The sequence below is a fragment of the Crotalus tigris genome, unplaced genomic scaffold, assembly GCF_016545835.1.
Source record: "Crotalus tigris isolate CLP2741 ecotype Arizona unplaced genomic scaffold, ASM1654583v1 scf7180000019245.846064, whole genome shotgun sequence".
Lineage (NCBI taxonomy): Eukaryota > Metazoa > Chordata > Lepidosauria > Squamata > Viperidae > Crotalus > Crotalus tigris.
This window is the reverse complement of record NW_024097453.1, coordinates 314,063-458,241: the sequence shown is the minus strand read 5'-3', so window position 1 is coordinate 458,241 and position 144,179 is coordinate 314,063. Positions and strand designations below refer to the sequence as shown.

Genomic DNA, 144,179 nt, shown 5'->3' with positions numbered 1-144,179 from the left:
ACGGTTGGGCATCCAAATAACATAGACTAGTGAAAAGGAATTATCTCAAGTTCCAATGTAACTTAGTCTGTTTTTTAATCTTGAGAAAAAGCTGTTATTTAGAGCTGTAATCTAGCATATGTCTCACAGAATCACAGAATCAATTCTGCAACCCAACTTTTTGCTCCTAGTGTCATGGAATATTTAGAAGCACAAAGCAAAACACTCAGAAGGAGCATGTTTATTGCAAAGATCATTGGGTTCCCATTTCACAGGAAAGTGGATCTCCAAAGCTTGGGAAAGCAAAGCTTTTTCTAGAAGTTGAGGTCTTCAAGATGATAGGTTCCAGGGTTCTGATTTGCTGGCAACTTTGGAAGAAGCTAGGCAGGTTATTATCAGTTTATCCAGGGTTATTTCTATGATTGGGTAAAATGGACCTTTCAGGAAAATAGCATAGCTGCAAAGTCCATTGGAGAGATGATGGAGAGATGGAACATTGAGATAATCAGAGATGTATCTCTGGTTGAGAATGGAATATTGGGGCTTCTCATTATGCTTAAAATCCTTTATTAGGGTTGCCTTTGGGTTTAATATGAGCTGGTGAGGAAACTTCTGTGGGCCTTGTTTGGGAGTAGGGAACATCAATTTGGGTCTGATAGGATTAGCAACAAGAGGAGCTGGGCTTGATCCTAGTCACAGGGAGGAAGGAAAGGGTGCTGCAGCCTCCATTTCTATCTTCTCCATTGTTTTACGTCCTTCTTTAGATTCCAAATCTGATTGTAGCAATAACTAAGATAGGTTGCCTTGTAAAATGACTCATGTACAATAAATAGATTTATTGAACAGTCACAGCAAATGCAGTACACAGCCCAGACCAAAAGGTTGCATGAAATAAGCATTTAATATTACCCACAAAACTTACAAACATTTACAGCCAGGAATTATGCCAGCTACTGTATACAACATCATTACTTCCTTGGAAACATAAAAATGAAGGTACTGTATTACAAACATAGAGGCGGCTTCTGCTCAATGTAATTAGTGTCTCCCAAAATGTGCATTCTGATAGTATGATGGTTAAGCAACGGTGGATGCTAAATAAAGGCAATGTCCGTTATGGATTGCATGGTAAAGATATACCATGTTTACTTCTGGCACATTCAATTATTGAAATGCTTAATAAACTGCATTGTTCAAACATTAGTCTTCAGTCCTAAACTAGTTCATTGATCTTATTTTAATATCAATGTTTAGTACATTAAATAACTTAAATGGAGATACAGCTGGATATTTAATAATTTTGTTTCTTTTTGTACTATATAGTAATCTATGCCAAGTAATATCAAATAAAAGTTTCCACAAGTAATATAATGAGGGAACAAGAACAAGCAAATTCACTTGAAACCATGTCCCTAACTAATTTTTGTCTTCAAGGTAGCTGTCTGTTCCTGATGTTGTCCAGAAGATTTTGAGCTTCTTGGACCCCATGACCAGCAGCAACATTTAGGAGTTTTTCTACATCCCTGGAAGAGATTAAATTAGTTGCATAGAGAAAGGCAGAGAATGAGCAATTCTGTCCTGATGTAGCTTCTTTATTATTTCTAATACTAGAATCCATCTTTGTTCTATTCCATTTCTATTCTCTTATTGAGCTGTCTCTTTCCTGTGTCTCTTTTATCTACTGAATTACTATATTTTGAGAAGTATCACTTGACATTCAGAGAAAAGCAGTACTGTGGTGGTCTGAGTCATCCAAAGCTATATATGTTTTTTTTAAAATATTTCTCTTTTACATAAGATTTATTTATACACTGAATGTTGTATAAACCCATGTCAAACCAAGGTTTGCTATTTTAGAAGTATCAAATCATTCTGAGTTTTCCATGCCCTCTATGCAGAATAGAAGTCCCAACCTCACCACTTCACAAGAGAAATGGGCAACCTTTGGCCCATAATCTGTTTTAATGCTCTTTGTAAGAAATTAGTAGATTTCTGGCAAAAACAGTGAACATCACTGTGACAAAAGTATTGATGGAAGAAGGCAAAAACTTCTGGCCCTCAGCAAAGTCAGCATTCACAGGAATGCACTTGCAGCAGCTTGCCTCCAGAACTTTTTTTTTTTTTTTTTTTTTTTGCATTTAAAAAGACTAAGCATATGGCACTTCTCTGTCTCCCAGCAAGCATTATTTCCACAAAGCAGTGGCAATAACCCAGTGGTTGCTGGCCACTAAGAATGATTCACATGCCCAATGAGATAGTGCTTGATTTGTCCCTTTCCTGGTCACCTGCTGGTCACTCGCAGTTGAAGGAGAGAAAAAAAATGTCAGCAAGAAGAAAAGAAGAAGGAGGGACCTATCAATGAAATGTCTTCCTCTCCTTTGAATACAGGTAGTCCTTGACTTACAACAGTTCGTTTAGTGACTGAAGTTACAACAGCACTAAAAGTTTTTCTTATGACTGTTTTTCACATTTATGACTGTTGCAACATCCCCATAGTCATGTGATTTATATTTGGATGCTTGACAACTGACTCACATTTAGGATGGTTGTGTCCCAGGGTCATGTGATCACTTTTTGTAACCTTCTTGACAAGCAAAGTCAATGGGGAAAACAGATTCACTTAACAACCGTGTTACTAATTTAACAACTGCAGCGATTCACTTAACAAATGTGGCAAGAAAAGTTGCAAAATGGGGCAAAATTAAAATTAATGAATTTCTCACTTAGCAATTTAAATTTGGGGCTCAGATGTGGTCGTAAGTAGAGGACTACCTGTATTCTGCTCTTGCTTTGGCCTTATCTACTCTTGGCACAGATTTCATCCTAGAAATTCCTCCTCCATTGAGAGGAAAACCAGTTCCCCATTCTTGTTTTTGATGCTATATCATTCTGGCTATTAGTTTCTGAGAACAGAACTCCCACCAGAAAGCAGTAGACATACCTGTCTTCAAGCCCAGTTGTCATATTCTTCAGTTTGCCAACAGCCAAATTAAAAGAGGAATGGGGGTGGCCTTTCTCAGCTGCTTGTCTAAAAGGAGAAGGCAGATAGGCAATCTAAACCCCATTTCTAAGAAGTGGGATTTCTTTGTACTTCTCTTCCTGCTCCTACTCACTGACTCATCATTCTGGATAGTCAAGAATAATGGAGGACAATAATAGAGGCAATATCATAATCCTATAGTCCTGGCATGCAGTTTTTAACCCATAATGCAGAGTTGCACAATCTATGGTCCAGGGCCATTTGTATCTCCTCTCCCTGGAGCATACAGTACAACTCTTAAAACAATCCAACAAAAGTTGATGTTCTAACATAATATTTAAGAGGAAAAAAGTATTAAATACATGTGGAGCAGTAATTTTAACTATACTTAATTCCTTCCATTTAAGTTTAATTAATATACATTTAAATTAAACCCAGTCATATTTTATTTTGTTCCTGGCCCCATCTCCACTTTTTGCAGTAGATTCCCCCATTTTCAGAGGGAAAATGTGATCATCAATGCAAAAAGAATTTTTCAGCTCCGGCTCAAGGGAAAGTGATACCTGAAGACTGTTAAAGAAATGACACTTTCCATCCAACCTCTACATCACAGACCCTCACACTTTTCAAAACAAAAGAAGGAACACATCTGACACAACGTTATTGCTGCACTAAAATTGTATTGTCTATACAAGACTGTGAAAGGAAAGTGTTATGTCTTTCTTTGCAACTCATCTTCCTATTGGAGCTATTCAATGGTAAGTTAAATAGCTCTAAACTGCTCTCAAATGGTAACGGAATAAATGTTAAATTGGAGACCCTCCCCATTCTCTCTCAAGGTGTCTATCCCTAAGTGCTGTCAAAATTGAACAAGAATTCTGGATGCAAAGAACTTTGGAACCATTTGTTTATTCTTCAAGATCTGTTCTAATAAACATAGGAGAGTTAGGTGTAAAAATTGAGAAAAAATGCAATATTAGATTGCAAATCAAATTTACCCTATTCACTTACTTGAACCACTGCATGGCCTTCTCTTCATTCTTTTCTACACCAATTCCTAGCAAAGAGATAAAGTCAGAAACAATAGAATAATCTGATGTTGTTGTTGTTTCTTGCTCCTGTTTTATGAACTAGCAGCTCTCAACTAATACAACATGTGTACCAAATATATAAGTCAGAGGTTGTCTAGGTCAGGGGTAGGCAACCTTGGCTCTTTTATGACTCGTGGACTTCAACTCCCAGAATTCCTGAGCCAGCATAGTTCTTGGAAACTATGCAGGTTTTACTGCACAGGAGCCAGATTCTTTGATAAAATGATTGGTGAAAATTTAAGATGCAAAATGTTGACATCCATTTCTGCAAGAAAAGTGACAGTTTGTCCTATGGACCACAGCAGTTGTCAATGATAATACAGTACTCAGCTTGCAGTGATTTCTGCAAAGCAAGTTATTTTGGTAACCTTATGCAGTAGACACCGTCCAGCTTTGTCTCATGATCCTCAGTATCTACTTTAGATAGCAGAACTGCAATATCTCTGATATCCTTGAACTTTGTTAAAATCTTGTGGTTCACGAAATGACATGCACAATTGTTCTAAATGCCATAGTTTAGTCTACATGCTTTGCATGCAAAATGATCCAGACTGAGTTTCTGGTACCTCCATTTAAAGAACTGTAACTTGAAGCAACTTAAAGCAGTAGCTCTTAGCTCAAAGGAAGGAAAAGACTATGAAAAGGAGAAGAATCTTGTCTGAAGCCCTGTAAGCCAACCGAGTCTAATGAGTTGCATTTGGTCTTTGTTTGTAATTTCCCCATACATGATAGAAAGTACATATTCATCTCCCATATAATGCTGTGTTTGGAAAATTTATAAATCATGTCTAATTGAACATTTGCCATAAGTTTCAGGAACCATGATTCTCTTAAATTTTTAAGACAGTCAATAATATTAACAAATGTGTTAAAATGCTGTTCACCATTTTCTATGTATATAAAATACAGATAGGAGAAATTCAGATACACCTACTGGTCCCTGAACCTCACAACTATGTCTCCTTTTCAATATTTATATTTCAGCATAATATGTGAAAACAGCCAATGTACATAAATCATAAACCTACATGAAAATCAGTAATCACAAATTAGGGTAATGACTGAACTTCAAATTCCAATTTTCCAGAATGTACTGTATTTAGACGTGAAAATAATTTACATTTCTATCATGCCAAGCTCTATATACTGTAAAGAAACAAAGATCTTTCATGGATATCATTTTCACAAATTCAAAGACTGAAAACCTGGGTTAAGGACTGGTCACTCCTCAAGTCAGATATTACCTTTCAAGTATCTCTGTCCCACAATGTGTTGGGCATTGGGATATCCAAGATGAGCATACATATGAGCCACATGGAAATGGAAATTTTCATAACACAGCACAATATAAAGCAGCAGGAAAACGGAGCCACCAATAGCCATCAGCTATAAAAAAAAAAAAAGGAAAATCAATTGAAGTAGCCTGACGCTCTCTATAGATTTTTGTTCTCATTTCTGTGATATATTCTCACTTCTCTTCCTCCTTTTTCTGGAAAAGCATACATATATCATTAGTGGGGAGAGGCCAGTGGACCTCTTTTCTGGAGTGAGTAATCCATCTCAAGGACTTGAAGTGGCTCAACATTCAGTAAGTTGCATTTGCACCCAGATCACCTGTCATAGGCTGCTTCTAAACTAAGATGAGATGCATTATATTTCCGGTGAAAATACAGCATTTCTAAATATCTGCCCACAGATGCTCAAACTTTGTGAAAAGTCTATGTGTATGTGTACTTTTGAACCAGAACTGATTCCTGGACAAGTCCACGCAGTTTTCTTTGGAAGATTTTTGGAAGTGATTTGCCATTGCCTTCTTCAGGGAAACTGGCCCAAAGTCACCCAGAGAGCTTTGTAGCTAAGACAGGATTAGAACTCAACATCTCCCAGTTTCTACCTTGCTGTCTTTACCACTACATCAAGCTGGTTCTAATTTTATTATTATTATTTTTAAGTAAGGCATAAATGACCACCTTCAAGTATTGCCACAATAAAGTTCCTCTCAACTGCTCCCGAGGAACCGAGAATGCACTCCTGAGCAGCTATATCTCTAGGCCCAATGCATTAAATATGAAGATAAACTGGTTTATAATATTTATCCAGGGTCCCAGTGTACCAACCCAGAATGTACCTTTTGATACAAAATGAAATTAATTATTTATTCAGGACTACTATTTCCTTGCACCTGAACACAGCAAAATTAGACTTCCTGATTTTATTACTGTACAAGAGAGCAACTGCAGTGATTCATTTGAATCAGGGATAGATGCCTTTATCATAATGAATTACAGATTTTTTTTATTGTTTCTGATTTTTGGCCATACTGGCTGGGATTGACAAGACCAAGACTCATGCATTATAGCTTCCCATACTGGTTTGAGATCTTAAAGCAGCCAATATTGTTACAGACCAGTTGAAAAATAGACAAAGGAACTGAACTCTGGTGCAAACTGGCAAGGGTGTGCAGAAGTTTCTAATCGGAAGAAATCAAAGGAAATAAAGTAAGTAAACAGGAGCCTAAATTAAGCAAAGGATTAAGAAACGTATTGTTAAGCAGCTTTAAACCAGAACTGGTCCCACAGAGTACAGAGGGAAAAATTAAATTTAGAGTTAGGAAAGATATTGAAAGCTTTGAGCCTCTGGGTGCAAGACGCAGATGTGCATGGAAAATAATAAGTACAGTAAGTTACTGAAGAACAGTAACCAGCAAAAATTCAAGGAAACAGTCTAGAAAGGGGGAGCGTAAGAACACAAAAGGAATAAGAGACAAACCATTAAACCAAGAGACAGAAAGGGGGAAAGCAGCTAAAATCCGATTCCCTGCAGCTAATAAGGGAAGAGGGGTGTTCAAAAAACTCAGAAATATCTGTTGACAGTTTGGTCAATGTGGGAAGAGAGAAGGGCAGGCAAGTTTATTTAGGCCACTAATTGGCTGGTAGAGGTCAGAGCAGGAGAAATGAAGCTGGGTGGATTTAGATAGGCCAGAATGGGGATAACCGGGAGGGATTAAGCAGTAAGAATAGCCTAAAACAGCTCAATGAGTCTTTTGCAGTGACAGGAATTGCTGTAGTTATTTTGCAAGGGAAGGAAAAGAATGGAAATATATGCCATATTTTAGAAGTTAATTGCACCTTTAATGAGATTGTCCAGACTGTTGTATATAATCTGAGGAACCTCTTTTTTACAGGTCAAAAAGAGATACACTGAGCCTACTATCATAGTGTCCTTTAAAGGTATATTTATATCTGTGAGATATTACCTATTTCTGTTTATCTGTATGGTTGCTGTTTTTTCCATAGAAGTAGTAATATTTTACTTGGTGTCCAAAATTAGATGCTGATTTTTTTTTCTGTCTCTCATTGGATACTCCAGGAAATTGTCCCTTATGGTGGCCATGCGAGATAAAGATTTGTTTAAAGTGAACTGTATAGGAGCTGAAAGGATTCTGGTTGGAAGATCTCCGAAAAAAATCGATTTCTCAAATCCAGAACCAGCATTTTGAAAACTATTATAGATTTGTTTGGTTTTATTTCTTCTTTTATGAAACAAGGTTTTTTAAAGTATCCCTGCATGAAAGGACAAATGGAGGAATAGATAGTTTTGTAACTGTGATCTGTTTTCCCCATGTAATAAAAGAATGGGCTATTCACACTTCTTTTGTACAGACTATTGATAGATTAGTTTATCACATATTTGCAGGCAGCGGCTGGCAATTTATCTGAAGCCAAACAATATCACAGCTAGAAAATCTCCACCTTCCATAATGGTTCAAATACCTACTTAACAGCCTCTGGCCAAATAAAATCCAGCTGTCTTTTTAAGCTTGACAAATTGTGTCTTTTAATCACCTTGTGCATGTTTATCAGCAATGAGCTCTTGTAACAGAAAACACTGTCCTGGGGAATAGATGCTGTGTTGAATAGAGTTTTTCTATGCTTTAAAATACGTTGTAGTGTTTCTTCTGTGACTTTTCGATCCCTCCAGAAAGCTTTTTGAAATATTTACATTCAAACTATCCCTAGATTGAATGTAATATATTTTCTGTTTGTTTGCTTACTTGATGTGGACACTGCCTGATTCTAATTGACTCTGGATGGTTCATAAAATAAAAATAAACAACTGTATGCAATCTACATAAAAAAATGTACAGGATGGTAAATCTAGCCGATAATATACATACATCCTACAATGAGCTCCAACTACCCAAGCCATAAGCCTGGGAGAACAGCCTGGTCTTTAAAACTCTCCCTCATCTTACATGAAAAGAGATATTTATATTGCATTTGTAAAATAAATGAAATGCTTCTTCTAGGCAGCTCATGTGTGATCTATACTTCATTTTCAACTTTTCTTGGATTTTAGTAGCATTATAGGTACAGCATTGCCAGAGTGACCTAGGATAAAATGATCTGAAGGCATTCAACTGAAAAGTAAGGGGCAGAGTTCCATGAGCATTGGTCTTTCTGCATCAAAGCTATAACATCTCTAAAGAAGACTGAGAAAGCTTCTTGTAGGAAAATTCTAGAATATTAATTCTAGTTGACATGGAGATCAGGAGTCAGCATCTTTTCTGACCTGGGCACCATCAATTAATCTTCTGCAATAGCCTAGCCTCAACCCCACCCCAAAAATATATCCAAAATCTTGTAAGATTCCCAAATTGCAAGATTTTCCATTTTCTTGTTCTTGAAAACCTTTGAAACTTCATGAGAAAAGCCAAGAGCTCATAAGATTTTTGTAATTTTTGTGAATACTTTTTTATTTAATTATTTGAACTTAATCTGACAAACCAGTGGAGAGCTTGGTTCTATAGACGGACTAAAGAAATCAATGGACAGATTTAGTATAAAGCAATGTCTTATACTTATGAGCAGACCTGAACTACAAGCAGACCTGAACTAGGACTTTGGTCTGGGTTAGCTAAATCAGTTTTTTCTATTTCGTATTCTCTGGGTGTGCTGGGCTCTGGCTTCTATCCTCCTCAGCCAACACAAATACCAGGTGGTTGGCTTGGGTGATAAGAACTTTAATCCAAGCCCATGCAGAGAGTGACAGGTTTGAGGAATGTGTCTGACTACCGTATTAGGGATGCTAGCTAATAATTGGCAATCTGATCCAATATTTACAGCATACAGAGTTATAAACATATCCTTTTCTAATGGAAAGTCTGTCAGTCTATTTACCAGGTAGACAGATGGGCAGATAGATAAGGTAGATAAGACTAGAATTGACAATTATGAAAGACAATTCTAGTCAAAATTACAAATATGAATGGAGTATAATTAAAGTCCTTATTATTATGCCATGAATGCTGACTGTCAGGGGAAATGGTTGAAAATTGAAGTTTAGTAAGAAATAAAAAATGCTAAATGAAGGTACAGCTTAATCAGGTTCATTGATTCTATCCTGAACATTTCAGGCCCCTCAGTGTCAAATATGGCCATCTTAGAAATCAATAGAGGCCTAGATTTCTTCTAAAGCTAAGGCCCTAATCCCAATAAAAATGACAACACTTTAAAAACAGTGTCCCAAATTATATGACAAAACTTCAGTATTCAAGAAAACAAGCACTCTTGTTTTTGAGTCATTCTTTAAACTTAAAACTCAGACTAGTAGGCTCTCTTGTCCCCATTCCCCCATCTCTCTAAATGGAATCCAGTTAATAATAAACGTAATAAAAATGTAAAGTTTCAGGTGCCTTGGGACAAAGAGATTCCCCTAAAATATACATCACAATCCCAAATCGCAACAATGGTCACTCACCTCCCATTTGCTCCACGTAGAAGATGAAGGTTCCTTAACCCTGTGGGGAAGATTAACTTCATTGATCCCTCGAGGACCTGCCTGGCTCCCTGTTGTCTGCTTCCGCTGTACCGTTACTGATTTCATGCTCCTCCGTGCTCTCGCATGCTTATTATTAGCCAGCTTTTTACTCCAGTGAAGCACAGCCTGTCTCATCCTCCTCCTGTAGCTCCTATTCAGACTTCATACCCAATCCCTGCTCTTTTCTTAGCAACACTTCTTGCTCTGATTTATAGCCAGCAAGAAAAATAAAATATAGCGTTCATCAAGGTGGACACAAAAGAAACACCAGATTCATCATGTCCCTCTTTCCAGCAAGCAAGATTCCTATACTTTTTTCCCCCGGGGAAACAAAACTTTCTGGATTCTGGGAAATTTGTCAGGGGATACTTGCTTGAGATAAATGCAAAATGATGGGCATAATCAAACTGTTCTGTCCAACAAGGGAGATAATTTTGCTTTCAGCAATCTTCTAACATCCCCATTTATTAAAGCAAAAAAGTTTCTGTGAGACATTTTTCAGCTTTACTCTAATTTCGTAGTAAATACTAGGCAATCAATTAAATGGTAGTTATAAGTCAAAATGATATCAATGTGAATTATTTTAAAGAAATGTACAGTTTTCCATCAAGATAAATGCAAGCTTTCCTTTGGCTTGAATTAGAAGTAGAATAATAACCATTCCATTAAAGTTATAATAAGCATGAATGTGCACAGTATTGCACAATCGTTCTAATTGCACTATTACACAAAATTAATAGTGAAATCTAAGCATTAGTTATTGCCATATACTTTCAAAGTCTTGAACATTTTAGGGAAGCACTAGAGCAGTGTTTCTCAACCTTGACCATTTTAAGGCATGTGGACTTCAACTCCCAGAATTCCACAGCCAGCTGTGGAATTCTGGGAGTTGAAGTCCATATGCCTTAAAATGGTCAAGGTTGAGAAACACTGCACTAGAGGATATTTAAGACTATAGATATCCACTTTTTATTTTTTACTTATATATTCAATTCTATAGCCGGCCATCTAAGACAAGTGACTCTGAGCAGTGAACAATTATAAAATAAATTAAAATCAGTTCAAGCACCAATAAGTATTGTAAGTATTTGGCAGCCAAGTATTTATTTTTTCAGTTAATACACTGCTATTTTACAAACAAGCATGAAAAAATTAAAATGTCTGCAAGACCAACGTTTAAAATATTGCTCTTATATATTCTTGCACTATATTTCACTTCCAGTTGAATAATATAACTTCTTGATGGGAACAGTTCAATAACTGAATCAATTACCTAGTGGGTGGCCAAAAATCAGACTAGTATTCTTCAGACCAATAAATCTTATTGAAAAGCTTACACTTTTGTGAACTGGAATGAAATTTAACAACTTTAATGTATTAAATACTCATTGTTTAAACAAGTGTCTAAAACCTTTTGATGTATTTAAATTAGGCAACCTCTCCTTTGATTGTGCTGGTAAAACTTATTATTTGCTTATTTAAAATCAGTAATGGAATATCCTGGAAGTCATAATGCTTTGATATTATTTTGTCCTTTTTTTGAATCTTGAGGTCAAATTTGTGTCTGTTAATTCTTTTGAGAACGTCTGTCCTAATAGTCCTATTAGAGTCCAGATTGCTGGCAAATAATGGCATATATTACATTCAAGGAAGAATATGTGAAGGCATCTTTAATCTTGGATGTGAAGATTATTGGGGCCTGTGATGGTGCTGTTGGTGTAAATGTTAAGTTTCTTGTTGCTTGTGAGATTTCATTACTGGAGATCTTAAGACAGAAATGTTGAACAGCTATCTCTTGTCTCTGCATCCAACAAAATGGTAGGTGGTTTATATAGCTTACAGGTCCACTTTAAACACTATGATTTCCTGTCCCTCTTTGTCCTTTCTTCTTCAAACAATAGTGGTACTTCTTTATTTACTACCTGTCCTTCCCTCTATGATGGTTTGGCAAATTGGTCTCTTCCTTTGCTTCATTTTATTAACCTTACTGTTATGTCCCGAGCCTTGCAAACGGCTCGGGCGTTTGCAGGCAGTCCTGGGCAGGTGCAAAGCTGCCCGGGACCAGACAGGCTGTCGCCAGCGCCGTGCGCATGCGCGGGTGCTGGCGCGGGAAAAGTATCGCATTTACCCGGGAAATGTCTATATAAGAAGTTGGGAGGTTTTGGGAGCTGCTGAAGCCATCTACTTGTAAGCTGAACGCAGAATAAAGAAAACTGAGAACTTCAACTGCTTCTCGTGTCTGCTTCCCGCCACGGACTCAACACTGGCGACGAAGGTGGGATTGCCTTACACCGCCTGGAAAGGAAGAAGTGTAAGCTTACCCAAGTGAGTCCTGAGCGGCGGACCGGCGTCGACTCGGCAGCTACCCGCCAATCCAGTGCGCATTCAGGGGTAGGCTGGCTGATAGACCCGTCTCCTGAAGATGGCAAAAATCGGAAGGCTTTCGGAATTCGACGTCTCACATCCAGAGCGGTGGGAGTCATACGTAGCCAGGGTGGAGAACTACTTCAAGGCAAACCAAGTGAGGGAAGAGAGCTTGAAGGCTGCCACCCTGCTTTGTGTTTGCGGCCAAGACGCCTTCGACATCGCAGAAAACCTTGCAGCACCTGTTCCAGTAGAGTCTGTAAGCTACGCAGATCTGAAGAAGCTACTGAAGGAGCACTTCCACCCCAAGATGTCCGTCATCGCATGGCGCCACACCTTCGAGCAGAGGGATCAACGGCCCGGTGAGTCGGCCAAAGAATTCATCGCCGCATTACGGAAGGCCGCCAAGCACTGCGAGTTCAAAGACCTCGAAGAACGACTGAGGGACCGATTCGTGTGCGGGTTAAGGCATCGAGATCTACAACAGAGACTTTTCGCTAAAGAAGAATTGTCCTACCAAGATGCCTTAAGGGAAGTCACCGCAGAAGAAGCAGCAGGCGGCGCTGTCAAGAACATGCGGCCGATCAGAAACAGTCCAGAGGTTGCATCCGTGCACCAGGAAGACGTCCAAAGAAACTCCGAGGAGGATCCGGACGAGGAAGTCGACCGTCTCCACCCCACGAAGGAAGAAAAACAGAAGGGAAGCTCTTCAGCTCCGCTCAAGTGCATCGGCTGTGGAGGTCGCCACAGGAGAACCGACTGCAAGTTCCGCTCCGCTACCTGCCGGGCATGCGGCAAACAAGGACACATTGCAGCTGTGTGTCTGGGCCGATGAAAGGTACAACCTCAGGAAGAACTGCGCCTGAAAGGTACCAGATTCCCCAGCCAGAATAGGGTAGGGTTTTGCGCTTCGCGAAGAAGCATCCTTAGGACAGGCACACACAAGCCCATTAAGAAAAAGCTGTCACTCAAGGTGAAGCTACAAGGGGTTCCATTATCTATGGAACTAGACACAGGGTCTGCCTTTTCAATTATCTCCTTGCATACATTTAGGAAGATTTGTTCCGGTAGTGGAACTCAGGCCAAGTTAAGGCCTTCTGACATTGTGTTAACAGATTTTCAAAATTCAAGAGTGTGTGTTAAGGGGGAGGCCACCCTTAACGTGCAATACAAGAGTTTTGAAGGTCCACTAGACTTATTAGTAGTAGGGGGTGAATGAACGAGTCTCATAGGACTCGATTGGTTTGAGGCCCTGGGGATACACGTCACAGGACTCAACAGCTTACAAACACTCGACCTACAGGAAGTCTGCAAAGAATTTGCAGATGTTTTCAGCCCCCAGCTGGGCACATTCAAAGGACCCCCTGTGTCCTTAAAGCTAGACCCCACTGTCACTCCCATTAGAATTAAAGCAAGAAGGGTCCCTTTTGCTTTAAAGAGTAAAATTGACACTGAGTTAGACAAACTGATTCAACAGGGAATCCTAGAACCTGTTGATTCCAGTCCTTGGGAGACCCCCATTGTCACGCCTCTAAAGGCAAATGGGGACATTCGCATTTGTGCTGACTACAAATGCACTCTGAATAAGGCATTGCAGCAACATGCCTATCCTTCTTCCTGTGGTCGGTCATATTCTGGCCTCCCTCAAGGGGGGGTGCGTTTTTGCAAAGCTTGACCTAGCTCAAGCGTATCAACAGCTGCCTGTGATGATGATGCTGCTATAGCTCAGACTATTGTGACCCACAGGGGAGCCTTTAAGGTAAAAAGGCTGCAGTTTGGAGTGAATGTCGCTCCTGGAATTTTCCAAAGCGTAATGGAAAACACACTGCGGGGCATACCGGGGGTTTGCCCCTACTTTGATGATGTCTTAATTGCAGGAGACTCCACACACATTCTAGCTGAAAGGCTAAGAGCTGTTCTGTTAAGATTCAGGAAATCAGGCCTCAAGCTCAAAAAAGACAAATGCATGATTGGGGTGCCTTCTACTGAATTTCTGGGGTTCAAAATTGATGCTGCTGGGATTCACCCTGCTGAATCCAAACTGACTGCTATTTTAGAAGCACCTAGGCCAAAGTCCAAGGCCGAACTTCAGGCCTTCCTGGGCCTCCTGAATTTCTACAATTCTTTTCTTCCACAAAAAGCTAGTGTAGCTGAGCCTCTTCACAGGCTACTAGACAAGCAAGCAGTGTGGCAGTGGTCACAAACGCATGAGGGTTGTTTTAACAAAGTCAAGGCTTTGCTCACTTCTAACAGTGTACTTGCACATTTCAACGAGTCCCTTCCTGTGTGCATCGCTTGTGATGCGTCCCCTTACGGGGTTGGAGCTGTCCTGAGCCACCTCAGGTCTGATGGAACTCAGGTTCCTGTTGCATATTACTCCAGAACATTGTCTTCTGCTGAGCGCAACTACGCTCAGATAGACAGGGAGGCTCTGGCTGTTGTTGCTGGAATTAAAAAATTCCATGACTTTCTATATGGCAGGCACTTCACGGTCTTCACTGACCATAAGCCTCTGCTGGGACTGTTTACCACACGTAAGCAGACTCCCCAAATCATTTCCCCTAGAATGCTTAGGTGGTCTATTTTTTTGTCTGCATATGATTTTTCCTTACTCCACAAGCCTGGAAAAGAAATGGGCCATGCTGATGGCCTCAGTAGATTGCCTCTGCCAGTAGTAGAAGCTGACCCTGCGCCAGCTGTCAACATTCTATCAATCCAAGCCTTGCCCGAGCTCCCTCTTAGTGCCAGGGATGTTGCCGCTGAATCAGGTACAGATCACACACTTTCACGTGTCCGTTCCTGGGTTTTGTCTGGTTGGCCTGAGCACTGCCCTAGTCCTGAGTTTCAGAGTTTCTGGTCCAAAAGGAACGAGCTGTCCCTTTCTCAGGGTTGTCTGCTTTGGGGAAACAGAGTTGTCATTCCCACCTCAATGAGGACTAGGGTCTTAGAATCCCTCCACGAGGGTCATCCTGGCATTGTTCGTATGAAGGCTCTTGCGCGCAGCCACTTGTGGTGGCCTGGTTTAGATAAAGATATTGAGGCTAAGGTGCATGCATGCCACCTGTGCCAACGATCTCGCCCAGAGATGCCCCAAGCTCCCGTGCATAGATGGGAGGAAACACAGTCCCCATGGTCTAGGGTGCACATTGACTACGCTGGACCCTTTCAGGGCCAGTTCTTCTTGGTCCTTGTTGACAGCCATTCGAAATGGCTTGAGGTTGTACCTGTCTCATCCACCACCACTGCAAAGACTATTCAGGTACTGAGGGGGATTTTTGCTGCACACGGGCTGCCAGATGTCATTGTGTCCAACAACGGCCCTCAATTCACTTCCTCCGAATTCCAAGCTTTCTTACAGGCAAACATGATTCGTCATGCCACGTCTGCACCCTTCCACCCGTCCACCAACGGTATGGCTGAACGTATGGTGCGCATCACAAAGGACGCATTGAAAAGACTCACCTACGGGGACTGGCATCACAGGTTGGCTGACTTTCTCCTTTCTTATCGCACCACACCGTCCACTTCTACAGAGAGAAGCCCAGCTGAACTTCGTTGGGGGCGTCAACTTACTACTACACTTGACCGGTTGCATCCGGACAGACTGCCTTCATCTACCTCACATCCTAGGGCACCTAGACAACTACTTGTGGGTGCCCCGGTTTGGGCTCGCAATTACGGGCCTGGTCATACCTGGGTCCCCGCTTCTATTTCCAGGGTCACAGGTCCTCTCTCCTACGAGGTAGCCCTGGACAACGGTCGTGTCCTGCATCGGCACATCGACCAACTCCGCCCTAGGCGGGACTTTTCAGATGAGACTCCTGGGTCTTTTCCAGGGGGGGAGGGGGACCCTTTGGAGCAAAGGGAAGGGCACGAGCTGCTGCCCATCTCCACTGATGGAGCTACAAACGGCCCATCCCAGGGTTCCGCGAGAGCTCCGAACAAGAATTCTATGAGCCTACCTAATTACCAGGCATCCACGCCTACTCCAGCCAGGGAGTCACCCCGGGGGCATACTCACTTTCCACACACATCACACAGCACTCCAGTCACGGAGGATACCCGGGGGCATCCCAACAAATCATTCCCCGCAAGAGAGCTGGCACACAATTCCCAAGGTTGGCCTGACCTTACCCCAAATCCTACAGGGGGTCAAACATACAGGGAGGTGGTCGAGGAACCAAGTCCCGACTACAACACCTCTAGCCCAAATCAGGGAGTAACTGAGTTTTGGGAAAGTACAGAAACCCACACAAGCCCGGACACAGAACGGGGTTCAGGGAATGGACAGCCTCCTGACAGGTCTTGGACGGACCTAGGAGGTTCAACAGAGACGCCCAGCAGTGGCTATCACTTCAAGGGGCCCGAGGGTCTACAGCTAGGCAGGTCAACCAGGTCACAAAGTGACAGAAGCCCTGGCCTGACGAGCCCGGTGGGCGAGCAAGCAGGCCAGGCAGCGGGGCACAGTCCTTGGAAGGCACCAAGGCAAAATAAGGAGAACAGGCTCACATCTCCCTCCAGTCAGGGAACTCATGCTAGTAACCCAGAGCTGAGAAGGTCACAGAGAGCAAAGAAGTCTCCTAAATACTTAGAGGATTACATAACATTGCTGGCTAAACAAAAGCCAGGTAACGATAGGAGCACTGAGAAGCAGAACACTGCATAAAATAAATGATTATATGTTGGTAGTAGTTTTAGCCCGGGGGAAAGGGGTGTTATGTCCCGAGCCTTGCAAACGGCTCGGGCGTTTGCAGGCAGTCCCGGGCAGGTGCAAAGCTGCCCGGGACCAGACAGGCTGTCGCCAGCGCCGTGCGCATGCGCGGGTGCTGGCGCGGGAAAAGTATCGCATTTACCCGGGAAATGTCTATATAAGAAGTTGGGAGGTTTTGGGAGCTGCTGAAGCCATCTACTTGTAAGCTGAACGCAGAATAAAGAAAACTGAGAACTTCAACTGCTTCTCGTGTCTGCTTCCCGCCACGGACTCAACACTTACTACCTCAGTTTATTATCTTAACCACCCTGACCCATGAGCTAGTTGGTTTCTTTTTCTCACATTAGCACCTTCCTTCCCAATTTACTGGATTATAACTGAACATACTTGTACTTTTCTTGGTACCAAAGAAAAGATGGCTTGTCATTGTTCTACTTTGGGATATCTTACAGCCTTGATATTTTCTAGTGGTCTCCTGCCATGTCTGACTCTGCTTAGATTCCAGGCCCAGCGAAAGTCAGCCAGATGCTGCCCCTGTTGAGAAGACAGTGATATATTTCCTTATACACTTAGCTGTGCTTATTATTTAGATTTATTTGCTTTTATCAGAAGTTTAGAGAGATGGTGGGAAATTGCCATATTCAAAGACCAATCTTCTCAATCAAGTGCCTTCAAACTATATTGAGAGTATAACTGGCTAGAATGAGAAATGAGGTCCAGTGCACATTAGACAGAATAAAATAGACTGTTAAATAGATAAGCTCTGACTGGCTACAGCTGTTCGGGAGACATTTTGGATTCTATCTGAAAATGCCACATGCTGTGCCTGAATCTTTCTATACACAAAGTATATTAATCTACAGTTGAGGCATAACCTTCCTTACACAAAGCAGTGCTAAGAAACAGTGTTGTAGGGAGATCCCCAGGTTCATGTCTATCATTTGTCATGGAAACACACTGGATGACTGTGGTTCAGTCACACTCTTTCAGCTAAAGGTATTTCACTTTTGTTCTTGTGGCAAAAAATGGAAACAGGGAGTGCAATATATATTATGATGAATTCCTGAAGGATGGAACTAACAAATAACAAGTATAATAAAGGTTCCTTTTCAAAAGAAAGGCTAAAGTTAATGACTATGATTAGTTATTTGAATGCCCAATATATTTTTAAGAGAGGCTCTAAATTAATCACCTCCAATCTGTTTTTACTGCACCACATTGAGCGTGCAGCAATTAACCTACAGCAACTAATTAATGCACATGGATTGGATTTGTGCAAACATACAAAATGGCTACTGGCTAGTGTATGTCACACAAACTCAGTTCCTGATGTATTTATCTTCTGAGGAAAAAAGCTGAAACCTGGACTAGCATACCCATATCTCTCCCTGTTGTTCACCACTATTTTGTAAGCATATATGATGGGTTTCCCAGGACCCAGGATTCATAAATGACCCAACCCAATTTAATTTTAAATCTTGTAGGGCAGGGGGTGTCAAACTGCTGGCCCGCTGGCCAGTTTCATCATACCGAAGCCGACCCACCCCATTGCAGGCAATGCAGAGTCGCAATACGTCGTGAGACGTGGTGAGTCTGACACCCGTGTGTAGGTCATGCAAATTTTAAAGGACTCAATGTTTACAGCATTAATTAAAAACTTGAAGGTTGAAAAATGTATTTTAAAAGGACTGGGTGTATTTTCAGTGTGATTTTCTTTTTTCAATTTTGCTTTTTTAAAGTGTGAACTTCTTAGGTTTTGTTATTTTACAAATGCAATTTTATGTTCACAAAATTCAGTTTTTACATCCCCAGCAGAAATATTTAAAATTGTGTCTTCTTCAATGATGGAGTTTTACAATGAGAGAAAAGAAAGGGAGTAAAAGTATCCAATTTATGTTTTGAGGGGGGAGGTTCCTTTGTGTTCTCTGAACTTGTTTGTTTCCTTGCAGACCTTTCATTACCCTAACTAGGTAACATCATCAGTGCTAGTAAGGAGTGCTGTTTGCTGTTGGTTTATATTCTGGTGTCTTGCCTGTCTGGGTGGGGAAGGGCAATCTTAGGGATTCTTTGGTTGGGCTGTTTACTAATTCTGTTGCAGTTTCTTGCTTACTTGATTGTTCTTCTGAAGATGACTTTGGAGTTAATCTATGCTGATCTGAGTGCTGATTACTGGTGGGGAGGTGCTGGAGTCTTTTTTTCTTTTAGGCTGGTTGATTATCTTTTGAATAATGTATATATGTTGTTAATGTCTATGTGTCTGTTGATTGATTTGTTAAGAGTCCTGGGCTTCTAGAAATTTGCTAGCATTTTTGGATTTGGCCTGGTCTAGGATTGTCACATTTTCCCAATTGAAACTATGGTTAAATTTGTCTATATGTTTTGGAATTAAAGAATTTTCTTCATGCTTTTGACTGCCAGTTGGTGTTCATAGATGCATTCTGCCTGTCTTCTACCAGTTTCTCCTAAATCAGTGGTTCTCAACCTTTTTAATGCCGCGACCCCCCCAACCGGTCGTAAGTCGAGGACTACTCAACCGGTCGTAAGTCGAGGACTACTCAACTGGTGCAGCACCGTTTGCAGAATGGGACTTTTGGCGGGCTCAGCAGGGCAGAGACAGCCTGGACAATTCCTATTGGCTTTTGAAAGCCAATAGAATTAGACTCTATTCAAGAGAGTCTATTCTATTGGCTTTCAAAAGCCAATAGAATAAAAGGGAGTAGCACAGCTAAGGAAAAGGGGGGGGGAAATGGCGGACTGTGTTGTTTGGCGACCCCCGTGAAATGGTTGTTTGACCCCAAATGGGGTCCCGACCCACAGGTTGAGAACCACTATCCTAAATAGTGGTTGTTGCAGTTCTAGATGAGTCCTGTTTTTTCTTCTGGGATTGCTGGGTCTTTGGGTTTACTTAGGATGTTTTGAAGGGCTTTAAGTTGGCTTATATGCTACACTGATTCCATGTGGTTGTAGTAGTCTTATTTGCGGTTTCTGAAATATTCTTGATGTAGGGCAGTGTAATTCTTTTTAGCGCATGTGTTGGTTGTGCTGTTGAGCAGTCAAGGACTTTTTGATGAAGTTGTGTGGGACCCATTTTATTGGAATGTTTTGTATAGATGCTCCATTTCCTTTTTCTGCTATTCTGGGTTGCTGCAGTGAGTTTGGGCTCGTTTAAATAAAGTCCTTACACAGTTTCTCTTATGGGAGGTTGGGTTTTTGCTTTGGTAGTGGAGCACCTTGTTAGTAAGGATGGTTTTTCTGTAGACTTGCATTGTTTTGTTTTTAAAACACGTTATAATTTATATATTAAAAACTAAGGAGGAATGCTTCCCACACTGCAATTAACCTTAAAAGATAGGACAAGAAGTACCGGATGTAATCTTATCAAGGAGAGATCCAACTAGTACTAAGGAGAAATTTCCTGACAGTGAATGGTTTCCCTCCAGAAGTTGTGGGTGTCCCATCACCGGAGGTTTTCAAATACGGACACATTTGTCCGGAATGGTCTCCTGCTTGAGCAAGCGGCTGGATTAGTTGACTCCTTCCCCCGAATTCCGTTATTCGAGGCCCGGGTAAAACCAAGTCGCCTTGCCACGCTGCTCATCCACTCTACATGAGAGATCTATCAGCGAGTGACTGGAAAAGAGGCGGCGCTTAAAAGTAGCGATTCCGCACGAGTTTCTCCGAACAGTTAACAGTCCGTGGTTTTTTTTTTTTGTTTCACTTCCTATTGGTCGATGGGGAGCGCAGGACGAATCGCCCCTTTGTGACGATTGGCTGGGCTTGCGAGCAGGATTCCCGGATGTTGAGACGTTACAGACGGGTATAAAGGGCTGGTAGAAGGCGGGAGAGGGTGCAGTTTTGAACTGGCGCCGTCGCAAAATAGCAGCAACAATCAAAATATCGAGTAGTCATCTTTGGTTGGCCTAAACGATTCTCTTCGTTTCTCCTCCCGCGGGTGGGCAGACCTCATTTAAAATGGTAAGGTAGCCATATGGCTAAAAGGAAGAATTGGGAAGCGCGGGGCGGGGGCACCCGGCTGAGCTCGCGGATTCTTCTCCCTCAAGGCGCCTTCAGAAACGAGACAGCCGTTGTGGGAGTGTACATATCATACTCCCCACAGAATTCAGGTTTGAAAAACTAGGGTAGAGGAGCTAAAACGGGCGCGGTCTTACCCACACACTACTGCGGTGGTCGAGCGTTATATAGTTCTTGAGGCGCATGCGCTCATACTGTCTAGGAATGGTGGTAAGCGCGTGCGCGGCGAATATTTCAGCAGAGGGTGGGGAACGTGATTCTGCTCAACGCGCATGTCTCCGCGCTTCCGCGGCTCTACATTTAAATTCTGCGGAACAGCCGCGATTCGTTTTTTTGCGCCTTTGCAACGTTGATTAGTGCTGGAAAGAATTCCTTTACTCCCCTCTGTAGGGGCGGAGGGGGAAAGAATATATGGTGTCAGTAGGGACTAACATTTTACGTGTAAGTGATTTCCTTTCCTCCCCCCGCCCCCTCCCCAAAATGGCTTTAGGCTGGAGGAAAAGCTGGGAAGGACTCCGGAAAGACGAAAACCAAGACGGTATCTCGTTCACAAAGAGCCGGTTTACAGGTGGGTAGGCAGGTCTTTTACAAAGTCGATACATTTTGCGTTTTCTGGAAAGGAATATTAAATATTTCAATATTTCTTAAATCTTTTAAGAGTTTGACTAGTTCGTATTTTTTTTTTAAAACAAAACATATATTTGAAACAAATATTTAGGTGTGGAATTCTTTTCTTTGTGTGCAGTTTCCTGTTGGTCGTATTCACCGGCACCTGAAATCAAGGACAACAAGTCATGGACGTGTGGGTGCTACAGCTGCTGTGTATAGTGCTGCTATCTTAGAGTACCTCACAGCTGAGGTGAGAGCTTGGTTAGGGTAAAAGCATTTTACATTATAGGACTTACAGGATGTAATTGTATTTTATCTTTCCAATAGCTGTATTTATTAGATTTCTTTTTCTGTTCCAAAAGTCAGGCTATAGTTATCCTAGAGTAGCATACAAACAAATGGATGCAAATAAAAACAAATATTGTTTCAAAAGTCCCTAAGCATTTTTCTCTTAGCATAGCTGATATATCTTGAGTTATAAAGGAAGAAAATCAGTTGGGGAAAAAACATCCAAATTGAAATGCAGAAGGGGACTGAAAAACACAATATAGTATGTGGCCTTCCAAAGTATGGAGCAATAATTGAGCATAAACTGTTGATGTTGGCTATTAAAAACTTAAGCAGAAGTAATTTGGCTACCAATTTACAAACAAATTGAAATAGAGATAGACAGAGCAAGCACTCTAGATTATGATCTTGTATATAATTATGATGTTGGCTAACACTCACTTTTGGCCAGCGCAAAATAACTTAACTATATGGTGTGCGTGAAATGAAATGTTTACTTCAAATCTAGAATCTTACACTTTGGATTTCTGCCAAATTGTTCAAGATCAGCCACAGTCTGCAGAACCAAAACCTTAGATGTTATTCAAAGCTTTAGATTTCTTTTAAAAAAAGATGGCAGCTCTACTGTCCTCAACCATTCCCACGGCAGCATATTTTTCTGATCCATCTGTTCCTGAACTTGTTTCTTTCTGCAGTCACTAACATTGGCTTTTTCCATTCTTCATTACCCCAAATCATTGTTGTCCAAAGCAAAGCAGCCGTGGTGTGTGTGTGTGCACATAGAACAAAACACTCCAAACATATTTTTCAATGCGGTATGCGCTACCTGAAAATCACTGTTGGATAGGATGTTCTCACATTCTTATAATGCTGTGCTGTAGTCCGATTGCCTTATGGCATTACATAGCTCAGGGGGAATGTGCCATTCTCCAAATTCCTTTCCAGCATTTCTGATATGTTCCAGGAGGATGGATTGTCAAACATCATTTGTGGGAACCTGCTTCCTTAACCTCTCTGTAGGTCATTGAATCCTCAATGAAGACATAGTTGTTTGGCATTTTACATGGATGCTTTGCAATTAACAGTTTATCTTGTTTTTATCTCTATAGGTTCTTGAGCTGGCAGGGAATGCATCTAAAGATTTGAAGGTAAAGAGAATTACTCCTCGTCATTTGCAGCTTGCAATAAGAGGTGATGAAGAACTGGATTCATTAATCAAAGCAACAATTGCTGGTGGAGGTATGTGCTGATTTTACTATTTTGTGGCATCTCTAGTTGGTGATGCTTTAACCTAATGATTCTGTGCTGTCACTTGATAAAAAAATCTTTTCCTTTTTTTCTTTCAGGTGTAATTCCACATATTCATAAATCTCTCATTGGAAAAAAAGGTCAACAAAAAACAGTGTAAAGGATTACATATTAGAACTTTCAAAAAGCTATGTTGTTCACTGTTAGTGGATTTCCAGTGGACTTCATCTGTGAAATACAATTTTGCCTTTCTTTAATCTTGAAGATGGAGCCCATCAAGCTTTCTAACCAAAATTCTACATTGAAGTCTTAATCTTATTTAAGTGTTACATGGCTTCAGAGAAGCTATTGTCTGTAGCGGTTCTTGATTGTTTTAGATATGTTGGATTTTAATGGGATTCTTGATATTGTTGCTAATCTGTAATTTTTAATGCATTTGAGTATTCAATTATACTATGAAATTTAAAACAGATTTGGACATCAGCATTGCTAATTAAATGAAATTATAAAAAACTTGAATTATAAAGCTTTGATGTCAATCTCTTGTAGTTAAGAACAAAAAGTTGTAAAAGAGAAACAACAGCATTGTTTGTCTTTGTACAGAACTTTAAATCTGGTAAAGGAGTTAAATGAATGGATTGTTTAAGGCAGTATGTCTGAACCGTTTTTAAGTTGCTGAAAATGTGTATGATTAGTTAGGTCAATTTCTTGAAAAGTACTTTAGAGAGTAAGCTATGTATTTATATTGTTTAACTATTTGGTCCCCATTTCACGGAAACTGCTGATCTACTGAGTACTAATGTGCATGCACTATGCTAGCACATATAGATTAAAACCCTAGCAAAACTGTTCCAAGACCAATCACTGCCAAAGAAATCGCATTAAGCCATATGACTTTTATGGTTTCGGTTTAATGTGTAAAGCTAAGCGTTGTGACTTGCATGCCACATCTGACATAGGTACTGTCCATGCTGTGCCTTGTTCTAATGTTTAAAACTAATCTTCAGTACTTGTAGCTGTGTTGCTTCAGCTACCAGTTGAAATAAGCATTGTTTAGATGAGTCCATCCAGTTCCCAAACTAATATGCTAAAATTGAAATCTCCAATTGTACTTAATGGATATACTTGGTATAAGACTGTCCTCCCTTCACTTACCTAAAAATACATGCCTTAGAATGTTGTATAATTTCAAAAAACTGGCGTTTCATTACTTGTGTCCTGAGTTTCCTGGGAAGAGGGGCTATATTACTTGAATTACTGTATTTCTGCTTTGTCAACCCTTTATGTCATATAATAGTTCTATAATTTGTTTACAGAAAAATGTACATTCTAAGTTTATTAAATTAAAACCAAATCATAAATCTTAGGTATTTCTATAGAATATCAATTAGTTTAGATTTAGTTGTTGCTAAAAGATTTTTAACCATGATGGTTGTTATTAACCCCAGTTAATAAGTTGGAAAAATAAACAGGTATTTACTTACCTGGTCTAGTGGGAATCTATAATGTGCAAATAAAGTTACTGAAAAATACTTTTAATTGTGATGCTTACTTGATAAAGAAGCAAGTGACTTCAGCAATACTGTAATGTAGGAAAGTACTGAGTTGCATGAAGTGAGCCATAGGTCTTGTAGTTCTAAACATGGCTTGTTAATGCCAACTGCCTTGCCAAGAAATACTAAATGGTACGTATCAGCCATCTTAATTCTGTCTTTGTGTGATGGAAGTTAGTCAAAATGGCCCTTAATATTTACTAATTTGATGAAGTGGACTATGATTCCTGAAACATGAATTAATAAAGTGCTTGAGGTATTAGAAAAATTGCTTTTTACTGTCAAAGCTGCTATCTTGTTTCAAGCATCTGGAATAGTTTTGGAGATACTTATAGGGAGCTGAAAAATAAAGTTTCTTAATACTGCTACCGTAGTAAAACCAAATTCAAGGCAGCTTGCAAATACCTCAGAGCAAATTGAATTGTAAAAATGACAGTCTTTTAATCTCCTACCGAGAGTAACAATAAACAAAGACTGAATAGAAATTGAACCGTTGAACAAAGTAGATTTGTTTAAAACTCTAGAGGCCTGTCAAACGGAGCAGGCCTGACTGGTGGGCTGTGATTTCGTGGTCGCTCACGCGCTGCCCGCCACCGGCTCTGCGTGAAACCGACCGAGCAGCGCACAGAACCGGCATTTTAATCCAGGCAGTCCCTGCGCGTGCGCAAAGACAGCTCCGCTACCGGCTGCAGAACTTCCCGGAAGCGAGAGGAGCAGAAGCGGCTCTGCTATTTGTCGGCCTAGACTCTTCGGGGTCTCAGGCGCGACGTTTGTGGAAACTGGGTCCTTGGCGAAGGGAGGACGATGTACCGGAAGAGCGCCGGCGGCAGCGGCCTAAAGTAAGTCTAAGGCCGTGCGAGCGAAGTCGTCGTCGCCGCCGCCGAGTCAGCCCCGGCGCCCGGTTCCCTCGGCGCCCGTCCGGCTGGCCCCGCAGCTCTGGCCCCGTCAGGCTCCTTTTCTCTGCGCTGCGGCGGGCGGAGGCGGCGGAAAGAAAAGCCTATGGAAGGGAACCGGGACGAGGCGGAAAAATGCATCGGAATCGCACGAGAGGCCCTGGAAACCGGGAACCGGGAACGGGCGCTGCGCTTCCTCAGTAAGGCCCAGAAGCTCTATCCGACGGAGACCGCCAAGGGTAAGCACAGGTCGCCCTTAGGCCAGCGGGGAGCTGGTAGAAGCCAGCCCTGCGCCCTTTCCTTGCAGAGCATCCCGCTGCTTGAGACACGTCAGTCTCGGTTAAGAGATGGCCCGAGGCCTCTCGCTCGCTCTCTCTCCCTGGGTGCCTTGGCTTGGGCTCTTTACACCAGATGAGAGAGAGAGAGAGCAAGAAGCAAGCAGAAGCTTCCGGTGGGTGCTTTCATCAGTATCGGTCGGGGCTCTTTAACAAGGTTCTTAGATAAGCTCTGGTATGTTGACTAACCCACATTCAACCCCCTAAGCTGTAAATGTCCTAAAAGCAACATCTTGGCTTGTTCATGCAATACTGTAAGCCAAAATCAGATCATATTATGGTTTAATGAGATATATAACTCAGCTTTGTTATCATTGCCACTCAGAGTGCTTATATAGAACATTACATCTTGGTCTGCTTATTTACCACCTATTCTGAGAAGGATTTGGATCATTGAGGATGGCAAGTGCATTTGTTTGAGAAACCAATCCTGATAACACTAATACATTCAATAAATTATTTTAATAGTGGCTAGTGTGACCTTGCGAGATAGCTGTAGATTTTATTCCAGAAAGTTCTTTAGAGCATAGTGACTGGTTGAGACTCTTTAAAGCAGCTGTATCTTTTCCCAGGATTTCATAATTGAGTTGTACATGGGTATTTTCTTTATGATCCCACGTGCTCCAAAGCACATTTTAAAAACTGAATTCAAACAATTTCTATCCCAAAGGGAGAGGTAGGCTGAGACAGCTGTTTATCTTAGATTGCATAGTAAATTCGCATTTGAACTAGGTATTCCCTTGTGAAGATTCTGTCATGTGATATATCATAATTTACATACAAACTCATTATGGTATTCCCGTCTGAGATAAGGAAAGTTATGAAAGAGCAAACAATTTTTCCTTGTACTGTGGCCAGATACCATTTCAACACCCCCATTTAAAGTCCTCATCTTCCTGTCTACCCATTTACTCTTATTCATAAATTTATATCCTAAATGTATTTGTATATTTGTATTTATCTTATAATTGGTAGAATGGAGGCCCAAAGCTCTTATTGGCTTATAAAATAATCTTCAGTTTAGAGATCCTAGCTTGCCTAAAGTAGCGTGAGCTTGGGGGTTAAACTTGACTTTGGTTGCAATTGTGGCATATTGACCAAAATGTGCCAAAACTATCTTGGATAGTTAATATTGATAATATCAAAATTATCCTGATATTAGCAAAGAATGCTACATTAACAAGGACAATGGTAACCTAACAAAGACAGTTTGTTAGTTAATTAGTGGTGTGTGTTTTATGAGCCCATAAAATTTGGGTAATCTAACTAAACCATAGTATTTATTATTAGATTTATATTGCACCTTTATTTTATACAACTTAAGATGGTGTACATAGTGCTCCCACCTCCGGTTATCCCACAGAAACAGTTCTGTAACTGGCACAAAAAGTCAGCCAGTTGGCATAAGAAAGGACTAAAATTCACATTCCCCAGCTTCTAGTTTAACATTTTAACTACTAAAGCAAACAATTCAATTGATTAAATTAACTGTGGATAGCTATTTCATGTGAGCATAACCACTAATGTAATGAAATGTGCAACCTCATCAGTATTCAGTGAACCATGCTTATGGGTAAATACCGTACTCTAATGTTCTTGCAACTTTCTTATTTTCCACCCTCCTATGAGAAGATGACTAGTCCTACAGCCTTGTAGTAGTCTTTCTTGGTTTTAATTTTTACATAACTCACTGTCCTCTGTTCTTCCATTCCCTTGGCCAATATGGTTTTGTTGACAAAATCTTATAAATGTAGCCATGATTACTTTAGATACAATAAAGAGAAATCTGCACTCAGGATGGCATTAAAATTGGTTAAGAGGTTTCATGTTTTTTATGTATTTGGCAGAGGTGAATGGTAAAGTGTAGTGATATTTAGGTGTTCAAAGTACCCATGAATGTGAGATAGTTACAGCAAGATAGCCTAAGTTTTATGTACATGTTTATTTCAATATTTCACATTTATTGGTCATGGAAAAGGAAAACAGAAAGCAGCGAAGCAGAGTTCCACGTGTGTGAAGCATGTCTTTGGTAGCCCTAATGCTGGAAAGTTTATTCTTTTAAAATAGGAACTTAAGTGTTTAAGATACTGTATATGTTCAGTGTGGTTGTAGAATTACAGTTTCCCACTTTTCCTTGCTGATGCTCCATCCTATTTTCTATTTTCCTGGTTTATTACTGATTTATTTCTAATTTCCTATCTGCTGAACCTTCACTATTGGCTTTCTAGTCTTCAAGTCAGTTTCAAACTATTATTAGAAACATTTTTAGAGAATAGCATGATTTGTAATATAAATAGGCTGTGGGATATTGGCTGAATAGATGAAATGCAGAAGTACAATATATGAAAAAAATATTATTTATTCAGTTTGTGCAACCACCATCAATGTATGAATCTGTGTGGGTAACAATGAATAAATCAAGATTAAAAACATAACAACAAATAATATACTATATACAGCAACTGAGATAAAAATCCATCCAATACAACAAAACTATGATACAGGCTCGACCAAATATTCAAGAACCCAAGCTGGGTAGCAAAACCTTTTTCAAAACCTTATGAAAGGCCTCTAGGGTCAGAGCAAGTATAACCTCTCCAGAGGAATGATATTCCAGAGCAGAGGTCCCCAAACTTTTGGGCATCAGGGACCGGTTCTTTGGAGAGAGGTTTTTCCGAGGACCGGAGGGTGCATGGTTTGTGTGCTGCCTGCATCTCGCAGATGGGGCTTTGCTTGTTTGTACGGACCGGTTGCTGGCATGCCACGGCCCGGTACTGGTCCACAGACCGGGGATTGGGGATCCCTGTTCCAGAGGCCAGGTGACAAGACAGAAAAGGCTCTCTTCCTGGTTCCCACTGATACTATCGAATAGATGAAACCCAGAGCATGCCTCTCCTGCTGGATCCAACAAGACTGGTCAATATAACCGGGGAAAGGTGGTGTTATAAGTGACTCATTCCCATATCAAAAGAAATGTAAAGGAAGCAACTAACTCTTCCAACCAGAGTTGCCACTTGCTCTTCAAGCAGGAGCCATGAATCCAACCCTAACCCTTGTCACTGACCTCTAAATCAGGGATCTGCAACACCTGGGCCGTGAACTGGTACCAGTCCATGGCCTATTGGGAACCAAGACATGCAAACCACGGGCAAGCTTGTGAAACGTCATTTGCGCATGATGGGAGCTAGATTGTATGTGCGAAACTGTCTCCTCCCCCCGCTGTCAACATTGCTGCTGCCATTATGTGGAACAACATAGGTTGAGGACTGTTACTCTAATGACCCATTTAAGTAAGATACCTGATGTGGAATACTGTATGCTTGTTTCACTCATTTGATGCCATGTAGTTAAAGCCTCATAGTTAAAAAAAAACCTGAAGAAGCAGGTTAGATTTGAATTTTTGAATTTTCAAATGAACAAATTTGTTCAGGAATATTGTGGATGACTAAGTTATCTTTTGAAAGCACCTGTTTTAGCTTAACCTACAAGTTTTCTGTGATTGTCTTATTTTTTTATTTTGATTCATGAGGGATTGTTTATTTTTTCACAATGTTGCTTAAAGCCAATGACTCTGGCAACAACCATAGTGCAAATTGCAGTAAACTGAAATTGGGTCTTTAAACTAGATGTAAATCAGGGGTCTTCAAACTTGACCCTTTTATGACTTGTGGACTTCAACTCCCAGAATTCCTCAGCCAGCATGCCTGGTGTAAATGATCATAGCAGTGTTTCAGAGAAAAATCCAACTGCCATTAGATACTTTATTTTTACATCGTTCTGACTGATCATACAAGGACATTCTGCAAATAACAGTGCTGAACTGAATGGCATAACATGTTATATTAGCTTTGAAATAAATCCACATAGCTTTGATGTTTACAAATATATTAGGATCAGGTAAAATGGTGGAAGCTGAAGAACTCTAGGTGAGGAAAAACATGATGACAGAAGCCTGTAAATGGTTGGTAATTTCAGTTAATGATTCCTCACGTAAACAGCTGGTTTGCAATATGTATTTATGTTAAAAGCTAATGGGATTGCAGAAATTCTTTTTGTATCCCATATGGCCTTAGTCTCAGTAATATTTTCAAGCTCATTTGATTCAAAAAAAATTTTTGTTCTTGCTGTGCAAGGACTCGTACTCGCTTTTATCTTGAGATCCAACCTTGAAATGTAGGTCATTATAGACCAAGAAAATTTTATAAATTCAGCCAAACCCTAGCATAGTTCTATAATATAACATCCAAAGAAATGACTAAATTTGCAATTTCACAGTCAAGCAAATTCATCAACTGACAATTAAAGATTCATATAATTGTTGAAACACATCAAAGGCATCATAAAAGTAAAAAGGTTTATTAACATTTTCATTCTAGATATTGCTTAAAATGTATTATTCTTTTATGGTCTTTATTTGGCAAAGGGAAGGGAGAAAAGAGAATATAATGTATTAAGAAAAAATATTGGGTATGTTCCAGATATTCTCTTTTTTATTCTTAAATCATTATTTGGAGCTCCGAAAAATGTTTGAATTTAAAATAATAATTTCAATTCTGTTCATTTGATTTTTACTTTCTGAGCTGTTAATAAACATACTACAAACAGCAAGAGTTGTTTAAAACATGGAATAGCTAAAGTGAAATTTGGTTTAAATCAGTGGTTCTCAATCTTTAGAGACCGGCGACCCTGGTCATGAGCAGGCGGCGTGCATGCACGGTGGCGCCCCCTGCGTGGCACGCATGCACGGTGGTGGCCCTTGTGCAGCACGCATGCATGGCGCCCCCATGCGCCGCCCCTGTGCAGTGTGCATGCGCGGCGGCGCCCCCTGCGCCGGCTGAGAAAAAAATGGCGGATCGTGTTGTTTGGCGACCCCCGTGAAATGGTCGTTCGACCCCAAATGGGGTCGCGACCCACAGGTTGAGAACCGCTGGTTTAAATCGTCATGCATAGTATATGCTAAAACATATACTAGGAGCAGAAGACCAAGTTCTAGTTCACCATCTACCACAGTAGCTCACTGAATGTCTTTGGAGCAGTCAGTCTCTCTTATTTCACTCCACCTCACAGCTAGTCATTGTTTTCTAACTGTTTCTTCAAAGACTCTTTGAAATTACAGTGGTGTTGAAAAAGTATGTTTATGACCAGTCCTTGAACTTGAGGCTGTCACAACATCCCCATGTTCTCATAGAAATGATCGGAGCACTTGGCAACTAGAATGGCAACTTACAATCGTTGTAACACCCACCGTTATTTGCAACCTTCCCTACTTAGCTTCCCGCAAGCAAAGTCAATGCAGAAGCCAACAGTAAGTCGCAAGTCATGGTGATTTGCTTAAGAGCTGCAGCAGTCGTAAATTGGTCATGTGAAGTTTCAGTTAACAACCACTTGGCTTAGCATTGGAGTTGATAGTCCCAACTGAGGTCAGTAAGTGAGGACTAGCTTTTTCCTTCCTGGTGTTTTCCCTGCATTTTTTTTTAATCAGCTGAGTATTGATCTACTGTAGGGGTTCTCAACCTTGGCAACTTTAAGACTTGTGGACTTCAACTCCCAGAATTCCTCAGCCAGCTTCTGGGAGTTGAAGTCCACAAGTCTTAAAGTTGCCAAGGTTGAGAACCCCTGATCTACTGGTTGTGAGGGAAATTGACTAATCAGCTTGCTGCCCAAGCTTGACTGTGGGCTGAGAGAGACTGACTGGCCCAAAGTTACCCAGGCAGCTTTTATGCCTAAGCCAGGATTAGAACTCATAGTCTTTTGATTTGTAGTCTGATGCCTTAACCCCTAGATCCAAGTGAGGACTACCTGTGTGAAGAAAAGTAAAAGAGTGCCATCTTGAACCCTGGTATAAACAGAATGGTATATCAGGGAATCAACCAAATAAATAAGCAAACTATTAATTGCATACTGTGTGAATGGATGAATAAAAATATTAAGGGATGCCTTAGGTTGACAAGAAGAGGAATTCATCATGTGCTAAATGTATTCGATAAGCTGTTAATCGTATGAAGTTCAGGATATAGCAGTAGATTGTATCTTAATCTTTTTACTAAAACAAGAAACGGTTTACAATTAATATATTTTAAATTGGGAATGTTAAGACAATTGCCAAATAGTTCATTAGTTCAGAAATATCCTTGTATAGATAATACTTTGGTTTTTTAGTTCCATCATGTTAACACCTCAATAGCAAGCATAGAAATGTAAATGTTTCATTTAGTTCATTAAAAATTGTATAACTGCATTGGCTACCCCAGGGATATGTGATTAAATTAAATAACTTCATTATCTCAAATTTCATTCATATATGCATTGTTCATGTTTACACAAGTCTGTTAATATTAAAATACATTATAATTAAACTCTAATTGGTATATAGCACAGATTTTTCTAATTATCCTTGGTTTTCTTTTATTACCATCCTAATTTAAACTTACTAACTTAACAACTGTAGTGACTCACTTAACAACCATGGCAAGAAAATTCGTAAAATGGAGCAAAACTCACCTCACAAATTCTTCACAGTAACAGAAATGTTGGGCTCAATTGTAGTCGTAAGTTGAGGACTACCTGTATACACTTACTTATACAGTGGGGCAAAAAAGTATTTAGTCAGCCACCAATTGTGTAAGTTCTCCCACTTAAAAAGATGAGAGAGGCCTGTAATTGTCATCATAGGTAGACCACAACTGTGAGAGACAAAATGAGAAAACAAATCCAGACAATCACATTGTCTGATTTGGAAAGAATTTATTTGCAAATTATGGTGGAAAATAAGTATTTGGTCACCTACAAACAAGCAAGATTTCTGGCTCTCACAGACCTGTAACTTCTTCTTTAAGAGGCTCCTCTGTCCTCCACTCATTACCTGTATTAATGGCAACTGTTTGAACTTGTTATCAGTATAAAAGACACCTGTCCACAACCTCAAACTGCAAACTCCACTATGGTAAAGAGCTGTCGAAGGACACCAGAAACAAAATTGTAGACCTGCACCAGGCTGGGAAGACTGAATCTACAATAGGCAAGCAGCTTGGTGTGAAGAAATCAACTGTGGGAGCAATAATTAGAAAATGGAAGACATAAAAGACCACTGATAATCTCCCTCGATCTGGGGCTCCACACAAGATCTCACCCCATGGGGTCAACATGATCACAAGAACGGTGAGCAAAAATCCCAGAACCACATGGGGGGGACCTAGTGAATGACCTACAGAGAGCTGGGACCAACGTAACAAAGGCAACCATCAGTAACACACTACGCTGCCAGGGACTCAGATCCTGCAGTGCCAGACGTGTCCTCCTGCTTAAGCCAGTACATGTCCGGGCCCGTCTGAAGTTTGCTAGAGAGCATTTGGATGATCCAGAGGAGGATTGGGAGAATGTCCTATGGTCAGATGAAACCAAAGTAGAACTGTTTGGTAGAAACTCAACATGTTGTGTTTGGAGGAGAGAGAATGCTGAGTTGCATACAAAGAACACCATACCTCTGTGAAGCATGGGGGTGGCAACATCATGCTTTGGGGCTGTTTCTCTGCAAAGGGACCAGGACGACTGATCTGTGTACAGGAAAGAATGAATGGGGCCATGTATCGTGAGATTTTGAGTGCAAACCTCCTTCCATCAGCAAGGGCATTGAAGATGAAATGTCTTTCAGCATGACAATGATCCCAAACACACCGCCCGGGCAACGAAGGAGTGGCTTCGTAAGAAGCATTTGAAGGTCCTGGAGTGGCCTAGCCGGTCTTCAGATCTCAACCCCATAGAAAACCTTTGGAGGGAGTTGAAAGTCCGTGTTGCCCAGCGACAGCCCCAAAACATCACTGCTCTAAAGGAGATCTGCATGAAGGAATGGGCCAACATACCAGCAACAGTGTGTGCCAACCTTGTGAAGACTTACAGAAAACGTTTGACCATTGCCAACAAAGGATATATAACAAAGTATTGAGATGAACTTTTGATATTGACCAAATACTTATTTTCCACCATAATTTGCAAATAAATTCTTTCCAAATCAGACAATGTCATTGTCTGGATTTGTTTTCTCATTTTATCTCTCATAGGTCTACCTATGATGACAATTACAGGCCTCTCTCATCTTTTTAAGTGGAAGAACTTGCACAATTGGTGGCTGACTAAATACTTTTTTGCCCCACTGTATATGAAAAACTTCTCAAGCATTCCGTCTCTCAGAATTTCTAGCTTGATGAATATGGGCTGCTTTTACATATATTGTTTATATTTAATATGCTTTTTATTTTTCAATAATAAATTATCACATACCTTTTACAGTGATCTACATTGTATTAAACGATTGTACAACCATTTAGGTATAAAATTTTACAAATAAATGTCTGCAAGATAATTGGCAGTGCCTACTTTTATTGTAAGTGAAGAGGCTGATATTCTTCGCTGTTTCTTTCAAGAATGTGTAAGCGTACAAATCTATGCATGCTTACTCAGGGGATAAACTCATTGTACTCAGTGATAATTACTTTTGGGTAAATATAGACTTGTGCTAGCAAAAGCAAGTACTATAATTAGGTAAAAGTCAGATTTTTTTTTAATGTATGTCTCTATGTTACTAAAGATTGGAGCAGAAAACTTCATTCTTATAAATAGTGTACAGTGCTATTTATACAAATACTTGACGTTTATATCTTCTCTTAGAAGAATATTGAACTGGCATAAGTCATGGAAATATCTGAATATTTTATTTGCACTTTTTTCTCTTTAGTATTATTGGAGGCAATTATGAAGAATGGGAGTACAGCTGGAAATGGTACTCACTGTCGAAAACCAGCAAATAAAAATGATAAAAGTAAAATTAACAACATGAAGGACAACAGTGCATCTGCTGCAGGTGAAGTTGGGAAGACTTACACCAAGGAGCAAATTGAAGGAGTACAAAGGTATTGATTGCTCTATAACACTTCATCTAAAAATGCTAGTGCAATGCTGCCTATAGGTAATTTAAAAAGTACCCGATTGCAGCCTGTGTCGCTGTGTTTTCAGGAGGTTGGTATAAATCAAGATACTGTGCTGTTTTTAAGTCAGTGCTTTGGGGAAAAACTTTTATCACCTAAATCAATGGTTCTCAACCTTTCTAATGCCGCGACCCCATAATACAGTTCCCCATGTTGTGGTGACCCCCCAACCACTTATATATCACCGGGTGCCAGGGCCGTGGCCAAAGAAAAGGGGGAAAAAATGGTGGAGAGCCTTGTTTGGCGACCCCCGTGAAATGGTCGTTCGACCCCAAATGGGGTCCCGACCCACAGGTTGAGAACCACTGACCTAAATGCTCCTATGCATGACTTAATTTCATGAATTCACCTTTTGAACAGACTCATGTCGTTTGACAAACTAATAATAAAGTGTCTTGGTAATATCAAATAAAGCCTGATACAATTTGGAATAGTTTACTTGTCACTAGAGCTTTTGTTTGCATTATAAACAAATTGTGCATTTACAATACATATATCAATATGTTGAATGGTTTCTTACATTGAAGACTTTATTTTGAACATACATATTTCATAATTATGGATATATGTTATTTCATTTTTTGTATATTCTACTAAGTTTTGTTTATAATCACATTAGTACAGCTTTATCTGAAACTGAACTAGGACAAATTGTTTATACTTTTAAGTAAGCTATTTTTTGATCTTCTTCACATCTATCCTTCGGAGTATTTCTGCATTTCTGCATTCAAAAGGAGGTAGGCATGTATGGGATAACATTTGTAAAGTAAAAAATAAGCAGAATGCAATTAAATTATAGGTGCTAAGAAAGTTAATGATGAAGGGCATTCAAAAGTGTGCTTTAAATTATTTTATTGTACACTAGCTACATGTTTGTTCCTTTTTCAACAAGTTTAGGGAAATTATGTTTTTTACTACAATGATTTTAATGTCAGAGCAACCCGGAATAATATGGTAGTAAGCAGAATGAAGTTATCCAGTGAGTTTTGTAACTGAGTAGGAATTTTACATTACCTTTATCAATGTAAGGTAATCTAACACTGTTTATTGTCACATCAACATTGGTTTGTCTTGTTTTCAAGCAGAAAATATTTTAAAGATATTCCAACAATACATGGAACAATACATGCTCAGTCTCTGAATGGTAAGAAATGTAAGAGAAAATAGGGCAGCTGATCAATTCGTGTGCCTGAGTTTAGCCATTTTGCTCTCCTCCCTTCTAATAATGTGTTGGTAGGCACAAATATAAGCACCCAACGTAGGCTTGTTTTCTTCTCCGTCTTCTGTGTCCTATACACAAGAGACAGTGCTCCCTTTCAGATTGTTGTAGCTCTTCAACTGAGTGTTGCTCAGTGACAAGTGGGAGCTGGGAAAGATGCAATAACTCTTTACTGATTGCATAAGTATTAAGCAGTTATGCAATGAGAGCAAAGGGCTGCTCATTTTGGTTGTGCAAAAGAAATCTGATAATATCATAGGAGCTAAGTTTCATTTGCAAACTTCTAAAAAATGAACTTAGTTTTCTAATAAAGAAAAAGCAACTTCACAACTAAATAGTAACGATTACAATTTTGCTCTGACTAATCCTAATCCATTGATTTTTTTTTTACGAATAAAGCAAAGTCTTTTTGTATTACAATAAGGTAAAAGTGCTCTTTCACTGAGGGAGAAGACATGAAACCTTTCCTTCTTAATTGTCTTCATTATTCTGGTCCATTCTTGAAAAGTAGTTGTGCTATCTATCCCTTAGGTACTCTTTTATTTTATAGTCTCTGGTGTTTGAAACATCTTTCTTAGTTGTTGCATCATTGACCTGATAATACTATAATTAATAATGAAGATTATACTAATAATATTGAAAATACAACTCATATAACTTGTCAAGTGACTGGATCTGGATGTGCCTGTTATTTTCTAGATGTGTTAGTAGTCTATCAAGAAAATAAATTATAAATATTAAACATATTTTTAGGTATGGGTTTAAATATTTGCAAGTCTTTGAAAAAAATAGAAATAGTAATTGTTTCCCAATCATTCTATCTGAATAAATCTTAACTTCTGAAAAGTGGTTTTCTTGTTAATCACAGCCACGTGCATCTCAGATATAAAGATTTGGTTGAAATCATAATGCCATAGATATCTGCCACGACATACCTGTTAAAATAAGCATGAAGTCTAAGATAAAAATATCAGCTCTAGAAACAGTAGGAAAGTTATGTAACCTTGAAAATTAAACAATAAGTTTCTCGCATTGTGTTTTGAGATTTAATGTGCATTATAGCTTGGTCTCTGAAGAATTGCTTCTTGTTATTCTGCAGCATAAAAAAATGTAAAAATTACTATGAGGTCCTTGGAGTGTCAAAAGATGCAGGTGAAGAAGACTTGAAGAAAGCTTACAGAAAGCTTGCTCTGAAGTTTCATCCTGACAAAAATCACGCACCAGGAGCAACGGAAGCTTTTAAAAGTAATATTTCATTATTCTTTTATAAGAAAATACTCCAAGGCAGAACTGACTATTGCTGGTGCTTTACTGATTAGGTTACTTATACATCTTTTTAAAGTAGGATATATCCAGAAATATATTCTAATGGCATTTTTTAAAAAATCTTGTGTGAGGATAAAAGCTCAATCCAATTTTTTTGTTTGCCCAAGATGGATGAGGCAATTGACCTGTAAATTCTTCTATGAGGAAAATTCAGTCAGCACCACTTACAGACAAGTACTCCTGTTTGTTTTCATTCTACTATTGGATACTTGATTCTAGCCAGCATACTCAATCTTTTCAAAGAAACTAGTCTGCTTGAGTTGGCAAAAGAAAATTAATTATAAGCTGTATGCTACTACATTTTAAGTTCTGAATACATGAATGAAATTTATCAAACCAGTTCTGTCAAAAGGTACATTCAAAGAAAATGCTGAAATGATAGCAGAAGAAAGACAAATAAGGTGGAGAAAATCAGCTTTGCACTTCTCGCTGATCACCTACTAAATCCAGAGTTCCCTCTGGAAATTGGAACAATACTTTGGAACCAAATAACACTAAATCTCTCAAAACAGTACTTTTAAGTTTTTAAACCAAATTTAGCTACACCTAAATCAGCCTCTCTAGTTGTTCTAATTGGTAAACAAGATCTAATATAACTTTGCACATCTCAGGAAGAATGCTTTTTGAAGACAAAAATATCTTAGGAATTCTAGGTTTATAGAATATTTAAATTAAATAGCAAAATGTGATCAGATATGGCAAGAAAATCTATCCATCACCTTCCTTCCAAAGAAAAGCTTTTCAAAAATTAGTTTGTTATATCTCAGGAAAGATTAACACTTCATTTGTATGGTGATTCTTTCTGACTTTCATTACTGGTATTTACTTTTGGCATCTTATGAAACTTACCACATTTTCCAGAATAGTGTGCAGAAAATAAACATAAAAGCAATTTAAATAAAAAGAGTTGAGTGTAAGTTTAAACAATATAAAATTGTTACAAAATAGAACTTCCATCATCTCAAGAATTTTTGTACACTTTACAAAACTAAGCCCTTCAGGCTATGCACATTTTTAGAAATAGATAACAGGAATGGTGATAACATTGCAGCAACTTTTTATTGGGGGGTGGGGTTCCCCAATTCCTAAAAGGCCGAAATATAGTATGCAGCAAATCACACACTGCATTTTCAACAGCATGGTTGTTGCGATGTGTGGAAAAGGATATTGCAAATCATGCTATATTTAATTTTTGCTTTCTGATATAAACATATTCATTTTTTACACTTTGAGTTGCTGGACAGCAGTAGTCATATCTGTATTCATTTCAGATTTTTTCTTCCTTTTTTTTTCTTTTACATTTTCTTTTCAGAAATTGGCAACTCTTATGCTGTGTTAAGTAATCCAGAAAAACGCAAACAGTACGATCTTACAGGCAGCGAAGACCCCTGCAATCAACCAGGCAGTGGTAGATTTAATTTCCACAGGGGATGTGAAGCCGATATTACCCCAGAGGACCTCTTCAACATGTTCTTTGGAGGAGCCTTTCCAACAGGTCTGTTTAGCTGTTAAAAAACAACATTCAGACTTTTTTTTTTTGTCAGTCATAAAACTGATTAAATCTCTATCCTAAAATAGCATTCATTTGCAGCATCGTAACAAATTAATTAAATACTGTGTGTGTTAACATTATCAATTATAAAACTGCTCTAGGACAAAACTAGAGCAATTGAATTGCCTCATGCAAGGATGGGCAACTTTTTGATCAACCATAGAAATTGTACAATTGAGATTGAGAATTGCAGTGAGCAAGATTGTATGCAGAATGGATAAGGAAATGCCATACAGTTTAATGGCAACATTTTCAGGATTTTCTTCGCAATTAAGGGACAGAAGATAGCTTAAGGATTTTTTCTTTCTTTTTATGCTACAGTAAATCTATTTTAAGGTTTATGCTATATTTATTTATGTCTTCTACCCCTAAATAGCATCAAACAGATTTGTGCTTGAAGGGGGTTCTGCAGGTTGCCATTCCTAGATTCAAATGAAAGGTTTCTAAAACATTAATTTTGTATTTAAATTCTATCAACTCCATCTGGTTTTGTTTATAGGAAGTGTACATTCTTTTTCTAACGGACGGTCTGGATATAGTCACCATAATCAGCATCGTCATAGCGGACACGAAAGAGAAGAGGAAAGGGGTGATGTAAGTTTCTTCTGAATAACTATTTCCTCAGTCTAATCTGGGATGCCTTTCTGTATATTAAATTTTCTAAACTTTTTTTTTTAAAAAAGGCACGCCTGTAACATTTAATAAATGAATGTGCAAGTAAAAAATGAAATGCTAATAAATTTAATATAGTCTAATCTAAATGTTGGGTTCGTAGGTATAAAGCTCATGTGGGTGTCCCCCCCAAGCACCCCAGGCTGTAGGGAGGGAGGGAAGACTTCTGCTTAATACAGAGATTTGAAAAGGACATTTCTACTGCAGAACCATACCTTTCTTTAAACAATTCTTCAAAGATTTTATCTGATCACCTTAATATATTGCAGCCTGAAAAAAGCTGTAGAATTCTGGAATCTGGCTATTTAGTGATATGGGAAAACAATATTCGATCAGTTTCAAGCCATGATTTTGTAGATTGTTATTTGTACTGTTTTCTCAGTCTGGATCACATTAATTATGGGCATTAATAACAAAGGTTCTGATTTCAAAATTCCATTATGTCAAGGAAACTTAATGTTTCAAGTTCAGAAGACCTGCAAAATGGTCTAAATGGTGTTTTGAATTTGGAATTCCTTGAACTCAGAACACTTTACATATGTCTATTTGGCAAACTGGATTGTTGAAATTAGAACACATTTTAAGGAAGCCTATTTTAAAATACAGGGTAATGGATTTAAAACATTTATAAGTTACAGTTAAACAGTATTAAATTTAAAAATCGTGGATTATTAATAACACAAGATTTATTAAGATGCACATATTTCAGAAGCTTTAAAGAAAATTTATAGGGATCTGATACAGGTACACAGTTTCTGATTAGTTTTTGTGGGCTGGATAGATTCCTTTCAGTTTAAAAAAAAAAACCACATATCCGGCAGTTCTTTACATTGATTTCTGTTTTGTTTTCCAGGGGGGGTTCTCCATGTTCATTCAGTTGATGCCAATTATTGTGCTGATCCTTGTTTCTTTACTTAGCCAGTTGATGGTATCCAATCCTCCTTATTCCTTATATCCAAGATCGTAAGTAATAATACTTTTATAGTTATCTTTATTGCCCCTACTTCGTTAACAATCACTGTCTATAAATAATTCTCATTTATTTCTTGCATCTCTTTTTACCATTCTTGCCTTTTATTCCCTCTTGGGCCCTGTCCTTATAATAACAACTGGGTGAATATAGGATATTTAATTTTTGGTACTATATTTGATGAACCTGAAATGGATTGTGGTTCACAAAATATATTCATAAATACTTAAAAGTACACAAGACTCTTTGTTCATGTTTTGCAAAAGAGCAAATTTTCTGTAAAATTGCTATTTAAAAATCATTCTGTTGATTCTACATTGTTTGGTCTTGTTTATAGCAACTTTTTTTTTCTCTTATATGCATCAAATCAGTGTAATAACGCTATTTTGTAATAAGGAGAAATGCAATCTTTTCCTTTTGTACATTTCTGTAGATATTGATCTAAAAATCTGATACGACTAATTAAAAATCCAGGTCTACTCGGTAGTACTCTATGCATGGTATTGGTAGATAATGTACCTAAATAAATGTCTTGAGCATGAGAGGAAAAGTTACAGAAGACATTCTATGGTTTTGTTTTATTTTGTTTATCAATTTTACTAGCTAGGTGACTCTGGGTAGTTTATAGATAAAAGCTATAAAACTCACATGAAAAAACATGATTAAAAAAAGCAAAACCAAGTTTAAAAGGTGAAGGAGCATCTTCAAGCCACCAATCATACCTCCAAGGTTACATGCCACTCTTGTGTTAAAATCAAATGTTTTGATTTTTGGAATTGGAATTCCGGGGGATGGAAAAAAATTGTGAGAAATAATCAACTTTAGTTGAATCGTTTTAAACAAATGGTTTTCATATTTCGTATTTTTGATAGCCAAGTGTGTACTACTTGATTAATGTAATGATACATAACAGTAATTGGCAAATGTTGCCATATTAAAAGCTAGATTCCAGTTGCATGCTGAGATCGTGCCTCTGGCTTCATAATTATTGAGGCAGTGAATAAGGCAATATTAGTGGATTTCTGGATTTGCAACAATAATTATTTGCTTGGAAATTAAACAGTAAATGAATAACATACATTATAGATACTTTGAAGTATTCACCCATGCTGACAATTGATATGGAAATCTTTTTACAGGAGTTCAGGGCAGACAATCCAGATGCAGACAGAAAATCTGGGTGTGGTTTATTATGTCAACAAGGACTTTAAAAATGAATACAAAGGTCCAAATTTGCAAAAGGTGGAAAAGAGTGTGGAAGAAGACTATGTCTCAAATATTCGAAATAACTGTTGGAAAGAAAGACAACAAAGTAAGTTTTACAGCTGACATTAAACACTTTCTCAAACATAGCTAGAGTTATTGGCAAATTCCGTGAGCAATGCTGGAGGGGAACATCCCTTCAAATTATCCAGAATTCTCAGAGATTACAACAGCAGAATTCTTCCAGCACTACTTTTTGGTATTTTATATAAAACTAGAAGTTATATAAATTCCATGTATCAGTTACAAAATTTCCAATTCTATTTTACCTCAGTCACCATCCCTTCGTGATTCTCTTGGTTTGCCCTCCCCGCCTTTTTTCAAATATGGTATGAGGATAATAACGTTGAACCACTATTGATAGTTCTTATGTATATTATTAAACTAATTTATTGTAGAACTGCTTTCTGTTAATTTTTTTAATTTGGTTCTTTGAAAGTACTAGAATGCAAATGGAGTTAAAAGCTTTTGAGAAGGTCATGTAAACAATCATGTAAACTAGCAGTTCCTCTAAAGCAGCGGTTCTCAACCTATGGGTCGCGACCCCATTTGGGGTTGATCAACCATTTTTCGGGGGTCGCCAAAGAAGGCGATCCGCCATTTTCTCCCCTCAGGGGGCGGCGCCACACATGCGCGCCTCGCATGGGGGCGGCGCCACACATGCGTGCTGCGCATGGGGGCAATGCGTGCTGCGCATGGAGGTGATGTGTACATGCGCGCCACGCATGGGGTGGTGCGTGCATGCGCGCCGCGCATGGGGCGGAGCGTGCATGCGCGCCGCGCATGGGACAGCGGCCCCATGCGCGCAGTGCCGCGCATGCGCGGAACGTTTGTGTGACGGGGGTCGCCATCACACAAACGTTGAGAACCACTGCTCTAAAGCATTGTAACATAGCAGTGTTGGTGGCCAAGAAGCATTTTTCCTTGCTGCTATTGCATCCTTGCAGTCATTCTATAAACTTCTTCCGAGCAGCATAGCTTTTAACATTTTGGTAATTGTAAGAGTTCAGTGCTATTTTTTACTAGCATTTGTCATCATTCAGACAACATAGTGAATGCTGATGAAGAAAAGGATTTGTACAGAATCCCATTTGGTAGGAGTTTGATGAATGACATTTTTCTTCTAGATTGAAAATTATAGTCAAGATGCTTAGCCAAGCCTTACTAACCATTTTTGATTTGGCAATTCTATTTCCTCTCTTCATATACTCCCCAGGTAAAGACAGGGAAGTATGCACAAGACATATGTTTCTAATGAAGAGAAAACAAGCATGGTCCCATGCTGCTTAGGATGCACGATTCTGCAGCAATTCCCAATGAAACATTTGAACTTGATTCCAGTAGTAATACCAATTATCAATAGCAATAACTGATAGCATAAGCAAGTGGTTTATAAGCCACTTTCAAGCGTGGTTAAATAAAATTGGTTTTTTGGGTACCTTTCAGTTATAAGTTTAATCACTATGTGAGTTGTTATTTGCTAGGCAAGAAATTAGGAGGCTATAACCTTGTTAATATTTTGGTGCTGTACAGTTGAGGGTATCTTTTATATTCATCAATGGTTCAGAAAGTAGACTTGAATTTCTACTGATTTCTCTGCATTTATTTATCCTTTTTTGCAGAATTCTATCTTACTTTTTAAAATGCACATTTTAATAATTACATAAAATTATTGTATAAGGTCAACCAGAAGTTTCAGAAAACACCTATAGTAATTCTCTTTTATAGTTAATTCACTTGACTCAATGGAGATATAAACTGAAGTTCAGCTCAAGCAAATGGGTAGTTTCTGTATTCAGTTGAATAACTGATTCTGATAGATATGCAGAAATCCATATGTAAATTTGTATCTTAGTAGCAAATTTGTAAAAATATTTGTAAAGCAATACGTAGAAGGTTAAGGTCAAAGCAACATTTCCATTCTCCATAATTTGGATGGGCATCTTTTTCTCTGTCAGATCTGTACAAACTATATTTAATGGAATGATAATGTTTCCTTTCTTCATTTCTATTTTTAATGAAAACAGATATACAAATAGTTTGCATGTAAAAGTGAATAGATTATGAAGCAGAATAGACCCTTTGGATAAAAATCATCTTAGTTTTGTTACTTGGTAATATGTGGAAGAACCTAGACTGGGGGGGGGGTCTGTTTAAATTTGGTTTTCTGACATATTTTTTCCATTTATTTTTAAAGAAACCGATTTACTCTATGCAGCAAAAGTATATCGGGATGATCGCCTACGAAAGAAAGCAGAAGCTATTTCCATGGACAACTGCAAAGAGCTAGAACGATTAACCAGCATCTATCGAGGAGGATGAGCTAAATTTTTGACCTATATTGCTTGACGTACATGCTTTCTAAGAAAAATACTATTTCATCATGACAAGTGAAAAGGAGAGATGTAAAAAATTCACTCTGTAGCTATTTCCAAAAACCTTACCCTAAAGTTTCAATATTATTTAATAGCCTCTTTATGTAGTCTGAAATAAAGGACAAAGATGGTTTACATCATTGAATTGTTCTTTATATTTTACTCCCAAAACCTCTGTGAACTTTTCCACAAGAAAGAAAACATTTTGGACAAGCTGCTCCACTAGAGACGTAGAAGTAGTGGTTCTCTTATTATACTTGGCATGTAAATATATGTGAGACAATTACTTATATGTATATAAAATGTTTATGGACATCTGAAGGCATTTAGAATATTAAAAGTTTTAATAGGTGGAATACATAATATGACTACATTATTACTTATTCAGATGTCAGGTATATGGAACTAAAGAAATAGAGGTTTTAGGTTTCTTTTTTCATTTATTTTCTCCTCGTTAACAAAATTAAGATCTATGCTGGAAAAGAGAAATGTTGTATATTGAATGTACATGAGTTCCTAATAGCAGAATATTTTGGTGTTCCAAAAGAAATCAGTTAAGCAAAAGCTGCTTTTCAAACTCCTCAGTTTGATTTTTATTTTTTTAAAAATAATCATTCAATAATTTTGGAGTGTTTTTAACCAGCTCCAGGTCCTGTTTTGCTATCAGAAGTTGGTTAAGAAAGTTATTCTTAAAGTTCAGCCTTGTGCCTTTGTTTTGTGGTTACTTGGTTCACCTTATTTCTGAATTATTATCAATACTAATAGAAGCCATGGTCTTGTTCAAGGATGTGAGTTAAAATCATAATATATCTTCTTCAGGCCATATGTATATGAAGGGTAGAACTAATGATAAAAGTGATCTGCTTCTAAAGATCATATATGAAATATTGCTTATATAATCACTTTTGCCAGTTTAAATTTAATGTGATTTTGCAAGAATTAAAGACAAGACTTGGAATTTCAGAAATGAATTTGTATGTTTATAAGCTACCATATAATTAATATGGAAAAATATTTATTTTTATTAATTTGTATACTTTGTTCTAAGGGCAGCCAATGTGGGAAAGATTAGAAAGTAGCTTTCAAATGAATCAGCAGATCATTGTAATATAAAGATGCCATTTTTAATTGAAAGATGGTACTTCAGAATAATTTCATTGAAACAACTTGCATTGTGATCTGTTGCATATAAAGTTTAGTTTTGAAAACTTGTAATTTGTCATAGGTGGCGTTTAAATTGCTTAGTCTTGACTCATAAGGTCACACGAACAGTTTCATTATTGCTATGGAACAAAAGCCCAACCAATATGTGAAGGGCTTTTCTTTTAAACAGATAATTATAAAGCCACATTATTTCAGAACTATTTTAATAGTACTTCAACGTTTTTTGTAAAAAGAGAAAAATGTAAAATGAGTTTTGGATTTAAAAAAACGTTCTGGGAACATTCCCATCATAGCATTTTTAGTTAGCAAGTTTCTTTGTTGTTCTGAATTAATTTCAAAATGAAATTCAGTTATGAGCTTCACTGAAAAAAGCAAGCCTACTGTAATCTATTTTCCCTCATCTGCAATCAAATTGTTGAACAAATAGTATATATAAGATTCTGTCAAACTATTTTAGTTATGTCTTCAGTTTTATAGAGGAATAAACAATACAGATTCCCTGTAATTTTAGTTATCTATTTCATTAATGAATTTGATTTATTTTGAAGATCACTCAGGCTTCATAGAGTTGCAGAATTATTTTTTTAATCTTATGCTGAAATTACAGGTACCATTATCATTTTAAGTTCTATACGAACGCACCAGCGTTGGTCTCTGACCCTTCCTTATAGGAAGAAATGATAAAGGATAGAAATAGCAAAATAAAGTAATGGTAAATCAAATTTTTAAAATTTGAATATTCAAAATTTTGTAATTTGGTTCTAAAATCAATTTAGGTATCCCAACATCTCATAAATGATCATTTAATTCCAAGTAAATATGTTATTATGAATTCTATGTTTTCTGTAAATTAATGATTGCAAAAGTAGATAGTTTTATAACATCCACACATGATTATTTTTATTTGAATTTCACTGATATTGGAACAGCACAGAAGCCTAATTAAATGTTGTGTGATAAATTTGTGCAATAGCATGCTCAAAAATCATTAAGCAAACTTGGACAAATCAAGTAATCCAAAGTTAAATGCATTCATGATACAGGAATTTAACAGATTCTGCACAGAGATTTATGATTGAGACCTTAGTTGGCCAATAACGCGCATACACAGCTATTGAGAATGTCAGAGGGTGCTCTAGGAGCATTTTACATTTGTATAAGTCTCTGGCCAAGCAATCAGAGCCTGAACTGGGATAAACTGAAGCTCAAACTTGGGGGGAGGGGGAATGGAGGGATAAGAAAGCTTTCAAAACCTGAAGTTTAACCAGTAGGTAAGCTGAATGAAGATAAAAGAAACTTCTATGGTCATCAAAAATACTTGGTAACTTTCATTTGGTAGTTGATTTTCAAGATTTTCATTTAACATTTCCATAGTGAATCCATGGGCTTAGATCTAAAGGTGCATTTTCTCTAGGAAGTTGTATTTTAAAGTGACACTCCTCTTTATATTGATTCTCCTCACCTGCTGCACCTCATAATATACTTCATCTTAATCTCTTAAGAGCAGGTGTTTGGGAAATTGCTAGTAAGAGTAGTAGAAAGCCTGCTTGTTCAAATTGTGTCTCTTAATCCAAAGCCCAAGTAAAACTTGGTGAAATTAGTGGAACTTTTTCTCAAATAATATGTGAGTTTTGGATCTCCAAGGGTGAACTACTAGTTCATAACAGACTAATTAGCCCTATTAGTTTATATGCAAACAATATACTAGAATGTTTATACTTATGAATTGTATTTATCCCTCTGGTTAGGAATAAGGATATAGAAAATTATGTTGATTATTTGCATCATACCTTCCTTTAGGTTTCTAGAATTGGGATAATATTTGCTTTATATGAAATTGGTATATAATTAAGCTTCAACTTTCAAGAACATTTATTCTCCTAGAAGTATTTTCCTCTAGGATTAATAAGTGGAAAGCATATTAAATAGTATTAGTAATGATGGAAAACATGGACAGTATTTCACTTTAAACATAGCTTTCAACTATAATTTTAACCAGGATTTATAATGACATTTTACTAAAAGTTTTATCTTCATTATTAAGAAAGTCTGTTCTTTCACACTCCAATTTAATTGGACTATAACCTGATCGCTTTGCACTTTTTATTTTTAGTTGAAAATAGCCACAAGGGCTATAAATTTGATGACAGAATTTTGCCAGGTACAGAAGTGTTAAATCATTTCCATGAACACCCGAATCTCAATCTACTCGTTTTATTACCAAATCATGTTTTTAAGTTTTGGAAGAAAAAAAAGTGGTTTAGTTAAACAACAAAGGAAAAATAATTTTAAAAAGTCTTTCACCATCACAGCTATTCCAACCAAAGATGAAGCTTCTTTTGAATGAACAAAAAGTTGGAAGATATGTTTATAGTTCTCTTATAAATTTGTCCAGTTCTGTTTTCCGTACTACAGGTTACTTAAGTTTGGGACACTTGGTTAAGACATTTTTAATTCCTTTGGCCTAAATGTTTCATGAGTGGAAGGGTTACTGGCTTCTTTTAAGTTGCTTTGATATATTAAAAAAAAAATTGCAAGCTCTTTTTTCTTTCTTTAGAATGTCAGTTGGATACATTACAATCTCTGTTTCACTGCTTTAAACAGTGCAGTATACAACAGTTTCCAGTTTTCAAGGCATTAGGTATAACTACACCAGACAATGTGGTTATGATTTAATGAGCCATAATTCTTAACAAAGCCCAAATAGGCTTCCTCTGTTAAAAAATACAAAACTTTCTTATTAAAAATAATTTAAAACAAATATCAAAAGCTCTCTTCTAATATGGCAAGAAACAATCCATCAAAGTAAATGGAGCAATTGAGGGAAAATCATATCTAATAGGCAGATCTTGCAGTACAAGAATTATTTTCAAGAATAAAAATTCTATTAATAGCAACCTTACATGAAAGTTTAAGCATATTCTAAAACATGGATGATTGCTTTTTGTGAACACAAATCAACTGCTGAGGTTTCTGGATGGGCTTTTCCAAATCAGCCCCATGGAAATTAATACAGGTTGCTCTACAAAAGTGCCTAATAAATTAGGGCCCCAAAGATTCAGATTATCTATAGCCTATGTAATATTAATATTACAACAGCTTTTCTGATTTGCAAAATAACGGCATGCCTCTAGATAATATGCCAGCTTTGTTACAATTTTGATTTAAAAATTATATGCCTTACATTAAGGATTATGTTAAGGTTGCATATTTATATTTATTTATTTTTGTTAGCTTATGTGTTTTCTTTTCACTGCACCAAAGTCTTTTGGTTTGGGAACTGCTGCTCTTATAAATGACTATGTATGCATCTGTGTATTGCTGTATTTCCTAGCATCATACCTCTAACTTGTGATTGTATAATATTGTATGACTAAATATGTCCAGAGAGTAGCACAAGTAGTAGGGATTTGGATGTCATAACAAGAAAAAATGCCTGGAAATTGCCATTCCTTTTCTTTCCTTGATAATCTTGCCCACTTTCAATTGGGATACATTAGTTGAGAGGTGAGGTCTGAACCTTCACTGCAATGAGACTGTCTTGGCTTATGTCTTTGCTTCCACATAATGCATATAAGGAGACATGAGCAAAATTTGTTGATCACTTGCAAATAGAAAATTAAAAAACAGAAACTGCCTTAATGGTGGGTTGCTCACTGCAAAGGTTGTGTGCAAATTCATCAGTAAATATTAGCGATGCTCATAATGATAGTTTGCAATAAGAGCTTCTATCTATGGCTTCATATCATGTAATTAGCCAATTTTAGTGCTAGTTCAGGTTCTTCAGATATGTTCAAATGTCTGTACGTCTCTATATGGGAGGACATACTGGATGATATACAATCAGAACTAAGAACAAGTCCATTCTTTTTTCCGAAATTTCTGTCAAAATCTGTTCTAGACAAATTTCCTGGGGGAGATATTCATGTAGCACAGAGGAAGAAAAAAGTTTGGTTGTAGGAGCAAACCTCTGCTCATGAAAATTAAGATTTTACCCTCTAGTTCTTACAGAATCTGTTAATTAAAACCTGTGTGGATTTGCTTTTTTCTAAAAACTATACATATTTTCCATTTGAATAAAGTTAAATAATAGAGATGTCTTACCAACAGACATTTCTTAACTGTTTGCTAATCTTTCACAAAGCAATCTGATAACAACTACAGTTTGCTCATAAGTTTTTATAAAACTTGATTAAATATGCAAGTTTCAGTTGGCGGGGGCTCCGCGAGTATAAATTTATTGTCAAGTAAATACATTTAGAATTTGCTTGACCTGTTCTGTCTGCTTTAAAAATCTAAATGGACTTCAGTGTTAATTCTTGGAAGACCTGATAATGTTTAAAATTAAGCTTTAAAAATCTATCAAAGATGCCCAGTAACAAAAATCCTTTAAAATTTAGAATGGCATCTTACAAAAGAGATCTTATTTTATTTATCTGTACATTTATGGTTAGGAATAAACAAAATTTTAATTTGTAATGTACCTAATATCTGACTTATATCAAAATAAAACTATTTTCAGTGTGAATAGACTGTATCTAATTATTCGCCCGAATACATTCAGATACCAGCACATTACATGGAAGCAACAGCACAGAGACAGTGTTTGTAAAGTTCTCTTAAATCCTAAATCAGAATTTACAATTCATAATGGTTAAACCAAAACAGTTAAGTCTTAAGTTAAACCATCAAGTTAATGTGGTTTGTTTTGGCATACTATGTCAATACATGAGCGTGTTTGTCAAATATAGTTTAACCTGTTGGGCAAACAAGTCTTGTTCTTCTAGAAGAATAGAATAGAGCTGGAAGGGACTTTGGAGGCCTTCTAGTCCAGCCCCCTGCTCAAGCAGGAGAACCTATACCATTTCAGACAATTGACTGTCTAGTCTCTTCTTAAAAATCTCCAGTGATGGAGTGCCCACAATTTCTGAAGGCAAGCTGTTCCACTGGTTAATTGTCCTCACTGTCAAGAAGTTTCTCCTTAATTCCAGGTTGCTTCTCTCTTTGGCCAGTTTTCAGCCATTGTTTCTTGTCTTGCCCTCTGGTGCTTTGGAGAATAGTTTGACGCCCTCTTCTTTGTGGCAGCCTCTCAAATACTGGAATACTGCTATCATTCCCTGTTTCTTCTTTTCTTTGGACTAGCCAAACCCAAGTCCTGCAGCCAATCTTCGTATGTTTTAGTCTCCAGGCGTCTGATCATTTTAGTTGCTCTTCTCTGAACTTTTTCCAAGGTCTCAATATCTTTTTTGTAGTATGGTGGCCAAAATTGGTTGCAGTATTCCAGGTGTGGTCTAATCAGATTCCTTTTATCTTATGTGATTAAAGAAATCATATGTTTTTAAAGTATTTTCAGTTTATATCTGAGTTAGTCCTATACTATAAAAACAGTTTCTTGCATTTAGAGAAGAAAACTTGATCAACAGAATATCTGTTGTGCTTTTCTCCACCTGTGCAGCTACTAGTCTTGGTTTTCAGTTATACTCCAAAGATTCTCCCAACCTTAAGAAAGTTAAAAGGAAGAAGAGAAAAATGATTACACTAGCTAGCAGCAAGCACATACAGATTATATAGACCTGCCAAAGAGATCCAGGAAGAGAGCCTTCTTTGCCATTGCCCCTATTCTACAACTCCCTCCCCAGGTGAGGCAGGCCCCCACTCTGGCCTTTTGAAAAATTCAGTGTGAATATAGTTCTGCAGCCTTAATTGGGCTGCAGAGGACAAAGAACAAAATATAACAAAGGAAAACAGTAAAATTTGAATAAAAGAATAAAAGGACTTTTTGCATGACAGAATTAGACTTCATATAGCAATAGTTGTTAATTTGGCAACTCTGTTTATAATGGAAGGTTTCTAGCCTGAAAGTAGACAACAAACCATCTCTCCTTCATTGAAAGCTTAATCTCTAATAGGTAGTAAAGGTATACCACCAAGTAAGTTATTAAAGAAGGGGAGTGAAGAAATACATGGACTAAGGCAGTGACGGTGAACTTTTAGAGACCAAACTGCAACCCAAAACCCACTTATTTATTGCAAAGTGCCAGGGCTGCATCAGTATTGTGGTGCCCTCGGGGGAGTGGGGGGGCATGGCTCACTGGGAGGGCGTGGCTGCAGTGGTCACAGATTGGGTAAGCGTGGTATCCCCAGGGGGCCAACGTTGCTTGCTCACTCCCTTCCTGCCCTGTCATTTCCAAACGCCATGTGCTCGTTACTCTGGCAAACTCTGCTGGGGCAAAGGCATGCGTGCCCACAGAGAGGGCTCCGAGTGCCGCCTCTGGCACACGTACCATAGGTTCGCCACCACTGGACTAAGGTCTCAGGTTCATTCTGGTCTACAGTTTTTATTAAATTTTATGAAACTCCCGTCTAGTACTATCAAAGGTAGAACATTAAAGTTGGCAAAAAGAAGGCTCTACAGTGTGTTGAACAAACCAGATTGAACAGATAGTTTGCAGGTTGAAAACATTTTCATGAAGGAACGCATCCTCGTAAGTTGCCTATAGTGCTCAAGTCTAACACACAATGGCAAAGGTTTTTGTAAATGTTGGCTTTGGCTTTTTCTAGACCTATAGGTAGCAAGAAGTGAATAGAAAGAGCCAACAGAAAACAGTAGGATGATCCAGTAGGATCATTTCTGTTTCCAGCAAATAAAAAATTTGGAACTGAACCTGGAACAGTGCTCATAAAGCAAAAATGAGTGAAAAACAGTCAGACTATAGAGATGTAATTCTTTATCTTCCAGTTTTCATCTATATTCAATATAATTACGTGGAGAAAGGATTCTCTTCATAGCAAAATGCTTTCAAGCAGCCTGTCCTATTTAGAAGCCTTTGGCTCATTTTGTAATGGAGTCCTGGTCTCTTCTGATACATCTTAAATTACAAAATACTGGCTTCCTTTTTTTCCACAATTTTAGATCGCTTTTGCAAATTTTTGCTTCTTTTTAACTCTTTATTGAATATCTATGCAATTCATTATAGTGGAGAAAGCTCTGTTTCTCACAAAACAGGGTTCCAAGTGTGGGAAGAATCCAGAGAAAGAAATCTTTTGGAAAATATTAAAAAGGCAGAACATATTTTCCCCAAAGGCAGAATATATTTCCCCAAAGGATTTTAAAGGCAGAAACCAACTCCCCCCTCCCAAGTCTATCTGCCTCAAACAGAAATCAGGTCCGCTTTTTTCTAAAGCAGTCTCCATGTTTGTTTATTCCCAGCTTGGACTGGACCCTGATTTTTTCCTTCAAAATTTTTCCTTCAACACAAGTTTAAAAAATTACTTAGGTCCAAGTGTGGAGAAAAAAATGGATTAGGAAAAATATTCCTCCAAACTTTGAGCTACCAATAGCATTTCTGCCCATCATGCTGTCTTAAAATGTCTAAAACCCTAATGCTACTTAGAATGGAATGAAAACTAACTTGGGAGCTGGGAAGATAGATGACCCACTGAAAGGTTTGGTTGTTTTGTCTAAAATCCCCCTTATTAGACAGTTACATCTTATCCTTTGTTCCCGGAGTTGAAGTTCACACCTAACAGAATAACAAGAGTTGGATGGGATCTTGGAGGTCTTCCTCCCCTGCTCAGGCAGGAAACCTTATACCATTTTGGTGGTATAAAACTTCCAGTGCTGGAGCATCCACAACTTCTGGAGTCAGGTTGTTCAACTGATTAATTGTTCTAACTGTCAGGAAATTTCTCCTCAGTTTTAGGTTGCTTCTCTCTTTGATTAGTTTTCATCCGTTGCTTCTTGTCCTGCCTTCAGGTGCCTTGAATAGCTTGACTCCCTCTTCTTTGTGGCAACCCCTGAGATATTGGAACACTGCCATTATGTCACCCCCTGGTCCTTCTCTTCATTAATATCCAATTCCAGAAACCGTTTTATATATGTTTTAGCCTCCAGTCCCCTGAACCTCTTTATTGCTCTTCCCTGCACTTTTTCTAGAGCCTCAACATCTTTTTGACATCGTGACGACACATCGTAACATGGGCAGGTCAAACGAAACTATTCTACACGTACCCAGGTACGTGGATTGCTCACAAGTTAATCTTTTTTGGTTGTTTCCATCATCCCCGCAACCCTCTCCAACTCCTGTTAGGCTCCGTCCCTTTTTTTAGTATCTCTAGCAACGTCCGAGGCTGCCGATAGGCTCTGAGGAAGTCACGTGAGAGACGGAAACAGTCTTCTCCTCTTTTTAGTATCTCTAGGAACGTCAGGGGCGCCTGACCGGCCGGGAGGGGTCACGTGAGAGACGAGAGTCGTCAAGAGTCACGTGACGCAGGGACCGGAAAACGATTCGGACGCAATCTAAGGTCGGTCGGTTAAAGAGTTCAATCCCGGAAGAGAGGGGAGGTTTGGATGGGGGGAGTCGTTGCCGTTATTATGAATCCCCGGGGAAGGCTGCGGGGCGAGTTGGCCTTCTCACGTGTTTAATTTTGTTATTAGCACTCCTTTTGCTCCCCAGTTTTGGGTGGGATTAGAACTTTCTGTCCCGTTTTCCGGCTTTCCCGGGAGGACAAGAGTAGTTAGGGGCTCCGGGATCGGACCCGGCAAATGCCCGGCCTCTTCATCGCCCCTGAGAGCTCGTTGCTCTTCCGAAGATATCCTGATGGTCTCTCATTCTGTGCTTCCACTTTATTTGTTGCCTTTTACTTTCCTTTTCTTCCCCCTATAGCCATGCAATTTACTTTGCAATGATAATGAACTTATTGGGATTGCTTTTTGGTATCTTTTCTACTTGTCAGGCAATGGGCAAATCTGGGATTACCTGTTGGTCTCTCATCCAAATACTAACCAGGCCTAACATTGATCTTTTTCTGAGCCCAGATATCACTTCTAGATCTTTTTTGCAAAAATTCCATGTAGAGGCCAGAGACAATTAGCCAAGTCATACCACACAGGCAGTCATTCTTTATTTCAAAATTAACTGGTCTTTTAATTCACAATATGTTTGACTTTTCCAAATCCAGAATTCAAAAATATTTTTTCACAGCTGTGCATTACCACTGGAAAGGTTATTCCTTTGGCATGATCACTGAAGTGATCCTTGTGGACGTGGTCACTGAAGTTTCTCTGTGTTTCATAATTGGATTGATGTTTGCCATTATCTGTAGGGATTATCCTTTCTTTTCCAGCCTTCGATTCATTTATATATATTGAAGCCTAAGAAAGCAAAACTTTCAACCTAAGAGGTAAAAGGTACTATGCTCTGGTTAAAGTAATTGATACCAAATTTGAGAAGCACAGATTGACTCAGTGCAACTTTTCCTAGTATTTTCTAGAGAAATAGATGTCAGGGCTGTATAGAACTCCAAATTCAAAGGGAAAAAATAAGTTGGACTGTTGACAATTCATATTTTCCTGAATGTTGTGAAAAAAATCACCCACTCAGATTAGAAGCCAAAGCATTTGAAGATGAAATGTGCTTACAGGGAGATGGAACAGAAGTAGAATCTGGAAATAGATTGTGCAGAAGGAGAGAGGACCTAAGTGCAACACTTCTACATTTATAGATTATATATATTTGGCCAAATACACTTGAAACAGAAAGATAAAAGAACAAATACAATTACACTGCAACACTTCTTCTGAAATTGATAAGCCATTAAATTGACTCCCCTGTTAAACTGCATACCTGTAGTAGCCCTCAGGATATTGACATGTACAATAAAAAACATTTTTATGTCGTAGTCTCCTTTTACATCATTCAATTTGCCCTGCCTAGAAAGACAATTGCCTAGTTTATTTTAACTGATTCCAGCCTGGAATCAAGTATGGGCACTAAGTTATACAAATATAATCATGTCTATTAACTGCATAAAGAATCATACTTAAATATATGGGTATGTATATCTAATTTTATTATACCTCCACATGAGCTTGTACAATAGATCTCAGAAAAAGTATGTTTGAATTAAGGTAGTATTAACAATTATGACATGCATGCCCATACACTTTTATAAGTTAACATGACTAACAACATATTAAAAACAATGAAAAAATTAACAAAGGGTAATTGTCTACAAGGCTGACCAAGGTAAACTCAGGCAAAACAATAAAAAAAGCATCTGAGTGGGCCATCTAACCTCCCAAACCCAAATCATTTTTTATCTTTGAATCCAGATCATTGTGTAGCCCCAGTAGTTATGTGGGGTCCTTGGTTCTCTCTGAGCTTGCTTGTTTTCTTGCAGACATTTCATTAACCAAACTAGGTAACATCACCAGTGCCAATAGCTATGTTTTGTTTGCTATAGAAATAGCAAAGAATCTGATACCACTTTAAAGGCGAACAGATTATCTTTTCTAAAAATATATCATTTTGGCTTTTCAGTGGACTGGCAATTCATAATTTTTTGAGTATCATGGCAGATGTAAGTATGAAATGTCTTTTTAATGATTGGAAAGTGTTTTGTAAGAAGTTACATATTGAAAAATTTCTACTAATGCTTATGGAATATTTATTTAGCTTATTCTAATCTAGTCTATAACCTATATTTCATTAGTAATTGGTTCAGCTACAAAGAACAATAAACCCATATGGCAGCTGAATAGTACAAATGCATTAAAAAATGTGGCCAAGAAGTTGGGATTGAGAAGGTTGAATACTGTTTATTTCTTTGCCTATAGTTATTAAGCTTATGATCCTGGCAGTATTTAGGAATTACTGCCAATTCCTAAAGGAATATCATCCTTTCTAATGACAACAAAGCATGGAGTATGATCTTTTTATAAGTAATATAAGTGGCTAAAAAGCCCTGCTTACTTTGTTTCACCCTAGGATTTGAAAAGATTCCTGTATAAAAAACTACCAAGGTAAAATACTTATTATTTTTTATACCATATAAACATGTAAAAATACTCTTGAGTAATTTCAAAAATCTCTAATAGTCTTGCAATTTTTTTTCATTCTTTTCTGATGTTAACTTTCACTTGAATGTTATTGCAGGATGACATTAGTTTTACCAATGAGTCCTCTAGTGTGAAGTATCTAGATGAAGGTCCCTCTGGCTGCTCCTTCTAATCCTTTGGTCAAATATGTAATTGCTTCAAGGCAATCCCTGATAAAGCCAAAGACTTAGGCTAGTCCCAGCTGAAATAAATAGCATAAGAAGTATCTATCTCTCAAGAGGATTTTGAATTACTTTTTGAATTGCAAATTTGGGGTGTTTGTGCTGGAAAGGGAAGAATGGTAATGGCTACTTTGAAAGCTTAAGATTTCTGTTTTTTGACAGCCCCAAATTACAAACTGCAATCTGATGGGCTCGATATATATGAGGAGGTTTTTTTTGTTTTTTGTTTTGCTATCCCATCCCTTTCTGTTACAGCCCTTGCTGATGTAGAACGAGAATGCATAGTATAAAAAGAGAATAAGAGCAGAAATACAGATCCCCCATTTCATAGTGGAGATTTTTTTTCCTGCTTGTTGAGAGCTGTAATTTGTGAAAAAGTACATGCCATGCTTGCAAACATTCCCAGGCTCCATTCTTGTTTTTCTATGTAGGGATAGAAAAACCTCTAAACTGAAACCCTGGAAGTCAGTGTTAACAGTGGTGTGCAAGGTCAAACAATGCACTTGCCTCAGTATAAACACAACTTTATATGGTCACAAAATACAGGTAGTCCTAAACGTACAACCATTCATTTAGGGACCATTCAAAGGGACCACAGCATAGCCGTTCCTCACATGTACAATCATCGCAGTGTCTCCAGAGTCACATGATCGAAGTTTGGGCACTTGGCATCTGGCATGTATATATGACGGTTGCAGCATCCCAGGTCACCCTTTGCGACCTTCCCAGCCAGTTTCCAAAAAGCAAATTCGATGGGGGAAGAAGCCAGATTTGCTTAACAGCTGCAGTGATTACTTAACAACTGTTGCAAAAAAGGTTGTAAAATAGGGTGCAACTCCCTTAATAACCATCTTGCTTAGCAATGGAAATTCTGCTCCCAGTTGTGGTTGCAAGTCAAGGACTACCTGTATGGAATTCTTTGGTTGCCAGCAACTGTTTAGTAAACCTAATGTGCAAATATTATATGGCCTCAAAAGTGCTGATAATATTAAACAAGAATGAACACAGTCTATTTCAATCATCTTTTCCTCCCTTGTGTTTTGATTAGAATTCATGGGTTTCAAAGCCTATCTGGAAGACCTAAAATCTGTTTAGCTTCAGAGTTACATCTACAATAAGCGAGCGCCTTCAGACCACTTTTAGGAATAAAAATCATCAAATAATGTTTACAAAATTATGCTTACTGTTGAGAAAACTGTGATTATCAGAAATTATTTGACATGAGCTCATCTCAAGAGATTCAGATATTGTACTGCGACCAGGAAAATAAGATTCGAGTTTTCAAATACCCAAAAATCTAATTGGATGAGATTTACCAGTCACACACTCTCGACCTAATCTACCTCCAGGTTAATTTTTGTGATAATAAAATGCGGAATCGCTTTAAGCTACACTATAAGGAACCCAAAATTATGTTTACAAAGTCAAATTATTTTATAAACTTATTAACAAGTTTTAAATTGCTATGTTTATTAACTAATTAAAAGTAAAAGCAAGGAGGCAGCAAACTCAAATGGCTTGCCGTCTTTCTAGACAGATGACTAAGCAATCTCCTTTTATTTGTTTTAGTGTTGAAGGACTTCATGCTATTGTAGTGTCAGACAGAGATGGTGTACCAGTAATTAAGGGTAAGGAATAATCAAAGATAGATAAATTGCTGAATTGTCCCTTTGCAAATTGATTACTGCATGCTTGGTATTGAACTGTCTGCTGAAGAACAACCTTACAACCCAACTGAGATGACAAAAGGAAGATGTTTCATCCTTCTTACACCTAAGTTTTAATATGCTGCTTTAGCCTGATTCCAAACTGAAATTGTTCAGTCTGAGCTAGGAGGCACGCATCTGCATTACTCATAATTTTGTTACTTCATTCTTGTTGGCCTTTAGCATAGTTGTTGGTCAGCTGGAAGCATAATGCCAGTTCATCAGCCATGACGCACTTCCTTAATGTGACTTATGGAAACTGTGACTTTGAGGAAATCATATGCCAGCTTTTTTGTGGGTGTTTTGAGTTTGAGTGACAATGTTCTACGAGCGATGAGTGAAAACAACTCAAACTAAAAGCTGTGCTGAGATTAAACTACCGTACTTTCCGGCGTATAAGATGACTTTCGCAAGTGGTAAATTCGTCGCCGAAGTCGGGGGTTGTCTTATACGCCGAGTCGTCTTATACGCCGGAAATTACGGTAGTTTCCAGCGTATAAGACGACTTTCTAGGCATGCAACTCAGGGCCGAAGACAGGGATCGTCTTATATGCCGGGTCGCCTTATACGCCGGAATATACGGTAATATACTTAAAGCTCTTCTTAAAAAAAGGAAGAGGTTTGTCAGATCTCCCAGTTATTTTTGATTTGTGAGTTTAAAATGTACTAATTGACTATATATTTAGGATTTTAATTAATAGCATTTCAGAAAGGACTGCAGTGGGTCGGTTTTTGAAACATACTGATGCAAGAGCTACTGTATTCCTTGCTCTTCATTACTGCAGTCATAGTGTACCATATTAATATTCATGGAAGAGCCAATCCTGTTTCCCAAACTTTCTCCAAATGAATGGACCATTTTTCATAGGTCATGCTGAATCTCCACACCCAAAGGGTGCCCAAGCTAGAGAAAACTGACCTATGTTTTTTGACAGCCAGTACTACTTTTAAAACTCGTTAGACCTTGTTTGGATGTTGAGGACTCAGGAGTTTATACTGCTGTCCAAGAAGATGATGCTTTGCATTTCTGCTTATTCTGTGAACAGTTACAAAATACCTTCTTCTTCTAGTTGCCAATGACAATGCCCCTGAGCATGCTCTTCGACCCGGTTTCTTGTCAACATTTGCACTTGCGACAGATCAGGGCAGCAAACTTGGGCTTTCCAAAAACAAAAGCATAATCTGTTACTATAATACTTACCAGGTAAGAAATTAGCAACAAGGTTGCTTGTTAGTGAGAAATGCCAGCAGGTAAATAAATGTAAAAATGCTGCAGAAAAGTTTTGAACTGAATCAGTTCAGGTGCCACAGAAAAGTCTGTTCAAAATCTATCACTGTTTGGAGTTTAATTGGCATGATGAGGGAACCTAAGTAACTATGGGCTTAAGTCAACCTGGGTTTGTGGTTTTGTGTGCTGTGTGAACCTGGATTCAGTAGTTTAACAAAGTACTGTATGTTCAGGTATGTAGCTTATCACAATACCCAGCCAATATAAAAGGTTTATACAACGTTAAGAGAAACCAGAATGTTCTTTTGAAATAGGGTATTGTGATGTTTCATGTACAGATAGTCCACAACCTATGACCACAGTTGAGCCCAAAATTTATGTCACTAAGTGAGAAATTTGATAAGTGAGTTTTGTTCCATTTTATAACCTTTATTGCCACGTTTGTTAAGTGAATTGCTGCAGCTATTAAATTAGCAACACGGTTGTTAGGTGAATCTGGTTTGTCATTGACTTTGCTTGTCAGAAGGTTGCAAAAGGGGATCACCAGTTGTCGAGCATCCGAATGTAAATCACATAACTGTAGGGATGCTGCAGCAGTCATAAGTGTGAAAAATGCTCATAAGTCACTTTTTTCAGTACCTTTGCAACTTCAAATGGTCACTAAGCAAACAGTTGTAAGTCGAGGACTACCTGTTTTTAGATTAGGTGTGACCTAGGTATGTGCCTATGAATATATTCAAAAGATATTATTAGCACTTCCATTATTTTAAAGGAGGGAATAGAGAATGGCTAATTGCTAATCTGCCAGCTTGCAATACACAACCCAGACGTGTAAACTGACCATAGCAAAACACTTACATTGAATGTTGAAGTTTTATTTCTTTTCTTGTAGGTCATTCAGTTCAATAAACTTCCTTTGGTAGTGAGTTTTATTGCCAGCAGCAACGCCAATACAGGTACATTTTCAAAATTGAAATCAGCATTTCAATACTTAGATTTAAATGATAAGGTCTGTGCCCATTTTTTAAGCTTCTTTTGCAAAGAAGTCTGAAATTATTCATTCCTGTCGTAAGGAGTAAAAGCTAGACCTAAAGAAAGCCTTATACCAAAGCTTTCAGAGATTATTCTTGGTGGCAGAACCAATATTTCAATTTTCCTCCAATACAAAGGGAACTATCTGTCGTGCTAGCAATGATACTGCTCCTCACCGAAGAAACAACTTTTTCCTAACACTATGAAAGTGAAGTAACTCCCACTTGTGCCAGTTCTGGATTCAGTAGTGCCTCTGAACAAATCTAGGGCAGGGGTGGGCAACTATGGACCCTTTGCAACCTGTGGACTTCAACTTCCAGAATTTCTGAGCCAGTCTCTAGTGTAAGATGTAAGACTGCCCTTCCAAAACCATAGATTAAGATGGAATTTAAATCTTTCCATACTTGTTTTCATTTCTGTCTCATCTTCATTCTTTATATCTCATCTTCTTTACCTATCTTTGTGTAGGACTGATTGTAAGCCTGGAAAAAGAACTGGCTCCTTTGTTTGAAGAGCTGTGGCAAGTGGTGGAAGTCTCTTAACTCAATATTTATATCCAAAGCACAGAAAGTCTTTAATATGAAACTGGGAAAGATTCAGTCATTTTCACACTGTATAATGAATGTCTTGGGGAAAATGTCACTTTCTCTTATTATATGTTAAAAACTGTACTTGACTGAAATATAAGGTAAAATTGAGATAAATGGGCTGTAGCTTTCCCTATATATCTTAGGTTGCTGGTTGTATTAGTGAGTATAACAACTCCCATGGAGTTAACTTCACGCTAGCATATATTTCATAGTAGAAAAAATACTTTTTGTGTATAATATACCATCCACAATTTTTTCACTCTACCAGCAATATGTTGCCTCTGTCTAGATACATGGAGACTAGTGGAAACATACACTTTGCAGTTAAATCTTCCTTTATGCTTAGAAGAACATTTTGGGGAAAACTTATGTTAATACTGGTATGCAATCAATGGTTCTTTGTTTGGATAAGAGAATTTTAAACTTCAAGGTAGCTATATGTCAACAATTTGATCAGTGCAATGTGCATTCTCTTCCTGTATTCTTTGTAAAACTTGATGTTTTGAATACATATAATTATGGTACTTTGCTGAGTTATCTGTCTTTGTATGTTCCTAAGCAGATCTGAATAAAAGATACAGGCAAGATGTATAGTCTGATCATTATCACAGAGATAGATGTTGCATATTAGCATTATTGCTGTCTTTAATATCAGTATGTTGATTTATATAGTGCTGTTGCCTTGGAGTAAAAAAAAGCCATGGAAACCTAACTTGGAGTATTTTTTAGAGAGAAAGAAAATTGTAAAGTATAAGAATCATAATACATAAAAAGGAATATTCTATATATGGAAGAAAGCCACTTTGGCGGGACATTAGTAGCTACATATACGATTGCACTCTAACCAATAGGCTTCAAGAGAAAAACAGATCAGGCATATAGGTGGCGTCTAGACCAGAGCATTGTTTATCAATCATGGCAGCTTCCAGATGTGTAAACTTCAGCTCCTAGAATTCCACAGCCAGCAAGGCCATTGCTGAGAATCTAGAATTTAAAATGTACACACCTGGAGATTGTCAAGATTGAGAATGAGTAGAGTAGCTAATGTCCAAAATCTGTTCTAACTCTTATATTTTATGATTTGGAAGTTGTCCCAATTGAGAAACATTGAACCAAGAGAATACACAAGTACTTTTTTTTCAAAATCCAGTAGTGGAAATCTCATTTAAATTAAGACCAGTATCTAGCATTAGACCCCACTGAGAAAGGAAGATTAGTTATGTAAAACTTGGAAATATTTGTATTATCACTATTGTCTTATCCACTGCACAGCTAAAATTGTATTTTCTTTTTGTTCCTGGTTTATTAGAAATTTTATAATAAAAGTATAAAATATGATACAGTTCTTCCCAATATATATTTGTATGATCCTTCATTCACTCTTGTTTTTACAAACTCTGACAACTGTGTAATAGTTGGAAATATTGGAAATATTCCTATTGGTAATACATAAAAATATTAAATAATAAAACATACGAGAAAACAAATGTTTTACAAGATTAAAAAAATACAAGAAAATGTTAACAAATATGAGAGCCATAGTTGGTTGCTTATATTTTGGAACTCTTAAATGGTATTAACTCTAAATAGTAATTAATGGGAATTAATTACTAATTCTACATGCATGCCTATTTGTTCTCTCATATGTATTGTGTTGTTTTATATTTCTTGTTGCGCTGCTTTTCTTTAAACCCAAGTACTCTGGCCTCTAGAATAGGTTTGAGTTAGTGGCATACTTAGGGGTCCTCACTAGTGGACCATGTGGGGATTGCATCTGGGCCCTGGAAACAGTTGGCGAGCACACACACATCCTCACTTGTGCGAGCAGTGGGTGAGCATGTGTGTGCGTGCCCTATTTGCATGAGCAGCAGGCATGCATACACGCCATTCATGCAAATAAAGCTGCATTCATGCGCATGCTTGCCAGCTGTTTGCACAGAACCATCCCCTCTTCTCCCCCCCCCCACACCGGTCCACATAGCTGGAAACATTGGGGAACTCTGGCATAGAACATCATAGTATGTCAAATGCATACACTAACAGAAAAATTTATTTCATCATTCGAAAGACATTAGCTGACAACTGGAGGTAATAAAATGCTATGCAGACTTTGATTCTGCAGGTCTCTTATGATTTAGCAAAGGAGGTATGTTCTCACATGACTTTATGCTTAAGTATGCTAAATATTTGCAGAAAATGTATTGCTGAACCAGGATCAGAATACATTTATTAGATGTGCATTCAGCATAAAGATTCCAATAGATATCAATTTCTACTATAGGGCAAATATAGTTAAACAATGTAGCTGTTACCATCTATATATGTCTTGAGACAAATGGAGTTTCTTTTTGTCTTAGACAACAGCTACATTGATCTATCTGCACTGACAAAATGACAAATGCCATTGTGGCATTTTGAGTCCTTGGAGTAAATTTAAAGCAGCAGCAATTGGTGACAGCCATTAATGAATGAGGGCCATGTTAACTGCAGCTATTAAGTGCATCATGTGGTCGTTAAATGAATCTGGCTTCCCCCATTGACTTCGCTTGTCAGAAGCTAGCTGGGAAGGTTACAAATGGTGATCACATGACCTTGGACAATGCAGCTATCATAATTACATGCCAGTTGTCAAGCGCCCAAATTTTGATCACGTGACATGGGGATGCTGCAACGATCGTGTGAAAACGAGTCATGAGTCATGTTTTACAGTGCTTTTTTTAACTTTGAACAGTCACTAAACGAATAGCTGTAAATCAAGGGCTACCTGTAACTCCCAGTGTTAAAAAAATATCTTGCCCATAGAAATTTGTTCCACTAGCAGTAAATTATAACGATCGCTCATCAGGGAATTCAAACTGCAGTAGTTCTGAGAAAATGATTTAGAAGGGTTAACAAAAGATTCTTAACACCAGTCAAAGCCACAGATGAAATCAAAACTATTAAAAAAAAACTGTGTGCAGGTAATGTGTCTTAACAGACCACAGTGTAAATGGTTTGAAGCATACAGAATGATAGCCATGATGAGAGAGTACACAACAAGTTCAGGTTCATGCTATGAAACTAAGTACTTTCATTGAAACTGCTTACATACAAAGAACTAGTGAAAACTTGGCAGCAAAGGCAAATACAGAATGCCAGTAATCACCGGGCGTATCCAGAATAATGAAATGTTGAACAGGTGAATATCCGTCTTCCAAGGTAATCGTCTTCTGCTTTAAGAGAGTGTTCAAGAATTTCCTGGAAATAGGTTGTCAGCAAGTCGGCAACTGCAGAGTTTAAAAACCTTTGATCTGATCTGGTGCAGCACTTCTTAATGCTGAATAACGAATCTGAAGGGAGTATGAATATGAACCGATGTTGATTGCCGTGCAGTTAGATTTGAAACCAAAATTACTATGGCCTGAGTGTGGCATCAGGCTGGCGTTTTTTCCTTATCTGGGACTAGAAACAAAAATATAAAGGAGAAAATATTTGCTGTTGAAACGAATTTATAAATAAAAGTAAATTAAAATACTGTGTAATTTAAGAGCTTCTGATATTCTCTGCATATTGCTAGACTATATCTCCCATCATCTCTAATCAGTTCACTATAGTATATATCGTATACAAAAGGTAGTCTATCAGGGTGGGCAACTATGACAACTTTACAACCTGTGGACTTCCAATTCCTAGAATTTCTGGCTGGCTCAGGAATTCTGGGAGTTGAAATCCACAGGTCATAAGATTGCCATTGTTGCCCACCCTTGTAGTATATGGCAATTAGCAATAATTAGAATTTTACACACACCCCACCACAAGAAAGTATAATTTGTTCAAAATGCAGTGGGTCTCATATTAGCACAAGGTTACCATGATCACAGTATCAGTATTGCAGTTGCTGAATTGGCTGCCCAGAAATTTACAGCCTTGGTAGCAAGTTTGGGAATAGCCTCCCTTCGGAGGAAAGCTTAGCACCCTCATCGCTGGCCTTCTGGAAACAGTGAAAATGAAAATGAAAATGCAAGTCTCATGAAGGGCATCTGGGAACTGAAAAGCATTCAGCTTTGCATTCATATTTATCATATTGATATTTATTAATATTACTGACTTTTATTATTGCAACAAATATTCAATTTGTCTTCTAAATGTAAGCCACTGGGAGCCCTTTTTATGACTGAATATTAAAAAAGTAAATAAAAATAAATAAACACTGCAGCAGGGCCAATAATGGAGAGGACTTCTCAACTTTATATATTTTAAGCAGGATTGACTGAATAAAGATGAAAGAATAGTTTGATAAGACACAAAGATATCAGTGTTGGGGGGGAAGGTTGATGCCGTAAAAGAAATAGAAAAAGAAAACAAGTCCTATTATAACACGACTTGGTTATTTGAATTTAAGAATATTTCTCTTCAAATCATTCCCCCAAATCAGGGCTTTTCAACCAGTGGTACGGGCACCCCCTGTGGTACATTGGCACCTGCAGGTGGTACGCAACCATCCTAGAAAAGTGGTAGTGGGGGAGGGCAATGAGCTGAACCGGTGACAACACCGCACAAGCCTGGGCGAGAGATGGCTGGAGCTGCAGGGCTGTCAGGGCTCAGCAGAAGCACCAGGATCAATGCCGCTTTCCAGCTGATCGGCGCTTCTTTGGGGCTGCCAGGGCTGAGCGGAAGTGCCAGGGTCAGCACCAGGCTGCAGCTGGAGCTCGGTGCTGATCCTGGTGCTTCTGCTGAGCCCTGAAGAAGCACCAATCAGCTGGAAAGCAGCACTGATCCTGGCACTTCTTCTGAGCCTAGAAGAAGCGCCAATCAGCTGGAATGTTGCGGCATCTCCAGGGTCTTGTGATTTACATTCAGATGCTTGTCAACTGATTCATATTTATGACGGTCACAGTGTCCCAGGGTCATGTGAAGTAACCAAAACCTGCTGCAACCACCCAATAGATGGGGGGAATAAAAACCAAACACCCCCCACCCCATCCCTGCTGCCAATCCTCAACGGAAATGCTCACAACAATGAAAACCTCCGGCAGGAGGAAGAACACCGCCGGGCGGGCAGGCAGGTGTCTTGCTCGGCTGTGGCTTGGGGGGCACTTTTTTCAGTGCCATTGTAACTTCAAACAGTCACTAAGCGAACTACCTGTACTTTATCACTTTTTTCCTTTTGGGGGGGGGTCATCAAGTTTTTGACACCTTGCTAGGTGACTGGTGGTACTCGGATGTTGCCATATCCTAAAAGTGGTACATTGGGTGAAAAGGTTGAAAAAGCCCTGCCCCAAATCATTTGAGCATTTCACAACTCTTTTTTTATTTCTCAGATTGAAACATTAAACTTGGTGAATTCTTACCAATTCTATGCATAATTTTTTATTTTAAAAGTAGTCACTAAACTAAGTGGTTTCAGCTTTTTATTAGACTATTTTGTATGTTTTACTTGGAAAATGTAAAGCAACAATTCTGCCTTGATGGCTGTCATCATCCCATACCCCTGCTGATTTCGAGTAGTTTCAAACAAATAAACCATTTTGACTAAACTACTGTCCAACTGCAAATTTAGCCTCACTCCTGTTTTCTCATTCCTACCAAAAAGGCAAATCATTCACTTTTGTTAGAGCTAAGATTCTCCATTCAGCATTTAATCCAATTCAAAGCCTCACCTATACTACCCTTCTCATTCACTAAAAGCCTTTTCTTGCGTAATAAAGCTTTAATTCATGTGATTACCCACAATGAGCACCATTGTGCAGTATTAAAGGATAACTTAAAAGTCCAAATAACAGCTTTGGGGAGGAGGGAGTTTCATTATGACTGAATCACTTGCACTAGCTAAGCTCAGGAAGACTGCAAAGACACACTACAGAGAAAAGTGAAATTGAGTGTGCTCTGTGACATGTATAGAAGCACTGGGCCCTAATGTTTAATACAGTTTCATTTCCTTTTGGAAAAAGAAAATAGGAAACTACCGTATATAAGTCACATTCTTGAGTGATCTAATTTGGTATTGTTTGTGCAGAATATTATTGCTCTTAAGATCTATTTGTTATCTGGAGCTAGGAAGGATTGAATTGGAGCCAGTGCAGATAGTCCTCGACTTACGACCACAATTGAGCTAAAACTTCTGTTGCTAAGGAAGACAGTAGTTAAGTGTTGTTCCGTTTAATGTGAGTCAGACATTTTATGACCTTTTTTCCTACCATTGTTAATTGAATCACTGCAGGTAAGTGAATCCTGCGGTCATTAAGCAAAACTGGCTTCCCTCATTGACTTTGTTGTCAGGCGCTCCCCTGGAAGGTTGCAAATAATAATCCCAAGACCCCAACACACTACAACCATCATAAATACATGCTGATTGCCAAGCACCCGAATTCTGATCGTGTGATTATGGCAGTGTTTCCCAAACTTGACAATTTTAAGGCATGAGGACTTCAACTCCCAGAATTCCACAGCCAGCAACGCTGGCTGTGGAATTCTGGGAGTTGAAGTCCACATGCCTTAAAATTGTCAAGTTTGGGAAACACTGGATTATGGGGATGCTACAACGGTCGTTAAGTATGAGAAGCAGTCATAAGTCACTTTTTCAGTGCTGTTGTAACTTCAAATTGTCACTAAATGAATGGTTGCAGGTCAAGGAATACCTGCATAAGCAAAGAAGCAACCTATGGCTTTTTGGAGTGGGGAATGTACAAATGTCCACGAGTATGGGTGTTGTGATTTTCTCTTTTTAAATATAGTATTTCTAAGGCTACCATTGTAGGATTAAATTAGAGAAATCAGCACTCTCCGCGTGAACTGTTATATGTCATTGTATTGCTACCCATTTAATTTTAATCAAATCATGGAAATTTCCTTACCAGTTTCCACTGCAATATTTTAATCCACTCATCTGCTTCTACTCCAGTCTTTGCAAACAGATAATATGTCCGCATTGGAAATACTAAACTGTAAAATATAAAATTGTAAACACTCTGTTTCACAAATGTAAGGAAACCATAGTCATTTTCCGAAACTAATATTCCATTTTCCCAAAGAAACTGAAGCTAAAAATATTTTTACTTTTCTTCTTAATAGGAATAAAAAGCAATTGCGGTAAATACTTGAAATTTGACCAAAGCCTTATGATAAAAAAGAATAATAGCATTAGTGGTTGAAAAACAAAACAGGTAAAAACTTATCAGCATTAAAGATGCATCCAAAGTTCTACATTTAATGTGAATCAGACATATGTAGGGCCTACCAGAGTATGACTCTCATCAAGCCTAATCAACATGTTTGGGGAGGGGCTCCTGCTTGGAGAAACCATTTTAAGCATGTCCTGAAGGCATGGCTGCTTTAAAAAAAAAAAAAAAAAAGTACAGGTAATCCTCATTTAGTGACTGCCTCATTTAGTGATACCTTGCAGTCATATTGGGGGTGAAAAAATAACTTTACAAACCTCACATTTACAACTTTCAGCAAAGGAAAGCTGAAGTAAGATCATAAAAATTATTACAGTTTCACTTAAAGCAGTGATTCTCAACCTTTCTAATGCCGTGACCCCATAATACAGTTCCCCATGTTGTGGTGACCCCCAAGTGGGTGTGGCCACCAATAAGAGGGAGTAGGACAGCTAGGGAAAAGGGAAAAAAATGGCGGACAGCATGGTTTGGTGACCCCCGTGAAATGGTCATTCGACCCCAAATGGGGTCCCGACCCACAGGTTGAGAACCACTGACTTAAAGACTGCTTTGCTAAACAATGTTGCTGGTAACAATTGTGGTCGCTAATAGAGGATTACTCGTAAGTTAAATGCATATTTTGTTATAATTAAATTTATAGAATTCAAAAGGATTAACTCCATTGAACTGAAACACAAGTATGGCCCAAGCCAGTGTATTCCAAAGGCCAAGTACGACCAGGTAAATTATGGAAACTGCTATTGACCTTCCTTGTTAGGATGATTAAAACCGCAGCTTTTTGTTTCAGTCTTAAGCAACATATATATGCAAGAGGAGCTAAGCAATCAAATAGCATGCATGGGTACACTGCTCTTTCCTAATTAAACGAAAATTCTGGGAATTCAAGCACAGCCATTTTCTAAAGCTGTTCAAAATAAATAAGAACAAAAAGAGAGCAGGAAGCAATTAGTTCTGATGGCAAATTGACAAATCAAGGAAAACCAGCACAATGTCTTAATTGAATTTATGACAAATAAGAACAATTTGGGTTGCAGTGAGGTGAAGAGGAAAAGAAGAAATGGTTTCCGCAGAATAGCACTGAGAAACTTTTAAAGAAAGAAAGAAAGGATACACTAGGACACCCCAAAGTTGTATTTAAACCTCAACTTACCAAAAGCAATTCACTTTCTCTTGGGAATAGTCAAACTGTACTGCTGAGCATTCAGTTAAATCCAGTGCTCTGATTGGCTCTGTGGACTTGAAAAATGTTATTTTTGAAACAATTGCTCTGATTTATTATTTAAAATGATTACCCACCTTGCCCCATCACAGACATCATGTAAGAAACAGAACAGTAAGTAAGACCCTACAAACAAAGATTATTTTGCAATTTCAGTTTGTCCTTCATTTGCCTTGGTTCTTGGTGCTTCCTCTCATTATATGCAAGTTAATTCTAGTTCTGTAATCCTCCACAAATACACTTGCACTAGTCTGAAGTATCACCTTATGTGTAATTATGCTATATGGGGAAGGGGGCTCTTGGGAGGAATAAAAAAAATCAAGATATCAGTTGCAATACACATAAAATGGTTGGGCTTTGGTCACATGGTTGTGGCTATCTTATTGACTTTAATGAACCCTGTATGCCTAAAATGAATCGATTCAATTCAGTTGAATTGAAATTGTCAAGAGATAGTTTCTTTATAAGTGGCAACATGGACGTCTAGGAGTGTGTGGGTGTATATGCACTCAATTTTCCTTGAGCAAGACAAAAACTGCACAGAAAAGAATTTCCATTTAGACTGCAGATACCACCCAAGCTCATTTTGGGCAGCTTTGGATCTCTCTCCAAAATTGTGCTGAACTTTAAAGTGGAAAATGTAGGATAGACAGTGAATTGGGCCCACGAGCCCTTCCTTTGCCGGCCATCCTATGGGTCTGTGGTACCTAAATTGCAGCATTTCTGTATTTACATCATCTATGTTGTCATTTGTTACCAATCAATGTCCATAGATATGGAAGGCTTTCAAAGGAAAACACTTCTCTATAGTTTGTGTGGGTTGTAAGAGAAAGGTTGGCTGATGTGCCTAACTGAAGTGGAAAATGCACAAGGAATGTAATGTATAAAACTGATCTTGTAGTTTTAAAAAAAAACAAAATCAAATCACATCTTTTTTTTAAAGGACCGTGAACAGAATCTGAAAATCCCTGTTTTACCACTGGTTTAGTTTAGTCAGTTTGGACATAATCATAATAATAATGTCGTATGTTCTGTGCATCATTATGTCATTGTAAAAAGGATGCAAATTTTGTAATTACATAGTTTCATAATTTAGGATAGTAAGATCAGTATGCTCATAGCATCACATGCACTTTTTTTTGCCTCATCTGGTAGATGCCCAGCAATTTTAACATCCTGTGTGTACTACAGGATGAACAAGATGATATTTCTGGATGCTGCTAGAAAGCAACCAGGACTGCCTACAGCTCAGCTGCTATGAGTTACCCACTAGCGAGTTTGATTTAATACATTGCAAAAGACTTAGTACAACTGGAAGGAAAAAGAAACCCTAGAAACATAAATCCAACAATAGGTGGATTTTCTTCCTCCTCCAATAGTAATGAATGTAGCTTAGCTTGCTATAGCTTTAGGCCTCTTGTGAGTACATTTCTGTAAAGGAGGAGCAGCCCACATTTTGGGGCCATACTTTAAAAATTCTTATCGGCCTCCAACCGCTCACAGGATCTGTATCACATCAACTATTGTGGTGATACCGGTGGGGTAGGGCAACCTCGTTTTGCAGAGTTGAGGTGTACATAGCTAATATTATTAAACCTTGAAGACACTTAAGAAAACTATTTTGGTGTCCAAAATGCATAATTACAACACAAAATATTTTTTGCCATTAAATTTCAGGGGAGAATTTGGGGGCTAGGGAGGAATGTGCAGTCTGCATTTCTTTACTCTGCTGTAAAGGAAGTACAGTCATTGATGGAATAGAGGTGCCATGTAAGTGTAGCCCACTAACTGAACTGACACCATGGAATAAATAAAAAAAAGGGCATTGAGTACAAAGTCCATGTTGCCTGGCACTCAGTTTCACAATAGCTATTCTGGAAACTTGGGAGGTAGAGTATTTCCAGTACCCAGTTGATTCCTTTGTGTTCGCTCTCACAAGCAAACAGAGTAAAACACAACTCACCGTTTGATCTTTGTAGTATTTCAGCTCATTCCTATGCAATGTAAACCACCTAGTTTTCCAGTTCTAAAAGAATAAAGAGAAGGGAAATTGAAAGAAATTCAACACAAAAGGAGCAACACATACTAAAAAAAACCTTCTCTTTCTTCCCTTTCTCACCATGATACAGGGAATCCCTGACTTGTGACTATAATTGAGCCCAACATTTCTGTTGCTAAGTGAGACAGTTGTTAAGTGACTTTTGTCCCATTTTTCATTTCTTGCCATAGTTGTTAAGTGAATCACTGCAGTTGTTAAGTGAATCTGGCTTCCCCATTGACTTTGCTTGTCAGAAGATTGCAAAAGGTGATCACATGATCCCAGGACACTGCAACCGTTATAAAAATGAATCAGTTGCCAAGCATCCGAATTTTGATCACATGACCATGAGGATGTTGCAGCCATTGTAAGTGTGAAAAACAGTCACAAATCACTTTTTTCACTGCTGTTGGAAACTCAAATGATCACTAAACAAAAAGTTGTAAGTTGAAAATTACTTGTATTTAACACACGTAACATCTCCCATACTATTCTAGGAGCCATACTGAATGAGCATACATGGACAGGAAATGCAACTTATATCAACAAAATAAGAAAGAAACAGCTAAATGAGACTTGGAGATGCCACAGAGTAGCCTTTCCTAATCTGCAACGTTTCAGGTGCTAAACACATTTGGAAGGTACCAGGTTGGAGAAGGTTACTTCAGATAAGGTTTAGGTGGCACTGGAAAAAAAGGAAATGTAATGGTAGGATGGCTCAGAAGAAGATTCTAGAAGTAAAGCAGATTTAGTAAGTGAAAAAGAAGAGGGTGTTGCAACCTCCTACATGACATGAGATGTGAACAGGAAAAGACAACAGATGAATCTACATGAAAAAGGAGAAGTGAGATTGAGGCCAAACACAGCTCAAATGAGATTGGAGATTAGAGAAATGCTAAAGGTAGTCTTGCCAGTAAACTCATAAAGAGCATAGAAAAAGGCTGAGATTGGCTACTTGTTTCTCTGATTTGAGAATATTCAAAAGTCAATTCAGCCAATACATTGAATATTCTTTAACTCTAAATTTGATAGATAGCTGGATCTAAAAGCACTAATTATAACACATATTTGTAGTCACATAACTCAACCATTCAAAACAAAATTCTTTTTTTTTTCTCTTACTATGAATATGTGTGCCTATGGCTTGATAAAGCCCATATCTGTATGTCCTGCATCCTGGCTGGGGATTCTGGGAGCTAAAGTCCACGCAGCTTAAAGTTGAGAAACACTGGTTGAGAAACACTGCTTAGAGGTTTTCAGGGTCTGTGCTGTAATCTTAGTCTGAAATCAGGAAAAGTAAGGTGGCCACATCTGATTCAGAAAGGGACAATTGTGAGAGAAGAGGGGGGGGGGAATTAAGCTGAAATAAGAACTTTGAAAAAAAGGATATATAGTGATTTAACAAATTAACTTCTACAAATATAAGTGAAATATAAACTGATCAGAAAAGATGTTATAGGTAGATGTCATAAGACAGATAAGCAGTATAGTATTTTTATAACATATGAAATATGAAAACATTGGGATGATGTATTAAAATGGAACATTTGGATATTTAGATGTTAAATAGTGAAAAAATTATGACTGATAAGAATTGTTTGACTAATTAGTGATTGGGTAAATTTGACAAATCCTGAGGTACTTCATATAGAGGGATGGGATTTACTTTATGGGTGGCATGCCTATTTAATATTTAATAAAAAAATGGATTGGGTCTTTAAATCTCATATTTTAAGAATCTCTTTACTTAGGACTTGGAGAAAATATTATAAAAGTGATTTTAAAGTTCCATTATGGGCCATACCTTGGCATGCGATAGAAGGAATAAAAAGAGGTGTTAAAATGGATATGGTGTCTTATAGTCAGTTACTTAGATGGGATGGGCAAAACTGGCAGTTAAGATTACGGGAAGATTTAGCGCAAGAAAATATTATTTATTCTTGGTTCCAATATAGGCAACTAGTAGATAAATGGAAGGTGGATTGTAAATTGGGTTTTCTTAGAGAAGATGGAAATCTTATTAAGCAAGTCAAGGATCAAAGACAAACCCATATCAAGAGAATCTATGGGGTATTAGTTGAAATGGACTCAGAAACGGAATTAATTAAAGACTGCATGATTAGATGGGCGCAGAATTTTGGTGTCCCAGTCTCATTGGATATCTGGGAAACCATTTGGGTGAGAAATGTCAAATTTACACAAGCACAGAACCTTAGGGAGAATTTTTATAAAATGTTTTATAGATGGCACCTTGATCCACAAAAAATGTCTCTTATGTACCCTGACGTACAACCCAAATGTTGGAGATGTGGTTATACGGATGCTTCCTATTATCATATTTGGTGGTCATGCAGAGAGATAAAAGCATTTTGGATCAAAATATGGTGGAATATCCAGAGAATTTTTAGAAGGAGGGTAAAATTTACTCCGCAATTATTTTTGTTGGGCATTGTTACAGATTGTGATACAAAGGAGGTTGTATTGATGTTAAATTTGATTACAGCCGCCAGGCTGTTAGTAGGACAATACTGGAAGAAGGAATCTTTGCCTACATTGCAGGAATGGTTTCTTAAAGTAGCTTATCTGGCGGAAATGGCAAAGATTTCGGCTTTCTTAAAGCAACAAACGCAAGAGAAGTTTCTTGCCGTTTGGGATAAATGGATAAAATTTATACAATTTAGATTGGGTATTAAAAAATATCACATAGCTTTTTCATAAGTTTTATTTTTATATATAGAGAATGTTATATATAGATACTTTTTTTTATATATATAAATATAAATTTTTTAATCTAATTTTTTATTTTTATTTGTTAATTTTTAACTAAGCCTATATTCTGCTCTGGGAAGCTCAGGGGGGGGAAGGGAGGGTGTTTGTGAGGGGTGGGGGATGGGGTTTTTTTTTTATATGTGATGTTTAGTTTTTTTTTGTATATGTTGTTTTTTGTTTTGTATTATTTTTGTCTTTTTGTAAAATTTATAAAACTTTCAATAAATAAAAAAAAAAGAATTGTTTGAATATCAAGGAGAAATTAAACTTAAACAAGATTTATGAAAATAGGATATCTGGTGAACACAATAAATTGATTTTTATAAAAATAACACAAGTTGATAAGAAAAAAAATGTCACATATGGACGCTATTATTGTTGGTACAAACATGGAAGAAAATGTTCATATTTAATCATTTATGCATTGAAAATATTAAAAATTATACTTGTTTAAGGCTGAAGAAGGAGAATACTATTGGGAGAAGAGAAGATCAAAGAAATATACTATTAATATACTAATTATGGAAGTATAAAAATTAATTATTATTGACTGTTAATTAACTACTATTGTGTATTTTTTTTTAAAAAAAATTATGAACCAAGACAACACGCTGTACATCAGGCAGTAAGGATTGTTATTGTAAAAAAAAATCAATAAAACGTTTTTTTTTAAAAAATTGTGAGAGAACAGGGAAATGAAGAGACAATTCTAAAAATGGTACCAAGAGAGGAATATGTGAAACAGCCAACAGATTTTGGCAGAAATACTGCTCAAAAAACGCAAGATGGCATCCATAGACATAATGCACATAAAAAGGGGGGCAGCACACTCTTGCTGAAATCTGGAGTTTTCAGCACTTAAGGTGAAAGTTCAAGAAGTACTCTCTGCTCTATAGCAAGAAAAATGCATTTTTAAATAAATAGACCATTTGCTGCCTTTTCCAAATGAACCACCAAAGGCAGCTTCAAATGGTTCTCTGCTTCATACAGCTTTCATTAAGATAATATCCCCCAGGAGCATTCAACTATAACTCCCATCATAACAGAGAATTATAGGGGTGATAGTCAACATGCCTAGAGGCTGCTATGCTAAGGAAAAATGTTCCTTAAGAATACAGCGATTCTTGGATATTATATATGTATTCCAGATCTTATTTTGCTCACGCATGCCCAATGTAATTTTCAAGCACTGCTCCTTAGCATGTTTAACAGGATGGTTTTTAATGTGTAAGGGGAAAAAAAACAATAGAACAACTTTTAGATTGCTTACCTTAACTATTTTGCCTTGCTTTGTTAGATAACCTTCTTTAGTCCCTAACTGCAATGAAACACAGGAAAGTTTATTAGGGTGGTTGAGAAGGATGTCAGGGAATAGGGGAAGGGAGGAGACAGGTAGATCTTCATCTCAAACATGAGTCTTTTCAGAGTCTTGCTGTGACTGAAATAGCAAAAGAAGTTGGTAGTTTTCAGCTGTAATTATTCCTTTTTTCTTATCAATGAGTTATCTGCTCCCCCTCCCAAGAGATTCATCTCAGTATACACCTATGAAAAATGTATTTTATCAAAAAATTGGTGAATTATTCCCTCTGGCAACATGTATTAAAGTGGGTGCTGACTATAATGTATGAAATACATATTTTAGATGGATCAAACATAAACAATAGGTAACTGAACATCCTTTGTTCATCATAATTCATATGGTTTACCAAATTCAGTCAACATACATATACAATACCCCTATTAGGGCAAAATGAAATTGGGTCATCTGCAATTCACTGCATTTTCTGATCCCAGCCTTCATGTCCATGAATCTTTATGCTATAAGATACATTAATTGCTGAAAGGGGGTGCAATGGCTCAGTGGTTAAAGATCCTGAGCTTGTCAGTTGGAAAGCTGACTGCCCAGGTTCAAGATTCAATCACTGCACAACTGGGTGAGCTCCTGTTACTTGCTCCTACTCTTGCCAACATAGCAATTCAAAAACATGCAAATGCCAGTAGATAAATAGATACTACTTCAGTGGGAAGGTAACAGTGTTCCGCCTCAGCACATAGTCATACTGGCCATATGACCATGGAAGTGTCTTTGGACAAAGCTGGCTTCCTTGGAAATGGAGATGAGTACCACCTCCTTTACCTTTAATTGGAGAAATGCATCATTTGAGGAAGAACATTTTCTCACTAAGACACATCTTTCCCAAACTGATGTCTTCTAGATTTGCCAAGTTTTCAACCTCAAGAAGTTCTAGCATGGATGCTTTCTTCTGAAGGATTCACTTCAGCTCTAATCACAATCTTATTTACTAATTCCATAGTAAACTATGGAAAGCTTTCTTTTCTCCAACCAGTAGTCCAACTAGAAAAATGGGAACTCACCGATGGAGCACTGGGAATGAGGTCAAATTCTGTCCTTCCGGTCTGCATAGCGGTGTGGACTCGTACAGATTCATAAATGGAAGGCTCTTCTACTTTCTTGGGATATGGATGCTTCAATACAATCAAAGTCCCTATGAGAAAGAAAGCTCTAAGTAGCCCATAAAGGTGAATTGGGAGCCTTTTCCCTTACATAACAGAATGCATGCAGAAAAGTATGAAACATGATCTTAGAAAGCCATTACAACATATCACTTACTACATTTACCTAGATCTAATCTAGCATCTTTCTCCATTTTTAAAGATTAAACACTTTGATATTTTAACAAAACATGTTTATCTCTTTTGTTTTATATTTCTTTATCTCAGATTCAACAAAAACCTACTGGGATCTCCTTCAGGTTCACCTTAACCCAATTCTGGGTTTCACCCTCACTAATCTAAAAAATACAATTTGCAAAATATGTCAACCTACAAGGAAGTATCCCTGCATTTTGATGTATTTAGGCATGGACCTTCTTCCCAGCTAAATAACAAATAAAGCCTCAACAAGGTGCAGTACATACAGTAGATATCTTACTTAATTGTAAAACCTAAACAAGTTACTACATGAAGAAGAGTTTACCAGGGAATCCTAGAGTTGTCGGCTACTTAGGAATTGAACAAGCATCCCAGAAAAAGGTAGTGACCAGCAATTTTTATATTGTTGCCAAGAAAACTACATGGCATCTCTATGAAATCACCTGCTGAATTTGATTCAAAGGACACCTTACTTATTATAGAGTCCTTGATGCTCTCTAAGCTTGGATCTTTGCTTGCAGACATTTTGTTACCTGACATAAGCAGTACTAGTGCATGTTTATACATAGTAACTTGATCTGCCAATGTTTGGCAAGGGCAGGGAGGGGGGGGTCTCCTTATTAGTTCCTTGATTAGGGTACTCTTTTCTGCTTGATTGATAAACAGTGTTACTCCCTGTTTATCTGCGTGAAGATGTGTTCTTATCTTTTTGGTTCCTTTTTAGCTTTTTTATTATCTATTTTGAATGGTGTGTAAATTTGGTTTATCTCTATGTATCTCTTGATGACTGATTTGTCTCAGCATGTAGGAATTTCCTATCATTTTTTGATTTATCTTGGTCTGGGATGCTTACAGTCTCTCAGTTGAAACTATGGTTGGGTCTGTCCATATGTTATGAAATTAAGGACTTGTCATGTTTTTGCTTATTTTTAATAAATATTTAAAACGTTCCTTTTTAAAGTGCTTTTAAATATTGTTTCATATTATAAAGGTTTAATCCTCAAAATCAAATGAAATAGTTGATATTTCAAATAAAATTATCCATTATCTGTAACCATGAAAGAGTTTCATTCCAGATTGTTCTCTGGTCTATGGAAAGGGAAATATAATCTATTGATGCAGGATCCAATCTGGATCGGTCACCGGGACCAGAAGTTTTGTCTTCTGAGTTACTGGACTCATGCTGGAGCCCATTTTCAGGGAACTTCTCTCTAGCACGCATTCTGTTAGGGAGAAGTTCCCTGAAGATGGGTTCCAGCACGAATCAGAAAGCTCAGAAGACAAAAACCTCTGGTCCCAGTGACCGACACAGATTGGATCCTTGGACACTTATTCAATCTACTTTGTGGAGTTTGGGCTATTATGGTAATTCTTTTTTTTTCTTGCTGTTAACTTTCCTTTTCTATGCATTGCTTCATATAGAAAAATAACATGGAAGGGATCATAGCTATTATGAGATCTAACACCTATCTCCCAGCTGGTGGCACTTTTCATTTTAAGAACATGAAAGGAGTTTCACAGAGCCAGCAGAATCTGATTTGGGAGCTGCTAAACCATAGGCCAAGTCTATCATTCAACACTGGAGATCAAATTCACTATTATACAGTGTGAATTTCTTGACTGTTAACAGATATAACAGATGGCAGGATTACTGGTGATGAAGAAAAACTATAATAATGTACAAGGTGCATTAAAAATATTTAAAACTGAATGAACAATAAACTATAAGGAGGAGAAGAAAGAATAAAAGCAGATTCCTAGGCAATAATATATAGTACATCTTAGATACAAGCCATGAGAAACAGTTTCTGTTAGTTTAGGACTGGAGTAGATGATCTTTCTAAAAGAGTGGGGCTGTTTCTATGGTTCTTGAATAAATAAAATTCTAATGGATGATACCATAATCAGCAAATTAGGAGAAGTTATTATTTGAACTGGGCAATTTGCATCACTATTCATAGGATACCAAGTATTTTCCCATTCAAATATGAATGGAAATTAAATCTACCTAGCTTCAACAAGTTGGTATCTACAGGTAATCCTCAACTTACGACCATAATTAAGTTCAGAATTTTGGTTCCTAAGCAAGGTGATTTATGCCCAATTTTACAACCTTTTTTGCCATGGTTGTTAAGCGAATCACTGCAGTTAAGTGAAGCATCTGATCATTAAGCGAATCTTGCTTCCCCCATTGACTTTGCTTGTCAGAAAGCAGCTAGAAGGTTGCAACTGGAAATCACGTGATCCCAGATGCTGCAACCATTATAAAAACATGCTGGCTGCCAAATGCCCACATTTTGAGGACATGATCACAAAGATGCTGTGATGGTCATAAGTGTGAGGAAAGTTGCAATCACTTTTTTGAGTGTCATTGTATTTTTGCTCACTAAATGAATGATTATAAATCAAGGACTACCTGTATCAAGCCTCTGATTTTGCCCATGATCTGATTGATTCTATCTTTGAAAATAATGTGCAGGTAGTTCTCAACTTACAACCGTTTGTTTAGTGACTGTCCAAACTTACAACAGCACTAAAAAGGTGACTTACAACGGTTTCTCATACTTATGACCATTGCAGTATCCCCATGGTCACATAATTATAATTCATACGATTGACAACTGACTCATATTTATGACGGTTGCAGTGTCCCGGAGTCCTGTGATTCCCTTTTGCATCCTTCTGACAAGCAAAGTCAATGGGGAAGCCAGATTCACTCAACAAGTGTATTACTTAACAACTGCAGTGGTTCACTTAGCAACTGTGGTAAGAAAGATCGTAAAACGGGGAGAGACTCACTTAACAAATGTTTTGTTTAATAACAGAAATTTTAGGCTCAGTTGTGGTCATAAGTTGAGGACTACCTGTATTTTGCAAGCATAAAGAAATAGATTTTTAATTGTACAATTATTTTGTGCTCTTAATGAAGGACAGCAAAGAATAAACTAGGAGTTTTCTCTTTAGTTCTCGGTTGGTTGAAGTTGAGGGCACTTCTCTCTCTACACATTGCATTTATATACAGCAGCGGTTCTCAACCTGTAGGTGGGGACCCCATTTGGGGTCGAACGACCATTTCATGGGGGTCGCCAAACAACGCAGCCCGCCATTTTTTCCCCCTTTTCCTTAGCTGTGCTACTCCCTTTTATTCTATTGACTTTTGAAAGCCAATAGAATAGACTCTCTTGAATAGAGTCTAATTCTATTGGCTTTCAAAAGCCAATAGGAATTATCCAGGCTGTCTCTGTCCTGCTGAGCCCGCCAAAAGTCTCATTCTGCAAATGGTGCTGCACCAGTTGAGTAGTCCTCGACTTACGACCGGTTGAGTAGTCCTCGACTTATGACCGGTTGGGGTTCGCAAAAGGTTGAAAACCACTGATAGTAGTTCATTTAGTGACCGTTCAAAGTTACAACAGCATTGAAAAAAGCAATTTATGACTGTTTTTCACAGTTATGATCGTTGCAGCATCCCTGTGGTTACATGATCAAAATGCTGCCACTTGGCAATTGATTCATATTTATGATGATTGCAGAGTCCCAGGGTCATGCGATTCCCTTTTGTGATCTTCTGACAAGCAAAGTCAATGGGGAAGCCAGATTAATTTAACAACCATGTAATCAATTTAACAATTGCAGTGAGTCATTCAACAATTGTGGGAAGGAAGGTCATAAAATGGAGCAAAACTCACTTACCAACTGTCTCACTTAGTAATGGAAATTTTGGGTGCAATTGAGACTAAAAATAACACAAAGGAGATAAAAGAAAAATTTTCTAATCTAATTCCACAGATTCAAAAAATGACTATAAAGATGAAACTAGTAACCCAGAAAAATTGAAGGAAAATTAGAGAAAGCAGATCCAAAGATGGAGGACCTAAAGGAAGGAATTAACAAACAGACAAACAAAGAATTAGAAGATGTAGCGATAATACCAGAAATGGAAAACACATCTTACTGTCAAGATCTCAGAACACTCTTGAGGATAAGGAAGAAGAGGTGATCAAATGGAAGATAAAGCTGTTAGGAGAATTGTGGGAAATTGGAGAAGGAGGGAGGCTGTTTAATGAATATCAATGGGCAATCTTCCAAAAATACTTTAATCAAATTGTTTTACTTATTCCAAACAATATACACAAAAATAGCGGAAGAACTACCTGATGATTCAAAGTATTGACTGGAAAGTTAGTTGGCAAAGGAAGAAAGCTAGAGTAAGATTGAAGAAAATAGAGGTCCTGACCCATTAGATGGGATATCATACTATTAAAGAGATGTTTGAATATGGCTAAGAGAATAGATAATTGTTAGAAATAGAAGTGCTATTAGAACTAGAAAGATAGGATTTATAACTAGAATTTTACATTTTGGTATGAGAAGGGAAATATGAAAATGCTAAGAGGTTTTGAACAAGGGAAGCCTTTGGTTGCCCAAATATAATTTATTATGAGAAAATTATAAGTGATAGAGATACCTTGAACACTGATGGGAAATAAAAAAAAATTAAAAAGCAGAAAAACAGGATATTGATTGAACAAATGGATATTAAGTGCAAATGCAACTGAGATATGTTTTGGTTAGAAAAGATATTTTAAACTGACACTACTGTTATTATATATAATATTAGAAAAATGTAACAAAGATGCTGACATTCAATTGTATATGTATTAACAGCGATAAGAATTGTATTAGCCTAGTACAGAAAATGTATAACACCGGAAGAAGAGAGGGAGCACTTGATGGTATAGTATTGTACCTAGATTGAGGTAGTTAATATATACCACTGAATTACTGATGGAACCAGACAACACATTGTTTATTAAGTATTTATGATTGTAAAACCAGAAAATTAATAAAATATTTATTAAAAAATAAAAAGAAAAAAGACCGGATGATCACTGCAGGATATTTGCCATCTTAAAGCATTCCCATGATTTGCATGTGCCCTATAAATCAGGGAATCCTCAAATGTGTTTAAACTGAATCTCAATATCCCAGTGCCTGATCCTAAGTATAGAAAAGCAAAGCATTTGAAGGATTTGAACAAAAGTATAGTAGGACCTAATCTGCGCAAAGGTCGAGTTCTCTTAAAATAAAACCACACTGAAGTGATTTTGTCAAAAAACAAAGCAGAGAGCTTATTGCTCCTTATCATCTTTTCTTTTCTCAGAATGGCCAGATACTTTAAAGTTTAGCATTCTTAAAGTTCAGCCCATTGATCTTCCTTGACACATAATGAGTTGATAATGGGAGCCTCTTCTTCATCTGGACCTGCTCCAGCAGTAGTTGCTCATCAAAAATCTGAACCATATCTTGTGTTAAATAGCAACCTATTTAGGGACTGTAACAACAGAGCTCAAGTTTCTAGGCACCCTGTAGGTTGGGGTCAGTCAATGAGTTTTAACACTTGTATCAGGAAATAGACTTGACACTTGAACAAGATTAAACCATTTCTGGTCTTTAACTCAATTGCCTCCCTATCTTTTCAAATGCTTTCTTAAGCCACCCGGAATGATCTATTCAAGTATTTACTTGTGTAATAAAATTAAATAAGGGTAAAATCAATACTTATCCCAAATCTATTACATACAGCATTTTAGCCAAACCAAACTAAACTATAATGTTTTTCATCTCAGAATTCTGATAAATCCAAAAAGATTCTGAACACGAGTTACTGAAAGAACACAGTTTTATTTCTTTGATCAAAGAAATAGCTGGGTGTCGCAATCTCTTGTCTCCCTCCCACACTCACTGCGAGACAGAGGAGAGAAGGCACGTCCTAATCAAAACGGTTCTTCCTTTTATAACTAATGCATTTTTTTCCTTAACATTGCAAAGTTTCTGTGCATCTAAAGATTTCTTCTTTTGTTTGAATTTCCTTATCTATCAAGCTTGTTGCAACTCTGCATCTCTAAGCTCTGAATACACAATAGTTCAATAGCTAGCAACTAGCCTAGAAACTTTCACTTATTACTTTGCAGGCAGAAAAGCAAAGGGACACATTTTAAAGCTCCAGGGAGAAGCCAGAAGTGAAGTGGTACATTTGTGAGCCAAGGAAAAAGGAGAGAAAAGAAGGCTACTGTATGTTGCAAGCTATAGCAGTAACATTTTTAAAGTAGCAGAAAGCTTTTTTCTTTTTCTTTGGTCAGCACAATTTAGATTACATTGGAGCATGTACAGAAAGCAAAAATAAATGAACAATGTCTGGACTATGTTATACATGAAAGATGGATCATACATAAAATATTACATTTTGAAAGATTACATTTTGACTCTTTCAAAACTATTTATATCAAGATGGTGTTATTTAAAATTGTAAGCTGTATAAGAATGGATCCAAAGATTTCAAAAGAAGAACTGCAAAGGAATGACTTCTGTGGAATCAGTCCAGCAAAACCAAGACTGCAGTGATTTTAACAAAGTATATAGTTATTAATAGGAAAACTACTGGTTATGCAAAGAGCCAGTGTCTGCAACCTTTTATCTTTTATTAAAAGGCAGCAGAAAGAACTGAAGGAGAGCAAAGATACCGAAGGAAAAAGTATTTAACTTAATTAACTGTGTGTATTGACTACTTCTCCAACTATTGTATTAGAACTATTTTTTTAATTAAATTTATATCTTTCTTTCCACTAGCAATACTATTGTTTGCCACTAGATAATCCACAAATAAGGGACAAAATTATATGTAAAACATAACACATATCTATTTTAGCATGTTCATAAAAACTAAATATCACTCACAAAGTTAAAATCTATTTCAGCAAAAAGGCTGCAGAATTGCATGAATAAAAAAAACTTTTCACTTGCTAGAAAAAAGAAGAAAGCATTGGAATAATCCAACTTTGCAACTCCTCCCTTTGCCAGGGGATCCCCAAACTGCAACTGGCCCCCAAGAAGGCCCCTCTCATATTCATACAGAGCATGCTTTTTCTCTCTAGATGGCCCTAAAGTCACAGAGAACCTGACAGAACATAATCAAAATGCTGGTCGTTAAGTGAATCATCATGCAACCGCCACCCAATTTTATTGCCTTTTTTGCAATGGTTTTTAAACAAATCATGTGTTCATTAAATGAATCCAGCTTCCCTCACTGACTTGTCAGAAGTCCCCTGGGAACTCACAAATAGTGATCACCATATCCCGGGACACTGCAATCGTTGTAAATACATGCCAAGCACACAAAATCTTGCTCATATGACTATTGGGAAGCAGCTCATAAGTGTGAGGACCTGGTCATTTAAAAAAGTGCTATATAACTTTGAACAGACACTAAATGAGTAGTCATACGTCAAGGACTACCTATAAGCAGTTTTGCTTCTTTTTCATTTGAGGCCATTCTTTTCCCTGGCCTGCTTTTGATGGCAAGAGACGAAAAAGCCTTTTCTGTAAAGCATTGAATTAAATGCATTGTAATTTCTAAGCCAACCTGTGCTCTCCTCTCCTCACATCCTGAGACATTTATCCCATTAGGAAACATTTTCTAATATGCAATATAGACTAACAAACTACTGTTGCAATGCCTGAACATCTGACAGCAAAAAGTAATGATTACATATTAATTTAAATATGAAGAACTTGGTTGTAGGCAGCAGAAACCTATAACACTTACAAAGAGGATTGGTCTGAAGATATTAAAAAAAGAGATTTAAAGTAAAACTGCACTATAAAATCTTTAAATTCAATTTTCACAATAAAATATTCCAAAGAAAGAGAAAAAGAAAATTTTGATTACCTGTCTCACTACCTATTAGAGGCTGATTCGCAAAATGCATGATCAGGTCTTTCAAATCTGAAAATTCGTTGAAGCCAAACTTGTATGAATTCCCTGTGTATTCCACGTGAAAATGCTTTACAGAATCTTTTGCTCTGAAAAAAAAAATAAAGGAAGTGATTAACTGTATGAACTGTTTATACTGGTTCCAGAAGTCCATTAAATAAGAGAGTTAGCAACAAGAAACTCCCTTATCTTCATAAAGAATTTATTCATGTTTTCTTTCATTCCCAGTAGTCTAAGCCTATGGTACTCCCTACCATCCATCCTTCAGAAAAAATTATAAGCTTCATTGTGAGAAAGTTAAGTTTCATCTTATATTAATCCACTTATTATTTTCCTTTGATGTATACCAGCCTTCCTTAACCTGGTGCCTTCCAAGTAAGTTGAACTACACAGGGCCATGATGACCAGGAACTTTGGAAGTTGGCGCCTTCCATAGAGTTCCGAACCAGACTGAAAGCAGTTCCATGCTTCTATGTCCCCTTAACTTAATCAGCACTGGTGAGCTGAGCTGATTTACTTGTGGCTCAACTGCCTTATAGGAGCAATTACGAAGCTCTTGATGATTTTGAGATACGGCAGCTTCCTTTTTTCCCACTGGAGAGAACTATTGATTTACTCCTCTTTCAGTTCCTCATCTTCAGATCTTAGGAGAAATGCTAGCTTGATGGTAACATTTGAGGCTCTTTCTCAGTAGCCCAAAAGAAAAGAGCAGGAATAAAATCGTGTTTTCAGGTCTTGTTCTCAGCATTTCAAATAGAAGAAGTTTTTGAGATTTACCTATCTGCCACACCATTTATTCTGTACCTCTGACTATCATCTGTATAGCTAAACAAAATGCACTTATCTCTTATCCATTAATAGGAACAGTAAGCATATAATATCACTAAAACTAATGCATTATCACTGAAGGACATGAGTTTCAGACTGTAAATCTCAAAATTACAATAAATGAAAGGTCATTCTAGTTTGCAGGTATTTGAGACTTCAGCATTTTACAAACCAATCTATGCAAACAGTTCTTATGTTTAATGTAAGCTGAATGTAAGTTTTTCATGTAAGCTGAAATCCATGCAAGTACAGGTAACCTACAAAAATAATGTCTCAGGGATCACATGTAGTCTGTAGTTCATGAATTTCTAGTTCTATTTTAGCACACTGTTATATAAGATATTGTGGTCATATGTTCAGTGCAGGTAGTCCTCAACTTATAACCACACTTGGGACTGGAATATCCATCCCAAAACAATGTGTTTGTTAAGTAATGTGGTTGTGCCCATTTTTACAACCTTTTTGCCACTGTTGTTAAGCAACTCCAACTTGCCTCCTTGACTTTGTTTATCGGAAGCCCCCTGGGAAGATTGCAAATGGAAATCACATGATCTTGGGATATTGCAACCATTGTAAATACATGCCAGTTGCTAAGCACTCAAATATTGATCATGTGACCACAGGAACCAAATGCAAGTCACTTTTTTTAACACCATTTAACTTGAATGGTCATTAAATGGTTGGTCATAACTTGAGGATTATCTGCACTATGCTTAACAGATTAACTGATTAGTTATGAGTATTTAAATTATACTACTTTTGATTTTTTTTAAAATTTTGTATTGCACTCAAATTTAAATGTTCCTTAGTTGTAGCTATTTCACTGGTGCCCATATGAATTGGATTTTGCCAACTAACTTATACAAATTGATCAATAGTAGAGTCAAGAGGGTTGGGTGTACTACAATCAGATTTTGTTTCTTGTGCCAGCTGCTAAATATATGATAGTAGTGGGAAAGAAAGCAGATACAGAACTCAAAATATGAGCAGGCTCACAGGAAAATAATGTAAGAAATATTCATAATACTATACCTTACAGAAAGAGAAAAAAGAGTAGTCTTGCCATTGCTTTTTCTCAGGAGATAGCTTCCATCAGTACCATTGGAAAGAAGAAGAGCTTCTGCTGCATGACGTGTGAGATTGTCATGATACCACCTAATGAGACATCAAAGTTCGTATTCCATTAAATCCATGTCTATTGCAGCAAGTGTGAAGTCCCATGCAGCTGGGCATGATCAAGGAAGCAAGAATTACACAGATTTCAATAAAGTGACTTTAACAACAATAATAGGGAATTTCCAATTCTCCTTGATTAGTGAATTCATTATGGTGGGGAGTCTCAGAACATTTTAAATCATTTCTTCTCTGGTTTATTGACATTTGGATTTAGCTACAGTTTATGAAATGAGTTGACCACAAATTCATTTTTTATCTCTTGGCTCTTTATAATTGAAATTCATTCTATTAATTTCCCTAGAATCTCTCAAGAAAAGTGGCAGAGCAAAAATGTCATGAAAATCTCATAGGTATAAGGCACACTGCAAAACAAGGACCTTAGAGCATATCTAACAAATATCCATGAGGATCCCTATCCATCCAGGCCACTCCCATTATGATCCATGTCAGATCTGCAGAAGGGATCTGATCTGGTCTGTCCGATGAAGCAAAGTCCGGGGGTTTATGGTGCAGTGGAACGATGCTGTTTTCATCATTTAATGAAGTAGTTGGAGCGTCAAGATGTCTATTCAGCCAGACTTGGGTTTGCGGATGCTAACCAAAGTTTGGTGGAGTACCAGAGCCACCAACTTCTAGAGACAAATCGATCATATTATCAGAGAAAGTTACTGATACTAAGTTGTAAATTAATGAACTTATAGAAACAGGCAAATATGCAAATTATACAATACAAGAGGCAACATGTGATTTTTTTTAAATGGTTATTAATAAAATGAATTTCTGAAGTGCAAGGCAAGGATAGTTATACAGTTAGAAGAATTAGCCAGTGGAACAACTTGCCTCCAGAAGTTGTGAATACTCCGCCACTGGAAGTTTTTAAGAAGAGATTGGACAAGTATTTGTCTGAAATAGTATTGGGTTTCCTGCCTAAGCAGGGGGTTGGACTAGAAGACCTCCAAGGTCCCTTCCAATTATTCTATTCTATTCTATTCTATTCTATTCTATTCTATTCTATTCTATTCTATTCTCCCCAAACACTATAAAGTAGCACTTTCAAAAAGGCCAATCTTGGTAAATTCCCTCCCACCTATGACTTGGGTACATGTTATCATAAAATTATATGGAGACAGTATTTTTTTTAATTGTAAAGACAATTTTCTAGCATATATTATGACTGGAAAAGTGTTTTTTGAAATGTCTTCTGGAACTGCAAAAGTCAGAGAAACAACTGAATAAGGTTTTGAGAAGATGCTTCCTTCCCCTTTCTAACATTATCAAAATAAAATTGCACAGTATAAAAAAAATAGGGCCCTGATTCATACTATACAGAAGCCTTTGGATTCTGTTTCTTATGACCAAACATTTGGAATATCTGAAGGCAAACTTTTATTTTATTGTTTGAACAGTAAACATACTAATATGGCCTTACTTCTTCCATTATAGCTCTATGCTTGTTATTTCAATCTAAGTTATTCTTGTCCCAGTTAGTCTCTCAGGAATTGATCTAATAGGTTTATCTGGTCCATAGTAAAGCGTTGAAGACATTTGCAGGATCATACCAATATACTGAATATTGCTACCTAAACTGGAGCACGTAATAACAGCAGCCAGTCAAGAGGCCAGCCAGAATAATCTACATCTTTCTCCTCCCTGTCAGAAAAAATACTACCATAAAAACTTACAAGCTCAGAATGTAAACAGATGTGATGAAATGTGTACCTAGAGAAGGGAGGGGAAATTCCAGCAACAGTAGCATAGTTTCCCAAGAGGAAACAGATGATTCAAAAATGAACCCAAATTAAGAGTTCCAAACTGGATAGGGAGGATGGAAGAGATTCAGGGTAGCCACAGCCTAGAATCTCTTAGGATATGTCTATTAGGTTTGTTAGATGTTTACAGCTTTAGTCTGAGAAAGATTCTGGCCATTAGATGTAAGCAAATAAAGAATTAGACTGATTGAATTTCACTGTGTCAGCTTTCAGCTTGAGCTTGATATCATCTCATTCTGCTAAATAATAGGGCCACCCTATTCAAGTGATCTTAAGTGTTTGAAACCATCACAGTAACTTTCTAAATCACTATTTCCTGAAGCCATATTTTCAGAAGTCTGCTTACTGGTCTGCTTCCTCTTTTAGAGAAATGAAGAAATCTATGTAAACACATATGCATATTACAAATGCTGAAATCCCAGACCAACTTGTATATACATTTCATACATGTCAGTTTGCTCCATTTAGGTAGTTGGCACGAGAAGTTATCATTAAAAATGAGTATTTTTAAATAGTGGTGGTTTTCACCTTTTGGTGTTCAGTGCATGAAGGTAGTAGATTGATGTATTATTACCTCAGCTGTTGCCCAAACTACCCACAGAGTTTTCTAAATACTGAGAACACCAGGAAGAAACACGTCAAAGGAAATGTCTGGATGCAATGCAAAAAAAGTCATCTGTCAAAATGAGCCTCTGACAGCAGAGACATTTTTATCAGGTCCCTCTCCTGCGGAATTGAATACTTGGGCTGGACCATCAAACATGACACTATTCCCTTCCCCTTCCCCAAAAGGATTGTAAGCTGTTTAGGACATTAATCTTAGTAGGATAAAGTCTCCTTCAAGTTTAACTTGACTACTACGGTTGTTACTTGGACATGTCTGTGTCATTTGCCTGGCAACAAAACAGCAATGTTCTTTCTGCCTTTGCCTCCTGATTTTTTTCCCCCCACTTTTCTATCTAGATTATTGTTCTGGGATTTCCTAATAGTCTAATAAAGAAGTCTAACAAGGGTGAGATAACAAGGTCCATGCTTCCTCAGCTGTTCAGATCAGCCAGGCTTGTCTAGATGATGCCATTGAGAGCCAATTTTGTTGTAGTGGTTGAGGCACCAAAGTAGAAATCAGGCAGACCATGACTTCATGTCCTACCTTAGCCACAAAAGCTACCTGGGTGACTTTGGGCCAGTCACACTCAGCCTAACCCACCACACAGGTGGTTGCTGTGGGTTAAATAGGAGGAGAAAGGCACGCTGGATATGTTCACATCTTGAGTTACGGTACTTGTAAAAATAATAAAAGCGGGATACAAATAAATATTTAAATAAGCAAACCTTGAATGTATATGCTACACTAAGCACACTATGGAAACTAAGCTACCACTGTTTATGTATAATAATACTAAAATTAGAAGCTACTCCAAAATATGTATATCCATGAATAAAAGATAAAGGATCATCTTTAAAAACACCTGTTATTCCAAGTAAGCTTGCTAAGTAAGTGCCAGAACAAGAAACAGTTGAAGAGCAGATCTCTGATGAATGGATACTATGACTACGCATTGATCTAATATAGTGAAAAAGATGAGAGGTTACATTTCCTTATTTATTTCTGTGGGAATATAAATCCAACGGCTTGAGAGAAACCATACATGATTAGACCCAGTAGGATAGGAAAGTAATAGAGATAAGCTTACTTGCAAATACATTCCTCTCAGTTTCAAGCCAATTCACCTGTACACAAATATGCATAATGATTACAGTCTGACATCTGGAAGTAGATGTCCTTCATTAGACAGCAAAGACAACATATTAGATCTGGTATTTATTTCAAGGCAGTGACAACATGATCTAGAGTGAGGAGATATTTTATATTATTATTTTTTATTTCAAACATTGCTATAGCCACCCAGCTTAAAATGAAACTTTGGCAGCTTACAAACTATCAGTAAAAACAATATATGCAGCTGAAACAAAAGCAATAAAACCAAATCATTCCCTGCTGGTTCTTGAGTTCTCTGGTGTGTGCTTCTCTGCAGGGAGACAATGCTAATTTGAATGGTCCCTGCTCTAAGAGATCCTGGAGTTGTTGTAGATGGTATAAATGGGACTTTGGTTGCCACTTGGAATAAGTGGATGACTTTGGCCTTGGGTGGATTGTGCAGACTCTTGTGGATCCAGCAGCGGCCCACCTAACAGATGCCTAAAATGCCACTGGAGACAAAGAGTATACCCACAATGGAGAAATGGACTGTGAAGAGAACTTGCATAAGTGTCTAAACTGACTTGGATTAGGGAGGCAAAAATAACTACTTTTATAAAAGAGTGGAGCCCCTTTATGGACCTTTTTCTGGAAATTGAGAAAAATGAACATGGTTTCTGGATGTATTGTTTAATAGGGTTTGAATATGAGAACACGGGAACCGTGTTATGTAATTTTGAAGAAGAAAAGCAATGTCATGTACTTTTATAACTGCTATAACGAAGATCAGAAATCACTTTTTTCTTTCTCTTTGCTCTTTATTTTCATCAACTACATCTTTTTTTGTTCCTCCTTCTTCTATATTGCTTTATCTTTTGACTCTATAATAAAAAATATAGAGTTAAAACACACACACACAAAGACAAAGGTAGTGAAATATGGTTATTTTTCTGCCCATATTGTATCTATAGAGGGCCCATCAGTGGCCCTGTTTAGGAAAGACTGGTCCCTCCTGGGTAACATTTGTTCAGCATTGTATTATTCTAGTCATTTGCTGAAAAGTTGTTTAGACTCTTTCAGAGTTGGAATCTAGCTGTACAGGTCCTGTGGAGTTGCCTAAGGCACAGTCTTGCCCAGTTAGATGAGAGGAGTTCAAACCTGTTGGTCCTGATGAAGTGGACATCCTTGGAATCACAAATTTAGCCTCCTGTATTTGAGATCCTTATCCCTTCTGACTGACAGTTCCCCTGGGAGATGGCAGGTAGTTGGATCGAGGAAAGGGGGAATGCTTCTTGTGAGAGCGGGGGTTACCCCTGACTTCAAAATGGTTTATATCTCCACTAAGGTGGGTCTGCAAAGCGTTCAAACCGGTCAGTCCTAGAGGAGATCAACCCCGACTGCCCTTTAGAAGGCCAGATCCTGAAGTTGAAACTCAAATACTTTGGCCACCTAATGAGAAGGAAGGACTCACTGAAGAAGGGCCAAATGCTGGGAAAGATTGAGGGCAATAGAAGAAGGGGACGACAGAGAATGAGATGGCTGGATGGAGTCACTGAAGCAGTAGATGTGAACTTAAATGGACTCCAGGAAGACCTGGAGGAACATTGTCCATGGGGTCGCAATGGGTCGGACACGACTTCGCATTTAACAACAACAACAAAGGTGGGTCTATTATTGGACCCTGGATATCCTGACAAAACTAGATCCAGTCGCCAAACCTCTTACTCTCGGAACAGAGTTGAGAAGGTAGTTGGCTTACAGGTCCAAAGGCCCCTGGAAAAAAACATTATCTGGATCACTTCCAGTCAGGATCCAGGCCTTGCCAGGGTACTAAAACAGCAATGATTGCATTTGTGATTATTTTTGACAGGCTTGGGATGGAGATAATGCATTCATTCTGACATTCTTTGATCTCTCAGTGACCAATACTGGTCACGGTATTTTTCTGGACTGGCTCAGGGGATTAGGAGAGGGAGGTACTGAATTACATTGCTTCTCCTTTCTTCAGGGCCGGTTCTAGGCAGAGATTCCTGCTTTGTGGGTCCCTCAGGGCTCTACTCACTCCTTGCTTCTATTTACCATCTATAAAACCATTGGGGGAAGTTCTATAAACTATCAACCCTAAATGTGATATCAGTACACTGATGGCACTCTATTTTACATCCCTGCCTGGGCTGACCAAGCATTCTTTCCCAGTGTCTCTCATAGAAAAAGAGAGTTGTTCTACAAACCACACATAGGAGGTTGCCTCAGTAGAGCAAATGGTTTTTCCATCCGATCTGACATTTGCACTCTCTGATGGGCATCTGCTTTCCATAGCCTCAAGCAGAGATGTCCTTTAATTGGAAAGGCCATAGAAATGCATAGAATATGCACTAAGATAGATAGATGAATGGCTCTCTTTGACAAGATTCAGGGCTTAAAGCAGAAAAAAATAGATTGTCAAGCCGATATGGCCTAAATCATGACATAGAAGTCATATGAGAGAAAAGAGAGCCAAACCTCACATATTAATGCTGATGTGTAGCTTAATAGGTATAATGAAAAAGGGAAGCAAAGTTGACAATTATGATAAAGAGGATTGATTGCACATTTTAATTATAGCTGTCTTTGAATCTATTACTAAGACCATCCATGACTCATTCTTAATATTTACTTTCTTTCCAAGTGCTTTTGAAACTAATTTGTGTAATAGTGCTTTGTGGTGTCCCTAGCCCATTAGTCTTTGCTTTAGTTGCCAGCAAGATTAGTTAATACCTGTCTCCCTGCCATTTCACATGTAATACAATATAGAATATATGTTTTATCCCACTGAGCTGGCATTTTCACCTCATATTCATCTCTGCATTGGTTCCGCTTCCCTTGTGGAACAAACTTGCATGCCTCTTAGAGCTCTACAACACCATCACTGGAAAAGACATTAATCTTCTAACAAAAAGTTTTGCATTTGACAGATCTGATTCGCTCATGAGCTTTTTAGGCTAGGAATATATAAGTTTAACTAGACAACCAAGTATGTTGATTTCAATTATTCTTGTCATGCAAGCCATGAGATAGTGTCTGTTTTAAACAATTGAATAAATAAGTGGCCTTCATATAGGAAAACAGACTTGTTGTAAAGGTACTTCAGCCAAACATTTAGCAAATATGAGGGCACGTGCAATAACTGTTGATAATGTGTATGGTTTCCTTAGAAAGACACAATATATGTTTGAATGATAGAACAAATTGAAGGTGAAGACCATTAATTCAGTATCACTTTATAAGCATTCAGAGAATCTGTCTCACTTTTACTGGCTTCTCAATGGAATCATGTAAGTTTTTGTCAGATCAATTGAGTTAATTATTCTAAATTAAGTTCTTATATGCATTTCAGTATTGGAGTATTTAAGGAATGGCTAATGCCATTTGGAAAAAGAAACCTTGCAAATAAAGAACCATCATTATTCCTGTGAAGGTAAGTCTTGTCTCCCTAATGTAGTCTTTTTTGGAGAATGTCAATGAAGATAAGAATGATCCTGAATGGTTGGAGTTTTTTAAAAAAAGTCCTTGGCCATCGACCTAGCGCAGCTGCGGTGGAATAAAAAGATAAGGGCTCTCCTAGATCAACAATTAGTTTAAAAACTGTAACCAGAGAGTTTTTCCACATTTGGATGTACCTTTTAGCTTTCTTTTCAAATTGGTGAGCATTTTGAACACATTTTGTACAAATCTGCAGACTAGCTCATATGTTACTCATCAGTTACCCATCAAGTTGCTTATCTGATTGATTGTTATCTCCAGGGAGGTGGAGGATTGATTTTACTGTTTGTATATTGGGTTTTTATTTTTTGTAAGCCACCCAGAATCACTGAGAGCGAGTGGGCAGCCATATAAATTATCTTTAATAAATAAATAAACTAGTGAAGGACAAAAATTTCCCAGTTTTTAATTTAATTAATTGTATATTAATAATCTATATATTGATAAATTTACTTTCATTTATTTATTAAATTTATATTCATATTTCACTGACAGCAAAGGATTGGTGTCTTGTCTTCTCCAAGGCATTTAATAAATTAATATTAAATATATCTGGAGCTTGGACACTTCAGAATTAGTGCAGAACAGACAAAATTCATGCTATGGGTGACAACTGAAAGATCGATTCTCATTGCTGATTTACTGAAAAGTTATTGAGATTTCTTTAAAAAATTCCCCATCTGACATCTCATTTCTCCTCTGAAAGCAGCTGGGCAAAACAGCCAGGCCCTTCTCAAGAAATCTGTGCTGTTCTACACTTATGTCATTGAAGCCAAGAAGATGGAATTTATTCTACTTTTGTGGAAAACATTCAAGAGCATTTTTTTATAAGGCTTGTCATGCTTGCTTTCAAGTTTTTCCCAGATCATCTGCATATCCAGCCACTGCAGCTTCCCAATGGTCTCACCAGGAATGTTCTTTATGGATGCTCAGTTGCATGAGCAGACAATCTGGGAAAGTGCTCAAAGAACTTGTGATGAGCCTTCAAGAGGAGCTAGCTGCCTCAATGCTTTCAATAACATTGTCTTGCATGTGCTAACATGCATTTCAAAGAATCTCTTTAAATGCTGTGGATAACCAAGTGACAAAATTAGTCAAGTGACAAAATTAGTGGATCAGAGGAATGCTGTGGACATAATTTACTTGGACTTCAGTAAGGCATTTGATAAAGTAGATCACAACCTATTACTTGATAAGATAGAAAAATGTGGGGTAGACAGAATCACCACCAGATGGATCCGTAGCTGGCTGACCGGCCGTACTCAGCCAGTGGTCCTCAATGGAACGGTATCTATATGGAGGGAAGTGTGTAGTGGGGTTTCCCAGGGCTCTGTTCTGGGCCCAGTGCTCTTCAACATCTTCATCAATGATTTGGATGAAGGGATAGATGGGGAACTCATCAGATTTGCAGACGACACCAAGCTGGCAGGAATAGCCAACACTCCAGAAGACAGGCTTAAGATACAGAAGGATCTGGACAGACTTGAACACTGGGCACTAACTAACAAAATGAAATTCAATGGTGAAAAAAGCAAGGTTCTACATTTAGGCAAGAAAAACCAAATGCACAAGTACAGCATAGGTGGCACCATGCTCAATAGTAGTAACTGTGAGAGGGACCTCGGAGTCCTAGTAGACAATCAGTTAAATATGAGCCAGCAGTGTGCTGCAGCTGCCAAAAAGGCCAACACAGTGCTAGGCTGCATTAACAGAGGGATAGAATCAAGATCACGTGAAGTATTAATACCACTCTTCAATGCCTTGGTAAGGCCACACTTGGAATACTGCATCCAGTTTTGGTCACCACGATGTAAAAAAGATGTTGAGACTCTAGAAAGAGTACAGAGAAGAGCAACAAAGATGATTAGGGGACTGGAGGCTAAAACATATAAGGAACGGTTGCTAGAATTGGGTATGTCTAGTTTAACGAAGAGAAGGACAAGGGGGGACATGATAGCAGTATTCCAATATCTCAGGGGCTGCCATAAAGAAGAGGGAATCAAGCTATTTTCCAAAGCACCTGAAGGCAGGACAAGAAGCAACGGGTGGAAACTAATCAAGGAGAGAAGCAACCTAGAACTAAGGAGAAATTTCCTGACAGTGAGAACAATTAATCAGTGGAACAGCCTGCCTCCAGAAGCAGTAAATTGCTCCAACACTGGAAGTTTTTAAGAAGAGACTGGACAGCCATTTGTCCAAAATGGTGTAGGGTTTCCTGCCTGAGCAGGGGGTTGGACTAGATGACCTCCAAGGTCCCTTCCAACTTTACTACTATTACTATTACTAACCACAGTCTGCATTCTATTTATACTACAGATAACCTTGTTTAATGACTACTTGAGGTAATGACTGCTTCTGATCTTATCTCATTTTTGCTTTGCTTTACAGACTTGCAAAGCTTGTAAATGCAAGAATTGATTGTAAGCTTACTTTTTCATTACTGTTGTAACTGTAAGAGTTGCTAAATGAGGCAATTACTAGACAAGAACTATCTGGATTGTGAAAAGCTAGTCTCTGCAGGCATCTTACCAAGTTCATTAGCCATCTGCTAATGTCTTCCACAAAAGCAAATGCCCTCCAGCAAATAAATAATCAGTTTTCTGAAAGTGGGGAGATGGAGCTGAGACACTTCATATATAACAAAGACCTGACATCCAATACAATGTACTCACATATATAGAGACTGCAAAGGCACATAATAAAGAATGGAAATGTTAAATAAGAATCAATATCTTGGACTAGCATTTGACCCAAGTTCAAGTCCACTCTCAGCCACAAAAGCTGATTAAGTAACTTTGGGCCATGCACAGTCTCCAACACATTTACACATCCATGTCTTCACTGTTGTAAGCAAGTTTCTGATTGCATGTTCTATAAGAGGAAGCGTCAAAAATGTCAATTCACCATTCCTCTAAGAAAGATCTATGCAAGGGCAATTACAGCCCCAGAAGCCCAATTCCTAGAAATGAGAAAATGAACATCACAAGCTTCACAGAACTTCAGCAATTCAAACATGATTTTTACCACTGTGAATCCAGTGAGACTAGGAAATTCTAAAGATGGTCTTTTGTCACAGAGTCTTATTATCTCAAGATCATTTCAAAAGAATACCGATAAAAATGGCCAAACTTTTTTCTACTGGCCACTTAGGCCGATATTAGAAAAAAAAACACATTCCAAATGGGACAAATTCCAAAAGATGGCTATATATTAATCAATCATAGCAAATAAGGACAACATGACTCTTATGTGCTGTCTGAATATTAACATGGATTTTGACTTTATGCTCATAACCACTTATCGTACAATGCAAATATATAAGAAATAAGTTTAATTTTAAACCTAGCCTAAGTTTCTAAAGAAGAAATTTCCACCTGGAGAGAGAGTTGCTGTTACAGTGTTTATTCTAAGTAGGAAGCTTTTATTGTATTTCCACAGTTTGTAAAGCTACATCATGACCATTAGCTTTCCAAAGAAAACTGGAGTTTAGTCTTGCAAGAAATAAATTACTTACATTTTTGATCAGAACTAATGAAGAGATCGCCTGACCATGAATTTTAGGATTTTTCCACACAGCAAAACATGCTTTATTTTGTGTTATGTGCAATTTGGAAAGTAGTTAATCAGTTGATTAGTCAGATTTTTTGGGGGTGGGCCTAATATATGCCCTCTCCCCAAAGTAAGCCCTACTTAAGGGCCTGCATGGACGGCCTATGATGAGGCAAAGCTAAGGGGGGAGGGGGATCTGACCCACGGTACCAGTTTACTGGTTCCTTACAGGCGCCCAGCTTGTTCCGCGGCCTCATGGCAGCGGCATTGGGAGCAACATGCGAGGCGGCAAATGGCCTCAGAACAAGTGGGACAGGTAAGGAAAGAAATCCTTGCTCCCCCCAGGAGTTGCTTCTCTTTGCTTACCTGACTCCCAGCCCCGTGTCATTTTTCCTTCACGATCAGCCACTGCCACGCGTAGGGAAACAAAGGAAGGGTTTTTTTGGGGAAAAAAAGGTCCATCAATCAATTCCAACTTTGCGAGATCTTTTTGTGTGTGTGTGTGAGGAGTTGGAATTGATTAATTGACCCTTTTTTTCCCTAAAAAAATTTCCTGTTTCCCTGCATGTGATGGCGGCGGCGGATTGCAAAGGAGAAACGGCATGGGGCTGGGAGTCTGGTAAGCAAAGAAAGGCAATTCCTGGGAGGAGCAAGGATTTCTTTCCTTACCTGCCCTACTTGTTCCGAGGCTGCTTTTGGCTGAGCCACGTTGCACTCGCCAATGGCCCGATTGCCCGCTTCACCATCCTCCCTCCCAGAGCCTCCAGCACTCCACCTGCCGCTTTGGTCAGCCTGGAAGGCTCCAACTTGGCGCCCTTCTCATCACTGCCCAGCATGGCCACCCCTGGGCTGCAGGGCCTGGCCTGGCATGGGAAGGGCACATGCACACCCTCCTGCCACTGTGCAGGGTAAGGTTGCCATGCCCACCCCCACCCAGATGCCTGTACCTTCCCCAAACATTTCTTTTTACTAACCTCCTTTCAGCTGCATTGCATTTCTCCATTCACTTCTCAGTCATCGCCGCGTGTTTGTGGGACAAAAAAAAAGTTCAATCAGATTTTCTAACTTCTTGCGAGATCTCACAAACATGCAGCAAAAGCTGAGAAGTGAATGGAGAAACACAATGCAGCTGAAAGGCAGGTTAATAAAAAAAAATGCTTGGGGGAGACAAGTGCATCTGAGCAGGGGTGGGCGTGGCAATCTTATCCTGCGCGGCTGGCAAGTGGTGTTTGGCAGGTGGAGGGAAGCAACTGGTCCACAACCACGCTCTTGTCACCATGTTTCTTCTCCACTCCATGCACAGGCCCTGCCCCACCCCCATGTGCTCATGGCCTACAGGTGCTGGTACTGGCAAAAAGTAAGCCCTCCCCAAAAGTAAAACCTAGTGCTTACTTCAGAGCCCAAAAGAAAGTAAGACAGGGTCTTACTTTCTGGAAAACACTGTAATTAACTAGTGCAACATAGTTTGACTTTTACTTAATCTATTTAGATTTAATTTCCATTTCTGCTAATACTAAAACTACATGTAGTCTTCGATTTATCACCTTTCTTTTAGTGACTGTCTGAAGTTATAACGGCACTGAAAAAAGTGAGTTACAACTGGTCCTCGCATTTACAACTGTCACAGCATCCCCGTGAACATATGATCAAAATTCAGCTGCTTGGCAGGTGGCATGTATTTATGGTGGTTGTAGCATCCCAGGTCATGTGATCACCAGTTGTGACCTTCCCAGCCAGCTTCTGACAAGCAAACTCAATGAAAGAAGCCACATTCACTGAATGACCATGGCAAAAAAGTCATAAAATTGGTCATGATTCACTTAACAACTGCCTTGCTTAGCAATGGAAATTACGGTCCCAATTGTGGTTGTAAATATGTTTCCCTCTATTTTTTTTTGTTTGTTTATCCAAAATCACAAATGTTTTACCTAATTTGGGGACAATTCTAAACTCAGCTGGATTTTACATTTTCATCCTTGTATGTGCCCAGACTCCCGAGTATGATCTGAATCCTATCCATTGTGTATGAAAGCATGATAGCTTAAAAACATACTTCTTCCTTTATTTCATCTTAAATCACTACTCATGCGGCCCTCGTAAATTCATACTCAAATCAATCATTTTTCTTCTCATCCTTCTTTTTTCCTAGTCTTTTTCTAATGAAAAAAAAATCAAAGATCTCCAAAGTTCATCCAGAGTTCTATGCAAGGTTGGTTGGTTGGTTCTAACAACCTGTTAACCATCAGTATTAGAATTGTTCTCATAAACTCCTTATTAGTTTCAAGATATAATGTGAACCCATTCTATTGATTTTCTATCTGGTTATATAGCAGATGTGCACTATATTTGCTTATAGGCATCCACATTGGCAAAACTCAACACATGTGTGCATAGATGCATGCACACAGCTTTGGAGAACTGATGGCTGCAGTTCTAACTTAAGCAGTATGAATGCAAGTGTAGAAAAAGATTGCTTAATATTCTACATCTTTAAACCATCATTTGGAAAATGGGTGGGGGGCAAATTAATGGCAAAATCCTCATATTTGACTTTCAAGAACATTTTGCTGATACTATTCAGTTGCTACAAGGATTTAACAGATTTCCCTTATCTAGGAGAAACCCCATTCTTCAGTAATACCATGACCATATCATATTAGGCAGAAAAAAGCAGAACAATGAGATCAATAGGTTCGTGCCTGATGGGGGCTCCTATTGGCTAATACTATGGCATTACTACTGACATAATGATGTCTTGCTATTATGAAGTACTCCCTCTCTTTTAAGCTGCAGCTTTAACACCTTTTAAAAAAACAGAATGTCATTATTGGTATTCCATTACAGCAATAGTAGGCAATCCCCAGGCCTTTATGACCCTCAAACCCCTTATTTGAAATTTAATTAACTTTTCCACTCACAACTGCAGAAAATTGGCAACTTATTTCCCCTCCAGGCTTTGTCGGAAAATACATAACACTTGTAGTATACACACTGTCATAAATTGTCATAGCATTAAAGTAAAAACCCAACTCCCTGAAAAAGTGAGGGGAGAGGTATAATCAGGAAAAGAATTGAGATTGACTCCATAGGCCACAAATATGGTTTAAAACTTGCCCACAGAAACTCTCAGGTCATTTAAAAAAAAAAAATCCAAACCCTCTCCATCCATCAGTGACCCACCACTGTTTCAGTAACTGAGCGTTGCATCTTGTTTTATGACATCAACAAAAAGACTTTCCCAATTAAATAAATGTTCCTCTAGCAAACCTCTTCTCTTGCTCAGCGCAATCTCTGTCATTTCCTAAAGCATTTTCTCCCTTCCTTCTGCATTCTTTAAGGCTTAGGACTTGTTTTTCTAATATCCTAACCAGTTAATTCTATGAGTCTGTGATTCTAAGTATCTGCCCTGTTTAAAGAAGAAGAAGGAAAGGAGCAAGCTGATTTTCTTTACTATCTTTCAAGACCCCAGTCTTGAAAGGAAAAAGATAGGGGAGGGATCATCAGGAAAGGCCAACTGGATAATGTCAGCCAGCTTTCATAAGCTACCCAGAATCCCTCCTCCCAAGAATGAAGGACCCTCAAATTATAACCCACTGTAATTATAACTTCTGTTCTTACTCTAAGTTCTGGAGCTCCTCTTCTACTTGGCCATGAACGTGCCGGTAGCTCATCCTCCTTCTGTCTTCCATCTCCACTATGCCCATCCACCACAGTTGTTGCAGCTCCTTTTCAAAGTACCACAGGCCACAGAAAGAAAGATAAGAGAGATGGCAAACAGGTCAACATCCTTTCGTTTCAGGTTCAGCTTCTTCTTGTTTGTGATAAACAGTACAGACACCCTATAAGATGAGCAATTCTCTCTAGAGCTTGAACAGGGTGAATGAGGAAGTGAAAATAAGAGTCCCTCCCTGTCTTTGACAAAGTGCCCTCCCTCGCCTCTCCGGCTCAGTGCAGGGAAAAGGGGAAGCTGCCTGGAGAATGCAGCTAGGGCTGTTTCATCTCTCTTTCTGTCCTGCATCACGTACTGCTGTTAGAATAAACTGGCAGGGTAGTCCAAGTATTTGTCAGGAAGGTTATGCGCCCATATTGTAAAGGGAAACATCTACTGTATACCACTACTTATCTGTTTATGGACACCAAAATGGGTTTTCCTATGTTTATGATTTTATTATGAAGAAAACAATAACTGAATATTCATGGAAGATACAATATCACTCCAGATTTGTTTTTTAAAAAATCAGAATGTACTTTTACTGTGGAGTAACAGCAAGACTGTATCATAATTTTTATGTTCTCTCACCCCACATTTTTCCTACTTTCCAAAGTTTTTACTTTGAACTTTTATCTGAATATAAAGCAACAGAAAGATTTCTTCTTTTTTTAAGAGATCTGGCATGCTTGGAAGTGGGGAAAGCTTAATTTAAATCCCTATGAAACATAATGAAAAACTTTCTTCCTGTTTTACTCTTCCTAACTACCTACCATGCACAATTACAATAAGGATAGAGAGAAAATTCCTTACAATCTTGGAAAAATGAACAACGAAAAATGAACTTAAAATGAAATTACATGTTTTATTATGTTTGCTTCTCTACACACACACACACACACACACACACACACACACACACACACCATTTTTTCCCCCTGGAAAACTAAAACAACCAGTCAGACTGTATAGGGATGGCTGAGCTGTTGGCTGTTGTTTGCAAGCTATATCAGCTGGGTGCAGGGATGGCACTAGATTCTGCTGACTTTGCCAATTCAAACAGCAAACTGAAATAGACACCAGGACAAAGAATCAGTCTAGACAAGTAAAGTGATTTTAATTGGAAATTGACTTTGCTCCTATTCATTTACTTTTTTCATATTTTTCTAGTTTAATATTGGAAGAAGCATATAGGCCTCTGGTTTCTTTGAAAACATAGCTTTCTCCAGTGCTTTTTTTCTTTCTTTCTTTTTTTTTAAAAAAAAAGGTGCCAGAACTCACACATGTCATACAACCCGCCTTGCCTACCCTACAAGGTTCCATCCAAAAAAGGTGCCGGAACTCCGTTCTGGGCGTTCTATGAGAAAAAAAGCCCTGGTTTTCTCTATGTATTATCATGCTTCCTATGAGACAGACCAGCTGCCCTGACTTGGCATTTTCTAAGCAACCCATGCCATTCTAAAGTACAGTTTCTCACTAGACCTATTGTTCTTTGGTTTTATATCCTTCCCTTTGGGCTTTGAGCCCAACTTTTAGACCTTCCCTATTATTAGATTCCCTTCTGTTGGTTTCTCTAGTAAACACAGTTGGGTATCCTTCTCTCCTACATTCAACACATACACAAATACACACCATGAATTTCTCATATAGCCAAATAGTGTCTACAAAACAACAGATGAACAGACCACAAGTAGTGGTCTTGCTACTTTGCAGATCCTTTAAGTGGAAAGGCTTTATAACCTGAGGCTTTCTGGTGTGCAAATATCACACTGTACTAGAATATAGTTTATTAACAGCAAGAGTCTGACTTCTGTTTCAAACTCAATTTATCTTGAGGGTTATTCCTCAGTAAGAAAAAAATGAATCTAGTAGAAACAGTGCTATATAAAAAGATCCATTGTAGAGAATCAAGTCACTAACTAATCCAACTGCTCCCACCATGCAGAATCATTAATGCAAATAATCTCAGTTTGAGATTTGAATTGATTTACCCTGTTCATATGATGTACTTGGGCCTTCCATCCTAGTATGTTCCTTTGACATCTTTTTGTTCAAGGATAGCAAATGTCACACCACCATCAGAATATTTTCCCTATTCTAAGAGGTCTGTTTACTCATTGTATGAAGTATCTTTGCACCATTAAGTAAGATGGATGTGAAAGTGGCAGTTCTCATACATAGGTAATTTCCAAAGAGGAAGTACTAAATATGGCAAGTGACTTTCAAAGTGTACATATTGAATTGCATAGTATATCACTTCTGCTGAAATTTCTCTTTTGCACAAATCCTAAAGGGGCAGGGTCTTCAGAGGTGGCTTTACCTGGCTGCATTGATTTGGGTTTAGCCATTAAAGCAGGAAACTATAATGGTCTTCCATGGCAGGAGAGGCGGAAATAGCAATAGCACTTAGACCAGCGCTTCTCAACCTGTGGGTCGGGTACCCATTTGGAGTCGAACGACCATTTCACGGGGGTCGCCAGACAACGCAGTCCACCATTTTTTTCCCCTTTTCCCTAGCTGTGCTACTCCCTTTTATTCTATTAGCTTTTGAAAGCCAATAGAATTAGACTCTCTTGAATAGAGTCTAATTCTATTGGCTTTCAAAAGGCAAGAGGAATTGTCCAGGCTGTCTCTGCCCTGCTGAGCCCGCCAAAAGTCCCATTCTGCAAACGGTGCTGCAAGTTGTCTGCAGCGAAGGCGAGCTGTCTGGAAATTTCCACCCCTCCCTGCTGAGCAACTACTAAAAATGTAAGTAAAAGAGGGCCAGGGGTGGGAGGTGGGAGGCCAGCGGGCGCAGGGAGGGTTGCTGGCACGCGTGGGGCCCAGCGGGTGCTTTACCTCCCTTGGGCTGGGCCAGCTGGTGGCCCAGCTGGTGGTCGGCCTGCGCCGTCTCTGCCGCTTGCCAGCTACGCCTCGGCCGGCGCAGGGGGCGGCACCACACATGTGCGGCTCTCCCAGGCAGGGAAAGTCCTTGACTTACGACCGGTTGGGTAGTCCTCGACTTAGGACCGGTTGGTGGTCGCAGCATTAAAAAGGTTGAGAACCATTGACTTAGATTTATATACCTCTTCAGACCTCAGGAAGGATGGAAGGCTGAATGAGCCAGTTAGAATTGAATTGCTGGCAGTCATCAGAATTACCTGCGCATTCTAACTACTGCGCCACCACTGCTCATACAAGGGTGAAGATTAATCATGCAAATCCTGTACTTTATATACTTGTGTCAGTCGTAAAATACTGAGATTATAATAGCATTTGCATGATAGCATCATCACACATGTATCATCATTTTGCCATCTTTGTGGCTTACTGCAGGCTCCAGTGGAGACACTGAAGCTGGCAGCTAGATTGGAAAGAGTAGGAGAGCTCAGCTTGAAGCAGATTTTACTTAGATGCAACAAGTTTGCTGTCTCAGACTGGCAATTATACTTCAGATATAAGGGATCTTTTTTCTATACCAAAGATGAAACAGGACACAAGATAGCCATAATTTTGTTTGAATTATGATGTTTACAGAGACAGCTGACTAGTGTTAGCAATTGACCTATGGGTCAGGATGGGCCTAATTTGATTTGTTTTTAGATCATATGTATACAGTGTTGAAATGCATCAGAAATAAGTAATAGGAAACAGAAGTTAATTAGAGCTAACATATTCAGCTTGCAAAAATGCAGTTGACCGTTATAGAACAACAAAGAGTTGCTGGTGCTGCTGTTTTAAGTTTCTTTGCTGTGGTCTAATTACCATTTAGATTTGCAACCAAATATGTTGATCTGTTTTCTTTTCAACTGCAATTCTCCAGAAATTATTTCTTTAGAAAAGAATTCTGCAACCATATCTGCTTGAGGAGGAAATCTTCCACAAATGTTGACTGGATTTTCTTGACATGCAAATACTACAATCAGCAGAGAGAATATCTTTAGCTCCACTATATTATTTAAAGCTTAATTGCTTTTTTGGAGTCTGTCCTGATCCTACCAATAATCAACCCCTCCCAGCTAATTCAAGTTGGTTGAGTGAATGCATTTTAAAGTGAATGCACTTTAACTCTCAGCCCAGCAATAAAGAAATGGTACTGATTTGTTTTTTTACATAATTACTGAAAGAATTACAAGCAAGTGCTAGTGCAACAGCCTGCAGCAGAAGGAACTGGAAATCAGGATCTTGTTAATGTATTAGTCCATATGGTTCCTCCTTCCAACTGTTTGGGTAATGTGCAGCATTTTCTTGTTTCCCATCTCTTCCCTTTTCCATTCTGCATTGTTAAACTGAATATAAGTAAGCTAACCCCACCAAAACTAGCAGAGCAAGTTACAGGATATAAACAGAGGACAAATGCCACACTCTCTCACAATGATGATGTTACCTAACTTTGGGTAATGAAACATCTCAAGCAAACAACCAAGCTCAGAAAGCATCAAAGACTTCACAGTTCAGTTCTGAACTAAGTATATTCTCTTTTATACTTTACTAGATAATTCTCTTCTGGAAATGAAGAGTTCAGAAAATTCCAACAGTAAAGAGGTTCTACCTCTGAAGAAAGAAACAAAAAATAATTGAGTCACTTTTTGTGAATTTTGTGCTGTGTAAAAGCAGTGGTGGGAGTCAAATATGTGAACAACTGGTTCTCTGTGTGGATGCTGCTTCCAGAAGTCCATTCTGGGCCAGGGCAACAAAAAATTAGCTACCGGTTCTGCTGAAGTGGTACGAACTGGCTGAATCCCACCACTGGATAGGAGAGTAAAGTTTCCAGGTATGAAAAAGAAACATGGCGCAAGTACTGAAGGAATAAAGATCTTGTGTCTCTTCATGCAAGGAAGAGTGTGCAAACAATACCCCAAAGGATGTGTAAGATTGCAGATTCATACACTACCCAGCAATCACAAAATACATCAATGTAACCTCAGAACCATCTGTTAGAACAGTTGTTATTTTCTTTGCACATTATCAACATTTGCAGAGGATATTATAATCTTGTGTCATCAATGAATTGTTGAAGTTTTTTTTCTTGGAGAATAAATAAAAAGGTACACTTATTGAAAACTAAATAAAAGGATTTGATCAAGGAGATGGACTTTGCTATACATTTGTTGTGCAGAGTTTTTTAGAAGTTGATGGAAATTGCACAAAATACTGTAGTGTTGTATGAGTTTTAAAATACTCTGCATGCTGTTCATATAGTACAAAACAGATGGTGAATGTTATGTGGATGGCCCTACCTTGCAGGAAGAATTACATTTGGTGGCCTTCTGGACTGTATTTAGAACTGTGATTCCATCCCTTGAACGTATAATTCCTAATGTTTGGCATATAATTTCTCCATATACTAGTCAGGGTACCCTTTCAAATGTGATTATGTGATTTTTATCTCCTCTTATTTTGGTAAGTGTTAAGTACTTCGTTTGCGTGTGAATGATGAAAACACATGGCGATGTTAAACAGCTTTTTATTCTTCTAACAACAACCGAACGAACAGGCAAAGGCATGCAGGCTTTTTTATGTGTCCAGAGACCCGGACAATGTCAAAACGAAGTAACAGAGCATTTCTGCACCTTGCGCATGCGCGCAAGGCTGGCGCCACTCTTTCTGGTCCCAGGCAGCTTTTGGAATACCCGGGACCAATGCAACATCCCGAGCCTGCTTTTGCAGGCTCAGGACACAACACCCCTCCCCCCTAGATGGAACATACCTTGCACACACACATGTGCGCCATGCAATGGAAAGAGTGTCATACAGTTTCAGTAATCAAATGCAATGAGTGTGGAATACTCGAGTCTGCCCCAGGCAAACCCCCTTCCATCTTAGGAATACAATGAATGTTTCCAAAATCAAAAAAATAATAGAAATATTCTATTATGAGTACTCCCTTTATTCAGGGGCCTCATGAAAAGAACCCTTGTGACTTGACAGCAACTTCACAAATTCTCTAAGATGTTTTGGTGGGCACTTGGCCCGCTGCAACCTTCTAAGGCCAGGAGAGATTGCCTGGCCCACCTGCTTGCCTACAAGGTGAGGCAGGCCAGGACGTTGCTGCCTTAAATCCCCAGGTGACCCTGGTGAAAGTGCCTGGCCTACCTGCTTGCCTACCAGGGTAGGCAAGCCAGGACTTTGCTGCCCCAAATACCTGGTTGACCTGCCCATCTGCTGGCTGGCTGGAATCTCTAAGTCCAAGCCAGCATACCTTGGAGGGGTGGAAGTCCCCGGGTCCACAATGGACCCTTCTTGGGAACACTGTCCCTCGAACCCAAGGCCAGCAGATGGAGAGTGCTGGGTAGCGGAAGTGCCCCAGTACTCTGTGGCCCCCAAGCAGGTGCCCAAGGTGCCAGAGTCAGGAGTCACCTCCATGGCAACCCCCTTTGCTGGTGACCTCCTTTTGGGAGCAATTGCGGAATTGGGCATGTGCCCCTGCTGGAATTCTTTTTCTCTTGCTGCTTGTGATTTGTGTGGATACCCCCAGTCAGTCTCCCTGTCTGGAGCACTATCTGACATATATGAATACTGTGGATACCCCCGGGGTGACTCCCTGTCTGGAGTAATTATGGATGTGTGAGTTGACCCCCTATCCAGTGAATTCCTGTTAGGAGCACTTGTGGAACTTTGGGATGAATCCCCAATAGCCTCAGTAGCAGCTAGTGATGGCCTGTTAGGCCTGTGAAACTGTGACCCAGAATGCATGTTATGGTCCTCTTCCCCCCCCCCCAGAGCAGAGCCAGGAGCAGAAGGGTGAGAGTCCAGTCTCCAACGCAGTTGGTCTATGTGTCTGTGAAGAATGCGGCCGTCTCCCAAGGCAACTTTGTATGACAAAGGCCCAGAGACCTTGCAGATCACAGCTGTGACCCAGAGATGACCAGGCCCATAGTTTCGTGCCCAGACCGGATTGCCCACATGGAGTCTCCTAGGTGTCCGTGGTTGTGACATCTGTGAAGCCACCCAGTCAGGGTGCAACCTGTCCAGTTTAGTGATGAGGCGGCAACCCCAGGGGAGATCAGCAGGGCTCTTCCCTGTGGCAGTGCATGGTGTGGTGCGGTGTCAGACCATCTGCATGACCCATTTCTTTTCCTGGTTTGTGGACTAATGTATAGTCATATGCTGACAGGAAAATGGACTATCTCAGCATACGAGGAGAAATGATATGTGGGGTCCGTTTGTTAGTGGTAAACAAACCCAGCAGAGGCTTATGGTCAGTATAGACCATGAAATGGCGGCCATATAAGAAATCATGAAATTTCTTAATGCCAGCCACTAAGGCCAAGGCTTCCCTGTCAATTTGAGCATAATTCCGTTCTGAAGAAGACAGAGTCCTTGAATAATAGGCCACAGGGACCTGTGTCCCATCAGCCTTCAAATGGCTGAGTACAGCTCCAACCCCCTAAGGAGATGCATCACATGCGATGCAAACAGGCAGTTGCTCATTGAAATGTGCTAAAACAGTATTAGAAATTAGCAAGGCTTTAACCTCATTGAAACTCTTTTCATGGACTTTAGTCCACTGCCAAGGAGCCTGCTTGTCTAAGAGCCTGTGTAATGGCTCTGCCACTGCAGCTTTATGTGGGAGGAATGCATGGTAAAAATTTAATAGCCTCAAGAAGGCTTGCAGCTCACTCTTAGACTTAGGGCTTGGGGCCTGCTGGATAGCTTGCAATTTAGTTTCAGCAGGGTGAATACCTTGAGCATCTATCCTGAATCCTAAGAAGTCAGTAGAAGTGACTCCTATCTTACATTTATCCTTCTTTAGTTTAAGGCCTGCTTTTCGAAAACGAAGCAAGACAGCCCTTAATCTCTTTGCTAAATTTTGAGATGACTCCCCAGCAATGAGGACATCATCAAAGTAGGGACAGACCCAAGGAATACCTCGAAGTGTGCTCTCCATGACATTTTGGAATATGCCAGGGGCTACATTTACCCCAAATTGCAGTCTCTTGACCTTGAAGGCCTCCCTGTGAGTTACAATAGTCTGGGCCTCTGCAGCTGCCTCATCAACAGGTAGCTATTGATAGGCCTGTGCCAGGTCAAGCTTCGCAAAAATGCGCCCCCCCTTCAGGGAGGCTAGAATGTGACTTACCACAGGCACTGGATAAACATGCTGTTGCAGCACCTTATTCAGTGTGCAATCGTAGTCTGCACATATACATATGTCCCCATTAGCCTTTAGAGGTGTTACTATGGGGGTTTCCCATGGACTTGAATCCACAGGTTCTAGAATGCCCTGCTGGAGCAATTTGTCCAGCTCAGCATCAATCTTGCCTTTGAGGGCAAAAGGTACCCTCCTAGGCTTAACCCTGATGGGCGTGATGGTTAGGTCTAACCGTAGCGAAATTGGAGGCCCCTTGTAGGATCTTAGCTCTGAACTAAACACATCTGCAAACTCTTTGCAGACTTCAGCAAAGCTCAACGTTTGCAAATGGTGCAGCCCAGTTACCTGGATTCCCAGAGCCTCGAACCAATCAAGTCCAATAAGACTCATACGTTCACCCCCAACAACCACCACATCTAGGAGACCTTCAAAATCCTTATGCTGTACTCTAAGGATGGCCTCCCCCTTAACACACACCATAGAATTCTGAAAATCTGTAAGTATTAGATTGGATGGCCTGAGTTTAACTCAAAGGCCACTGCTGCTGCATATGCTTTTGAATGTGTTAATAGAAATAATGGAGAGAAAGAACCCCGTGTCCAACTCCATTGATTAGGAACCCCTTGCAGCCTTACGTTAATGGAAAGCTTCTTCTTAAGGGGCTTATGTGTCCCTGTCCTTAAAATACTCCTGCGTGATGCACAGAAACCCACTCTATGTTGGCTGGGGACCCTGGTACCTTTCAGACGCAATTCTTCACGAGGTTGGACCTTCTGGCAACCCAAACAGATGGATGCGATGTGGCCTTGCCTGCCACACGCTCTGCAAATGGCAGAGCGGAACCTGCAGTCAGCTCGCTTGTGGCGTCCTCCACACCCAAAGCATTGAAGAGATGCTGGGGCCTTGTCCGGATGTTTCTTCTGCCTCCTTTCAGCTGGCTGGTGAAGTCTACACACCTCTTCTTCAGGATCCACTTCCGATCCTTCTCGAGCGTCCTCTTGATGGATGGTAGCTGTCTCTGGAGGGCTCCTGGTGGGCTGTAGGGTCTTCACAGCCCTGCCTGCTGCTTCCTCAGCTGTCGCCTCTCATAGCGCATCTTGGAAAGAGACATCCTCTTTTGCAAAAATCTTCTAATGTAAGTCTCTGTTCCTTAAACCACATATGAAGTGATCTCGCAGCCTCTCTTCCAGATCCTTGAACTCACAAGATCTGGCTGATCGCCTTAAGGCCGCAATAAAATTCGTAGCAGATTCACCCGGCCTCTGGTCTCTCTGCTCGAACGCATGCCTCCAAGCAATAACAGATAACTTTGGTTGGAAGTATTCCTTTAACATTTTCTTCAAGTCAGTATATGTTACTGACTCCAGAGGTGCAGGGGCCACCAGATTCTCTGTGATTTCAAAAGCTTCCTGTCCACAGACACACAAAAGATTTGCAGCCTTCAAGCCGTCTTCCCTAATTTGATTTACTCTGAAGTAATTCTCCACCCTTGCAACGTAGGAATTCCATCTCTCTGGGTATGAGACATCAAAATCAGACAAATGGCCAATCTTCGCCATCATACTATTACGACCTTCACCACTTGCTCCTCTGCAAACTTCTGTTTGGGGAAAGGGTCCTTTAGCCAAGCTCACCCTCCAGCGACGCTATACTGGCAGGCTGGGACGCTGATTCAGACGCCGTCTTCCCCTCTTCAGGACTTCCTGGGTAAGTCATTAAAACTTTCTCTTCAGCTTCACCTTCGTTGCCAGTGTTAAGTACTTCGTTCGTGTGCGAATGATGAAAACACATGGTGATGTTAAACAGCTCTTTATTCTTCTTCTAACAACAACCGAACGAACAGGCAAAGGCACGCAGGCTTTTTTATGTGGCCAGAGACCCGGACAATGTCAAAACAAAGTAACAGAGCGTTTCCGCGCCTTGCGCATGCGCACAAGGCTGGCGCTGCTCTCTCTGGTCCCAGGCAGCAAACGCCTTGCACATGCGCACAAGGCTGGCGCCGCTCTGTCTGGTCCCAGGCAGCTTTTGGAATGCCCGGGACCAATGCAACATCCCGAGCCTGCTTTTGCAGGCTCAGGACACAACAGTAAGAGGCCATATAATCACTACTTACATGTATGAAACCAGAAACCAAGAGGGAACAAATAGGAATCTGAAATACCACTGGCATTTCCAAGTCACTGACAGCTTGATTTGTTGCCAGATGCTTGTTTAAAGTCCCAGATACTTTTCCTGGTCATTGCACAAAAGATTTCTAAGATGAAAAGAGCCTCCATTCCATAAAAGAAATCAGAAGTTCAAAAGACCTGTTGGGTGGCATCCAGAGCATCATATACTGTATATCTCTATTCCCCCATCGTCCCCTGGCAGGACTTCTGGCCCTTCACAGTGGTTGATATGAATAATGAATTGCTGTTCTGCTGTCTTCCATTTTGGGTTAAGGTATTTGGGCCATGATAAAAACCAATACTTTGTCACATTAACACCTGCCTGCACAGCCTATCAGAGTGGTTGTTATAAATAGAGATCCTCTTAAGAGGTGTAGTCTTACCTGGAACATCCATGCAGGAATATTAAAAGCTACAATTCGTGCTTGTCTATTACTTGGCACTTCTTATTGGTTTTCTTTTTCCCTCTGAGGAGGAAAAAATATTTGTTGTACTGACCTATGATACAGTGTGCACTAAGAGAGAAATACACTTAGATCCAGAACAGATATTATCTTGTATTTCTCCTTTTCTGATCACTAGAATCCATTAGGAAATATTTTGAAGAATAGAAAATGATCTACAGAATCTAGTAATGCTTCCAAGTAAATTTTATCTTGCTGATTGTTGCTATGCTGTCCAAGTGGAGAAAGCATTGGCTTGCAGCAAGTATTGTGCTTTGATGACTACTACCCACCTCAAATTCTGATTGTTCTACAAAGAAGCAACGGGTGGAAACTAATCAAGGAGAGAAGCAACCTAGAACTAAGGAGAAACTTCCTGACAGTTAGAATAATTAACCAGTGGAACAACCTGCCTCCAGAAGCGGTGAATGCTCCAACACTGGAAGTTTTTAAGAAGAGACTGGACAGCCATTTGTCCGAAATGGTATAGAGTTTCCTGCCTGAGCAAGGGGTTGGACTAAATGACCTCCAAGCTCCCTTCCAACTTTTTTACTATTATTATTATTATTATTATTTGATCTTCATGTACAGAGGATCATAGCATTAAGGCTGAAACAGTTGTTGAACCTCTGAAACAGATGAGATGAAGACATACTATAGCTTGATACCCAAAAAATCTTGGATTAGAAACAGTGCAAAAGGAAAATCAGATAAACCCCACAAAGAACATTTTTTCAAATTATGGTACTCAACTTTATACCACTTAGTTATAATATAGTTGCCTATCCAATGTAGTTCCCAACAGGAAAAGTCATGGAATACTGTGAAAAACACATATCTGAATTGCCCTGCAGTTCATCATTAGTCTTTAATGAAACTGAGAATCTGAACCTTTTTCGAGTGTTTCTGGATAAAGCTTCACAAAATCTGCTACTAAGAGGTCATTTGGCCACTAACCCAGATAGATATTATAGGCTACGTTCTCACCATCCCTTACTGCTAGCCGTTGTGACTAGATTTCATGGGCATCAATCCAAAATATCTGGTACATCTTATAGAAAGAAAACCAGTAGACAAATCCAATGGACATTTTGCTTTTTTCTCATTATACAACACAAGCAGATTATTTCAAATGATACCAATGTAAAAAAAAAAGCCTCTCATATCTCCTTGTTTGTTGTTTTTCCAGTGATAATTATGTTAAGATATTTAAATTTAATAGCTGGAGCAATAGGATTGTGCAGTGAGCCAGAACACACAGCTATAGCTGATTGGCTGGAGAGGATTGGCTCCTGCATGAGATAATCTGCACTGTGATTGCTTGCTGTGGGTGTGGAGGGGGAGGTTCCCCGTTTTCCCACCTTTTTCTTCTATGTCCCCTATGTGCTCTGTGATTTACTTCATGGTGTTCCTGTTTACCTGACTATCTAGTTTGCTGTATATATAGTCAGTGCTTTTTTTCTAAAAAAAAAAAAAAAAAAGGGTGCCGGAACGCATGTCATACAACCCGCCTTGCCTACCCTACAAGGTTCCATTCAAAAAAGGTGCTGGAACACCATTCTGGGCGTTCTATGAGAAAAAAAGCTCTGTATATAGTTATAAAATATATTTATTTATATAAAACTACAAGTTCGTCTCAGCATCTCTGACTTCATTTGGACACTTTCTGTGCAATTCCCTGACAATTATTAATCTTAGAAAGTGTCCCAAGACACTGCTCTCTGATGAATTGTATAAATATAAAAGCTACAGATGAAAGTAGATATATGCACAATTCTAGGTTAATTATCTGTGAGAATCAGTTATCAGGTCTGAACATTTACTAAAGTTTGTAAGTCAAAAATTTGCTTACAAAGTTGATGGCAGAAAAGAATTGCATGGGAAAATATTTGATTAATTTAATGGGAAATAAGAAAGCATATTTAAAACAATAGAGATTACATTTTTTAAATTTCCTAATGTTTTTCTGCAAGTGGGCTTCCCATATTGAAAGAATGCTGTAATATTAACCCAGCAAAAATCTGGTGAAAAGAAGAAACTACCTGATTTTACTTTTTTTCTTTGATGTAACCTAAGAAAGGGCTACAAAAAGTTTTTCACACTGCAGAATCATAGTTGTCTCAAAGTATTGCTGGCTTTTTGTTATCTTTCTATGCATGGCATATGTTTTGTGAGAGGGCTATATAGAGAAAAAAAGCCCTACACATCTAGTTCATATAAAGGGTACACATTATGCTTTTCATATAAAAGATCCAATCCGTTATATCTCCATCTCAAAAGAAATCAGAGAGTGAGCTCTTGCACAGGAAGAAAACCCAACTCAGCCATGATGGAAATTAGGAATGTGATTCTTTCAGCCTAACTTACTTTATAGAAATATTGTGATGTAAAAAAGTAGGGGATCCATACAGATCATCCTGCATTCCTCAGGGAAAGGATAGGATAATAAGATAAGGGGAAATATTAGCAATCATTGTTGGCCAATTCCAGATATGTGGCATTGCAGAGAATTCTGTGCACATCTGTAAGATGACAAGGTTCTCAAACACTGTTATAAACAACAATACTGAATTTAATTAAGGAGTTTAAGAATGGTTTTCAGACCATTAGGTAGATAAGTTCCAGTTCAATCCAGTCTGATCCAGACCTGATCAGATCCTGATCCTTTGGTTATTTATTGGTAATTTATTATTGCATAGGTGATAACAGCTGTTCAAGAGCCATACATGGGCAACACATCCACTTTCTGCCAACAGTCCATCAAGGTGGTATTTTTTTTAATAGATGGCATCTATTCATAGCAGATCTCTCGACCCACTTCAGAAAAGATATAATTAGACTGTATTAAACCCCATTCAAATAAACAAATCACAGATGGTGCATAAGCAAGTGAGACCCAAATTAGTTCAATTGGTCAAAAAAGGAAGGGAGTCTTGCCTTCCTTTAACTTTTAATCTCACTGTTAGAGGTTGGGAAGCCTTTATTCCTGCCCTGTGCAGTGAAATTCAGTTTGGTCTGCTCATCAGGGAAGTGTTTGTTTTCATTATATTTGTAATACTGCATGTGGCTATGGCAACATAAATCCGATCACATTACAGTTCCTTGCTAGCCTGCTCTATTTAAAGTATGCTTGGCCTATTTGTTCTCCCTGCTGTAGCGTTCTTTTGTTCAACCCATCTTCTCTATACATGTATCCAGGGTATCAATGGGCACAGTGGGGCTCTAAAGCTATATGAATCTTTGTCTCCTGCCATTGTTGAGAGCCTCCTCTGACCCCCATATTTTTAAAGAAAGTAAGAGGAAAAAAAGATAGACTTACCCAATTGGCATCATTGTTCTGGCCACTTTAGCCCCTAAACTCTCCCCCCCCCCAAGTTGTACATACCCTTTTAAGGGCTGGATAATGCCGAGCATTGCAAATTTTTGTTGCTATTACTGTTGCTATTATTGTCATCATTGTTATCATCTTTCTTATATTTGGTTTCTTTTCAAGAAGAGAGAAGGATTGGACATCATAAGAGGGAGAAGATAACATTTTTTGAAAGAAGTGCAGAACAGCTAAAAAAAAAAGAACATGAGAGCTGATTGTGTCACACAAGTGCCGATATATGCCTTTTTCTGGACCTTATGCACCATGATGGAGAAATTCTCTTGGTTTATGGATTCCATCTTATTTGAAAGCATTAGATGCAACAGCCTGTATATTCCTTCTTTGCTTAGAAATTTATGCTAGCGGAAAAAGCCCAGTGGGAATGAGCTACATAGTGTATTAATATATGGTAAAACAGAAATGAGAATACCAAATAAATCAATTTCAGATCCTCCCTCCCTCCCTCATGGTGATCAAAACTGGATGCAGTATTCCAAGTTTGGCCTTACCAAGGCATTGTAGAGTGGTATTAATATTTTGCGTGATCTTGATTCTATCCCTCTGTTAATGCAGCCTAGCACTGTGTTGGCTTTTTTGGCAGCTGCAACACACTGCTGGCTCATATTTAAGTGATTGTCCACTAGGACTCTGAAATCCCTCTCACAGTTACTACTATTGAGCAAGATACCACTTATACTGTACCTGTGCATTTGTTTTTTCTTGCCTAAATGTGGAACCTTACTTTTTTCACCATTAAATTTCATTTTGTTAGATAATGCCCAGTGTTCAAGTCTGTCAAGACCCTCCTCTATCTTAAGCCTATCTTATGGAGTGTTGGCTATTTCTGCCAGCTTGGTGTCATCTGCAAATTTGATGAGTTCCCCATCTATCCCCTTATCCAAATCATTGGTGAAGATGTTGAAGAGCACTGGGCCCAGAACAGAATCCCGGGGCACCCCAAAACACACTTCCCTCTGTGTAGATGCAGTTCCATTGAGGACCACACACTGAGTACAGCCAATCAGCCAGCTACGAATCCATTTGGTGGTGGTGCTGTCTAACCCACATTTTTCTATCTTATCAAGTAGTAGGTTGTGGTCTATTTTATCAAATGCCTTATTGAAGGCCAAGTAAATTATATCCACAGCATTCCTCTGGTCCACTAAGATAGGAACTACATCAGCTCTTTTCTAGTCCTCTGGTAGTTCCCCAGTGCTCCAGGGTCTTTGAAAGATATAGTTGAGTAGTTCTGAGATCACATCTGCCAGTCCCCTCAGAACCTTGGGGTACAATCCTCTGGTCCTGGTGATTTGAACTTGTCTAGGGTGGACAAATAAAAACATTGAACAGAGATATAGTAGTGTAGTGTTTACTCTTGTATCTGATAGTTGCAATATTTGATTTGTCCATTTTGCCTTGTGGCCCTTTTGTGGCTTTTCTTCATTTCAGATTCTACTATTTTGGGTGCTCATGCATAAAATTCTCTTATTAAGTTACAGAACACATAATGTGCATTGTCAGCACAACCTGAGCTTAAAGGCTGAACCTAAATAATTTTTTTAGCATGGTTCAGGTGGATTTACAGGTTTGAAATGTATAAGTTGATACTTCCCATCACCTTTCCCCCTTTACCTTTAAAATGTAAAGTAAGACAAGGCCAGGTCATATGAACCCCTACTAATTCCAAGCTATGGATAGATAGTTTTGTATTTTTACTCTCAGCTCGTCTTGAACTGATGTGCCACTTGGCCATGTGGAAAAGTAATCACACAGGCTCTTCACTGTGCGCTCAACACAGATCAAGCAAATCAACCTTGACAAAATGCAAAAGGTTAGAGGAATGAATCTCAGCTAATGCTAATGGGAAACCAAAATTTCAATAGTGTATTTAATTTGACATCCATCATCAAGATAGGTAGACAGATATTACAGCTCAAGTTAATTTTTTTTTAAATGTTCCTGCCAATTCATTTAATGGCTATCACTTGCCATTAAATGTCAGTATCTAATAAGGTATATTTTGGTGAACAATTTCACTAGCTTACCCATTTCCCTTTGTTGGAGAAATTTAATGCAGCTTTTGAAGGAAAGTTTTCCTGTGGAAGATCATAAAAAGCTAACAGAATAAAGATAGTTTTTCATAAGAATATGTGGGGCAATTCTTACTGTCATTGGCAGAAATATGCAGGCAGCATTTATTATAGAATCATTCTGAATAAAAACTTGGTTCAAAATGGGGGGGGGAATCTAAGGTATGAAATAATTATATTAAAAACATTTCATATTTATATAGTGTTGTCACAACCTAAATGGAGGATAGTCTTGTTCCAATTTTTAACAAAACTCCATAAGGGAAGTTGATGCTATTGTGTTCCTGTAGTAAACAGGAGAAGAGTACTGAAGCTAAAGAGATATGAGATTTTACTAAATTCATGGCACAAACAAGATTCAAATGAGGGACATGCATACCTCAGTTGCTTCTTCACCACTCTACTACAGCCATTGACTTATGACAGATTATGGAAAAGACACCTGTTCAGGGCTTCACATTGACCTTAATGCAGCACTTAATATTATTTGAGAGACATGTAACAAGCAATAGATTCACAGCCTCAAATCCTTATTTGCTCCTATTTTAGAAGAATAATGGCCTCTCTTCTAAAAGTAGTTGACCTTAGTTGGAGTATCAATCAAATAAATCTGTTTATTCCATCATTGTAGCTGCTATAAAAAAAAAATGTGACAGTATGTCCATAGCCCAAAGCTGCATTTCAGGAGTGACTTGTTATTGATTAAGAGTAATTCCCATCTAGTCTCCTAAGATATGACCAAAAAAGGAGACCTCGTAGAGGATTGGAAAAGAGCAATTTTGATCTCTGATTTATGACTTTCCACCAATGGAAAAGCTTATTCTTCCTTGGATACTAATTCTTTTATTTATTTTTTTAAAATTCTGCCAATCATTTATCAGCATTTTTTGCTGTTGTTTTCTTGGAAAACCAACTGTTTTTATATGGTTTTTCTATTTCCAATATAGCCTCTTGTTATTCAATTTTGTTTATTTTTAATTGTAACTATTTATTCATCATTATTTGTTTTCCATTAATGTTATTTGTATCATTTTATTTATAAATCATAGTGGAACTTGTTCACATATTAGATTCTTATTTCTACCAAAATATTGTTCAATGAAGCTAAGAATAAAATATAAAAAAATAAAATAGCAAAGTTATACTTTAAATCCAACAATAAAAATGATTGACTAAGAACAATAACAAATCCTCTCTATTAATATAGATATATGGATTATAGATATAATTACATGAACAAATCAGCAAATTAAATTAATCCTTTAGATTTGGATTATAGTAATGAAAAATAATCAAAAGCAGCTGCCACACAACTTTTTGCCTATTGCTTCTTCTCTTTCACCTTCCCCCAATCTTGAATTAATTAAAAAAGAGAATTCAGTGGCATTCTTAATATTAAAGTCATGACTATCTTTCCAGGAGAAGCTGAAAAATTTTACTAAAATTACAAAATGAAGCTAATTTATCCATCTTTCTTTCTGTGTTACTACTACTATTTTATTTTTGTTAATAATTTACTTTATTCAATAAATTATTTTATTTTATTTATTAATAAAAATAAAATAGTAGTAGTCATCTCACCTATAAAATATTCAATAAAACCAGGGTTACAGAAAACCTTAAATCTTCAGAAGTATTTGCTCGTGAAAATAGCAAAGCAAATTTAACATGTTCTCTCTCAATTAACTTAATGAGACCTAAAATTCTATAGCTATTTAAAAAAAACTTGTTTTTATTTCTTCTTGGACAAATGGGGTGTTTCATGAGCCATTGAGGATCTAATTTTTGATATGAATTCATGTAATTATGTCATTAAGAAAAATGGTACAGGCTTTTTATTTCAAAATAAGCACTCTTGCACAACTGCGCATGCATTTCTGGACTTTTAATAATAAATAATTGGTAATTGCCGATCATAACCCCTAACTTTTTCTGTAATTTTGACACAGTGTGTATAGATGCACTAACTTTAAATATGTATATAATCACCATTCATTATTTTAATGATTTTTGTACATCTACAATGTGTGGAATGTAAAGGCATTATAAACACCAGAAGCTGTGCTGATTTGTTTATTTATAGCCTTAGACCAACAATTATTGTTTTTTTTAAAAAACTGACAAAATGTTGCCTGAGAAACCATAATGCCTCTAGTATAGATTTTCCTGAGAAATCCCTAGCAGACCTACCACTGTGTGACACTGTAATTTCCAGTATTGCCAGTTTATTCCAGAGGATAAAAATTAGTTTGCATAAAATTAATGTCCGTGGCTAACGGAGATACAAAAAGACTGGCTGCTGATGTAAATGCCAAAATATAGCAACAGAAAAATATCCATTTCCAATCATGTAATTCAAAGAAAGAAAAACAGCATTTTGATCTGTGGCTGTCATTCTGCCTAAACTGCAGAGCTCACACTCTGGCAGATTTAATACCCTGCTTTTCTTGAAGGAAAGAAGAAGAGTTAGTGAGTGTTCTACCCTGCTTTTGAAATGTGAAAGAGATTGAAAGAGGACACACCTGTTGTGGTTGGAAAGTACCATGGTGCACAAATGAGTAAAGGTCTGGCATCTGGCAAATGCATTGCAAGCCTGACCTCCCTCTTGACTATCCCACTGCCAAGTACAAGCTAAAGTGGATTAGGGAAAAGAGAGAGGCCATAGGAGGAAACAGGACAAAATCATCTCCATCTGTAAGAAGCCCAGGGGGAACAGCAGCTTTTTACAAGAACATGAGTCACCCTTAGATAGCCTTCTGGTGGGGAAATGTGGCAGGCTCTGGACTTTGCAACATGTGTGTTACAGGCTTTCATGTTACAATTTCCTGTGCATGTGCTTTGTACAATGTACAGTATGCTGGCTACCATGGGAGCAAAAGGAAGTGAGTGCAGACATAGGAAAATTGTAAGCATGTAGTCACATTGTTTCAGCTGTGTGACCAATAATTTCTGTAAGACAAAGTACAAGAGCGCATCCAAAATTTACAAATTATCAGCTTAATCATATCCTCAGCACATGCAAAGTTTGGGCTAAGTGAAAATGTAATCTCTAGAAATAGTAGAATTGCCACTTGTACAATCCTTCCCACCCCACAATTGTCACTAATATAGAAAAAAGTAGAAAATAAAACCATGGGTTGGAAGAGACCTTAGAGTCTTCTAGTCCAACCCCCTGCCCATTGCAAGAGACCTTATATCATCCTGGACAAATGGTTTCCAATCTTTTCTTGAAAACCTTCAGCAATGGAGCACTCACAACTCTAGGAAGAAAGTTTTACCATTCGTTAATTATTCTAACTGTCAGGAAATTTCTCCTTAGTTCTAGCCTGGATCTCTCTTTAACAAGCTTCCACCCATTGCTTCTTGTTCTATCCTCAGGAGCTTTGGAGAATAGACTGGCCCCGCTTCTCTCTGTGACAGTCCTTCTTGTACCAGAAGATAGCTCTCATGTCACCCCTAATTTTTCTCTTCGTTGTTCTTGACATAACTAGTTCTCATAACCAGGCATCATATGGTTTAGCCTTCAGACTCCTCTGCATTCTTTCTAGGGTCTCAGCATTTTTTTTTTTTTTTATCATGGCAACCAGAACTGGATGCAGTATTCCAAGTGACACTTTATTAGTGCAGTATAGAATGGAACCTCTCATGATCTTGATGCCATCCCTCTGTTAATGTAGCCTAGGACTGCATTGGCTTTTTGGCACCTACAGCAGACTGCTGGCTCATATTTAAGTGGTGATCCACTTGGATACCTAGATCCCTCTTACAGTTACTACTATTGAGCCAGGTACGACTTTAAATACCAATTAAAGCTCCACTGTAATTCATAAAATAGTAATTAAAAAATCAAAATATGCATTAAATGGAAACTAAGGAAGTTATAAAGCAAAATCAAATGGCTGGTTGAAAATACATTGCAAAACAAAATAGAAAAAAACATGCTAACTTCAACCCTAATATTTAGCTCAGCATTCTGTTCCCAGTGAATACGTGCAGGATGTGAAAGCAATAATCAATCCCTCCATTCATGTTGTCCTATAACTTTTTCTGATTATTTTTTATTTCATTTTTTTTCTTTGCTCCTTATAAGAGTCCGGGGTACTACGCATCACTGAACCATAATGAAAATATTCTGTAAAAAACATATGGAATCCTTTCTCCTTCCAACCTATGTAAAAATACACATTAATAACTGAAAAATGATAGAAAAGCATTGCAATACCATTTTTCCTCCTTGAACCTGAGTTCTAGAGGCAGCACATGGATTTTAAATTACAAGAGTACAGATTCCAACTAAATTTTAAATCTCCATTTATGGCTGCTGTTTATTTATCTTTTTATCTATCATCTATCTATCTGTTTATCTATCTATCTATCTATCTATCTATCTATCTATCTATCTATCTATCTAATAGAATACTGCTCAATATTCCAAGCATGGTTGCAATATGGAATACAAAGTTATTTAATAGTAGATGGAGATTTGGTGATTAGTCTGAATCTTCTGCATTAAATAATACTAAAAATGATATACAGCAATGAATGAAAATTACCTAGTCCATATGTATTTATTTATTAGACATATATATCCCACCTTGCCTTTTTGATCTCAAGATAGTATACATGGCATTCTCTCTTCTTATTTTTCCCACTGAAAACCTGTGAAGTCACCCCAGCAGCTCCCATGAGGGTTCACTTGAAACTTGATCTCTTTGTGACAAGCCATCATCAGAACTATTACACCATACTGTTACAGATTTAAATATATATTTATTTACTGTTGTTAAACATTTAATAAACCAATCAATATTTTGACTCAAATAATTTATAATAGCAATAGCATTAGACCTTATGTACTTTGAAAGAGAAAATAACTAGATAGTGAGAGAGAGAGAAAGAAAGAGAGAGAGAGCCAACTTAGAAATGTTTATGGAAGGAATCTAATTATAACTCAATATGTATGGGATACCCGTGTGTGCATATGTGTGTATGTGTGTGTGTATGATTATGTATCTCTCTTGCAGCAGACTGCAAACAGTTCACAATGATATTTATTACACTCATCTATATATAGCAAATTCAGTTTCATGAAGGCTTTGCTCTGGGGCTTTTTTTAAATTTATCCTTTCAGCACCATATGATGGAGAGCACTATTTTCCCCACAAGTCAAAGAAGAAATATAAGATAGATTTGTAGCACATAAATTTTAGGTATTATAACCAAACTTAAACCAAAAATAGTTGAGTAGCTTTTAACTTGGCTGTGTAAATTCTAACTTTGCTGAATGTTTTATGGTGGCAAATTAATCATCCCTTCCAAAATTTATGTTGAGTGCTGAAATCAAAGATGTTTATGCTTCTTTGCAAAAGGAGATGTTTTCATGGCATATGCAAGTGGAAAATAATAGTTTCAGAGAAGCAGAAGAACAAACAGATTTATAATCCCTGAATCTTAATATCAATTGTTCATAGACCATATAGCTTCTTCTTAGCATAATATCAAGAAAAACTATGCCTCTGAATTATAGTACGATGGCTTCATTCTATTTAATATGAGCAGGAAGTAATCACTTTATTTTATTTATTTATATAAATTTATTTATTCATCAATATTTCATATTTTAACCACCTATTTTCCTTAAATATATGCAGTGGTACTACATCACTACATGTGCATCAAATATGTATTATTTTTCATACAAGAATCTGTGCCTGCAGATTCTTTTATTAGTTTTTTTGAAGCAGAGTGAATGTATCTCATTTGTTTTATTCCATTTGTGCCTTCAAATACACTACAGCCCTATCTACTATCCTAAATTTACTCAACTCTTATTTCAACTCTTCCAGCCTAACCTATGCCTATGCCAGTGATGGCGAACCTTTTAGAGACCGAGTGCCCAAACTGCAACCCCAAACCCACTCATGCATTGTTGGGTACCGGGTGGGTGTGGCCCATTGGGTGGGCGTGGCTGCAGTGGTAATGGCAGACTGGGTGGGACTAAAAAGTTCAATCAATCAATTCCAACTTTGCAAGATCTTTTTTTTTCCTGCGAGAAGTTGAAATTGACTCATTGATTGAACCTTTTTTTTTTTGCATACGGCAGCGGAGGCCTAAAGCAAAAAAGTTTTATAAAACCCAGCTAAGGCCTAGGACTGGGGCGATGGCACACGTGCCCACAGAAAGGGCTCTGGGTTCCGCCTCTGGCACCTGTGCCATAGGTTTGCCACCACTGGCCTATGCCCACCATTGTCTGTCTGATCTTTCTCATGAACTTTCTACTTCCTTTTGAAAAGTAGGGATAGTTAAAATTGGCAGAAACTGATTCTACCTGTATCAAATTCCATTTCCTTTGTTCCTAATCTTATCTTTTTGGCCATTCATCTACTACTGTGTTTCCAATAAAATAAGACCGGGTCTTGGTATTTTGTTTTGGTTTTGCCTCCAAAGAGACAGCATGTCTTATTTTGGGGGGTTGTCTTTTATATTCACCTCCAGCACCAACAGCCCCACCCAGCTGGTCCACTTCTTCTGACCGAAGGAGCAGCTGGATTCTGCAGCTGCATTCCAGCCTGCATTTTGCAGTCAGGCCTTCCGGAAGGCCACTATAGCTGAGTAAGGAGCTATGGATTCAATCCATAACTCGGTTCTTAGTTGCAGTGGCCTTTTGGAAAAGCCTGTGATTGAGAAATGCAGGCCTGGCTGCAGAAGATGTTGCAGAAAAAATGGACCAGCAAGGAGAGGCCTGGCTGCAAGTTAACTGGGTATGGGGCATGTGGGGTGCCATAGCTTGATTTTTAGCTGTGTACCTCCTCCCAAAACTTATTTTTGAGGTAGGGCTTATATGAGGCCCACCCCCAAAAATCAAATTAGGGCTTATTTTGGGGGAAACACAGTATGTGTCTTCAGTGATATGGAAAGATGCTTATCAGTGAAGTATTGGTCTCCTACCAAACTACTTTTTGAGTTGTTGCATTGATCGTATTTTTCCAGCAGTGGGAGAGATAATAGGAGATGGCACTTATAAAGCAGAAAGTTTGGATTGGCTCCAATCTCTATAGGCATGTTCTAACCTCATCAATCAGGGATTAAATGTGGAGGTTGGATATCTGGAGTTTAAGGATTGCCTTGTGATTTATCTCCTGCATTTAAATCAATAGATTCAGTAGATGACAGCTAAAATACTATGATGAAGGTAAAACAAGCAAGGAAGCTGAATGCAAAATTAGCAAAACCAGACAACAATTTAAATATATTGCAAGCTTCCTACAATATGGGCTGGTTCCTTTCAATATGTGACTAAGGATATGAACCAGAGTAGTAAATAAGTATCAGTGCAACAATCAAATAAAGAAGTGAGCCAAATTCCTGCAACTGGGATGAATGGGTAGCTGTTCCAAATGCCAAATCTGATGGAAAATGTCCATGGCCAGTTGCCAGATATCGCTATGCCTAACTCATTTTTTTTTTAAAATTGCCTCAACCTTATCTCAATTCGTCAAAAGTTTGTTTTGTTTGCAACAATAAGGCTATTGTTTGCTGTTATATTTTCCCAGGATTAAATTTCTGTATTTCCCAGTTTCAACTTATTTCTGATAGTTTTCCATCTAAGTACTAGTTATGACCTTGCTTAGCATTGTAAGATCAACAAGATCAAGTAGGTGCTATTACCTATTGAGTTCTCAATCTTACTTCTTCTGTCAAAGTTATAATCCTCCTTTTGTTAGCCTGTTATCATTGCTTTGTTCCAAGAAAAGGAAGAATGACTCTGAAGTGCTATAAAAATGCTTTATAACTGCTAGAAAAGCCTCTAATCTAGGGTGGCAAACTTGCAACCTCAACGGGATGGGCATAGTTTCACTATGATGCAACCGGCCATGGTCCGGCAGTTTGACACCCTGCTCTAATCAGTCATTAATTTCCTCTAGTATCACACTAGAATAAATAAAAAACCTGGGAACAGGTGAGAAAATAGTTAAGAGCTATAATGATAGCAGGATGACTGATTTAACACTACATATTAATTATTTTTGAATCTTTAAATCAAATTAGCAGCAGTATCATCTTAAATATATAACAATAGTTCTGGTGCATCCAATGGTCACAAGCTTTTAAGAAAAACCATGACAATTTTTTTATGCCAAGTACATTAATTTACACTGATTCAGACACTCCTGGTTGGATTACATTTACTATTCAATTGTGATAAAGACGGCATTTTAATGTATTTCCATCAGCAAAAAGTATTTTGAGACCTGGCTCAAAAACAGTAACTGTGAGAGGGACCTTGGAGTCCTAGTGGATGATCACCTCACTATGAGCCAGCAGTGTGCAGCAGCAGCAGCAGTCAAAAAAGCTAATATACTCCTGGATTGTACAAACAGAGGCATAGAATCAAGATCATGCAAAGTATTAGTACCACTTTATAAAAAACCAGTAAGACCACACCTGGAACACTGCAACCAATTTTGGTCACCATACTACAAAAAAGATGTTGAGACTTTGGAAAAAATTTAGAGAAGAGCAACTAAGACAATCAAAGACCTGGAGACTAAAACATATGAAGAACGGCTGCAGGATTTGGATTTGGCTAGTCTAAAGAAAAGAAGAAATAGGGGTGACATGAAAGCAGTATTCCAGTATTTGAGGGGCTGCCACAAAGAAGAGGGCGTCAAACTATTCTTCAAAGCACCAGAGGGCAGAACAAGAAACAATGGTTGGAAACTGGTCGAAGAGAGAAGCAACCTGGAATTAAGGAGACATTTCCTAACAGTGAGGACAATTAACCAGTGGAACAGCTTGCCTTCAGAAATCATGAGCGTTCCATCACTGGAGGTTTTTAAAAAGAGACTAGACAGACACTTGTCTGAAATGGTATAGGTTGTCCTGCTCGAACAGGGGACTGGACTAGAAGACCTCCAAGGTTCCTTCCAGTTCTATTCTATTCTAATAAAGCCTTAGCAAAGGGATCATAGACCATATAGGTAATCTTCAACCTATATCTGGATACTTAACCATTCTAAATTGGATATATTTAATAAAGCTTTGGCAAAAGGACCGTACTCCAATCTACCTTAATATTAGCAATTAGAAGATCTTCCCCAATGTTTTGGTCTAGGGCTCTAGGCCAGGGGTAGGCAACCCTGGCTCTTTTATGACTCATGGACTTCAACTCCCAGAATTCCTGAGCCAGCATGGCTGGCTCAGGAATTCTGGGAGTTGAAGTCCATGAGTCATAAAAGAGCCAAGGTTACCTACCCCTGCTCTAGGCCAATTGAGTGGCTATTTTACTGTATTATCTCAGTGCTAAAGAAGAAACATTAAACTGATAGTTTTATTAGTGGCTTATTGAGACCAACAGCACTTTTCAAAAAATCTCCAGTAAGAATAACACTGAGATTTTTAACTTAGTGATTCAGTTTATAAGATCCCATTGAGCTCATGCACTACTCATAATATGGTTTATTTGATTCTGACTGAGCATGTTGAATTTAGTTGCTGTCTTATAACCCATGAATTGTGATTTAGTATGATGTCCCAATCAATATAAGATAGCTTTATGCATTCAAACTATTTGCCTTCAAATGTTCCATCTTCCACCAGAGTTCCAATTTATTGAAATAATATTTTTATGGCAGCTCTTCTGCTTTGATAATAAAAGACTTTGTTCAAGTCTAGAATTTATGTTTGTATCCAAATAGAGAATTTACTTGTGTTCAAAACCAGTTTTTGTATGCTGCACATGTATGAAAAATTTTCTCCTTGAATTTCAGTAAAATCACTTATTTCTATCATTACTTTATACTGATGATAGTGTAAATTCTCAATGGGCATTGCAAAGATTGTTTGAATATGCGAGTGGCAGGTGCTTATTTCTTAATCTGGCAAAAAGGTGTGTTTATATGGCATTTCTTCTTGAACTAAAGACAGTCGTCTGAGTGAACATATAAAAGGGTAACCATTTCATAACTTCATTCTGCCTCAGTCAGCGTATTTCCTAAGAGCACCTGGCACGATGGTGTGACTTGATTAAGGAGAAAGACAGCACTTTTTAAATGTGTTATTTCACAAGTACTTTTGCTCCTGATGCTAACAGGGTTCAGTTACATGAACATACGTTGCACAGTATAATAGTTTGCCAGAACTTGATCCGTACTCATCCTGGAGAGGAAACACAGCCTCCCATTCTAAGGGGCCATTTAAAGCCTTTAAGGCCTTTTAATCTCACTCAGGTTAAGGTCTTGAAAGTTGTCCAGGTTTATAGTTCCACTTCTTGGAATAGGGTCTTGCTTGCAGCGAAAGACAAACTTTAGAAGGTCGATATTTAATAAGAATAACATGACATATGTTGATCAAGATATCACCCAGAAAGCTACAGGCAGGCTTTTAGGTTCATAAATGTATTAAACATGATGTGTAGATGTTCAGGATTTCTTAAACAGAGAGAATAAACCAAATAAAGTTATTTAACACTAATTTCTAAATTACATATCAGATTGAGAAAGAGACAAATGAGACAGTAAAGTACAACCATACTAATATAATTGTGATTATTTATAATGCAGGTAAAGGTTTATCATTGGTTGCTGTTATTCATTAAATGGAAGTCTGCAGTGAGTAATTGTGCACTTTAAACAATGTACCATGATTGAATTTTTGAATGTACCATGACTGAAATTTTTCTAATAGAAATATAGTAGCCCTAGATTTACAACCACAACTGGGACCAGAATTTCCATCATTAAACAATGTGGCCATAAAGCAAGATATCATGTAACCACATCACTTAGTGATGGCAATCCCAGCACTCCTGTACTGGTCATTATAGGAATCCAGATTAAAGAATCTTTAGATCCTCTGTTTAAATACATCCACATAAGAGAACTTAAAATCTCCCTGGAGAATTGGTTTCACTGTGGAACATAGAGGTTTTTTCTAATATTCAATTGAAATGTTGCTGTCATATAACCATTAATCTACATTTTTCATTCTGGAATGATAAACAGGCAATAGTAGTAGTAGTAGTAGTAGTAGTAGTAGTAGTAGTAGTAGTAGTCCTCATAGTAGAAGTAGTAATAAAGTTGGAAGGTACCTTGGAGGTCATCTAATCCAACCCCCTGCTCAGGTAGGGAACCCTATACCATTTCAGACAAATGGCTGTCCAGTCTCTTCTTAAAAACTTCTAGTGATAGAGCATTCACAACTTCTGGAGGCAGGTTGTTCCACTGATTAATTGTTCTAACTGTCAGGAAATTTCTCCTTAGTTCTAGGTTGCTTCGCTCTTTGGTTAGTTTCCATCCATTGCTTCTTGTCCTGCCTTCAGGTGCTTTGACCTTTTCTATAGAACATCCTTTTAGATCTTTGCTTCTTTAGGCCCACACGCTCAGTTATAGTCCTTCAGGCTCTTTTCTCAGGCTCCTTGTTTGTCTGAATCCATATTCAAGTATGTTACCCAGAATTGGTCAGTCAATCTGTCCATCTGTCAGTCTAAAGTGGAGTATTAAAGCACAAACCAATGAAAATTATTACTGTTTGTGATCTGAATATTGTATTTGCTTTTCAGCAGCCATATTAGTCTGCTGACTCATATTTGGTTTGTAATCAACTATTACTTCAGAATCTTTTTTTCCACGATGACCATTATCAAGCCAGGTATCCACATGTGGGAACTGATTTTGTTTCTGATGTGAAGAACTTGGTAAATTTCATTTTAGCCCATTTTTCTAACATGTCCAGGTCATGTTGACTTTTATTTCTGTATTCTATATTTCTGCTGTCCTACCCAATTACATCTTTTCCAGATCTGAAAAGCAATCCCTCCACTTCTTCATTCAGGTCATAAATAAAAATGTTGAAAAATATACAGCCCTGCACTGAACCTTTTGCTACCTCACTATCATTTGCTAATTTTGCTATCTTTCTTCAGTTTAATGTGTTATCTTTCTCCATTATAACTGCTGATAATCTAATTAATCTGTTAAAAAAAAACACCCAAACAATATACTGTTTCAACACTAGAGGGCTGTTTTGCATAGGTTAGCAATTCACAGCACTATCTGTTATTAGCTCAGGCCATAAATAAAATGGACGCTTCAAAAATAAAGTTATATTTCAAACTGTCATTCATTAAACATTAATGAATTTTGCAGGAAATATTTTAAACAGTACCCTCCAAAACTGATTTTCTGCCTGAGAATTGCTTTCCTACTAATGAACTTTCCTTCACACTTGAAATAGCTCTTTTATAATCAGATACTGAAGTGTGAAATTGTGATGCTTTTCCTTTCTCGTCATCTGAGGCTGAAATCCCTCCCACCTGATCTTAGATGCAGATGGTCTGAGAAGTGATTCATGATTCAAAGAGATCCCCAAATTTGGGAATCCTGTATGGCTGACTGATGCGTTATGAAAGTTGTATGACTGGCTCAATGCCTTATTCTGATTGAATATCTAGGCTGCAATATAATCAGAGCATGTGTTTTTCTTGGAAAAGCTGTGTCATTCTAATCAGAACTATATTTTTATTTAGTTGTGGAATCTCTCTTAAATATCAAACTTTTAATGTTACAAATGTACAAATATAACATAAACTCTAGCCTTTTTGAATCTTATCTTCAAATCCATCACATCTATTATAGAAGAAATCATTAGAAACTGGCAGTTTTGTAGTTTTTCTTTGCATATAATGTATTTCAATGGTTTTTTTTAAAAAAATTGTCAGACACATATTGTTCAACCTTCATGTAACTCAATATAGTTAATTTGAAATTTCATATCACCTCAAGATTTTAATTCATTTGCATCCCAATTATTTTCACATCTTAAAAGAGGAAAAAAAAGCCACTGACATACTTGCAATTACAAGCACAAAAGAAAATGACTCTCCCAAACCTACATCTGCTTCCCTTTTCAAGTTTGCCATTGATTTACTCTTTTTCCAAGAGCAAATCTATTGCATAATAACCTTTGTCTATAGTTAAACCTAAGTTTGGCATCAGAAACCCTCACTTGTGATTTCAGAGATTATCATTCTAGCATTCCAGGTATTTAGAGATGTAGCCTAAAGCACCTGGGTATAAGAGGGACATCTTTATTAGTAACAGTTCTGAAATTTTGTACTTAAAAAATAGAGGAATTCACTTTTTTGATTACTTTTAGGCCTGATTCCCACATGCTAAACTGTAATCTTGTTTACATTTGTTTTTCAATGGTGTGCAAATCAGATCACTATCCACTAGAGATTAGCACGAATATGAACTTACTTTTATTTCACACATGGGCTTTCTATTTATTTAGTGTTTTAAGAGGCTTATAATATTTTTAAAGCTGTTTTATACATTATTTTAATGCTGATTTAAACATTTTTGTATACCTCTTTGGGTATGATAGTTATATAAGTGGAATTAAAATTAAAATGATGAAGAATTTTAAAACTGGTTTAGTAATATTCATATCGGTAATAATTGTATTAAGGCACAAGTCCAAAAAAGGGAAATATTAATAGTTTTTTAAAAAACAATACTTGAATTTTTCTAACTGTATTTCCTTTACACTACTTTATTGCACACATTTAATTCTAGTACAACAATATCATAACAATGATATGCAATTTTATTTATTTGCCTTAAGTATTTAAAAGTAGAAGACTGGGGCAAAAATATATTAGTGGAAGATCAGAGATTCCTGCAATGAATGACAGTCAAACACATTTATTTTTACTATGTACAAATGTGGTAGTTTAAAATAGTACTTTATTCACCCGGTTGAAATGACACATAGTCTATGTATAGATAATATTTTGACCCAGCAAGCTATACTGATCTGATAAAAATGCTTCAGAGTTTTCTTACTCTGAACAAGTCATTATGAAAATCAAACCAGTTTGGTATTTTCTCATTGCTTGTTCTTTATCTCCTTCACATCCTTTTAAAAACCTCTGAAGATAAGAAGAACATTTTTCAAGATCTAAGGTGCTGATTAATATCCCTTGGATTAATATCACAAAAATCAAAGAAAAGGTAAATGTTTTTTTTAGACTGCTTGTTTCCTCTGTACTGAAATATTATTAGAACTCACTGTAACAGATAAAGTCTATTCAGCTTACACTAGAGAAGCTTCATACTGTATAACTTTAATAGGATTCAAGGGGAATTTTTATTGTGGCTTATATAATTAATATAATTAATTATAATATAATTATAATTAACTGTACAGTTCTAAAAAAACTTAAAAAAAGAGACAGAAGCAAGTTAAATTGGTTTTATTTATCTATTTCATGATATATTAAGAATTGTTCTAAGTCCGTATGTTGGAAGTATTTTTGCTGGAAGAGAAATGGTACTCCACTTTTTTTTTCAAAAAAAGGAAAAGATGGGGAACCCTCTTTAAATACTTTTGCATAGAATACAAATAATATTTCATAAATTGGGAAAAAGTGCTTTTTAAAGATTACCAGTAAAAATACAAGCCATTTGAAATTACTAATGTCTTATTAAGATTAAATTCAGTCTTTTTCCCCATTGAAATATTATCTAGGTAATATTCTTAAAAATACTGTTCCAATAGTAAAAAGTGCTTTCCATGTAACTCTCCTTCATTCTGTTCATCCCCAAAGCAATAATCTTTTAAAACTATTACATGGATTAATCCCTCTCATATGCTTACATATTCCTTAACTAGAAGTATAAGAATTTCCATATGCTTTCTCTTCATTTTGGAATGTCTGGGAAAGTTGAGTGGCAGATGCTGTTAATGCTGCTACTTCTATTACCAATGGCATTCAGACTGACAGCTCTTCATGCCAAACTAACAACTGTACTTCATAGCTCAGGAATAAGACACTGGCAGCAACGGCAGTTACCAGCAAACCCCCCCCCCCATCTCCACAGAGACAACAGCAGCCACTCAGTTTACTACCCCCAGCACTATCAAGCAGCTCTCCAAGATCTACAGCTAAACTACAAGGAACAAAGTTAGGAATCCCTGGGAAACACATGTGTATATGTGTTGTGTCTCTCGCTTGACTTTGGTCCTGGGTCCAAAGCTTGTTGCTCCCTTCAATCAGCTTGAAAGCATCCACCATGGAAGTGCTTACAGAACTGCCTGCTGAAGAAATAGTTACTGAAAAAGAGAATGATGGAAAAAGCAACAGCCAAATGATCAAGTGTCATCCTCAAGAGCCATCAATTTCCTCAGCTGAGGAATCAAAATATGTGGAGATTTACGATTACCCTGGAGGGACAGGAGAGAGTCCCCAGACTCTAAAGCTGAATCTAGAACGGAATGGAAGTAAAGTGGCCTTTATCAGACCTAAAAATGGACCTTGTGAGATCAGTGAGATTAACAGATTGGCTAACAAAATCTTGGCAGACAAATCTGCGAATCAAGAATCTCTGGATTATACATCTAAAATGGAAGGCACTCTTTCCCCCATGGGGATGAAAGATGATGAGGTTGGGGAAAGGATCTCTGGCATCAGTTCAGAAGGATCTGAGAACACTCTGTCCCCTAGTATCTCCAATGTTCAGCTTTACACACATGGCTGCCCAGAATCATCTTCATCATCTTGTCCTTCACCAATACAAAATACAAGGAATTTTCCAAAAATGGACGACTTAGAAAGAGGGGGGAAAACCTCCTCTTCATTTGGGTATGACAGCGATGAAGATGATGAAATAGACTGCAAAGAAATCTGTCTGAGCAATGAGAGAGGAAGAGGCAGGCATGCTTCACAGCTATTGCAGTCCCAACCCAGCTATACCAGTGAAAACAACAATAGTAATAATGATGAAGCACATTATATTACCACGCATGAAATCCAGCTTAGTGAAGTAGACCATGACATGGATTTTGACTATGGATTAGCTTCTCGATGGGACTTTGAGGACAACAATGTTATTTATTCCTTTGTGGATTATGCTTCCTTTGGGAGTGAAGAAACTCTTGCAGACACACAAACAGAAGAGGATAATAGCTGTTATCTCAGCACAACCACCAGTGATCCTAATAATCAGACAGACAGTATTGATAATACCAGCAGTACAGAGATAGTCAGCATTAATTCTGAAAATGATACTCCAAGCACAGACAAATGCGCCAGCTCGGAAGAAAGTCAGTCCAAGAACCTCTGCAACATGAGTGAGAATTCTGCAGGCCAGATACTCCTATCAATCAAACCAACTTCCAGGGCTATAAATGAGCCTAGCAACCAGCATGAAAAGCAAAACATTATTTACGCTGCCAAGCATGAAGGCGACATGAGCCTCTGTGTCTCCACAGCTCACGAACGAAATTCAAGTTTCAAACAAGATGTATTTCATGACTATGCAAAAAAGTTTATTGCAGTTCCTGCACACTTGCAAACAAGGTGTGCAGCAATAAAAGCAAGAGAATTGGGTGGATATTCAAGTGGTGCCTCCAGTGTGGTAAGTGAGTTGGATGATGCAGATAAAGAAGTAAGAAGCCTGACAGCAAGGGCATTTCGGAGCTTAGCTTATCCCTACTTTGATACCCTGAACTTGAGTTCCAGTGAATCTTCCACATCTCTTTCAGATCACAACCTAGGAATCAACCGATGGTCAACTTACTTGGATTTAAAGTGCAGCAGTCTTGGACAGAAAGCAGAGCAGAATCTTTTCAAAAGCAGCGCTGCATCTGCTGGATGGAAAAGAAACCCTGGGACTAAGACAGCCAGTGACCATTTCTACATTCACTCCAATAAGTCACAGACTAAAGCATTGGAATTTGTTGTCAGTAAACTTGATGGGGAGATAACGCACGTTGAAACACCACGTTGCTTTGAAAAACAGGTCCAGGCAGGCTCCCGAGTTGTTACTTTGCTGGAGACTTTGGATTTCAGCAGCAATATTAATGCGGGTGTCCCCAGACCTGGTAAACCTTCTGAAAATGCTGCTATTGGGTCCAGTTGCACAGATGAAGTTACAGAAACACTGCCAAAGGAGCAGGGCAATGAAATTTGCAAACAAACTGGAGTGGTTGCAGAAACCATGGAAGGAACACAGAAGTCAAAATTTGCATCTAGCCTCCTCAAAAATGTTATTTCAAAGAAGATGCAACAGGAACATGAGTTCAAAATGGAAAGGGGAGAGATCACAGACACCACATACTCTGGTATGTCAAATTCCTCATCTTCTAAAGAGGTAGATAGCACTGCCAAGGAGAAGTTAAAGAATGGGGGGTTGCAGAGACAAAATTCAAGATATTCAGAAGGCAGCTCTGATAGTACTATTGTAACAGCAGATGATTTGGGGGAATTTTTTGATAGCAAGTCACCAACCTCCAAGCCTTCTACTCCACGGGAGGCCAATATTAGCCTAAATAGAACCTTTTCAGAAACATTTTTAGAAGAGGCATGTAAAATAAAACAAAGTGCCTCTGAAACACTCAAGGCAACTTTTCTCCGTAGCCAGAACAGTGCATTTAGAACATGGAAAGAAAAAGAAGCAGAGAAAAAAGAGGAAAAAGTTCCTGTGGGAAAACTGAAAACAGGATTTAAAGGTGATTGGAAAGCTGATATGGGAGAAATCACAGCTAATAAAGCAACTAAAATGTCTCGTCTTTTTGTTCCAAATATTCAACAAACAACAAACAAAGATAATACTAACTTGCATGTGACAAAATACTCCACAGCGACAACTGCAACAGCTCAGACTGCTATTGCCACCACAGTGATAAAGCCCAAACCTCCAGAGATCAAGATAAGCTTGGGAAGTGTGGAGCAGAACAAAGATAATCTTTTCAATATTACTAAACTTCTCAGCCCCAAGATAGCTGGAAATGCCCCCAATTTTTTCAAGACAGCTGTTGATACCAGATGTCAACTGCAAAAGCAAATAAAAGGGGAGGTTATGGACAAACTGCCTCAATTTCAGGTACGTGATGTAAGAGAAAATAAATGTAAAGTCCAAGGGCCTATACACCAGGTGAGAGATGTCAGGAAATTAATCAAAAGTAGTTATAGTCTTGAGTCAGGGGATAACCACAGTGACAGAGGCAGTGTTAACTCTGACCAGGGAACTTTTGACCAGAAACCCAAACAGTTGATGTCAACTGGCATTCCCAGGTCTCTGTCTCCTATGGTGATAACTTGTCAGGCAGTAAATAACATTAAAGAGGACAGGAAACCTAACAGATCTCAAGAGATGGGAGCCAAAGTAAGTAATGGAGGCAAGATGCTGCCTTCCAACCAAGAAGGAACTATCCTGGTGCACAGGACCTCAGGAAGGCTGCCAGTAGCCACCATTGCTCCCAACAAGAGTGACCCTCGCCAGCCTGCTGTATTGAAGATAGTCTCAAAAACATCTGTGCCCTGGAGACAGCAGTCACATCCACCACCACAGCAGCCAATGACAACTGAGAAAAGCAATAAAGTGGAACCATTGGTGGTGGATGGAGAAGAACTTCCCAAAGAAGAGGTGACCAAGGCATCTGTCTCAGCAAACCACAAGGCCCTGCAAAAACTAACAGCAGCAGTCCGGAGCATGGAAGAGCTGTACAGTTTCAGTAAAAATGAGTGGAAACGAAAGAGTGACCCATTACCCATAACTGACAGCCATGTCCTGTCCCTCATTACCCGAGAAGAGCAAACCATAGGAGCCATAAACACCGCCAGGGAAGAATCGATGATGGTTGCCAAGACTGAGGACCAGGAGGCAACTCAGACGGTGGGATTAACAACTTCTCCCAGCAGATCGGCACCAGAACGCCAACCCCGTGGCAGATTCACCAACCCAACCAAGAACACAGAGAAGGTCTCGGCCAAGACAGCGGCCTTTGAGAACCTGACCCGAGAGCGGGCACGCGTTTCAGGCTTCCACGGAGAATCTGCCTCAAGAAACACCGGGTCTGCTGAGAAGGAAAGAGTCCCTGTGGTCCCCAGGACCACCGTAACATTTAATGCTCAAGGCCAGAAGGCCAAGCACCAACCACCGGTGCTCTCGTCTCCTTCCCCACCTCGAGGCCTCAAAGGCCAGGCCAGGCCTCGCGCCATGAAGTTATTTGGCAACCGGCAGGGGAGCCTGGTGGAGCCCGACAAGAGCCGCAAGCCTACCTTTCCCGACTGCGGGAACTACTTGGCTATCTCGCTCAAGGAGTCGTCTGCTGAGCAACCGGCACCAGTGGCCTTAGGCACAGGCGAAGCAGCAGGAGGAGGCAGCCGCGCAGGCCCCGTCGCCACTGCTTCGCCCGCTGCCACCCAGCCTCTCAACCTGGGCCGGTCCGTGGCAAGCTTCAACCCCATCCAGGCGCCCCAGCAGCAGCAGCAGCAGCCCACCGCAACCACCACTCAGCCTCTGGCACAGCGGCAGCCGCCCTTGCCGCCGCAGCCTCAACTTCAGGCGGCGGCGGCGGCTCCACCGTTGGAAATGTCTCCGGCGCACATCTTCCCTCAGGCTCTGTCCCTCGCAGCGGCGGCGGCCGCCCTGACAGGCGCGGCTCAGCCAGCGACGCCTCTGCTTTGCTTCTCGCCGCCCACGTCAGCCGAGCCCGCTGCCTTCCCGCCTCAGACGCAGCGCAAGGTGCTGCTGGACCTCAGCACGGGGCAGTGCTACTTCGTGGATACCCCGCTACAGCCGCAGCCCCAGAAGCGGCGCCTCTTTGACCCCGAAACAGGGCAGTACGTGGAAGTACCCTTGCTGGCGCCGCCGCCACAGCCGCCGGCCCTGGCCCCCATGACCATTCCCATGTCGTCCCTGGCGCTGGGAGCGGCCGCTGGGACCTACAGCGCCCCGGCCGCAGCCTATATGTTCTACCCGGGCTTCCTGCCGGCCGTCCTGTCCGCCACCGCACTGCAAGGCCAGCTTGCCCAGCAACCGAGCGGCGAGCTGGGGTCTGCGGCCGCCTCGTCCAGGAGCGCCGCCAGTCCCGCCACAGAAAGCCCGTATTACATGCCCACGGGCACCCAGCAGCAGCAGCAACCGTGCCCACAAGCGGCTTCTAGCGACGGGAAAGCGCCGCTCATCAGCATCACATCGCAACCATTGGGTCCCCGGATCATCGCCCCTCCGTCCTTCGACGGCACCACCATGCGCTTCGTTGTGGAGCACCGGTGATGGGGCGCCGGCCAGGAGAGATGCTGCTGCTGGTACGAGGGTGAGTCGCCTTGCTGCTATATTTAATTATCACTACAAAGGTGGCGTTTCTGTGAAAGATTGCATAAGGGGAGGGGCATCTGGGTGAGGGAGAGTGGGAACAAGCCTTGCAAAACACACTAAGGTTTGCAACGAGCCAGCTATGTCCAGAGAGGGATCTTTTGCCATTTACGAGTTTTTTTGATTGGTAGTACAACCATTCCTAGCAATAGCAAAGAAAAAGTACGGTGCAATATTTACATTCTTCTTGCTGAACAGATTTTTGTGGTAATGAAAAAGCTAGAATAGTAGCGGGAGGGTTGTAGGTGAAAGATGATGGAATCAAGGCCATCAGGAATAGCAGCACCCCCTAATCTATTCTGTAAAGAGGAAGGATCCAGCCACTGTTTCTTGAGGAGAAAAAATATTGAAGAACAATGAGAAATGGAGAGTAACTTAGAAGGGTAAGTAAATTCTTCCCTAGTCTCCTCTGGAATACTGTCTTGCAGACAAAGGAATGCTTCCAGAGGAATAGCTTCTAAAGGCACTTATGCAGGGTTTTTTTTTTCTCTTTCCTTCCTTATGATCTTATGGGGGGGGGGAACAGAAAAAAGTGAGAATGGGAACTATGCAATCGTTGTATATATCCACATTATCTTGTTTTTTGGAAATGGGGCAAATACATATAATGTTAGGTTTCAAAGTACTTGCAGCTTGCTTACTGTAGTAATCAAGAAATATTGGCCATTTTGTTTACATAGCAAGAAATGATAAAACTTGGCTAAATTACAAATGAAAGACAATTTCCTTCCTTCCTTCCTTCCTTCCTTCCTTCCTCCCTCCCTCCCTCCCTCCCTTCCTGTTGGTTTTGACTCTTGGAGACTGCCTAGTCAAATCCCTGTAGTTTTCTTGGCAAGTTTTCTGCCACTGTCTTATTCCTAGGACTAAGAGAGAATGGCCCAAGGTCACCCAGCTGGCTTTGTGCCTAAGGCAGAACTAGAAGTGATAGTCTCCCAGTTTCTAGTCTGATGCCTTAACAAAAACCTTGTTGGCAGCATCCCTGTTTATGGACACATTCTTTCTGTAACATACAGTATCATGTGTCAATAATAGAATAAAAGACATTAATCTTAACATCAGTATGAATATTCATCAATAGGCTTGCATTCAGGGCAAAAACAGAAGCAGTGGGAAAGAGGAACATATGCACTCCTTACATGATGGTGTTTATACAATTTATACATTTTCTTACTACTCAGAATATTTAATAAATACAGCTGTGACCTGTTTGAAGCAGGTTTGTATGTAATCAAAGAACTGGGAAGTGACATTTGGAGAACTGAGTTTCACTTTGTGCTCGCTGCAAAAATTAAAACCAAACCATCCCTGATTGTTCAAAAGCAATCTCTGCTTTTAGAATTGTCAGTGATTGTTAGGTTTTATTTCTTAGTACTTTATAACCATTCTGACCTTATTTTTACCAAGAGAACCAAAAGAGGGAGTAAATGAACAAATATTTTCAAGTTTCTGATAAGAGAAAGACACTATACAACAGAAGAATTTTTGGAAAAAGAGATGAACCCAATCAGTGTTCTTTTTCTGAGAGCAATTTACAGGAGACACAAGATGTATGTGAGAAAGATAGAGTATATGAATTCTTTGACATAAATAGTGAGAGTGCAGTTCACCACCTGCTTCAAACTATACATGCCACTGAGCTTGTTTCAACACTGATACATTAAACCATTCATTTTAATATTGGAGTTCCAAGCTTTTTTCTAGTAAGGCTTTAACAGTCATTTGACAGAAACTGCATAGGTAAAGTTTTATTCCCATTATGTACTGCAGATAAGAAGCTGAGCAAACCTTTTGGGTTTCTTTGTAGAATATAATCTGTATTACACTGAATAGAATGTAATTCTAATAATATAAAATATATCTCTAATATAAAATATAAGAATCCTACCTACAACAAATTAGTTTTAGTAATATTAGTAAATACTGGTAGTTATGTCAGTATTTAGTAAATACTGGTAGTTATGTGATTTGCATCAAATCATTTTTAAATGCTCCTAATTATTTATTAGGTTATCTTGTTCTCCAATAACAAGAATTTTCAGCAGAAGAAAGAGTTAACTTTTCCTCCTTTAGGACAGGACCATGATCTGGAGTGCAATCCGCTGTGCCTGCCAAATACTGTATTAAAACATTCTATTGAAATAATGTCAACTCTGGCTGTCACTTGAGGGAATAGATTAGACAAGGAATAGCAGTATACTAAATCCCTGGCAAGGGATTTCCTTGTACTGTATCGTGCTTTTCTTTTCTGAGATGTATTTGCAAATCAGTACAAAAACCCTCAGTCTCTTTTTTCTTAGGAAAAATTATCTGAGAATCTTATGGAATAAAGTTTTCTTTTAAATGAGTAAGGTGACCAACTGTCCTCCTTTAGGAGGACAGTCCTCCTTTTGTAAGTTCTGTCCTCCCTCAAAAAGTGTCCTCCTTCATGTCCTCCTTTTTGATATTTGAAGACTAATCTGCAGGGCTTTTTTTCCCCTCATAGAACGCTCAGAACGGCGTTTTTTTGATGTTTTTTTTTTCAACTTTTGCATGAGCTGTGCTACTCCCACTATTGGCTTTCGAAAGCCAATAGGAATTGCTGCTGAGCGTGCCAAAACACCTGGCTGGCAAACTTTGCACATGCAAGTTGTCTGTATTATTGTTGCAATGAATAATTTTTTTTTATTTACCATATTTTTTTCTTCAATTTATTTGTGTCCTCCTTTTCATTGTAAAAAAGTTGGTCACCTTAAAATGAGAGACACTTGACCTACAACCATTCATTTAATAACTGTTTGCTACCTCTCTGCTACTTCAGGACATATAATCCAGTACAAGGCTCTTTCATTATTTTTGAAGCACTTCGGGTGTGGAGGGGAGATACAAGGGAAAGTTCCTTGTTCGTTTTAAATTGCATTCAGAATCCTCAACCAAATTAAACAACTATCAACTCTCATTTTTCAGCTACCTGAAACTACTTTTCTTAAAGTATTAGAGCATACAAAATACTGCCACAGTTTACCCATGTGCATGTTATGTGTATTTGATCAGCATGTCTTACAAACAGAGGCAGAAATTAGAAGTAATGGTGTTAGTTTTGCTTTAAGATTTATGGATTTGAGTAGCACTTTCATGTAACCATTTAACAGAAATATTAAAATAAAGTTTTTAAATTATATGATGATAGAGTTTGACAAAAGTATTAGATCAGGTATAAAAATTATGTACCAAGGATCTACTTAAATTTTATATAGAAATTTTCTTCTCTAAAATAGCAACTGACGACCTTTAGCATAGAACCGTTCTAAGGGTCATGAAGATAAAGTGAAGGTGAGGAAATTACTTAAAGTTATACATTTAAAGTTCAAGAAAGATCATAGAACATCTTGCATTGATATAACAATTTTGTTAAATCAAACATTTAATGTATGTGTTTATGCTTTATTCCTACAGGCACAAAGAACAAGAATTTCACTCAATTTGAAATGTACTTGGTAATTCTAAATTTTCATTTAAATAGTTGTCCTCTGATGGATTGCTTTGTCCAAAACATGTGTTACATTGTTTTCATGTTTGGATAACCTGTTTCCCCCTCATTTTTAACTATGTAGAAATTTAATTATTTAAATATAAATGATTGAATTGTGGTATTTTCTGTAGGTTTTTAAATATAGAAACTAGTAATCAGTGTACTGTGCAACACACAGCTAACTACAGGTTACCTACAAATGCATATATAGAAGCAGGAGTCCTTATTGGTTTCGAATAAAAAACAAGTTTGAATGAAGAAATAAGATGCTGATATAGCTTTGCAGATACCTATTTGCGGGTTTTTTTAAAAAAAGCTTGGAAAGCTTGAATTATTACTCCAATCTATTTCTCTGTTTAAAAAAAAGTGGCTGTAGGATTGTTTTTATACATAACTATATGTATGTGTAGTTTATTCTTAAAATTACTTTAATACATTTTGATATCTCTCTATTATCTTGGGAGAAAACATAAATGTAAAAGTAAAAGAAGTAAAAATTTCTTTTTCCTAAGTTTTGCTAAAATAGTTAAATATATTCAGAATTTGCCAATAATATCCAATTACAGTAGACTTAAGTGATTCCCATTGAAGCTAATTTTAATTTATGGATAATCTTCAATAGCAGCTGAATTAGGATCTCATTACATAATAGGTATGCAGTCAACTAATTTGAGTTTAGTTTAAACCCCAGGTTGGTTGAATCCAATCAGCTATGGATGCATAGCTATCAAGGCAAACATCAGCCCTACAATAGTGTCTGATAGTCCTCAAAAAAAGTTTTTAAAAATGCCCAAATCTGGCAAGTTCTCCAGAATTCCATGAAACTTCATATGAGGACTGCAGTATCATATGAGGGACTGCAAAATGTTTCTGGCAAAAAAGAATGTGCTAAATTTTAGAAATCTTCAGATCTTGCAATATTTAAGGCAATTTGAGGAGGGGGAATCCCACTGCACAAAACTGTGATGAGGGTATTTTAGGAACAAAAAAAGTTTAGTGAATCCTGAGTTAAATGTATTGAAGACCCACTGAAAACTAGGCTTTCTTTAAATTCCTTCGAATATGAAGCCTAATTCTGTGGATGTTTACTTGGATTTAAATCCTGTTATTTTACAGGGCTAATTGCTAAAAGGCATGCATATGATTCAGTTCTTATTATTAATAGATTTTGTTGAAATAGAGTTACAAAGTATACATTTTATTTAATGCCTTCCCCTTAAAACCGATAGTGAAAATAACTGGAAATATAGTTCTTTATTCTGTTTAAATGCTGCTTTATATTATTTTCAAAGGAGTCCTTGAGCTGCACTTTTTTGTTTAAATATCAGAAATCTAGAAAAGTGATACAATTTAATTTAAAGTTACTACACTTTCTTGGTGCCTTCAATAATTGTGGAGCAAGCAGTCATTCAACTAGTGAAGCTTTTTTTTAACTACTTCATTTCCATATGGAATAAATTGTGCTTATGTGATGATAACTGTCATGCAGCTCCCCCCAAAAGTGTTAACCCTTTTGCGTATGTGTCTTGTATATCGTTATTATTCAAAGAAGAAGACACATTTTTTCTTCTTTATATATGAGGAATTAATTTTAGGATAGGAGGGTTTGTTTTGTTTTTTTACAAATATATGAATTTCAGAAAGTTATTTTAGAAAGTACTTTGAGATTTTAACCTAGCTATTTCCAGTTAGTATTCTAAACCACTAATGAATATTTGGCATCAAGTTGTAATTTAAAACAGTGGCCCCCAACCTTTTGAGCACCAGGGACTGGTTCCATGGAGAGAAGTTTCTCCATGGACTGGGGGAGCATGGTTTTGAGTGCTGTCCACGTCCCATGGATGGGGTTTCACTTGTTTGAGTGGCCCAGTTGCTGGCATGCCATGGACCAGTCTCGGCCCAGGGGGTCCCTGATTTAAAATATACCCCTTGAAACATTGAAGGGAAAAGAATGAGCAGTTTAATGAGTTTTTAAAATAGAGAATTTTCATAGATTTATTTGGCACAGGTATGACAATCTTAACTACAATTAGGAAAGAACTATGCAGGAAATCCTCAACAAACTCAGAATGATGTTTAAATGCAAAAGGTACAAAGCCCAAAATATATCTGGTACAATATGAAACATGGGGTGTACAACTTAAAGGACCAGAACCACATATAGCCCCTAAATCTTGGGTGTGGTCCCCAGACGGCCCTGAAAACACAATGGTGTAGCTTAAGTTCTACATCTGATTACAATTGTAAAGTATTTTTAGATGCCATAGGTGAAGCAGGAATTTTTAATTTTACAAATCATATAGTAAATACATTAGTTGCATCAATTTTAAGAGATCTTCGGCCAAGCAGTGATGATTCACTTTCAGTATTCTGTTTCTGGTTAGGTATGTTACAAATTCTGCTGCTACCCACAACCATACCAGTCGGGGTTGTGTAGCACATGATTCAGGCAGTGTACAGTTTCCAATTAGCTTACAGTTTCCGGTGGCTGGCAGTTCATCACTATAGTGACACAGATTAGTAGATCAGATTCTTAAACTAAATAGTCAATAGCTAAACTTAAGTGTAGAACCAGAATAAATAAGCTATGGTATCCTAAGAACAAGTCTTATTTTTTTCTGCCATATTGTTTTACTGAAAGTTCTTTGTGGTTTTGGGCCAGAATTCAGCACAGTGGGGCTTAATCACATAATACTCTTCATTCTAGCCCTGTTTTAAAACACTGAGCTTAACATTTTTAAAATGCAATGCTAGATGGACCATACTACTTTTTAAAACATATTTCCACTAAAGCTCTTACACACAAAAAACCACTCAAGTCATTCCCATAGTTCTGAATCATTTGATTTCCTTCATCCATATTGTGACTTAAATCTTTTCCATGCTGATTTAAGCTCAGTTTGCTCAAAGAAGTAATGGTAAATGAAAGATCAGTTATGTTCCTACCACATAAAAATTTAACATGCAGTTCACTGTAAAAAATGGATTCATGCACAGGAAGTTCCTTGTAGTTATTGTCATTTTAATGCGTATACTATGAGAATGGCTTAAATATGCTTTCGGTTGAATGTGTGAAAAAGCTCCAAGCATCTACAGGTTCATTAAATATGATGCTTATTCAGATCTCCTTAGAGGTGATTTAACATGGGCGATTTCCATTTTATAGTAGCTTTAGATGAAAAAAAAATTATCAAGTTCTGAAGAATGAAATAATGTAATGTGAAAATAAGACAATTGTTGTGGGATTCATATGTTTATTTTTCTGCTTTGTATTTTGTTTTGTTTTCAGATTAATAGCTTTTTAAAGAAAAATGAATATACAATATTGTTTTCATAGTACTGCCCATCTGTTCTGTTTTTGTTTGTCCTGAAATGAGTGTGCTGCATAAAAGATTTATGTAACAACTCTATGTACTATTTTCAGACTGCCAGACAGTATG

The 144,179-nt window shown here is 38.3% G+C and overlaps 5 protein-coding genes across 7 annotated transcripts; 4 read left to right on the top strand and 1 right to left on the bottom strand.

Annotated features, from left to right (window-relative positions):
* The first annotated feature begins 20,766 nt into the window (after positions 1-20,766).
* Positions 20,767-24,654, top strand: LOC120316091 (histone H2A.Z). Its single transcript, XM_039361291.1, has 5 exons — positions 20,767-20,920; positions 21,468-21,545; positions 21,723-21,836; positions 22,984-23,113; positions 23,221-24,654. The coding sequence occupies exons 1-5, from the start codon at positions 20,918-20,920 to the stop codon at positions 23,280-23,282; spliced, it is 387 nt and encodes a 128-aa protein (XP_039217225.1). The 5' UTR covers positions 20,767-20,917; the 3' UTR covers positions 23,283-24,654.
* Positions 24,655-25,344: 690 nt separating this feature from the next.
* DNAJB14 (DnaJ heat shock protein family (Hsp40) member B14) lies at positions 25,345-49,953 on the top strand. Of its 2 annotated transcripts, none has more exons than XM_039361290.1 (8): positions 25,345-25,807; positions 34,635-34,809; positions 37,203-37,348; positions 38,742-38,924; positions 39,481-39,575; positions 40,507-40,616; positions 41,763-41,939; positions 44,084-49,953. In XM_039361290.1, exons 1-8 carry the CDS (start codon positions 25,675-25,677, stop codon positions 44,121-44,123), a joined length of 1,059 nt encoding a protein of 352 aa, XP_039217224.1. In that variant the 5' UTR covers positions 25,345-25,674; the 3' UTR covers positions 44,124-49,953. The 2 variants fall into 2 exon arrangements, with proteins under 2 accessions (XP_039217224.1, XP_039217223.1); XM_039361289.1 differs by having other exon boundaries at positions 25,347-25,807; positions 41,763-41,935.
* A 3,680-nt stretch (positions 49,954-53,633) lies between these two features.
* On the top strand, positions 53,634-62,022 carry LAMTOR3 (late endosomal/lysosomal adaptor, MAPK and MTOR activator 3). Its single transcript, XM_039361325.1, has 7 exons — positions 53,634-53,729; positions 55,748-55,787; positions 56,195-56,229; positions 58,056-58,114; positions 59,263-59,396; positions 60,313-60,376; positions 60,921-62,022. The coding sequence occupies exons 2-7, from the start codon at positions 55,779-55,781 to the stop codon at positions 60,992-60,994; spliced, it is 375 nt and encodes a 124-aa protein (XP_039217259.1). The 5' UTR covers positions 53,634-53,729; positions 55,748-55,778; the 3' UTR covers positions 60,995-62,022.
* Positions 62,023-62,325: 303 nt separating this feature from the next.
* On the bottom strand, positions 62,326-136,264 carry DAPP1 (dual adaptor of phosphotyrosine and 3-phosphoinositides 1). 2 transcript variants are annotated; one of them, XM_039361324.1, is made up of 10 exons: positions 136,133-136,264; positions 100,831-100,937; positions 86,530-86,652; positions 84,625-84,758; positions 76,602-76,732; positions 75,496-75,543; positions 71,382-71,444; positions 69,350-69,435; positions 67,876-67,963; positions 62,326-64,483 (listed from the first exon to the last, which is right to left on the bottom strand). In XM_039361324.1, the coding sequence occupies exons 2-10, from the start codon at positions 100,914-100,916 to the stop codon at positions 64,436-64,438; spliced, it is 807 nt and encodes a 268-aa protein (XP_039217258.1). In that variant the 5' UTR covers positions 100,917-100,937; positions 136,133-136,264; the 3' UTR covers positions 62,326-64,435. The 2 variants fall into 2 exon arrangements, with proteins under 2 accessions (XP_039217258.1, XP_039217257.1); XM_039361323.1 differs by lacking the exon at positions 136,133-136,264 and having other exon boundaries at positions 100,831-101,391.
* On the top strand, positions 128,366-143,926 carry CUNH4orf54 (chromosome unknown C4orf54 homolog). Its single transcript, XM_039361321.1, has 2 exons — positions 128,366-137,172; positions 140,664-143,926. The coding sequence occupies exon 1, from the start codon at positions 132,144-132,146 to the stop codon at positions 137,130-137,132; it is 4,989 nt and encodes a 1,662-aa protein (XP_039217255.1). The 5' UTR covers positions 128,366-132,143; the 3' UTR covers positions 137,133-137,172; positions 140,664-143,926.
* The last annotated feature ends 253 nt before the right edge of the window (positions 143,927-144,179 follow it).

What these genes read in the sequence shown, in the direction of transcription:
- LOC120316091 (XM_039361291.1), top strand. An exon ending in TAGAGTACCTCACAGCTGAG is followed by an intron (nt 21,837 to 22,983) that starts GTGAGAGCTTGG and finishes TTATCTCTATAG; the next exon opens with GTTCTTGAGCTGGCAGGGAA. An exon ending in AGCAACAATTGCTGGTGGAG is followed by an intron (nt 23,114 to 23,220) that starts GTATGTGCTGAT and finishes TTTTTCTTTCAG; the next exon opens with GTGTAATTCCACATATTCAT.
- LAMTOR3 (XM_039361325.1), top strand. An exon ending in GTTACTATAATACTTACCAG is followed by an intron (nt 59,397 to 60,312) that starts GTAAGAAATTAG and finishes CTTTTCTTGTAG; the next exon opens with GTCATTCAGTTCAATAAACT. An exon ending in CAGCAGCAACGCCAATACAG is followed by an intron (nt 60,377 to 60,920) that starts GTACATTTTCAA and finishes ATCTTTGTGTAG; the next exon opens with GACTGATTGTAAGCCTGGAA.
- DNAJB14 (XM_039361289.1), top strand. Translation starts at nt 25,675, where the DNA reads ATGGAAGGGAACCGGGACGAGGCGGAAAAATGCATCGGAATCGCACGA. An exon ending in GAGAAGAGGAAAGGGGTGAT is followed by an intron (nt 39,576 to 40,506) that starts GTAAGTTTCTTC and finishes TTTGTTTTCCAG; the next exon opens with GGGGGGTTCTCCATGTTCAT. An exon ending in TTGGAAAGAAAGACAACAAA is followed by an intron (nt 41,936 to 44,083) that starts GTAAGTTTTACA and finishes TTATTTTTAAAG; the next exon opens with AAACCGATTTACTCTATGCA.
- DAPP1 (XM_039361324.1), bottom strand. Translation starts at nt 100,916, where the DNA reads ATGGGCATAGTGGAGATGGAAGACAGAAGGAGGATGAGCTACCGGCAC. An exon ending in TCATTCCCAGTGCTCCATCG is followed by an intron (nt 75,544 to 76,601) that starts GTGAGTTCCCAT and finishes GTTTCATTGCAG; the next exon opens with TTAGGGACTAAAGAAGGTTA. An exon ending in GAGAAAGTGAATTGCTTTTG is followed by an intron (nt 67,964 to 69,349) that starts GTAAGTTGAGGT and finishes TATATTTTACAG; the next exon opens with TTTAGTATTTCCAATGCGGA.
- CUNH4orf54 (XM_039361321.1), top strand. Translation starts at nt 132,144, where the DNA reads ATGGAAGTGCTTACAGAACTGCCTGCTGAAGAAATAGTTACTGAAAAA.